Genomic DNA, 144,179 nt, shown 5'->3' on the forward strand with positions numbered 1-144,179 from the left:
CCAGAAAGTGAGAAGTGAGAGAAAGTACAAGAGACGTCACTGGAAGTTGCACCTGGGCCTCGTGTATAAAGGAAAGTGATGGCTCCTGGTAAAAATCCACGCTCTATACCTGTGCCTCAAACACTGCCTTTTTGACTCTGGAAACAAAGTAGCTTATCTTACATTGTTTCAGGAGTCAGAACCAGAGGTTATAATGAGACAGACACTGCTTTCAATAGCAATGACAATTACACATAAATGTGACCCCAGTGGGAATTATTGGATACAGGGAAGTTGCTTTTAATTCATTGTGTGGAGTTCCCCTTTATTGGTGATTTACCGGGTTGTGGGTTGTGAGTTTTCCAGCAAGTAAACCGTATGTGCACACAGACACACACACACATTTATTAACTGCTAAGTGCAGCTTACTACCAGCAGCCTCACCTTTCTTGCAACTGGCTAATGTATCTGCCATCACATCTGCCCCAGGGAGAGCCTTGTGCAACCTCATGCCCATAGAATCCCTCCTTTTAATTAATATCCAGCAATGCAGCCAACCAGGCTTCCAGCTCCGGGGCCAATTATTCTGTGCCAGGGAGTCACATGTGGGAAGCGCTACTTTTATACATTGCCGCCAATCTATTAGCCTTGAACATCAGTGCCTCCTCCATCCCATACTCAGTCCTGATCTTCTGCCCCATACTATACCTTTTCATTTATCGTTTCTCACCAACCTTCTTTTCTGATTATCAATCTTGTTCTTCTGCGTGGTCATCTATTGCCACCATCCTACTTGTCCAGCCTTGTTCTTACTCCTTGGTCATCACTCACCAACACCGTTCTTGTTTTCTTCATCTTCCCTATCCTACTCTTATCAGTCACTACAATAATTAGTCCTAATTTTTCTCCTTTGTGGTCAACATTCATCAACAGCCAACTCTGTTGTGATCATCAGCTTTGTCCTTCTCTTATCTGGTCATCATCAACCTGATTCTACTCATTCTTGGTCAATCATTTCCATGGCCCTACCCAATCAGGTGATCATACCGGCTGTACTACTTCTTTGTTACTACCAACATCCTGATTTTGCTTGTTCTACTTCTTCCAGCTTTTTACACCCCCATCATCTTATTCCTATTTAGTCCAATCAGCCCCGAGCCAGTCCTTCCAGTTCATCATTCCCCACCATTCTACTCATCCATCTTCTGCTCCTTTCTGCTTCCCATTCTTTTCTGTTGAGTCCTTTTCATCAGCTCTGTCCTTCATCATTCCCCACTATACTTATTTTCTTTTTTTTAAAGGTAAATGTTATTGTTTTAACAACACCAAACAAAACAACCCAAAACAGAAAATAATAGACATTTTTCAGTTGTGATTGGTTATAATAATTAGAAATGATGTTGGTGCAGATACAGTGTCATGCCTATAGCAGTTGTTGTTAACAACAATTATCAGTGTCTGTGTGGAGATGAGGATATAAAGCAAATAAATGTAGATCATATGTGTTCCAGGGAGTCTGGGATGCACCAGGCCCCACACTTTGTTAAATTTTCTGGTGCCCCTTTTGTTTCATACGTTGACTATCTGTGGTGGGCCCAGTTCAGTGGCTTGGGTCTCCATTACTTTGGTCTAGAAAAACTGCACCGGGGGGCAGGACCAGATGACGTGGATAAAATTGGCACCTGGAAGTTTTTGGCTTTTCCCAATTTTTTTAGTTTGAGGGGTTATGTAAACTTGATGGAGAACCTTATATTGCATGAGTCTGTCTCTTATCGAGATTAAGAAGCTATAGGCCGTCTCTATTGCCTCTTCCCACAGCTACCATACTGATTTTCTATTTGTCAGGCCCATTATATTCCTTCTTGGTCATCATTCCCTTCCATCCCATCTAGACCTGATCATCAGCCCCATCCTATAACTTTCCATTCATCGTTCCTCACCATCCTACTCATGTGATCTTCAGACCCATCCTACTCCTTCTTGGTGATCACTCAGCATATCATCAGCCCTGTCCTATTCTTTTCTGATCATCATTCCCAACATCATCAGCTCTGTCCAGCTCATCATTCCCAACATCATCACCAGCTCATCATTCCCAACTTTCCTACTCAGTCTTGACTATAAGGATGTTCTGCTCATTTCTGATCAACATTAATCAACATCCCACATTGTTCTGATCTCCAGCTGTAAGTTTATATAGTATATTATATCATTAATAATAATAATAATATCAATATACCTCAACCCACTTACTAGGGTTTTGGCTCTTTTGAGCAAGCAGACAATGAATCCACACCAATGAGCGTATATTAAAGGGATATATTGTAAAATAAATCAATTGATTGTTATACGTTAATGATTACACTTAGACTAAACAATAATGACAATATTTACAGTTCCACATTACACAAGTCTACATTGTTGTTACCAAAAAGACAGGGGAATAGAGTTCAGCTTCATCTCTACCTTCCCCTCTGGTCTTCATTCCTCACATGTTGTCTTGTCCCAGGCTCCTCCAGCTTCTCCTGCCTCCTCTCAGCTGCCCAGTCCCCCTCACATTTGCCCAGCGTTCTTTTATCCTGGGTTCTCATCTGCCCCCACAGAAACCCTCCCAATTGCCACAGCATCTTGGGTTTGCCAAGATGCTGTGATAAACCCCCAACTTGCCTACATCGTGTTGACCAAGTTTTTGCATACAAAATCAGCTTTATAGCTCCTGTAGAAACCAGCTACAATTGCAATTACGTGGAATGTAAGCTTCCTGGAAGACTAACTTTGCAGACACTGCATAAATTTACAAATTCATATGTAACACAACATACCCAAAATTTCTTACACAGCCTTGTCTTCTTTTTATTTTGGTCATCAGCCCCCAATGCCCTACTCGGTCCTTATCATTAGTACCTACCTCAGTCCCCTAAACAGTTGGTCACCCATCTCCCCACTAGTCTTTTACAATCCAAACATCGCTGGTCCATATTGTGGAATTGTTAGCAGAGCAGTGCTGGAGTCATTTAGACATTTAGCTAATATCAGTGCAGCAACTCCAGCAGTAGTGATGGGCAAATTTATTCGCCAGGCGGGAATTCACAGGGAATTCCCATTTTTTTTGGATCCCAGCGCATTTTCGCCAGTGAATTTGTGCCGGCGTAAAAATTTGTTTTGCAAATTTTTCGCAGTTTTGCGAATTTTGCAGTGAATTTGCAAATTTTTCAGTGAAGCGAAATGCCCCAAATTCGCCCATCACTATCCAGCAGTCAATCAGCTTTCATCAATCTAATATAGCGAAACTAATTAAATCCAGAGTCAGAGGATTGCGGGTTTATGCTACAGGCAGGGTTTCCCAGACTGGCACTGCCAACGATCGCTGGTGCTGAGATTGGTCTGAACTTCATGTTTGCAGAATTCCCCCTGTTGGGAGTGTCAGGGACAGTTGGTAATGGGAATTGTTAGTATTTACTATGTGCAGATAATATTGTTTTCCATGTTCACAGTCCTTGGGTACTGCCAGGCACAGCTGGTACTGAGTTGTGTAGTTGTGTGTTTGTGTATTCACTCCCCACACACACTCACACTGACACCACCAGGCTCATTTTCCAACACCGGGTACCAAATGTGATTCTATTCAGTATCCCAGCACTACTGATGAAACTTTCTGACGTGTGCAGCTGCCAACAGAGAAACGAGGAACAATTATAAGGCAAGAAGGAGGTTTCATTATATTTCTTTATATTCTGATGTACAGTCAGAAACATACACAAGCTCAGTGCAAAGCATTGGTTTAACTGGAGGCCAGTTAATGTTGCCCTTTACTTTTCCTTTAACAGAAATAAAAACAGGCCAACCTTTTGCCCATTGTATGAGAGCAGAGATGCAGGATCTCAATGGGTTAAAGGGGAAGCAAAGATGTAAAATTGCTGGAATCCGACATCCCTGCAGGGCCAGATATTCCAACTGCCACACGTCTGTATCTCTAGGCAAGAGAATGAGAGATAGAGCCAAGGGCACCCTCCCTGGCACACTGTGTGTATTAGTTTGTCTTTATATAGAGTTACACAAACCTCACTGAAGTGTTACTGTCACACACAGCACCTTTGTGGGACACAATTTCTGCTGCACAGAGAGTTCCACAGGTAGAAATATACTGAATTTATATGAAATAATAAAGTAATAGGCTGTAGGTGTGTGTGAATAATGCACACATTCCTTGAGCTGCTTGTCTGTGTGTGTGTATGTCTGTCTGTGTGTCAGGGTGTTTTTGGGTGTCTATGTGTCAGCAGTGGCGGAACTACCGGGGGAGCAGGGGGTGCGAGCGGGCCAGGGTCCGCACCCCCTCAGGGCCCCCTGGCAGTCCATTCGCCATTGAAAATGTGGCCAAATGCGGTCGTATGGAGGGGGCGGATCCCCGCTGCGCGTCACGCACCAGGGCCCGCCCCCTCTAGGATCACTACTGTGTGTCAGCAGGGCCGCCATCAGGGAGGGACAAGTGTCCCGGGCATCATGGGGGGCCTGGCAGTGCTGCACTTTTGAAAGAGCCGGGCCCCCCCTTCCAAGAGCCATTTTTGATTCCGAACAGCCGAAAATGCGCAAGTGCCGAACAGCCAAAGTCCCGAAGTGGCGAAAAAGGCCCAAAGTCCAGAAAACAGACGGAATTGAAGTCCTGAAGCCACGAGTTCAATTTTACTGAACACCAATGTGTGTGGGTTTTTTTGTTTTTTTTAATCCCCTGGCCACCAATGTATTATTTTAATATTCTATAGGCCCCTGCCACCAATGGTTTTTTTTAAAAAAAAATTTTGGGGCCCCAATTTTTTTTAACTTGTAAAGGGGGCCCTGGTGCCAATGTTTTTTTTAAACTTGTAAAGGGGGGCCCTGATGTCTGTGTGGTCTTTTAATTGAGATGTGGAGTGGGCGGGATCTGGGGCTGTGGCACCAGGGTGGGTGTGGCCCGGGGCCCCAAAACTGTTGTTGTGGGGGCCCCATGATTTCTAATGGCGGCCCAGTGTCAGGGAGTCAGGGGGAGTCAGACTGTGAGTGATACTGGTACAAGAGGGGGGTTGTGGGTGCACTCCTAAGGCCATATAAAAAAATATTTAAATACAATAATCCCCTGTCTAAAAAAAGAAAAACAGGGTTTTTTGTTACAAAGTTATGATCATAAAATTGGTAAGCCGCCATACCACGTCAAGGTAAAGGGATACTGAGCTGATGTTGGATATAAAATATCTCAGTGTCACACACTGGCTTCTCTGTCTCCTCTTTTCCTCTGTCTCTTCCCTCACACTGACTGTCAGCTCCTCCTGATCCCCCAATGTCACCAACACTCACTATTTCCCACTGTCTTTTATTCTCACACTGATCCTACAAACCGGAAAGACCTACATCCTGTACAGTGTAAGCCACGCCCACGTACTAGACACAGTCTCTTCCCTCTCAGTCTCAGTCTCAGTCTCGGGCAGAGTCAGAAGCAGAAGCAGCAGGTGCCGAGTCCTCAGGTCTCTCCCCCCCCCCAGAGCAGCCGGAGAATGTGAGTCGGTGCCGCCCCCGCGGTGAGTGCGCAGGTCCCTCAGATCAGACTCAGTGATGTCCCAGGTTCTTCCCTTCAGTGAAGCGGATCAGAGGGGTCTCTATGCGGACGGAGGAGGAGACATGGCCGGGCAGATCCCAATCACGTGTCGCCTCCAGGACTCCGGCAATTTCTATGGCAGCTCCGGCCAGGGGGGAGGCAAGAGACCCCCCAAACTGGGGCAGATCGGCCGCAGCAAGAGAGGTGAGTCCCCCCCCCAATCCCTCCTGTGACACTTCTATCCCCCCCTCTGTATTTAACCTGATCCAATGCATGGGGGGGGGGGGTATTGGACATTGACTGTATGTGCCAGGGGTTAACCTTAACCACATCATCACCTGATCCCTCTCACCTGCACCCACTTACCCACCCACCCGCTCACCCACCTACCTGCACTTGGGAGAAATCACCCACTTCTCTGCACTAATATGGGGCTAAAACCCAGTGGCTCATAGTGTAACCCATTGCTTGTGTTTATCTGGACTGAGTACTGACTTCAAGTAATGTTATTTATACTGCCCTCCGTGCTGGGGTATTTATAATGAGTGGCAGTTAGTGCTTGGGGTATTTATAATGAGTGGCAGTTAGTGCTTGGGGTATTTATTATGAGTGGCAGTTGGTGCTTGGGGTATTTATAATGAGTGGCAGTTGGTGATTGGGGTATTGATAATGAGTGGCAGTTAGTGCTTGGGGTCTTTATAATGAGTGGCAGTTAGTGCTTGGGGTATTTATAATGAGTGGCAGTTGGTGCTTGGGGTATTTATAATGAGTGGCAGTTAGTGCTTGGGTTATTTAGAATGAGTGTCACTCACAAGACTCCACACCAGGTCCAGACTGGGGTTCAAATTAGGCCCTGGAGTTTCAGACACACAGAGGCCCCCACCAGCCCTGTAAATAATGACGGTTTATGGCAACTGCCATTTGCCAGAAGCCACAGATTGCCAGTCCAGCCCTGCCCCACACCCACAGAGAGAGAACTCGACACTTTGGGGCCAGATCAACCAAACTGCATGAAATTGTGGTTCAAACAGATGAAACAGAGAAGAATTTGAATTTAAAGGGACGGAATCATTGGAGCAATTGTGCCTTACGTCGTTGGCAGGCGCTGGGCACTGGAGGTGGAATATGGGTTAATTCTGAGAGGGGGTTCAGGGGATACTTGTGTTCTGATTGGATATCCCAGCAGTCACTCACCTTCTTCACATTTGGAACATTAACCCTGCGTATACCCCGTTCACGTTACTGCAGTGGTCAATGCCAAGGATTGATTGAGCCCCAGTCGTGTTGTATGTTCCTAAATAATTATTCTGTGTTTGAGGGAAACAGCCGGGGGGTGGGTGGGAGCTCCCACAACATCCAAACGTCTATTAGATAATTCCCCGAAATATGACTGGAATATCTACTGGATTTCTGCACGGGCAGAGGGTGCAGCTCCTGCTTTTATTATCTGCCCTTATTATTGACATCCCTGCAAAAAGCAGGAGCCACCTGTCTCGTAATATCCTGTGCATTGCTGGTTCTGACTCCTGAAACATGTTGCACCAGGAGACCTGTCCTTGCTACATTGTGTCAGGAGGCAGAACTATAGACATGCTACAATGCTGCAATCTGTTGTAATGGACTGTACCATCTCACAGCAGGGGGACGTTATCAGGTAGAAGAGATCCCATTGGTTGTTGTCTGGCACCAGGTTGGGTTTTTTTTATATTCTATTTATTAAAGGCATCTGGGGGCCACCCTACACTTCCACCCTCAGAAGTCAGAATATGTTGGCGCTTTATAGGGATGCACCGAATCCAATATTTGGGATTCGGCCGAATCCTTGGTGAAAGATTCAGCCGAATACCTATCCGAATCCTAATTTGCATATGCAAATTAGCGTCAGGAAAGGAAAAAGTGGGAAAAAAATCTTCTTTTGGATTGAAAAGTCACGTGATTTCTGTACCCGCCCCTAATTTACATATGCAAATTAGGATTCAGATTCGGTTCAGCCAGGCACAAGGATTCAGCCGAATTTGAATCCTGCTGAAAAAGGCCAAATCCTGGATTCGGTGCATCCCTAGCACTTTATAAATGAATGAGAATAATGTTAATAGGAGAACATGTTGCATTTAAAGGGAAACTGCCCCCTTTGATTCCGTAGAAATTGAAAGTGATGCAGTGCAAACCCTCCACATTTTAACTGCGATTTCTTTGCCGTTGCAGTAGTGATGGAAGACGAAGGGATGGACGCGGTTCTCACGCTCCCAGAAAAGGCCCCTCCTGCTGTTTAAATCCTTTTCACCAAGTATGAAAGGAAAAGGCAGAGAGAGGAATGGGATTGGCTGCCGGGAAGCTGAATGAAATTGGGGGGATTTGCTGGGCTCCCCGTGTCCAACCCGGAAGAACAACAGACAAAAACCACATAAAAGAAACAAATTTAAAAAAATTGGAAAATAAGTTTAAAAAAAAACAATCAGAACCCGGAACCCAAAGACTGTGCCGCAGCAGCCGCCAAGATTCCGGTTCCGTTACTCCGTGACCCACCTGTGACCATTCCGCTGATCCGGTGACATGGAGTTGTACCTGCAGGAGGGATCACAGTCGGGGGGTGTATAAAAAGTATGAGGGGCTTCCATTATTTTTTTCGGGATGAGGGACGAATCAGCCGATTTTGTAGGGATAAACGTGTGGATGTCAGTGGCTGCGCTGCAGTGCTTTGTGCATAGGATATAAGCCAAAGAAAGGGACTGATGATGCTGAGAGATGTAGTTTAAACCAGTGGCACAATTGGGCCACACTTTTTAGGGACCCCGTCCCCCCATCCCCAGGATCTGATTGGCACATCTATTTAAACTGTGCACCGGAACCTGCTCCTCACTCCCCAGCAGCTGCTTTATCCTTGTGCCCTGGTTCCTCTGCAGAACTACATCTCCCAACAACCCCCCGCACCACCTCAGCAAGCAGGGAGTTGTAGCCCAGCAATTGTAGCACTGCAACCGACTCCTCCCTAACATAGGCCACTTCTCTATTGGTCCAGCAAACATTCCCAGTGGTGGATTTACACCCCACCCACCCATGGAAAATACCCGTCCGTTATGCTACTTGGGAAACATATTTGCTTAAGAGTTGCGCTGCATGGCATGGGGATGCTGGGAGTTTCTATAGATGCCAAGGTCACGGGGGTGTGATCTCTGCGCTTCTACGTGAGGGAGCTGCCATGTTGCTTGCCTTGTCTGAGCTGTATGTCATAGACCGGTAGCAACAATGCTCCTAGTGGTCAAGGAACGCGATTTTGGTCAAGGAAATTGAACACATGCTTTGCTTATAAATAAGGGTTACTTCCCCTTTGAAAAAAATTTGCAGATAAAAAAAATCATTTGTTAAAGGGGAAGTAACCCTTATTTATAAGCAAAGGTGTGATGCTGAACTATGCCATGCTGTGGGAACCCATGTCAGGGTGGGATGTTAATGTTAGCTGCTGTTTAACCCCTCCTGTGCTGGAAGGATTTGAAGAAAGACCCAGTAGGAGGGGGGGGTTGTTTAATAAAAATACATCAAAAAGTTGTGGCAGCTCAGTACATTTATAACGAGATTGTTGGAAATTGCTGTTTTTGGACGTTATGTGAATTCCTGGCAGGGAGCAGGGGGCGCCTTAGGGCCCATACTCCGCTCCCTAAATTGTTTACATGATTTAACCTTGCAAAAAAAAACCCTGAATTCTATAAATATATTGCTCTATAAATTTATATATATATATTCCTATCTGTGCACCTTTGCATGCTGACATCGTTTTGACGGATAGAATCATTTTTAGCCGTGCAATACTGCGTCTATATTGGGGGAGGGGGGGCGGTTGTGTTTTGGGCGGGTTGGGGCAATATGCCATTTTCTAAAGGAAAGAGAATTATAACTTGTATTTAAAGAAAACCGATTTAATGCCGTTTCTTTTGGTTCCGGTCGGCGAGCGAGTTTTCCTTTATTTTGTCCTTTTTTAACCCTTGTAATGCTGGGCTAGGGTAGCCCCAACTCATTTAAACTTGCGACATGCTAAAATGCGCCCGCAGGACCAGAAGCATTTACTTACAGCGAGGCAAATTAGCACTTATGGTGGCCGCGCACAGAGAGATGTCGCCAAACGAGTGGATCGCTCCCCCATATTCCCACCTTGAGGGCTGCGATATCGGGCTGATCCGATCATGGGCCCCTATCATAGTGCAAAGAATACGCGCCCCATACACGGGCCAATAAGAGGCCGACTCGGTCTTCTGCAGCTTTTATTGGCCAGTGTATGGCCACCTTTAGATAGAGGTGGCCATACACTGAGTTTCGCCACTGGCGAATAAATTTGCAAATTTGCCGGTGTCCGATTTTTTTTGATGATAAACAATGCCCGTTGACTTTAATGGACACCAGCAAATTGTCGGCGGCGTCAAAATCCACATTTTGTGAATTTTTCGCCCGTTTCGGGAATTTCACTGGAAATTTGCGAATTTCATGACGAAGCGAAACGCAACAAATTCGTCCATCACTACCTCTAGACACATTCAGCATGCCTCTTAACTCTACTAGCCACTATTGGCTTCTGAGCAGGCTGGCAGCTTATTGGCTGGTACACATGGTGGCCAATATTTGATCATGGCTTCATCAAATTCTGCAGACCCTACTGGTTTTTGTGCCGTGTGCAGTTCTAACTAGGCATTCTGTTGTATAAGCGTCTGGGGCGAGGAGTCCGTATATGCATCATAGGCATAGACTGGGGGCCTCCTGCTTCAACTACTGGAGGAGTATTAGTTTTAACTTCCCAGAATGCATTGCTAGGGGCCCCTTCTCCATCGATTCCATTCTTGTGCCTGATGTGCAGTAAATGCATGCTGCGTGGTTGCACCAGAAATGAGTGACTTACTGAGTAGCCATGCAGCACGGGGCTTTTATTGGGGGCAGGGTCGCGTCCCCATAGGCTCTGCTGATACCAGGAAGGGCACAATGATTAAATGTAATCTCCGACCCTATCACTGCAGTGTTCTACTGCCTGCTGTGTCTCTAGAATGTTCCGCAGCCTGGTCATTGGCCAAAAACAATTGTCCTTGCTGCTACAGACGATCTATCAAGCTGGCACTAAGAGCTGGCATTTAAGGTGACAGTTGATTCCGTAGACACAAACACCCACGCTTCTTACTGGACTGCTCCATGTCTCCTTTATAACTGCCCCACAGCATTCTGGGTTCTTTGCATTTTCTGCTCTTTGTTTATTCAAGATAATAAAGCCCAGTCCCAGAATCCCTTGCTGTAAAGCTGGTTAAAATCCCAGAATCCTTTGCTGTATACGCCTAGTCCCAGAATCCCTTGCTGTGCTAAACGGGGAGGGGTGGATGAACCCAGTCCCATGATTCCTTGTTGCATAGGGGGTCGGAAGCATGCTCCCAGAATCCCTTGCTGTACAGAGGGTTATAACTCCAATACCGGGATTACCTCTGCCCTGGGAATTTACTAGTTTATATTTTTAGCAGTGACATTTTGTTGACCTTCAGTGGGGGTCAGTGTAATTATTGATCATTGTCAATATATAGTGATTTCTCTCTTGGAATAAAAAGAAGAGGCGGAGTCTCCCAGGGGGATTCTCCCCAAGTCTGATAGAAAGTTCATAGACACAGGTGAACTGTAATGCTTTAGTCGAATACCAAACTGATTCCCTAATTTACATATGCAAATTAGGGATGGGAAGGGGACAACATGATTTAATTACTTGTTTTGTGACAAAATGTCACACAATTTCCCTCCCAAATTAGGATTTGGTTCGGCCTGGCAGAATTCTGGCCAAATCTCGGATTCGGTGCATCCCTAGTCACAATGGAATTCTTTCTTCCTGGTGGCAGCAGAGATCAGCGCTGATTGTGAGTTTTGGGGAGAATTCACAAAAATGGCAAATTTTGGTTTGCATTAGAATAAAATGTGAATTTTTGCCAATATAAAGAAATTGCACTAATATGAGAAATTCCCAGAAGCGGCAGTAAGAAGAATAAAATTTTCATTCTGCCAAAAAACCAAGGAATGGCACAATGACAGACTCACAATCTTGTGAATTTCTTTTTTTGTTCTTGTTTTTGTACTCAACAATGAAATTTCGGCAATTTAACTCCATCTTCTTGCATTTTACATTTAAACACCGGCAAAAATGTCATCAATAAAGCCACAGAATCGGTCTGATTCTTAACTGGTACTCCGGGGAGGAATTCACAAAATTGCCTTTAAATTGGGAGTAAAATGTTCGTTTCTGCCATAAATCATGAAATGACAAATTCAAAGCCAATTGGGTTTTTTTGTGTCAAATGTTGGAGTAAAGAAATTTCGCCAGTTTAATTCCATCTTTCTGTTATAAACTGGGGCCAAATGGTGAAGTAACTTCATGGGGAGGAGATTCAACAAATTGGAGTAAAAACTGAAATTGGAGTAGAAAATATTGGAGTAAAATTGTTAAAGGAACATGACATTCATGTAAATGTGGCAGTTTTGTACAGTTTGGAAGTAAATAGTTTTTTTTAGAATGTTTATAATCCAGTCCCAGTTGGAGCAGAGGGAAATAAAAAATATTTGGAGTCCAAACAATTGGTTTTTGTTTTTGGCATCAACAATCATTTTACTCCAATTTTGACCAACTTCAAGTTGACTTTCTTTTTGCTCCACGAAAGTCCAATAATTTCTTTCTCCAGTCTCGAGTATAAATGATGATCCAGAATAACAATTTTGGAGCAAACTTACAAGTTCTTAAAGTTGAGTGAGGCTTCTGAGAAGCTGATGTTCTTTCAATAACAATTTGACTCCAAGGCGGGGGAATTCACAAAAATTCTGCTAAAGATCATTGTAAAAGTGTTGTATAAAAATGTTGCAATTTCATCAATTTTCCATCGGTTATTTTATTCTGCCTCTACCAACAATTTTGCAAAAACTGTCGGTAGAAGTGGCCATGGCTATTTTTGTGTCCTAGGTATGACATTTTTGCAATTTGGTCGTAGCCTTACATTTGTATCATTCCAATATGTCCCACCAGAATGAACTTTATTTGGCTAAAGTGTGTACAGGTATGGGATCCGTTATCCAGAAACCCGTTATCCAGAAAACGCTGGATTATGAAAAGGCCATCTCGTATAGACTCCACCATTGTATCCAAATAATCCAAATGTTTAAAATCATTTTTTGTGTAATAATAAAACAGTCACTTGTACTTGATCCCAACTAAGATATAATTAATCCTTATTGGAGGCAAAACCAGCCTATTGGCTTTATTTCATGTTTATATGATTTTCTAGTAGACTTAAGGTATGAAGATCCAAATTATGGAAAGATCCCTTATCCGTAACCCCCAGGTTCCGATAATTCTGGATAACAGGTCCCATACCTGTAACAAAACAGTAGCATGTACTTGATCCCAACTAAGATATAATTAATCCTTATTGGAAGCAAAACCAGCCTATTGGGTTTATTTATTGTTTATATGATTTTCTAGTAGACATAAAATATGAAGATCCAAATTATGGAAAGATCTGTTATCCAGAAAAACCCAGGTATCTCATTCTGGATAACAGATCCTATACCTGTAGGCACCATAGGGTCATTTTTAAGTCACATAAACTAAATTTTTACCTGTTGATTACCTGCTGCCATTACAGCAAATCCATAAAAGTATAAAATACCTGCTGTAAATGTTGTACTTTTAAAATTTTCCGACCAACACTATAAGAAATGTGAATTTTTGTGAATCTCCCCAATATTGGTTCTTACTCCAGTTTCTGTTCCACTTTTGTGGCAAATGTGGCATTAAATTTGGGCAACATATTTGTTTCTGCCACAAAATCACAGAGCAGCAAATTCACAATCATCTAAACCCCCCCCCCTCGTGCTCAGCAGTGACACAATTTAACCAGTTTTGTTCCATCTTTCTTAAAGGGATCCTGTCATCAGAAAACATGTTTTTTCCAAACGCATCAGTTAATAGTGCTACTCCAGCAGAATTCTGCACTGAAATCCATTTCTCAAAAGATCAAAAAAAATTTTTTTAATATTCAATTTTGAAATCTGACATGGGGCTAGATATATTGTCAATTTCCCAGCTGCCCCTGGTCATGTGACTTGTGCCTGCACTTTAGGAGAGAAATGCTTTCTGGCAGGCTGCTGTTTTTCCTTCTCAATGTAACTGAATGTGTCTCAGTGGGACATGGGATTTTACTATTGAGTGTTGTTCTTAGATCTACCAGGCAGCTGTTATCTTGTGTTAGGGAGCTGCTATCTGGTTACCTTCCCATTGTTCTGTTGTTTGGCTGCTGGGAGAAAAGGGAGGGGGTGATATCACTCCAATTTGCAGTACAGCAGTAAAGAGTGATTGAAGTTTATCCAAGCACAAGTCACATGACTTGGGGCAGCTGGGAAACTGACAAAATGTCTAGCCCCATGTCAGATTTCAAAATTGAATATAAAAAAATCAGTTTGCTCTTTTGAGAAATGGATTTCAGTGCAGAATTCTGCTGGATCAGCACTATTAACTGATTCATTTTGAAACATTTTTTTCCCATGACAGTATCCCTTTAATTTAACCCAAATTCAGCAAATTCTGTCAGGAATGCCGGTCCAACACAAAACCAAACCAGAACCTCTGTGTTGATGAAACAAGTCGAGGCTTTTGTGGATTTAATGCCAAAATAACTTCTTACCTGTGTTTTGCTCCCTTTTTGTGAATTGACACAAATTTTGACAAAGCAACAGAAATCTCCTTCTGCTTCATGAACAAAGTTTGATTTGTAGACTTTTACTCTCTGTGAAATGAATCCTTGAGACTCTGTAGTGAGTGGGAGGGGCAGGGAGACCGGTCTGTATTCACACGGCTGTGATTCCGGTTCCGAAGGAGGAATTCCTTTCTCGCACTGAATATTTTCCATCTTGTGTCGGTTCTGCATGGGCTCAGGGTTTTGTTTCCATCCTGCAGTTGCAGACTTTGTTTTTTTTTTTAAAACTGTAAATTGGGAAAAGATTTAACCCCTTGTTAGACCAGAGAATGTGATGCCTAGAAATCCACTGTGGCTCCACGTGACCTGATGTATGGAAATAACACAATGCCGCAGTTTCACCTTGGGGCTCAAGATTTTTTACATTGTTTTTACTCACCCAATGAAAAAGCCACGTACAAATATTCTTGCTTAAAGGGATCGGTATCGACAGGGTTAGACAGGAGCGTTGGGGCCACTGGGGCTGCAACTTCATGGGCCCTTGATATGGGGAGTCCAACCTCACAGGTTCCCCCATCCCCAAATGCCACCGCATACTTTTACATATGCAACTGTGTTCGGGGGTGAGGGGGACAATGTGGGCAGGTGAGTGGGCCCCAGTCGGGGCCCCAGAAGACCAGGACCCAGCAGGTTTTGTCCCCAAGAGGAAAGGCTCTTTATCCCATTGAGGTACAACTATAAACGTCACCATCCTGCGGCAAGAGTAGAGGGGTCCCTTTAAGCAGAATTGACAAACAATGTGAGCCAGTAAGGCCAAGGCACCCTAATTATTTCCCATTAAAAGACATTACAGTATAAGTATATACAGGGCCACCATCAGAGGGGTACAGGGGGGTATTACAATCCGGTAACCCAAGGAAAAGGGGTGCCCCTAGATGAGTTTGCATTCTGTGACAGGGGCAGGGGGTGCAGTTGGGTGACACATGGGTGATATTTTTGCATCATTACCTGGTCAGGGCACATTTATTTTACTTGTTGGCAGAGCCCACCACCCATGATGCCAAGTGATCAGGTGCTTACGACTGGTATTGTGGCCCAGAAGCTTAGGGGGTTCTAAAAGGTACTGCTTGTTGGGTTCTGGTTGGAGATAAAGGGGTCCCAGACAGGGGCCACAGGGGACAGATGAAAGCAAGTAACAAAGAAAGGAAGCCTTCTATTTCTAAGCACTATGGCAGCTCCCGCTTGCCTGGCTATGGCACCCTCCCATACTGTCTCTACTAGTGATGATGACTTGTTTACAGGGGACGCAGACTGCCCAGGGGTCCCTGTGGGTGGGGGGTTTCTTTGGAGGCGGGGCATGTTTCTTTGCTGTCACATGACAATATTATTACAATCTGAATGTGTTTGTGATATACTATTTTCTAAGCGTTTAGCGACTACTGAGACAAAGCGTTTGCGACTACAGACATTATTCACGGCGCAGGGTTTCCTGTCCCTCATCGATGTCAATATCGGCCTTTATGTGCCCAGCGTCCTTCACTAAAACATTCCCACTCGCGTCCTCCATAGTCGCCACCGCCCTGATTCCAACATCAAACATGTCGAAAATCCACCTGCTGATTGGCTGTGGATCAATTCCCGTATAGTAGCATGGCAGCATAGAAATCATTGCTGGCTGCATCATGCCACTAATTCTCCATATGAGATGCAGATTTAAAGGATGAGTCACCTTTATGTTACGTTTTAGTATGCTATAGACTGCAGCTTTTCAATTGGTCTTCATTAGTTATTTTTTATAGTTTTTAAATTATTTGCCTTCTTCCTCTGACTCTTTCCATTTTTCAAATGGGGGTCACTAACCCCATCTAATAAAAAAAAAATGCTCTGTAAGGCTACACATTTATTGTTAATGCTACTTTTTATTACTCATCTTTCTATTCAGGCCTCTCCTATTCATATTTCAGTGTCTTATTCAAATCAGTGCATGGTTGCTAGGGGAATTTGGACCCTAGCAACCAGATGGCTGCAATTGCAAACTGGAGAGCTGCTGAATAAAAAGCTAAATAAGTCAAAAGCCACAAACAATAAAATATGAAAACCAATTGCAAATTGTCTCAGGATATTGCTAAAAAAAGGCATTTAAAGGTGAACAACCTCTTTGATGTGTCCCCAGGTTTTAAAAGGGGTGAAGTGGCGACCGTCTCCCCCAGATTCGTGTTTTGTCTTCCATTATTCCCCTACATTTATGGTGTCACAAAGGTCACATGGTGAAGCTTGTTTATGGCTGAGGATTAACCTTGGCTCCCAGATGTTCCTGGACTACAAGTCCCAGCATGCTTCAACCTTTATTATATAGGGATGAATGTTGGAAATTGTGGTCCGGAAACCTCTTGTCGTCCAAGGTTAAAAAACAGGGATTTAAATCTCTGACAATTGATGTGTCTGGCTGGAATGTCTCATTTTGGTTGGGATGACCTTCATATCAGTGGTGAATTATAATTCCATAGCTCAACAGCCTGAATCTCGCTTTCCTGGCTTGCTAAGAATTCTGGGAAAAGTAGTCTAGTTACAGATTATCTATATTATTTAATTGGTCTGTAGGATGAGTAACTGGAAGGCCGGTATCATCATGAAGGTTGTAAGCACAAACTACAGCTCCCAGCATTCACTTCCAGCAAAAGATGAGGCATAATAATAAAACCTAAAGTAAAGTGCTTTCCCATAGGGATTTGTAGTGCAGGAAGAAGTTTTCTAAGGCCTCGTGCTGCCAGAGAATGCTGGGAGGTGTAGTTTACTCCTAAACAAAGCTGCAGTGTTGCAAGCCCTTTGGGAGATGCCTGACATGAGACATGCCCAGTGTGTAGTCCTTCATCTGTGGCTGTCCAGCTGGATGCTGGGAATTGTAGTTCAACTGGCTGCAGAGAGGCAATTTATATGTCCATCTGTGTCTCCATCTTTACCCTCCTTTTGCATTCCAGTGTTTCCCTCTTTGGTTTGGAGAACACACACTAACCGCAGCCTAACTCTGCGGGGCTCATTCACTAAGGGGTGCAATTCACACTTCAGAAGGGAATTATGGGAAAGACAGAGGGGAGGCCCCTTCGTTAATGAGCCTTGGCGGTTTCTAGGAACCGGTCCGGTGTTCTGTAAAACCAAAAATAAGTGTGGGAGGGGTTCACATGAAGTATCTGGCACACTCAGCCCTGTGCCAGATGCACCAGTAAAGAGCTCCGCCCCCCAATGTGATGCAGCGAGACTGTCGGGCGCAGCTCCAGATATTGCACAAGGTGATGCAAAGGGTTAGCATAGTATTCCCTGTATTTTTGGATGTATTTTTTGTGCTGAACCCTCCACCTCTTCCGACAAACAGGAGCTGCGTTCCGAGACAAGGGGGTATTTGGGCAGAGCGCGGGGGGTGGGCTGTGCTGGGAGGGTCCCATGTTACTGCTGCTTTGTGTTCCCATCAAACCTTCTGTTATTTACTTCTGTATTTACTGCCCAGCGGTGGAGCTGTCTCCCCCCAGACTTCTTCTGCCGCTGAAAGGGTTAAACAACGTGACTGTATCGGTGGGGAATGAGGAACTTGAATTAATACTAATAATAATAATAATCATATAATTGCTGTTTTTATTGCAATAAATTGTTGATACTGTTACAATTTGTGCCTCAGTGTGTGTTTTTGCTTTATTCCCTGATCTCAGACAAACAATGAAACAATTAACAGACCTGGAGGAGAACAGACTCCTGCTGCATTGTTTCATGAGTCAGACCCAGAGATGAGAAAGGGACAGACACAATGACAGTTACACAGAACTATAAACCCAGTGAGAATGAGGAATGAATGGATATTGGGAAGTTGTATCAGGAGTCAGAAGCAGCAGTGCAGAGAAAGGGACAGACACAGTGACAGTTACACAGAACTATAAACCCAGTGAGAATGAGGAATGAATGGATATTGGGAAGTTGTATCAGGAGTCAGAAGCAGCAGTGCAGAGAAGAGAAAGGGACAGACACAATGACAGTTACACAGAACTATAAACCCAGTGAGAATGAGGAATGAATGGATATTGGGAAGTTGTATCAGGAGTCAGAAGCAGCAGTGCAGAGAAGAGAAGGGGACAGACACAATGACAGTTACACAGAACTATAAACCCAGTGAGAATGAGGAATGAATGGATATTGGGAAGTTGTATCAGGAGTCAGATCCAGCAGTGCAGAGAAAGGGACAGACACAATGACAGTTACACAGAACTATAAACCCAGTGAGAATGAGGAATGAATGGATATTGGGAAGTTGTATCAGGAGTCAGAAGCAGCAGTGCAGAGAAGAGAAAGGGACAGACACAATGACAGTTACACAGAACCATAAACCCAGTGAGAATGAGGAATGAATGGATATTGGGAAGTTGTATCAGGAGTCAGAAGCAGCAGTGCAGAGAAAGGGACAGACACAATGACAGTTACACAGAACTATAAACCCAGTGAGAATGAGGAATGAATGGATATTGGGAAGTTGTATCAGGAGTCAGAGGCAGCAGTGCAGAGAAGAGAAAGGGACAGACACAATGACAGTTACACAGAACTATAAACCCAGTGAGAATGAGGAATGAATGGATATTGGGAAGTTGTATCAGGAGTCAGAAGCAGCAGTGCAGAGAAGAGAAAGGGACAGACACAATGACAGTTACACAGAACTATAAACCCAGTGAGAATGAGGAATGAATGGATATTGGGAAGTTGTATCAGGAGTCAGAAGCAGCAGTGCAGAGAAAGGGACAGACACAATGACAGTTACACAGAACTATAAACCCAGTGAGAATGAGGAATGAATGGATATTGGGAAGTTGTATCAGGAGTCAGAGGCAGCAGTGCAGAGAAGAGAAAGGGACAGACACAATGACAGTTACACAGAACTATAAACCCAGTGAGAATGAGGAATGAATGGATATTGGGAAGTTGTATCAGGAGTCAGAAGCAGCAGTGCAGAGAAGAGAAAGGGACAGACACAATGACAGTTACACAGAACTATAAACCCAGTGAGAATGAGGAATGAATGGATATTGGGAAGTTGTATCAGGAGTCAGAGGCAGCAGTGCAGAGAAGAGAAAGGGACAGACACAATGACAGTTACACAGAACTATAAACCCAGTGAGAATGAGGAATGAATGGATATTGGGAAGTTGTATCAGGAGTCAGAGGCAGCAGTGCAGAGAAAGGGACAGACACAATGACAGTTACACAGAACTATAAACCCAGTGAGAATGAGGAATGACTGGATATTGGGAAGTTGTATCAGGAGTCAGAGGCAGCAGTGCAGAGAAGAGAAAGGGACAGACACAATGACAGTTACACAGAACTATAAACCCAGTGAGAATGAGGAATGAATGGATATTGGGAAGTTGTATCAGGAGTCAGAAGCAGCAGTGCAGAGAAGAGAAAGGGACAGACACAATGACAGTTACACAGAACTATAAACCCAGTGAGAATGAGGAATGACTGGATATTGGGAAGTTGTATCAGGAGTCAGAGGCAGCAGTGCAGAGAAGAGAAAGGGACAGACACAATGACAGTTACACAGAACTATAAACCCAGTGAGAATGAGGAATGAATGGATATTGGGAAGTTGTATCAGGAGTCAGAAGCAGCAGTGCAGAGAAGAGAAAGGGACAGACACAATGACAGTTACACAGAACTATAAACCCAGTGAGAATGAGGAATGAATGGATATTGGGAAGTTGTATCAGGAGTCAGAAGCAGCAGTGCAGAGAAGAGAAAGGGACAGACACAATGACAGTTACACAGAACTATAAACCCAGTGAGAATGAGGAATGAATGGATATTGGGAAGTTGTATCAGGAGTCAGAGGCAGCAGTGCAGAGAAAGGGACAGACACAATGACACAGAACTATAAGCTCAGAATGAGGAATGAATGGATATGGATAAGTTGCTTAGAAAGATATTTGGGGGTTAGTTCCCCTTTAATCCTACTAATATAAAGGGGGGGAGAGGACTGTGCAGTATCAGACACACACATAGAGATTCATGGGGGGCTGCCGGGGGGATACAGATTCAGTACATCACAGACTGATGAGATTAATTGGCAGTTTCTCTATAAACTGTCGGTGCATTTGGAGGAAGTCGGAGCTGGTGGCGCAGGGGAAACAGGAGGTGATTAATCAGGAATCTGTTTTTTCTCTCACTTTTGATTATTATTATTATGGTATAATTATTATGGGAGGACAAAGGTTCTTGGAAGTTACGAGACAGACGTCATGGTGCTGACATAAGCGCGGCGTTGTTAATGTCAGTGTGTGTGGGGGGGGGGGGCTGTTAGATTCCCCCAGACATAAAAATCAGTTTCAGACCTTGGTGTCCTATTAAAGGGGTGGTTCACCTATAAATTAACTTTTAGTGTTATAGACCGGCTAATTCTAATCAACTTTTCAACCAATCTTCATTATTTATTTTTTACAGTTTTTCAATTATTTGCCTGTTTCTTGGGACTCTTTCCAGCTTTCAAACGAGGGTCGCTGACCCCGATCGCTGATTCCTCATCTTTCTATTCAGGCCTCTCCTATTCATATTCCAGTCTCTTATTCAAATCAAGGCATGGTTGCTAGGGGAATGTGGACCCTAGCAACCAGATGGCTGGAATTGCAAACTGGAGAGCTGCTGAATAAAAAGCTAAATAACTCAAAAACCACAAATAAAAAATGAAAACCAATTGCAAATTGTCTCAGAATATCCCTCTCTACATCATACTAAAATTTAACTCAAAGTTGAACATCCCCTTTAAGCAAAAGGTCTGTTATCAACTTTTGGGCAGAGGGATACAAATGTTAGTAGCTATTGTAGGAAATGCCACAACCTTTGGGGTTCAGTTCCCTTTCCATAGCCTTGTGCCTCTTATTTTAGAGCCGCCCTCAGTTATATTCCTGCTTCTCTTTTCAATTTAACTTGCCCTTTAAACACGTGCCGTCTATCAGGGAGGTTCAGCCTGTGGCCCAATTCCCAGCCCAGCCCCCAGATAGTCAGCACTAGATGCATCAAGAGCCATTGTGGGGGTGACCCCATTGCACTAATGTTAAATAACAGTATCAAGTAGCCCCAACAGTGAGATGCACCCCTATACGTTTTCCATTGTGACTGAGCCAATCCCCTTTGGTTCAACGATGTCCCCTACCTACTTGGATATAGAGAAGGTCTGTACCATTCCGACAGGGGGATCTTCAATTTTATTACACTGTGTTACACTTAAATATATGACTAGATATATGTTCAGGCTGTGCCCCCCTTAAATGTTGTTAAACCAAAACCTCAGCAACCCCTGTGGTAAGATCTCCTTTCCTCCCCACCAATGAATCACTCATTCCCCCTCTCTTGGTAGGGAATCCCATAACCTGACTGTCCTTACAGTAAAGAACCCCTTCCTATGCTGATGGTGAGATCTCCTTTCCTCTCCACCAATGAATCACTCATTCCCCCTCTCTTGGTAGGGAATCCCATAACCTGACTGTCCTTACAGTAAAGAACCCCTTCCTATGCTGATGGTGAGATCCCCTTTCCTCCCCACCAATGAATCACTCATTCCCCCTCTCTTGGTAGGGAATCCCATAACCTGACTGTCCTTACAGTAAAGAACCCCTTCCTATGCTGATGGTGAGATCTCCTTTCCTCCCTACCAATGAATCACTCATTCCCCTCTCTTGGTAGGGAATCCCATAACCTGACTGTCCTTACAGTAAAGAACCCCTTCCTATGCCGATGGTACAATCTCCTTTCCTCCCCACCAATGAATCACTCATTCCCCCTCTCTTTGTAGGGAATCCCATAACCTGACTGTCCTTACAGTAAAGAACCCCTTCCTATGCTGATGGTGAGATCTCCTTTCCTCCCCACCAACGAATCACTCATTCCCCCTCTCTTGGTAGGGAATCCCATAACCTGACTGTCCTTACAGTAAAAAACCCCTTCCTATGCTGATGGTGAGATCTCCTTTCCTCCCCACCAATGAATCACTCATTCCCCCTCTCTTGGTAGGGAATCCCATAACCTGACTGTCCTTACAGTAAAGAGCCCCTTCCTATACTGATGGTGAGATCTCCTTTCCTCCCCACCAATGAATCACTCATTCCCCCTCTCTTGGTAGGGAATCCCATAACCTGACTGTCCTTACAGTAAAGAACCCCTTCCTATACTGATGGTGAGATCTCCTTTCCTCCCCACCATTGAATCACTCATTCCCCCTCTCTTGGTAGGGAATCCCATAACCTGACTGTCCTTACAGTAAAGAACCCCTTCCTATGCTGATGGTGAGATCTCCTTTCCTCCCCACCAATGAATCACTCATTCCCCCTCTCTTGGTAGGGAATCCCACAACCTGACTGTCCTTACAGTAAAGAACCCCTTCCTATGCTGATGGTGAGATCTCCTTTCCTCCCCACCAACGAATCACTCATTCCCCCTCTCTTGGTAGGGAATCCCATAACCTGACTGTCCTTACAGTAAAGAACCCCTTCCTATGCTGATGGTGAGATCTCCTTTCCTCCCCACCAATGAATCACTCATTCCCCCTCTCTTGGTAGGGAATCCCATAACCTGACTGTCCTTACAGTAAAGAGCCCCTTCCTATACTGATGGTGAGATCTCCTTTCCTCCCCACCAATGAATCACTCATTCCCCCTCTCTTGGTAGGGAATCCCACAACCTGACTGTCCTTACAGTAAAGAACCCCTTCCTATGCTGATGGTGAGATCTCCTTTCCTCCCCACCAATGAATCACTCATTCCCCCTCTCTTGGTAGGGAATCCCATAACCTGACTGTCCTTACAGTAAAGAACCCCTTCCTATACTGATGGTGAGATCTCCTTTCCTCCCCACCATTGAATCACTCATTCCCCCTCTCTTGGTAGGGAATCCCATAACCTGACTGTCCTTACAGTAAAGAACCCCTTCCTATGCTGATGGTGAGATCTCCTTTCCTCCCCACCAATGAATCACTCATTCCCCCTCTCTTGGTAGGGAATCCCATAACCTGACTGTCCTTACAGTAAAGAACCCCTTCCTATGCTGATGGTGAGATCTCCTTTCCTCCCCACCAATGAATCACTCATTCCTCCTCTCTTGGTAGGGAATCCCATAACCTGACTGTCCTTACAGTAAAGAACCCCTTCCTATACTGATGGTGAAACCCTGTTCTGACTCAGTTACAGTCTGTGCATTTCTTAGAATATTTTCCTTGTCAGTCTATGACCCCCCTCTGTTACACATGTGACATGCCAGACAGGCTTTAGCGCAATTCACATCTATTATGTCATGGGATATAAATACTGGATTAGGATGATGCACTGGAAGGGAACGTTAGATTAGGTGCTGGAATTGCTCCAATCCTTGATTAGGATCCCATATTGAATTTAACCCTAGATTGCTTTTAGATAGACGGCAGACTGTTAACCCTTAGCGGGATTAAATTCTGTACTGAAAGTAGCGTCAGATACTAGAATGAACCCCTAGATTATTCTTGGATCATATACATTAACCCTTAGATTAAGATTAGGTTCTGGAATTAACCCCTTATCCCAATAAAATATTCTAATTAAGACTTGATTCAGATCAGACCCAGAATGAACACTATATTTGCTTTGAATAATTCCTCTCTGCCTGTCAGTGCCATGTCCCCAATTCTCACTTAATAAGTCTGGGCCCTAGAAGAACATCAGATGATCCATTCCATCTATTCTTTCTGGTTCTGATTATATGAAGAGAGATTAGGAATAATGATGATCAAACCCTATTTTTAATTAGTTAATAGTTCCATGTTTGGGGGATCATATTGGTGCAGTGGTTGACACTTGTGCCTCGCAGTTCTGGGGTTTCTGCATTCAATTCCAGACAGAGCAGTATCTGCAATGAGTCTGAGTGTGCCCCCCACACCCCAAATACATACAGGCAAGTTCATTGGTTCCACATAAAATTGGTTTTAGTGCGTGTGAAAGGGACAGGGATCTTAGACTGTAATCTCATTGGGGCAGGAACTGATGGGAATATGATAGGGACCTTAGATTGTAAACTCACTGGGGTAGAGACAGAGAGGAATGTGATAGGGATGTTAGATTGTAAGATCACTGGGGCAGGGACTGATGTAAATGTGATACAGACCTTAGATTGTAAACTCACTGGGGCAGGGACTGATGGGAATATGCTATGGACCTTAGATTGTAAGATCACTGGGACAGAGACTGATGGGAATGTGATAGGGACCTTAGACTGTAAGCTCACTCGGGTAGAGACAGAGAGGAATGTGATAGGGATGTTAGATTGTAAGCTCACTGGGGCAGGGACTGATGTAAATGTGATACAGACCTTAGATTGTAAACTCACTGGGGCAGGGACTGATGGGAATATGCTATGGACCTTAGATTGTAAGCTCACTGGGACAGAGACTGATGGGAATGTGACAGGGACTTTAGATTGTAAAATCACTGGGGCAGGAACAAATGGGATTATGATATGGATCTTAGATTGTCAACTCTCTGGGGCAGGGACTAAGGGAACAACTTCATGGATAGGTTGGTGCTATATATAAATAATAGATAATAATAAAGGGATTTGGGTAAAACTACCTGACTCATGAGATGACAAGGGGGCACTGGGCGTGTATACTGGAAATAACTACTAAAAATTAGTGCGGGTTAGTTCCCCTTTAACTTCCCTAGTTGCTAGGGTTGTATACCCTGACCACCAATGAAAATAATAATATAATGTTCCATGGTTGCTGGGATAAGTGGCCCTGGCAACAGGTAAAAGTGCTTGCTGGTTGCTACTCCCTCGGGAAAGTCCATTTGGTTGCTATGGAAAGCTCCACTGGTGCACAGATTGCTCTATTTTACCCTTTCAAACCCAGGGCCAGTTTTAAAGGGGCAATTTGCTTACTGTACTCAGAGGGAGTAGGTTTCAGTGGTGGAGAGAGCGGTGCATCCCCTTGTCTTGAATGGGGAATAAATGTATAATTGATGGTGAGGTTGGCAGGGAGTTACCAGGGAGCCGAGGCCTCGTCACAAGCTGTGTGTCCTCTCCATTATTTATTGGGCTGGAGAGAGAGAGTTTTGCTGCATGCGGATTAACAGCCAGTGCCAACTCACAGCATCTCCCTCCACTCTGCCCCCCCCCCCTGCACAGGCAAAATGGTTTCTCTCATCTGCAAGAGCTTTTGGTATTCCCTGTATGTCTGTACCATTAACCCCTTCTCATGTAGGAGGTACATTCTCCTTTATCATACATGATTCAGCCTGCAGCCTTGTGCCTTTATATGGTCACAGAACAACCCCTCAGTGACTTCTAATATCCTTATCATTTACAGTAGGGGGTACATTATCCCTTATAATACATGAGTGATACTCAGAGTTCCCTGTATAACTCAGCCTGCAGCCTTGTGCCTTTATATGGTCACAGAACAACCCCTCAGTGACTTCTAATATCCTTATCATTTACAGTAGGGGGTACATTATCCCTTATAATACATGAGTGATACTCAGAGTTCCCTGTATAACTCAGCCTGCAGCCTTGTGCCTTTATATGGTCACAGAACAACCCCTCAGTGACTTCTAATATCCTTATCATTTACAGTAGGGGGTACATTATCCCTTATAATACATGAGTGATACTCAGAGTTCCCTGTATAACTCAGCCTGCTGCCTTGTGCCTTTATATGGTCACAGAACAACCCCTCAGTGACTTCTAATATCCTTATCATTTACAGTAGGGGGTACATTATCCCTTATAATACATGAGTGATACTCAGAGTTCCCTGTATAACTCAGCCTGCAGCCTTGTGCCTTTATATGGTCACAGAACAACCCCTCAGTGACTTCTAATATCCTTATCATTTACAGTAGGGGGTACATTATCCCTTATAATACATGAGTGATACTCAGAGTTCCCTGTATAACTCAGCCTGCAGCCTTGTGCCTTTATATGGTCACAGACCAACCCCAACTTCTAATATCCTTATCATTTACAGTATGTTATTCCCACTGTATATTGACTTCCTACAAGCACAGTGTGTAACCTTTGGAATGGTAAAACGGCAGCAATAAGACGTTACCGCATATTCCAGCTGCCATTGCTTCCCTCGTTCTAATGCAACACTCCCCGTGCATTGTGGGATATGTAGTCATCAGGTTTTGCAGTATTATAAGCGATAATGCAGCTACTGGTACTTATGGCATAAGGATGGCAGGAGTCACTGAGGAGTTCTGAGCCTTTAATAAAAACACAAATTACTCTGTAACTTCTAATATCCTTGTAAACTCCAGCAGGGGGTATATTATCCACTATCTAATAAAGTAATGCAGGTTCAGACAGTTTAATTGCTCTGAGACCCCCGAGGCACAAGGCTCTGTGTTTATGAAGAAGAAAGTGCTGCAGCCAAACTCTGGATTTTCCTCTGGATTAAGTAGGAATGGACCGAATCCACTATTTGGGATTCAGACGAATCTCTAGATCCTTTGTGAAAGATACGGCCGAATACCAAACCAAATCCGAATCCTAATTTGCATATGCAAATGTAACCCCTGTGTCACCCCTATCATCCATGTGACACCCAAGTGACAAAACAAAGGTGATAAGTGACTGCTCCACTGACCCAAATATAACAGCAAACCCCCCCCCCCCACAGTGCGTCAGTCCATAGTCCTTGTTAACTGATACATATTGATATATTGAGGATGAAACCATTGTATATGTGGTGTAGGGGGAGCAGGGACACTGTTACCTACAGTAAAGGGTTTAAAGGGATTGTTCACCTTTGAGTTAACCTTTAGTATGATGTAGAGAGGGAGACAATTTGCAATTGGTTTTCATTTTTTGTTATTTGTGGTTATTTAGCTTTTTATTCAGCAGCTCTCCCAGTTTGCAATTTCGGCAGTCTGGTTGCTAGGGTCCAACATACCATAGCAACCATGCCTTGATATGAATAAGAGACTGGAATATAAATAGGAGAGGCCTGAATAGAAAGATGAGGAATAAAAAGTAGCAATAACAATACATTTGTAGCCTTACAGAGCATTTGATTTTTTAGATGGGGTCAGTGACCCCCATTTGAAAGCTGGAAAGTGTCAGAAGAAGAAGGCAAATAATTCAAAAGTTATAAAAATGAAGACCAATGGAAAAGTTGCTAAGAATGAGCCATTCTATAACATACTGAATGTTAAACGGTTTAAGTGAATGGCTAAACATCAGCTGGGACAGTGTCTTTATAACACAGAAATCTTTCAGAATGAAGTGGCAGCTAAATTGTGACGCTCTACATTTCCCAGCATCCTCTAACAACCATATAGTGTATAAGCACCATATTCTGACATTAAGCAATCTGAGCATTTCATGCCTCCCATCATACATTTTCCAAGAATGCTGCGGGGTTCTTCTAGGCCAGGGATTTGAGTAGGAGCTGCCATGTAGCATAACCATGGGTGAAGCATTCTCTGTGCTCCTCAGCTGACCTGCTCCCTCTATGGCTGCAATGAAAGCTTGCTCTGCTCTGCTGATTGGTGCCTGCCTCTGCCACTCACTCATCTGACAGTTGCTACAGACGGCAGATTAAAAACAGACACTTTTTCCCCTGGGAAAGGGACACGGCAGAACAACAGGGGAAGCAAAATGGGGTGTAGATTCTGTTGGAATATTTAGGACGTGAGAAGCGCAAAGGGACCCTCCATGATTTGTAAAACTACAACTCCCATCATCCCCGAGCAGACTTGTAGGGCCTTTGGTTGACTGATGTAAAGGGGAAGTTCACCTTACCAGTTAACGTTTAGCAGTGTTTTTTGTGGTTTCTTCCTAAATACCCTCTCTTCCCTGGCATCAGACATCAGACTGAGGTTATGCAGCATGGCAGCCCCCGGGGATGGACAAGAGCTTGCCTACTGCATGGCAATTAGCTTCCCACCAGCGCCCTATTGACTGGCATGTGATCGGTGCAACAGACTGCCCGCACAGGGCTACCCACTCCCCGTGGAGCTGTTTGAGAATCAGATAGTGAGGCAGTTTCCATGGCAACCAGGTCTCCTAGTTACTGCCCGCTCTCTCTCTGCTCTGCTGCTGCAAGTTAATGAGACTGCTCTGCTTAACAGGGACGGCACAATCTGGGCCCCCCCCCGACAGTCACCCACCTTCAGAGCTGCAAAGAATCAGTTAGCTCCCCACACTTATTGGGGGGTTTGGCTAGAATTATCCTCTATCTCTTTTACCCTTAGTCCAATCCCCTGCTGGGATCCAGGATTGCACTTTGCACCCCTTTTTGCCTCACAGGCAACTAGCATTTCCCCAAGGCATCTGTGTGCCCTCTAGAGTTTGCTCATTATCCAGCACAGGGCAAAGTTAGCACCCGCTCAGCCTCATTTACAGAAATAGTGTAAGTGCAGAGGGCACAATAGGTGCTAAGGGTCATGGGGGTTTTGCACTCTGCAGTGGAACTTGCATCTTGCAGTGAAAATAGTTGCACCTCTGTCTGTATGTGGCACTGCCTGTGCTAAACCCGGGCTTCATACAGGTTGGCAGGAGGAGGGCATCCCCTGGCATTCCCCTCAATTGTGCAGAATGGAAGGCACTGGGGTCCCCTGTATTTAGTGTTCATCTATGGGAAGTGTGGGCTCCTTTAAAAGGGGTATTTACCTTTAAATTAACTGTAAGTATCATGTAGTGCATGATATTCTGAGACGATTTGCAATTCATTTTCATTTTTTATTATTTGTGGTTTTTGAGTTATTTAGCTTTTTATTCAGCACTCTCCAGCCATCTGGTTCCTAGGGTCCAAATTCCCCTAGCAACCATGCATTGATTTGAATAAGAGACTGGAATATGAATAGCAGAGGCCTGAATAGAAAGATGAGGAATAAAAAGTAGCAATAACAATACATTTGTAGCCTTACAGAGCGTTTGTTTTTTAGATGGGGTCAGTGACCCTGGAAAGAGTCAGAAGAAGGCAAACAATGCAATAACGAGCTAAAGGGAAAAAAATGAAAGTCAATGGAAAAGTTCTTGGGCAGATTGTATTAGCATTGCAATACAGAGTCGCTTATGTGTTCAGCTGTATTGCTTTATAGCAGTGCAGAATTTATTTTTTTAGATGGGGTCAGTGACCCCTAATTGAAAGCTGGAAAGTCAGAAGACGGCAGCAAATAGTTCAAAAACTATAAAAAAGAAAAAAATGAAGGCCAATTGAAAAGTTGCTTAGAATGAGCCATTCTGTAACATAATAAGAGTTAACTTAAAGGTGAACCACCCCTTTAACTGAATGCTGTAAATACAGGGAACCCTAGTTCATGGGGCTTTGATGGCCATCATAAATTATCCCCTTTACAATATTGAGGGTCTCGATTATGGGGCCCCATGCAACTAAGTTAGCAGGACCCTCCCCTCAGGAGTCCCCAATTATTAGCCAGCTGGTAACCTGAGTCCCATGGGATGTGGCCCTGCCAAGATGGAGCCTCAGTGGGGGAGAAATGTCCTTTGCATTCCCTGATCCTTCCGGTCCTCCCCGATTATGCCAAAACCGCACTCATAATCAGACTAACCACACCCACTGCAGTATAAGCCCCACCCCTTTCACGCCTGATTACAGTACACCCAGCTGATGGCTTCAATGAGCATAAAACAAATTTCTCTCCTGTTTTCCCTGCGAGTCCCTATGTAGCCAGACTTACGCTGCAGTAACAAAGCAGGTTCTCCCCTTTCCAACCTTTTGCTGAGTCGCATTCCTGAGTGTAATGAGAGGGCAGGGGCTCATCCCCTGGATTAACCTACTGCATTTGGGGGGGGTTGAACTGAAATATATGGTTTAACCTTATGTCTCATTCCCATTGGAGTGGGCTGAAGCTCTGGTTGTGCGTCAGTATGGCAGCAGCAGGGCCAGTTACCGAGCAGACGCCGGGGAGACTGTCGCTCTGAAATGTCGCAGATATTACCAACTACAGGAATAGCAAGGGTTACACATCAGCCCATTGGGTCCCTGCAGTAATACTAAAACTCCCATTATCTGCTGTCTGAGGGATGCTGGGAGTTATAGCTCAACCGCAACTGCAGGGTTTTAGAATGAGTGAGTGACGCTTGAATGAACCTACTTCCCTCCAATCACCAATAAGCAATAAAAAAAAACTTCAAGCTCTGCAAGTAGTTTCCATAGCAACCACCAAAATGAGTGTTTTCTTGATATTTGTGAGCGACTGCCCAGGTGCCCCCCTGACTCAGACATCTCTGGCCTTGTTGTTATTCCAATACAGAGGTTTTCCTGCACCCCAGGGGGGGGGGTTGTTTATTCAGCAGCAGCTCCTTGCTAAATAGCTAAATAAAAATGGCATGCTGTGGGGGGGGCCATGGTTCCTCTCTGACCCCGAAACCCCCACTTTGGATTATTTATGAGGGGCTTTTATTAAAGAGGGAGGCACGGCTGAAATGAAAGGGGGTTATGAATCCATCCCGAAAAACATGTGGGGGTGTGGGCTGTATAAAGGGTAACTAAACAGAATAGAATATATATATAGAATACTTGCCCTTTAGTCTCAGTCTCAGTGGCACCAGCTTGGAAGTCTTGGTCAGTGAATGGGCATTTACCTGAAACAGGTGAGAGAGAGTAAGTCCCTCCCCTCTGAAGGAATAATTGAGAGAGGAGGGCCCCAAATAACACCTTAATACAGTGACCCGGAGCGGAATTTTTTATGGTCGGTCCAATGTGCCAGAAACTATTTATTGCAAAAGAACTGTCAGTGGAGTAAATGTTACTGGGCCTCACAGCAAATTAATTTTAGGGCCCCTGCCCCCCAACATATCCAGACATTGTCCTTCTTTATCAATATTTGTTGAAATTGGGCCTCATGGGGCCCCCTATACCCTCTGGGCCCCCCTGCATCTATAGTTACACCCCTGACAACTGTCACCAAGGCTGCTGGGATTTGTAGTTCAACAAAACTGCAGCACCATTGGTGGTTACTATGGACCCTACTTTAGCAACTCCAAAAGTGGAGGGGAGATAAGGAAATAAAGGGCAGGGTGCAGCTCTCCAATAGTTTGGATTCCCTGTAGCTGCCATACTGATTTACCCTTCATGCCTCCTCGTCATTGGCTGATTCCCGCTCAAGCCCCCCAGGGTAAGATACACAGAACCTATTGAAATATAGTTGCCATTGAAAGCAATGTCTGTCTGTCCCCGTTCTCTGTATCCGACTCTTGGAATTATGTAGCAGAGGTCAGGTCTTTTAATCAGCTGGCTTCTGCTACATTGTTTTATGAGTCAGAACCAGCAGTGCAGTGAATATGGGCAAGAAATAATTGGTTATTCATGACTCCAGGAGGTACGAGTGAAAGCTGAAACACTGCCCTTACCATCTGTCTTCAGGTTCACTCTTTCTTGTAACAACAATATTGCAGCACGTTGGGTTCCTGTACCGATAATAGTGACACTGCGGCTACAAACTGCGCTGACTAGAGACTGTGATGCCACTGAGTCAGGGAGTAAATAAAGGGAACATGTTTGCACACAGATGGAGAGATCGGAGTGATCAGAAGCAAAGTATTGGCAGCGGAGTCATTTCATGAGTCATTACTGGGGTGACTGTCTGTGCATCTGTTGCGTGAGGGGAGCAATGCAGCGTCTGACACAGAGAAGGAACAGTCTGACTGACGCTCTACCAAAGCTACTTGATACATACATATACCTGATAAACCTGACTTGCATCTGGAATCTTCAGGAACAGCCCCTAAGTTTGCTCATAGTCTGTACAGAGAGATCCCATAAAACTATGGCAGCATAGGTATTCCCTGTACTAAGCACAATTCAGCAGGAACACCCCCCTAAGTTTGCTCATAGTCTGTACAGAGAGATCCCATAAAACTATGGCAGCATAGGTATTCCCTGTACTAAGCACAATTCAGCAGGAACAGTCCCTAAGTTTGCTCATAGTCTGTACAGAGAGATCCCATAAAACTATGGCAGCATAGGTATTCCCTGTACTAAGCACAATTCAGCAGGAACAGCCCCTAAGTTTGCTCATAGTCTGTACAGAGAGATCCCATAAAACTATGGCAGCATAGGTATTCCCTGTACTAAGCACAATTCAGCAGGAACAGCCCCTAAGTTTGCTCATAGTCTGTACAGAGAGATCCCATAAAACTATGGCAGCATAGGTATTCCCCTGTACTAAGCACAATTCAGCAGGAACAGTCCCTAAATGTGCTCATAGACAACAATGAACGTGTGGCCCTCCAGCTGCTTCTGAGCCCTGAGATGCTGTTAAATCTCCTTTTCCATTAATGTTCTGCAGAGAGGAAAATACACCCAATTATGTCCCTTGCACAGACACAAGCCCAGTCTAGTCCATATTCCACAGTATCCAATCAGACGCCTGCCTTTATTAACTACCTGCACTAGCCCAGCACATGCTAACTGCTAATTGGTTGCTATAGTTACAGGACTAGGGGCACAGTCTATAACCCAGAAGGATAGATAAATAAATAGATACCCCAGAGATTCCAGTGTAAGGGAATTATCCCACAATACACTGCAATGTTGAGGACTGGCAAGAGGAACATTCCCTACTCCCGGCAGTTATTCCTGCACATCCGCCTGAAATGGGAACGTCGCATTTACCTCTGTGTCGGGAATATTAAAGAGCCGGGACAGGCTGCTCATATTAATGACTGGTTTGACTGAGAGATTCCGGCCGCTTTAGAATGGGAATTTCCATGGGAATGATGGATACAGTGACAGCACACGCCAATTTCTGCCTCCCCCTGCCTCCTGCTTACTGAGCTGTGCCCGGTGCATGGAGCTGACTGCCAATTAGCCTGGCGCTGCCCACGCAGCTATTAATTATAGGTGAACTTATTAAATGTTCATGTTTTATTTAATGCAGATTCTGGATGCAGATCCCACATAAGAGAGAGAGAGGGGGGACTACTGAACAGCTTGCTGGGTGCTCTGCAGCTTTATGTCATAGGGTGCATGATGGGTGCATAAACCTAAAGGCAAACTAAACCCTGAACATCTCAGGTCCTCAGTAAGGAATCCCATAACCTGACTGCCGTTACAGTAAAGAACCCCTTCCTATGCTGATGGTGAAATCTCCTTTCCTCCCCACCAATGAATCACTCATTACCCCTCTCTTGGTAGGGAATCCCATAACCTGACTGCCCTTACAGTAAAGAACCCCTTCCTATGCTGATGGTGAGATCTCCTTTCCTCCCCACCAATGAATCACTCATTCCCCTCTCTTGGTAGGGAATCCCATAACCTGACTGTCCTTACAGTAAAGAACCCCTTCCTATGCTGATGGTGAAATCTCCTTTCCTCCCCACCAATGAATCACTCATTCCCCCTCTCTTGGTAGGGAATCCCATAACCTGACTGTCCTTACAGTAAAGAACCCCTTCCTATGCTGATGGTGAAATCTCCTTTCCTCCCCACCAATGAATCACTCATTCCCCTCTCTTGGTAGGGAATCCCATAACCTGACTGCCGTTACAGTAAAGAACCCCTTCCTATGCTGATGGGGAAATCTCCTTTCCTCCCCACCAATGAATCACTCATTACCCCTCTCTTGGTAGGGAATCCCATAACCTGACTGCCCTTACAGTAAAGAACCCCTTCCTATGCTGATGGTGAGATCTCCTTTCCTCCCCACCAATGAATCACTCATCCCCCTCTCTTGGTAGGGAATCCCATAACCTGACTGCCCTTACAGTAAAGAACCCCTTCCTATGCTGATGGTGAGATCTCCTTTCCTCCCCACCAATGAATCACTCATTCCCCTCTCTTGGTAGGGAATCCCATAACCTGACTGTCCTTACAGTAAAGAACCCCTTCCTATGCTGATGGTGAGATCTCCTTTCCTCCCCACCAATGAATCACTCATTCCCCCTCTCTTGGTAGGGAATCCCATAACCTGACTGCCCTTACAGTAAAGAACCCCTTCCTATGCTGATGGTGAGATCTCCTTTCCTCCCCACCAATGAATCACTCATTCCCCTCTCTTGGTAGGGAATCCCATAACCTGACTGTCCTTACAGTAAAGAACCCCTTCTTATACTGATATTTAATTGGCTCCTCATCAAAACTGACTGCAAGTTCAGTGTGGGAGGGGCTAATGTGAGTGACACTCTAGTCAAATACAATGTTATAGAAATAAAGGACATAATAATTATTAAAACAGTTGATGTGCTTTGGGAAATAAATATGGTGAGGGGCAGGGATTGGGTTAATTTTGCAGACAGAGAGAAAATATCCAGTGAATATTTGCAGGCTTATCCCATGCACTGCAAAGAAACAGCAGCCCGTGTGGTATATTCTCATTATTTACAGTTTCTTTAGAAGTGAAGCCTTAGCAACAGAAACCTTACCCCCCACACATTCCTAATTGTATCATGTTTATTCATTTCCATTCTCTTTTTCTAATGTAACTCGTTGGTGAGGACGGAGGCTGATTTCCTTCACACCGGTCAGTCTCCCCTGGGGACCAATCAATGCGCTGGTGTGTGAGACACTGCTGGACACTCTCTCCTTATTAATTAAAATAGTGCTTTAATTAAAGGAACCAAAGCTTATGTATGTATTGTATCTGTAGGAAGAATATGGTTATAAGGCAGTTGGTCCCTTAAACTGTGGGTCTGGTCCCCCTAGTGGAGCCAAGAGTGGTGGCCGGGGTGCTGGGCTGACGGGGACCCTGTACCTCAAAGGGGACGTAAACGAAAAATCTATGAAATCCACTGTTTTTTGGGCTACAGGCAATAGCGGACCTTGCCTAGTACCACAGAGCAGCTCTTGTGCCAAGAGATACATATACTGTATATATATATATATATATATATAGAGAGAGAGAGAGAGAGAGATTGTACAGAGAAAGGCAATTAAATGAAAATGGGGAATGGATGATTTACAGCAGGGTCTGATCACTATATATTAATATAAAAAGGAATGATACAATAGGCAAACCTTGAGATTAGAGGAAACAAGGTTCATCTTCTCTTCTCACCCACCCCCCCAACTCCCACCCCCCAGTGCTACTTTTATCGACTCCTCCGCTGCTGCTTCTTCAGGTATGCAGGAGGGATCTGGGTCTGCCTGTTGCTATGGAAACCGGACAGGATTATCATCCTGACATGGATCTAATCTGAGGATGGAAATACCTGCTCACTTCCCAGCATTGTGCCCTGGGCCTGAAGGACAACACAGGTTAAGGTATTAAGTGATCAGACTTCATGCCCCTAAACCCTTATGTGCTGGAGCAACATGTAATGCAGCCAAACGAGAAACGAGAAAGTGGTAACGTGTTAAATAAAGATGCGGCTCATGCAGTTTGCACAGGAGTGACGTCACAATAAGCTTCTTCCTGTTGCCCCATTGTTGCCTCACTTAAAGGGGTTGTTCGCCTGAGTTATAATTTAGTATGATGTAGAGGGGGATATTCTGCGACAATTTGCAATTGGTTGTCATTTTTTATTATTTGTCTTTTTTTTTTAGTTATTTGGCTTTTTATTCAGCAGCTCTTCAGTTTGCAGTTTCCGCGGGTCCAAATTCCCCTAGCAACCATGCACCTATCTGAATAAGAGACTGGAATATGAATAGGAGAGGCTTGAATAAAAATACGACTGATAAAAAGTAGCAATAACAATAAATATGTGGCCTTTGTTTTGATATGGGGTCAAGGGGACAAGGCGACAAGGCTGGAAAGAGAAGAAAAGGGTAAATAATTTAAAAAAAAACTATAACAAATGAATAATGGAGAACAATTGAAATGTTGCTTAGAATTGGCCATTCTAAAACATATTAAAAGTTAACTTAAAGGTGAACTACCCCTTTAACCCAAGCCCCTTGTTCTACAAAGTCTTGTTACTAGTGCTGATTTCATATACAGTAAATACACTCAGGGCCGGACTGGGCTGGTGGGATATGTGGGGAAAAACCTAGTGGGCCCAGACCTGTTCCCTGTGGATACTGCCAACCAGGACCGCCATTGGAAATCACGGGGCCCCGCCCACCCCCGCCCACCCCCGCCCAAGTCCACATGCCCCACCCCAGATCCCGCCCACCCCACACCACATTTAAAAGGACACACAGACATCAGAGATAAAAAGGCTAAAACCCCCCCCCAACAAGTTATAAAAAAAAGGGACTTCAACTTCGGCTCCTTTCGTCCCTTTGGGTTTTTTCACGGCTTTGGGACTTGAAGTTTGGCTCCTTCCGTGACTTCAGGTTTTTTCAGGGCTTCAGGACTTCAACTTTGCCTCCTTTTGTGGCTTCTGTTTTGTTTTTTCCAGCTTAAATTTCGGCTCCTTCCGTGACTTCGGGTCTTTTCTCAGCTTCGGGACTTCAACTTCGGCTCTTCAGTTGTTCAGGACTTCAACTCTTCAGGACTTAAGCAGTTCGGGACTACGGCAGATGCGGCTCGGCAGTCAAGGGTAGGCCGGATTTGTGGCCTCGGGCAGCAAAAATTAAGGGGGGCATGATACCCAGCCACAGGTTTATTTACCGTGATCCCTGGAGCACTAAGCGTGATAGAAGCTTAGTGCTCCACTAAAAAATTGTTCTCATGCACGCAATCTTACGGGAGAGGGGGCGCTGTGCCTGGTCAAGGGGGGCCTGGCTATCTATTTATCTATTTATCTATCTATCTATTATCTATCTATTATCTATATATCTATTTATCTATCTATCTATCGATCTATCTATTATCTATCTATCTATCTATCTATCTATCTATCTATTATCTATCTATCTATCTATTATCTATCTATCTATCTATCTATTATCTATCTATCTATCTATTATCTATCTATCTATCTATTATCTATCTATCTATCTATTATCTATCTATCATCAATCTATCTATCTATCTATTATCTATCTATCTATCTATCTATCTATCTATCTATTATCTATCTATTATCTATCTATCTATCTATCTATCTATTATCTATCTATCTATCTATCATCTATCTATCTATCTATCTATTATCTATCTATCTATCTATCTATCTATCTATCTATCTATCTATCTATCTATCTATCTATCTATTATCTATCTATCTATCTATCTATCTATCATCTATCTATTTATCTATCTATCTATTATCTATCTATGTATCTATGTATCTATTATCTATCTATCTATCTATCTATCTATTATCTATATATCGATCTATCTATCTATCTATCTATCTATCTATCTATCTATCTATCTATCTATTATCTATCTATCTATCTATCTATCTATCTATCTATTATCTATCTATCTATCTATCTATCTATCTATCTATCTATCTATCTATTATCTATCTATCTATCTATTATCTATCTATCTATCTATCTATCTATCTATCTATCTATCTATCTATCTATCATCTATCTATTTATCTATCTATCTATTATCTATCTATGTATCTATGTATCTATTATCTATCTATCTATCTATCTATTATCTATCTATTTATCTATCTATTATCTATCTATCTATCTATCTATCTATCATCCATCTGTCAATCAATATTACGCACCTTCAGGTCAAAATAATGTATGGCCAAGCCCTGAGCTCTCTTTACCACCCAGGGATAATCAGGTTGGGTGCTGATGAGAATGGAAAGGGCTTCGCTGTCCATGGTGCTGATAATAAACCCTGCATGAACTTCTTACCTGGTTGGCTGATCCACTTGCCCCTACTACTACTACTAGTAGTTTTACTCAGCACAGCAGGCTTCTCTATATCCATCTATAAGTAGATCGTTAGGACTTTGTTGGGTTGTAATTAGGCTGGAATAGAGCTGGGTTTGCCACCTCACCCCTGTACTGGTCCTGTCCGGCTGATTCGATGTTCATTTAGATAAATTCTGCACAGCTGAACAGAGATCACTGCTGACTGCAGAACTGCCAATTATGCACACACGGATGCAGATTGGGTATATGGCAGGTATTAAGGGGTGCAGTGGTAAATCTACATATGCCCATGGCAAATCAAAACTTTGTCTTAAGTAAGGGGTGTTATTACAGACCCTACTGGACTGGGCCAACAATTTCAGGGAGATCCACAGGGAGATCTTCTGCTATTCTGGCAGGGCCTGATTACAGACAGACATCCAAGACCTACTCTTAAAGGGGTTGTTCACTTCTGAGTTAACTGTTAGTATGATGCAGAGAGGGATATTCTGAGACAATCTGCAAATGGTTTAAATTTTTATCATTTGCATTTTTTGAGTTATTTCTTTATATTCAGCAGTTCTCCAGTTTGCAGTTTCTGCGGATCCCAATTCCCCTAGCAACCATGCACCTATTTGAATAAGAGACTGGATTATGAATAGGAGAGGCCTGAATACAAAGATAAGTAATAAAAAGTAATAATAACAATAAATTTGTAGCCTTACCAAGCATTTGTTTTAAATAATTAGAAAAACTCTAAAAAAAAAAACGATTAAGACCAATTGAAAAGTTGCTTAGAATTGGCCATTCTATAACAACTCAGAGCCCACTGAGCATGTGCAGTGCCACTGACACACACCAGATGTCTAACAAGATCCAAGATGGGGAGCTGCTGGGGTAACTTTGAAGACCTGAATTATTACTGTTACAGGGCTGCTGTCTCTCTGGGCTGATACAGTAAGTACAGTAAATACAGCATTTCTCTTATTGACATGTGTAGACACAATGAATTGAGGGAACTCCGGGACATAACAGCTTCCCATAGTAGGTGCTAATTCCAGGGCTCCCTTACACCAGTGCATTTTGTTTTTCCAGATAAGTTCGGGGGTCCTATCAATTAAAAAAATAGAGGTTTGGAGAAGAGCAACACAATTAATTAAGAGAATGGCTGCTGTAATGTTCATAAAAGAAGATCCTTGAGAAATTAGCTCTAAAACAGATTGACAATTGTCCAGAAAATAGTCATCTTTGCTGTTGTGGGTGCAGGGAGTTGAAGGGCTAAAATGTAAAAATGTTGGCAATACATGCTATAAATAAAGATACTTTCACCTATACAACCAGACTGCTCTGCTGAACTGCATACAGTTCAGGGGACACATACATAATGGACTCCTTGGGGAACTGCTTCATCCAGGGTTCCCTTAGTGTAATGCACTTACACTTGTACCTAAGGGATCACACGCTAACCTTGTTATTGGACCCTGTTGGACATCACACCATGGAGAGTTTTATACTGTGACCCAGATACAAGTGTTAGAGCACTGGGGGAGGGGAAGAGTGGGCCTGTTAGTGCACATTTTAAAATGACTTGTGGTCCATTGTGCTTAGTTTACCAACATCAATGATGTAAATGTTATACCATGTAAGTTGAGATTTCCTGCTATTAAATATTAATTTAAAGGGAAGTAAAGGCAAAAAAATAAAATCCCATTTTTCCTTTCTCCGTTATACTTTAATTAAATAATGTGTATCATTTTTATAAGAAACCTGACTATATGCAGTGAAATTCTCCCTTCATTTGCTGCTGTGGATAGGAATTGTCAGACGGTCCCTAACTGCTCTGCAGGGAAACAATCATACTTATGAACAGCAGGGGGAGCCCCCGCCTTACTTCCCAGCCATGCAGAACTCAAGCAGCTTTGTTTGTTTCCCTGTAGAGCAGTCGGCGACTGTGTAGAGATTTGTATTGGATTTTATTTTTGCCTTTACATCCCCTTTACTGTTTCCAACTCCAGCTGCAGGGACAAAGATCATGGAGCCAGATTTAAACAGATAAACTGGGATTCTATTTGGAGGATTATTTTGCTGCAGCCACTGGTTCTGCAGAGTTGGAGAAAGTTTGTATTAAACAATACAAAAACTATAAAATCCACATTAGATTACATGACAACACAGGACCCAGTGCAGTCTGTATATTCTGATTATTAATCAGTCTTGCTGTATCGGCTTCTGGCAGATATTATTTGACTTGTGCTGTTTTGATCATTTATGACGATCCCTAAGCAGCCCAGATCACACTGAGCATGTGCACAGTCTTGGTCTTGCAAAGATGTATAACAAAGTTACAAGATGGTGACCCCCTGTGGCCAACTTTGAAAGCATAAATCATTTGTTTGATTAGGCTTGTGGTGCAGTAAGTTCATGTTTATGTTTAATATACAAAATACAGCATTTCTAGTCTATTTTAGACTTTACTTCCCCTTTAAAGAAATGGGTAAAACACCTGAAATATCCTTTACTGTGGAAACCCCTTTTAGCTCTCGAAATCAATAGAAATAGCAGGAAATATATAGACATAAAATAGGAATGTAAAGCTCTGCCTGTGCAAAGGCTAAGCTCATCCAATATAACTAAATGATATAGCAGAACAGATTCCTCAGATACTAAATAAAAGTCTGTCTAAAAGGAGAAGTTTATGTGAATATCCCCCCTCCTCCTCTTCATACCCCCCTCCTCTTCCCCCCCCCCCAAGGTGCAGAGGAGCACATGATCAGAGCAGCACCTAGAGGAGCCTTGTGTTACATCAACTCCAGCCATTATACTACATTACATTTATTTGTCCTGGTAACCAAAGGTTTCATTCTCTTTGTGTTGCTCCATCTCATTGTTGAACGGCCTTTGTACTGCTCCATTTGTTCCACAGAGCTTGCACTGCTCACAATAGGTGTGTGTTACCTCCTGAACGAGGCACACAAAAAGAGGCGATGAGTCAGCTTCGGCTTTATGTTTCTTTCTACCTCGCTTCGCCTTTTATCCTCCGTACAAGGATTCGCCGCAGAGAGACGCAAAGGCATCTGCTCTCTAATGAGATCCCTTTCCATTGCATTCCCAGACTGCAGCTCTCAATAAAGGCCACTCACTTAATTCATTTCCCACTGGATCCTGGGAGGTGTGGTTCACAAGAAAGTGGATGATACAACAAGGCACAGTAAAATATAAACTTCACTGTATGATATCAAGGCCAGATAAATAATGTGGCACATACCTGTTGGTAACCATGTTCATTATCTGCAGTGCTGTAGGGAGACACCGGGATATGGAACGTTTATAATCTCCTGTAGAACCAGACTAGGTATCCAGAATACCAAGGAAATATCTAACACACATGATGTTGTGCAGTAATGGCAGCTGACGAGGGTCCTGTGTCTGTCCAGGGGGGTCACATACAAGGAACAGATATTGTGCAGTGGCACCAATACAACAGGGTCTTGTGGCTTTCTGGAATGTCACAACAAGGCAGCGACTAAAACACATAGTTTGCTGAGCCGAATGCACCCGCTGCATGCAAGGGTGGCGCATTGGTGCTCCTTCCAGGCGCATCATTCAGGAAGTGCAAGGAAGGAGCATCAGGGCTCAGGATCCCCGTTCCTAAGATATGATCAGATTAGGGATCAATAGGGGGTCCAGTCCTCCCTTGTGCCCGTGAGAGCACGAATTCTACCTCCTTTGCGGTAGGGTGCAAGCGTTTGTGCCTGACTGCTCCAGTACTTGCACCAGTACCCGTAGTAATGGGGCCTCTAATCTGTAAGGGCTGGTATGGGATCCTCATTTGCTTTGGACAACTTCTGTGGTTGCTGAACAGTGGAGTTGTCATGGGAGCTGCACTCCCCCTAGCCAAGGCCTTCCCTAAATGCCTACACCTCCACACACCAGCAGTGTTAGACTGGGACACCAGGGGCCCATCCAAAAACCTTAGACCAGGGGCCACTCTCAGTACTATTATTATTCTTCCTCTCCTCACTCAACCTCTATTCTCCTAGTCTCTTTTCTTTACATACTATAATCTATTATTCCATCGATCTAGTCTCTTTGTTCTCATAGAAATAGGGAATGACCATGAAATAGGCCAAATGTTAAGCAGCATGAGGGGCCACTGACACTTGAGCCCACCGGGAGTTTTCCTGGTATCCCAGTCCAACTCTGCACAGGAGAACCCTGGAATAAATACGGGGTGCTGGGATGTGATTGCTCCAATGTTTACTCTTCCTTCTGCAGTAGCTCCAGTAACTTATTGTGTTCCAGTGGCCTTTTGCTGCGGGTGTTGCTATTTCAGCTTACGTTGCATTTAGCCACGATTACCCTCTGCAATCATCCAGCGCTGGGAGCTTTGCTGAACCAGACTCTGTTGTTATTGCTTCTCGTTCTAAATAAAGTCAGTTGGGAGTCACAAATACCCAGACTTATTCCAACTTAATTAACAATTGGTCTGTTCTGCTTCACAGATATTAGATTGGAAGTGCTCAGCCTCCACAAGAGCTCCAGCCTCAATCAGTTGCCTCCCCCCTCTCATTAGGCTGATGGATTCCTGGGGATCTTCCCTTCCTAGATGGACCCCCTGTGCTTTATCATTAGGATTTAGAAGCATCATGATGGAAAGGCTCCGGCTATAAATAGGGTCGCCAGGGCGTTTCTTTAATTTCTCTTTGTTTTCAACATGAAACACATTCACATTAAAAGCCTCGTTTATGCTTTGCCTTTACTGATTCAATGTAACACACAATTCAAATAGATTCATGGGTAAGTGACAGGGGCCTGTACCAAGTAGTCACAGACATTAGGAATGGGGCAAGGGGAGAGGCAATGACCCTGAGATAACATTTGTATATACAAATCCCCAGGGAACGGATTCTGTTTTCAAGTTAGACTTGGTCACTTGTAGCCTTGGCCTTGAGGGCAGAGCCACCTGCTTTTCTGTAAGAGCAGTTTGGATTCTGTACTGTGGAGTCATATCTGCTCTCCCACCAGTAAATCCATTTTTACAAGTGTAGAAAAACCATGTGATCGCTTTGGTGATTTTGCTCATAGCATAAGATCTTTGTTTTCTACAAAAATACATGAATACAAATTAAAAATGGAAGGGTGTAGAGTTCTCCTTCTGTCAGGGTTTCATTGGCTGCCAGCAACTCTCTACACCACCTACCCACTCACTGCGGCCCATTCCACTTCCTGTATAATTCAGCTCTAAAGACCCACCCACAATTCTCTTATTGGCTGCTGCTATACTTTCCAGTACACTTCCTATATTATCTCTTGCTTCCTGGAACAGGCCTGAAGCCCCACCCACAACTATCTTGTCTCTCATTGGCTCATATACGTCATTTATTATCCCTTGCTTTCAGGAACAGGCCTGGAACTCCACTGGAACTCAACTGTATCCTCTCTCATTCATTGGCTCTTATACTTTCCAGTACACTTCCTGTATTATCTTTTGCTTCCTGAAACAGGCCTGAAGCCCCACCCACAACGGTTTCCTCAATCATTCATTGGATCTTCCACTTTCTTTTTGACCACGCCCATTTTGTGACCACACACCCCTAATTACCATGTTCATTTTACAAAATTTGGCAGGTTATGAAAGTTTGAACATATTTCTATGTTTTTTTTCCAGTTATTCGTTTTGCTAATGAAGGTGAATTGCCCTGTGAGTCTAACTTCTCCAAAAGGGACCTGTTATGTTATATTGTTACAATTACTTATTTGCTTATCTCAAAATTTTTACAAAAGTATCTTATCTGCTGCTGTGGCTGTTCTGGGCTCTCTGCCAAAAGCCAATTAAGTTAGAAACTTTGTTTATTTTTCTGGCTGTTCAGGGCCATGGGACTTTCCAGTACAATTGAGGGACTGCGGGTTAAGCTGTGAAAAGAGGGACTGTCCTGCTGAAAACAGGACAGTTGGGAGGTGTGCTTTCCAGTACACTTCCTGTATTATATTTCCTCTCATTCTCTCTCATTGGCTGCTGCTACACTCCATACACCCTCATCCACTCTCCACTCCTAGTGCACCTACCACTAAACTTGCTTTAAATCTCTGTTGCTTCGTCCCTGACTGCCATTCTGAAGCTCCACCCATGCCATCTTTCTCTTTTATTGGCTGCTATCAGTGATGAGGGAGAGGGAGCTGCCATACTGCACAGCAACCAGTCACATTGGTGTGAGTCCAGGCAGAGCAATAATGTTTTATGTAGGGATCTCTTACACATGGCAGTGACCTCATTCCACTCACAATAAAAATCCCAATAGATCAGTATAATGTCAATATAAAGAGAAGTGCGTGTATGATACAAACTATATAATGGCTGCTGCACAGTCACATGAGACACATACAGTCACATACAGTCACATACAGTCACATACAGTCACATAAGACACATACAGTCACATACAGTCACATACAGTCACATACAGTCACATACAGTCACATACAGTCACATACAGTCACATAGTCACATAAGACACATACAGTCACATAAGACACATACAGTCACATACAGTCACATAAGACACATACAGTCGCAGACAGACACATACAGACACATACAGTCACATAAGACACATACAGTCACATACAGTCACATACAGTCACATACAGTCACATACAGTCACATACAGACACATACAGTCACATACAGTCACATACAGTTACATACAGTCACATACAGTCACATACAGACACATACAGTCTCATACAGACACATACAGTCACATACAGTCACATACAGTCACATACAGTCACATACAGACACATACAGTCACATACAGTCACATACAGTTACATACAGTCACATACAGTCACATACAGACACATACAGTCTCATACAGACACATACAGTCACATACAGTCACATACAGTCACATACAGTCACATACAGTCACATACAGTCACATACAGTCACATACAGTCACATACAGTTACATACAGTCACATACAGTCACATACAGACACATACAGTCTCATACAGACACATACAGTCACATACAGTTACATACAGTCACATACAGTCTCATACAGACACATACAGTCTCATACAGACACATACAGTCACATACAGTCACATAAAATCACATACAGTCACATACAGTCACATACAGTCACATACAGTCACATACAGTTACATACAGTCACATACAGTCTCATACAGACACATACAGTCTCATACAGACACATACAGTCACATACAGTCACATAAAATCACATACAGTCACATACAGTCACATAAAATCACATACAGTCACATACAGTCACATACAGTCACATACAGTCACATAAGACACATACAGTCACATAAGACACATACAGTCACATAAGACACTGGGTCTGTCTTTTGAGAATCGAGATGCATAAAAGTAATATTGATGGAAACACAGTCATTTTATACTGGGGACGGGATTATCCTTTTCTTGATTGAATTGTTGAGTAATAATCCCCTGCAGCTGCTCATACACTGTCCCCTACCTGCTCCTCACTGTCTGCCCTTTTATTCCTTCTAGTCTGATCACAAAGGCAGCGATGTTCTCCTCTAAAGATGGGGGTGTTTGGAAGAAAGGGACTGAGTATTGACATGATATAGATCTTTCCTTGGTGTCTGCCTTCCATTCTACCCCCGGGGCAATTACAGCCCATTCTGCCATCTCTTTTATTTGCTGCTTTAACACATTTTGATTGGAATTCTGCTAAAGGGGAATTCAATCCTCTCCAAAGCCTTTACATCTTTTACACTGGTTCTGGGTAGTGACTAGCGAATTTGGGGCGTTTCGCTTGCAACTTCGTGAATTTCCCGCGAAATTCGTGAAACGGGGAAAAATACATAAACCGGCGCCGGCGTTGGCACTGTCAAATTTTCGTGACAGTTTCGCAAATTTATTCGCCGGCGGTGAATCACGGGAATTCGCAGCAAATTTGCGCCTGGCAAATAAATTCGCCCATCACTGGTTCTGGGCTGACAATGTACATGATCCGCATAAGTAACAAGGGCCCCACACCAAATCCATTGGCAAAATGATCCTTTAGGCCAAAATACTTTATAGACAACACTGCCGGGGGTCCAACTAAACAACCCACAGTGTCTGTATCCCTTTTTTTGTTACAGCCCTGCTGGGGGTTGGATTTCACCAAAATAATGGCAAGATTCAGTCTCCTCATGACTTAAAGTGGTTGTCAGGGTTGGACTGGGCCCTGGTGGGCACTGCTGGCACAGACCCGCTCTCCACAGCCGTCAGCTCCTGCGCTCCAGCGCTCCTTTGTGACCTCAAGAAGATAAATGATATATGTCTGATTGGGCTACTGAACAATTTCCAATACCAACAGGTATGGAACTTATCCACTAGTGATGTGTGGGCTGGCCTGATATCCACGGGTCGGGTGGGTTCGGCCGACCTCGAACTCCTCTTCTCGGGCGGCGAGCGGGTGCAGGTTTAGCTCTTCTCCTGCTCTCCCGACCCACCACTTTCAAATGCCGACTTCCGGCTTTATAGCCGCGCGCCTGCTCGCCCCGCCCCTTTTGTGACATCATCGGCAGCACGGGTCTATGAAAGGAACCTGGAAATCAGATGCGGGCGGGCACGGGTTGAGGGAGGACGGGTTAGGGTCGTATGTGAGTCAAGAAAAACCCAACCCGCACATCACTATTATCCACCTAAACCACCCTCAATTACTAAAAATGGCAATTCAATTAAACTATTTTATTGGTAACAAGAATTCATGCTATCGTACATATCATTCAAAATTGGCCGGCCTACCTTAATATTCCTCACTAATAAAAACAATAACAGACCTCCCAACTGTTCCGTTTTTAGAGGGACAGTCCCCCTTTTGACAGCTCAACCCGCAGTCCCTCATTTGTACTGGAAAGACCCGTTTTTCTCTGCCCTGAACAGTCAGAAAAAGAAACAAAGTTTCTAACTTAATTGGCTTTTGGCAGAGAGCCCAGAACAGCCACAACTGCAGATAAGATACTTTTGCAACAATTTTGAGATAAGCAAATAAGTAATTGTAACAATATAACATAACATGTGCCTTGGGAAAAGTTAGACTCTCACCTTCATTAGCAAAACTGTAAAAAAAAAAAAACACAGAAATATGTTCAAACTTTCACAACCTGACAAATTTTGTAAAATGAACATGGTAATTAGGGGGTGTGGCCACAAAAGTGGGTGTGTCAAATACATTTTTGTCCCTCTTTTTATTTCCAAAATGTTGGGAGGTGGGCAATAAATAGCTGTAATACATATGTTAAAACGTTTTGTGAACCCCCCCCCGCTCCCCAATCGCCCGAAAAGACGCACAGGAAAAAGATATACACTGCCAGGGGGGAGTAAGTGGGACAAAGGGGGATTTATGGCTTGGAATGGGGGCCCCCGGGGGTGGCGATGGGCTCTGATGCGGCGTCCCAGGTGGCCCAGTACCCCACAGTCCAACGCTTGTGGTTGTTCAACTTTAAATTAACTATTAGTAGGATGTAGAGAGGGATATTCTGAGACAATTTGCAATTGGTTTTCATTTTTTATTATTTGTGGTTTTTGACTTATTTAGCTTTTTATTCAGCAGCTCTTCAATTTGCATCTTAACCAATCTGGTAACTAGGGTCCCAATTCCCCTAGCAACCATGCATTGACTAAAAATAAGAGACTGGAATATGAATAGGAGAGGCCTGAATATCAGTAATAAAAAAAATACATAAAATACATGTTGTAGCCTTACAGAGCGGCTGTTTTTTAGATGGGGTCACTGACCCCCATTTGAAAGCTGGAAAGAACAGCAAACTAGTACCTTTTACTTACTGATTGTTAAACCTGAAGCTGTTATTATGTTTCAAAGATAGTTGGAAAGCCTTGTCATTATTTGTCCCCCCAACTAAACGTAGGAACCCTGTACACAGACCCCTCTATGGCTACGTTAAGCTTTCAGCATGAAATCTCTAGACGGAGGAGTCAAAACTCATCTCCAAAAATAGAGTCAAGTTAAATCACTTATGCAAGAAGCTATAGCAACGGCACCGCCCACTTGGTTAAAAATTCACATTATTAAAAATAATTTCCTTTTTTCCTCTGTAATTATACAAAAGTCCCTTGTAGTTGATCCCAACTAAGATATAACTAATCCTTATTAGAGGCAAAGCAATCTTAAAGTTTAAACGATTTTTTAGGATGGAGATACAAATAACGGAAAGGCCCCTTATTGGCAGAACCCAGGTCCCAAGTATTCTGTATAACAGGTGTCATACCTACAGTATACGTCATTTTTACCCCAAATTTACATTATTGTCTCCTAGAAGGGAGGTGTAATCTCTTGGTGAATGTAGTAGGAATGTTTTCCTGTTACCCAGAGGCACCCAGTGTTTGTAGGTCACACAAAAGAGAAATATTGGGGAGAGCAGCCTGGGAGCAAACAGAGGGCACAAGTGGCAGTTGCAAGAGATTTCTGACAATAACTATCCCGTATCTGCGGTTTTATCTTCTTCCGGCTGAAAGCCAGATGCTCATAAAATGGCCGAGCCTTCTAGATCTTCCCATCATTTATTTGTGCAATTACTTTCCGATGGAACAGGAGTGAGCGAGGCTCAGCGTGCGGCACTTGACTTCAAGAAAGAAGACGACTCCGGCAAGAGAATCCAATAAAGACAAAGGCTTGGAAACACTGCATTTCTTTTTTTCTTAACTGTTGACAGAAGCCTATGGGGGTCATAGTGTGAGGGACAGGGGTGCAAGGTTTTTGTACTTTGTACCCTATTTATATCAGAATTTCTATTGGACACAAGCCTGCATTTGCCACATGAATACAGGGCTGCCTGTGTTTGGCTGAGCTGTTTTTTTGAGGGGTGGCCTGAGGAGGCACATTGGTGTACCCCTGCCCACTCTCTCCCTGTCCCTTAATGTCCAGATACTTCAGATCCTCATGTTACTCGATACTGCTTTGCACCCCTTAACACTGCGCTTTGCACCACCTTTGTAACCCAACACTAGGTGCAGAGTGATGCGATACCCCAGATAAAAGTGCTTATTAAATGAGGGGCTCATTTTTGCGTCTCCTATTGCTTACGTATTTGCACTGGGGAGAGTAAATGAACCCCTCATGTATATTAAAAGATTTGCAGACAGAGTCAGATATGTCTTTGGAGAAACCATGTGAGACTCCACGGAGCAATATTTGAAGAAGAAAAATTGTGGGTAGCGAGTATGGCAATAATGGAGTAGCTTGGGCCAATATGGAAACACTAGGAAAAGACAGCCAGACAAGATGGCAGTAGGGCAAGATGGAGACAGTAGGAGAAGACAGAGACAGTAAGACAAGACAGAGACAGTAGGGCAAGATAGAGACAGTAAGACAAGACAGAGACAGTACGGCAAGATGGAGACAGTAGGGCAAGACGGAGACAGTAGAGCAAGATAGAGACAGTAGGACAAGACAGAGACAGTAGGGCAAGACAGAGACAGTAGGGCAAGATAGAGACAGTAGGGCAAGACAGAGACAGTAGGGCAAGACAGAGACAGTAGGGCAAGATAGAGACAGTAGGGCAAGACAGAGACAGTAGGGCAAGACAGAGACAGTAGGGCAAGACAGAGACAGTAGGGCAAGACAGAGACAGTAGGGTAAGATAGAGACAGTAAGACAAGACAGAGACAGTAGGGCAAGATAGAGACAGTAGGGCAAGATAGAGACAGTAGGTCAAGAGGGAGACAGTAGGGCAAGATGGAGACAGTAGGGCAAGATAGAGACAGTAGGACAAGACAGAGACAGTAGGGCAAAACAGAGACAGTAGGGCAAGATAGAGACAGTAGGGTAAGACAGAGACAGTAGGGCAAGATAGAGACAGTAGGGCAAGACAGAGACAGTAGGGCAAGATAGAGACAGTAGGGCAAGACAGAGACAGTAGGGCAAGACAGAGACAGTAGGGCAAGATAGAGACAGTAGGGCAAGACAGAGACAGTAGGGCAAGACAGAGACAGTAGGGCAAGATAGAGACAGTAGGGCAAGACAGACACAGTAGGGCAAGATAGAGACAGTAAGACAAGACAGAGACATTATAGAAAGATGGAGACAGTAGGATAAAACATGGACAGTAGAGCAAGACAGAGATAATAGAACAAGAGAGAGAAAGTACAGCAAGAGGACAAGATAGACAGTAGGGAAAGAAGTAGACAGTAGGACAAGATGGAGACAGTAGAAAAAGACAGAGACAGTAGGACAACACAGAGGCAGAAGAGACAGTAGGACAAGATGGAAACAGTAGAACAATATGGAGACAGTAGGATAAAATGGACAGTAGGGCAATATGGAGACAGCACAGGAAGATGGAGATAGTAGAAAAAGACAAAGACAGTAGGGCTGTGAGACTGCCGGTCAGGATGGTGGCAATAGGGCAGGAGGGTAACATCAGGATCGTGTATGTAAAACCTATTGTGCTTGTTAATAGTGGTGTGCACCAGCCAATAGTGCAGGCAAAAATAATCTGTGTTTGGGCCCAACAAGGTGCCATTTGGTATCCAGCACTTTACCCTTCACCATTGACATTTCAGTGTCAGTACAGTTTAAATAATATCTTGTGATTGGGTGTAATGTAGTAAGGTCATTAATCTTCTCTATATCTTCTTGTACTTAAACTGAACATAACTCTTTCTAGAGATTAACAACACGGGACTGCTCACCAAATACCACTTTACTGAACACTTATACAAAGGAATAAAGAATGAAAAAAATGCCTCATTACATACAAGGTCAGATACCACCTGAGAGGATAATGTTGCTCTTAGGACAATAAGACAAAGCCACATGTACAGACGGCACAAACGTCTCAGTATAAGGTCCCGCACACTGAATGAATATACCGTATGTGTGTATAGTGTGTGTATAGTGTGTGTATAGTGTGTGTATAGTGTGTGTATAGTGTGTGTATAGTGTGTGTATAGTGTGTGTATAGTGTGTGTATAGTGTGTGTATAGTGTGTGTATAGTGTGTGTATAGTGTGTGTATAGTGTGTGTATAGTGTGTGCATAGTGTGTGTATAGTGTGTGTATAGTGTGTGTATAGTGTGTGTATAGTGTGTGTATAGTGTGTGTATAGTGTGTGTATAGTGTGTGTATAGTGTGTGCATAGTGTGTGTATAGTGTGTGCATAGTGTGTGCATAGTGTGTGCATAGTGTGTGCATAGTGTGTGCATAGTGTGTGTATAGTGTGTGTATAGTGTGTGTATAGTGTGTGTATAGTGTGTGTATAGTGTGTGTATAGTGTGTGTATAGTGTGTGTATAGTGTGTGCATAGTGTGTGTATAGTGTGTGCATAGTGTGTGCATAGTGTGTGCATAGTGTGTGCATAGAGTGTGTATAGTGTGTGTATAGTGTGTGTATAGTGTGTGTATAGTGTGTGTATAGTGTGTGTATAGTGTGTGTATAGTGTGTGTATAGTGTGTGTATAGTGTGTGTATAGTGTGTGTATAGTGTGTGTATAGTGTGTGTATAGTGTGTGTATAGTGTGTGTATAGTGTGTGTATAGTCACGGCTGTCCTTATAATCCTCCCTGGATGGCACCCTGCGGAAGAAACAATCAAATGTAAAGTGATTTGATTGGGTGACAACGTTACTACCAGAAGATCTCGACGTGGTGACTGTTAGACCAACAATCCATTAGATCAAGTTTCTCGGATGAGAATTTCGCATTATGTCAGTTGAATACTCAGGATAGTGAAGGAAGGACCTTTTCTGGTGAGGTGGGAAACCTTGATGTGATAAACCTTGTGATCTGGGCATGATCAGATGAATTGAAAAATTCTTATTTCTCAATGACCACATCATTTACCATTCATGTTACTCAGGCGTTGGGTCAAGGGCTAAACTTGGTCCACATTTATATCATATTTTGGTGCTAAAATCAAGAAGGCTACGCGTTAGATACTGTACCCTAGCAATGAACTTGACTCATTCAGGTTGCACAGCATGAACAGCTACACCACCCACCTATTTTATACTGAATTCCTATTTAACTGTGCCAGATAATACTTCCACCCTGCCAACCATAATATATGGGAATCACATACTGTAAGTCTAATATCCCCCATGGCAACTGCCAGTAACTGCCACCTGTTGGCTGCTGCTGCCAATTTTTGGAACAACCAGTTAATGCTACTATGGTATTTGTACTGGATTGGACAGAGGAAAAGAGCACATGCTACAAAGCCCAAATCTGAAAAAAAATGTTTTGCTTATTTCATGCATCCTCCCCAAATTTTTTGGGAGGGACTGGCAGTTTAAAGCATTTGAGGGTGAAAAGAGCAATGGTTTGGGTGTAACTTGGGCACGGATTCAGCCAACTGGAAGTTTGGCTATAATATCACATTATTATGGAATATTGGGAGGTATCTATCAACTCAGTTGGTTGATACCACAACCGTGTACATCTCCTTACATGAGTGGACATCACAATGGTTACTATAGAACTATTTGCTTATTAAAACACCAAAATTCCATTTGTGGTGCAGTTTCTCCTTTAGCTCTTGCTAAACTACAATTCCCAGCAGAACTCCATTAGCAAAACAGAATCCTGGGAGTTCTGCAAATGGCAAAGTCTCCCTGTCTATGATTCTTGGTTTAGTGAGAAGGCAAATCTTTTTCCGAATACTTCCTCCTGCTTTTTCAACTTCATTAACATTCTATCTCCCATCAAGCCCCTTAAAATTGCTTTTTGTGCAGTGCCCGAGGGCTACAATACTCAATACTTTGCTTCTGTGGTTCTAGGCACACAGAGAACGGTACAAACAGAAGGAACATGGTGATATTTCGGCACCCAGTATGCAATGGGCTGGGTACATTAGATATAGGAAGACATGTCGGTAATTACAGTTACTGTCAAACAACCAAACATCAGATCATATGGAACATGTTTCTACTGAAATGGGAAGAATATAAAATAATCACAGTAGCGTTTGGGACCATGCCTTGTACCAAAACCACAAAATTGTAGACATAACACTGAAATCAACATACAAAATGATCCCCATGCATAGAACTAATCCACTTTCCCCTGTGTTGGTCAAAAGTCTATGGAAAATGCAATAATGCCATGGTTTTTTTATCATTCAGCAGCATCGAGCAGGCACAGAAGGGGCCGTCGGAGACTGGGTAAAAGATGAGTGTGGTGTGGATGGGTCTGCAAATACATAAAGCACCCAGTGGAACCAGTGTAGTGTTTAACCAGAATGTGCCAAGTGTGAACAGAGACTGCAAAGCAAAGAGACGGGACTCCACACAGAGAAGCTGCTGCTGCACAAATAGAGAGATTAGGAAACTAGGACATGGATGGAGACACAAAGTGCAGATCTGAGAGGCCAGAGTGCAAGAGAGACTAAACTTACAGAATGTAAGCCCAAAAACCAGAGGTACTAGAGCCAACACAGAGGGGCAAATTCACTAACATTCGTAGTTTCGCCAGCGCTCCACAAATTCACTAAAATCGAAAGTTGCGCACAGGGGTAGCGTAAGATTGCGAAGTTGCGCTATTGTTGATTCGCTAAGTGAAGCGAAGTTACGCTAGCGAAGGCTAATTTGCATACGGCGCCAAATTCAAATTTCAATGGAGGAATACGTATCTGCACTACAAATGGCTAGAAAACCTTCAAATCTGCAAATAAAAATGTTATTTTGCCCTACACATGTGCCCACTGTCTAGGTAAGTTGCCATGAGTCAGGAAATGTAGGGGGGAAGGAGGGGAGCCCCAAAAAAATTTTTGATCTTTTTCAGCCTATCACCCATAATGTAGAAAACACGCCAGCGTTTTTTGGGACTTAGAAAAAATTTTGACTTTTTTTGAAGTAATCCCTATCTACTCTATTGCGCTTCGCCTGGTCTGAGGTGGCGAAGGAAGTCTAGCGTAAAAGGTAGCGTTCAGTACACTGCGCGCGTTAGTGAATTTGCGTAGTTACGTCCGTAGCGAAAATTTGCGAAGTAACGGAAAATGCCAAACGCTAGCGAATTAACGCTAGCGTACGGCGCTTCGGAGCTTAGTGAATTTGCCCCAGAGAGAGCATATTGGGACTTGAGTGCTCATAGTGGGGATATTGTTCAAACAGAATAGTTAATGTGCAAATAGAGTTGTTCTATCGTTACCCAGAAACATGGGTGCACATTGGGGGGCTACAGTTCACACACACTGACCATGGCGCACAAAAAGAGTACACTCTAGTCACTCTAAATGCTCTTTGAGATTAATTTATTAACATAGAGGTGCTAAATTGCACCTATAGCGAGACCTCATTGGATGCTCTGGGCAACTGCAGTGGTGCAATTCAGCACCTGCCACTGGGCCACAAAACCTTTCATAGTAGTTTGAATCCCCCTTAAGGAAAAGGAACAATCTCCTTTCACTACTGAAGGGAGACCCAGCTGAATTCTTCCCATAAGGAGGTCTTGGTGGAAACATTAACCCCTCACTGGACCTGTGGTTTGGCTAAACATGAAGGCTGAGTTATGAACAAAGGTGCTAAACTGCACAAGACAAGAGCCAATCGAAATTAATTTTCCAACTTGTAGTAGAGACAGCAGAGCGCACTAACACAGCGAGGCTCCCACAATGAAACTACATGTACTGTACACTGTGATCACAAGCAGAATATTGTGCAGGTCAGATGTATCTATACTGACAGCAAATGGATAAACTACTTGTGCCAATGATACAGCATCCCCAAATTTCTCTACAGGCACAGGGTGACTACCCAATACCACATATTTCATTGGGTGTTAAGGCTAGCCAATAGGAGAAGAAGAAGGGACCAATTCTTTCTAATAAACCAATAAAGGTGGGTGTGTATATATGCAGGCCAGTTATGCTATATTATTCTGAAGCAGGACCCCTGTATGAAGCTCCAAGCACCCTGACATTATTCCCACCGCCATTGCTTAATCACTGCAGAAATGAGTTAAGTGAAAAGCTGACAGTGACCATTGGACTTTAACTAGAAAGAAAAAAGCTGACACTTTTCAGGGCTGCATAAGCAAAGCTGACAGTTTTACAAGGGCTCCAATAAATATGACAGGGCTTCACTGGAATAAAAAATGAAGAAAAAACAGTTACAGAAGGGCGGCATTAGAAAAACTGACAGGCCTTCAGTAGAAAAGCTGAGAATTGCATTAGGGCTGCACTAGAAAAGTTGAGAGTTACAGCAAGGCTATAGAAAAAACTGACAGTTATGGCAGGGACTCAGCAAGGCTGTAGGAAAAACTGACAGTTATGGCAGGGACTCAGCAAGGCTGTAGGAAAAACTGACAGTTATGGCAGGGACTCAGCAAGGCTGTAGAAAAAACTGACAGTTATGGCAGGGACTCAGCAAGGCTGTAGGAAAAACTGACAGTTATGGCAGGGACTCAGCAAGGCTGTAGGAAAAACTGACAGTTATGGCAGGGACTCAGCAAGGCTGTAGAAAAAACTGACAGTTATGGCAGGGACTCAGCAAGGCTGTAGGAAAAACTGACAGTTATGGCAGGGACTCCTGAGAATTACGGCAGGGCTCCCCTAGAATGACTGGCTAGCACTGAAAGAATTGAACAGTCTAGCAGGGATTCGGTAGAAAAACTGAGCACTGGGGTTCACTAGAAATATTGGCAGTTACTATGAGTCTTCTCTTATTATACAGACAAGGCAGGGCTGTACAACAGCAACTGATTGGTTGACCAGTTATGGCAGGGAGAAGTTAGAAAATCAGGAAACTACAGCAGAACTGGCATAAATTTACTCACAGACACAACAAGGTTGCTCTAGAAAAGCTTATAGCCACGATAGGTTTTCCACTAGAATGCCTGACAGTTACAAAACTGGCAGTCATGGCAGAGATACATTAGAAAAACTGACAGCTACAGTTATGGCTGGGCTGTACGAGAGAAACTGACAGTTACAGCAGGGCTGCAATCTACAAAACTCACAGTAACAAAAGAGCCGCCCTAGTGAAACTGGCAGTTGCATTGGTAAAAATGACAGTTACAACACAGATGCACTAGGAAAATCGGCAAATGAAGGCATGAGTGTGGCAGTGTAATAAATGGGTGTGAGTTATTATCTAACATCCTACCCTTTGGTGTGGGGGGGGGGGGTAGCTGATATACCTCCCTTATATACAGGGGGAGAATGCACTTATTGTAGTGTTCCTACATTACACGCAAATCTTACCCAGACAGGAGCTGAACTGCAACACACAGCGCCAAGTCACAAGCCACACAAACACATTCACAGCCTCCATGCAGAGACACCACCTCCAACCCACACTGACACAACTGGTACAACTTACACAACAACACTCTTGACACCCCCCGCCCCCCATCCCTACACACTGCTGGGGTTGTAGCACAAGACGTCAAACTGCAAATTGTCATCCCAGTGCCTGAGCAACACAAAGAACTGCTGGGCGGCAGACTTCACAACAGCCAGAGTGCGCCCCTCAGGGACCTTCTGTTTGCCCAACCACCGGTCTGCCTTGGCCGCCAGCAGCTCCCACTCAGTGAAATAGGCAGAGGAGATGTTCTCCAGCCAGGCAAGTGCTACTGCTGTGGCCCACACCATGCTCTCCGGCTGGGACTTGCGTTGCTCTTCTATGGTCTCCATCCAAGACTGAACCTCGTTGCTGTCAGACTCTGAGCCCAGTCCACTGTCTGTATGAATGGAGGCCGAGTCCTGGGCACTCTCTGGAGAAGAATAGCGCCTTAGAGGTAAAACTGGAAGGGACAGTTCATTCTCTGTTGCCTTGGAAGCCCGGGGTGGGCTATCCAAGGCGCTGCTTGATAACTGTCGAATTCGATTCTGTTGGCAAATGTCTTCTCTGAACCCATTCGAGTTGCTGTGGAACTCGGCATCCGGCACCAGGAAATGCCCACTGCCGGCCTGGAGTGTCTCTTCCTTTTTGGAAGGAGAGGAGCTGTGAGACATTGGGCTCAGGGCAGCGCGGTGGCTGCTGAAAGGGGACGTCCACTTCAGTCTGTCCAGTGGAATGTTGGCGGCGTCGGCGAAGGCTTGATTCAGCAGGAACGCACCACAAGCCAACTGTAGGGAGACCTACACAGTGGAGACACCGTTAGACAAACCATGCAAAAAACACATATATTGTGTACGGGCTGGCGCTACAAATGCAACGTGCTTAGGTGTGCCCATATTGTTTTACACAGTCAAACTCCATATTGCTCTGTGGGGTGTTAGAACTCAAAAATTTCCTGGCCCCCTGGGCTGCGCCCACCCCACTGCAAGCCCCAGCCACAGGTCCACTCCACAGTAAAAAAAAAAAAAAAACATTGGTCGACAGGGTTCCTCTTACACATCCATGTAAAAAAATTGTGGCCAGCCCCTCCATACAATTACAGGGACCACAAAAGGTTAACTTTAGGGGGGCCCTGCCACGTTGCACTTACTTGATTAGCAAGGCCCACCTGCTGTCAGGGAGCTGCCAACTTTGGAAGGGAGGAGGGGAGCACAGGTGGAGGCATATTCTTCCAGTGACAGCATTTTCTTCCCTTATTGGTCACAGAATTTTAAGTCCCGGTAAAGCTACGTGGCGATTGGATGAGCTGGAGGGGAATTTAAACCTCAGCTATCCAATCTCTAACCAGGACTTAAAGTTCTGTGACCAATAAGGGAAGGGAATGGACAGATGATGCCTTCACCTGTGCTCCCGTCCTCCCTTCCGAAGTCAGCAGCTCTCTGAAAGCAGGGGGGGCCCGGCTTATCAAGTAAGTGCAGCAAGGCCCGGCCCCCCTTAGCCTCCGGGCCTGGTACAAAACTCCCCCCTGTCCTCCCCTGATGGCGACCCTGGGTACCCCCAGGTGCTGCCCTAGGGACCAGATAGGTATGCCACCTTTTCAGAATATTTCTACCGGTGGTGGGGGCGTGATGTAAATGGGGCGACTGTGATGTAAAAGGGCGTGGAGCCACATTGCTTGATGGCCAGAAGGCGGAGAAAAGGTAAGTTTCGAGTGGAGGGCCAAGGGCTTTTGTTAAACGCATTACAAATTTACTGGTAGCTACATTGTCGGTAAATTTGTAATACCGGCCCCGGCCTAGGCAGGTGTTTTACCGGCCGTGTGGCAACCCTAGGACCAGACCTTTTGCACCCATTTCAGTAAACACACTGACGTCGTGCAAGTGACATCACAGCTCAACACACCTGTACATGATGTCACTTCCGCTTGTGATGTCACTTCCGCTCTCGACTCATGAGAGATACCCCAGCCTCTGCCACCAGATTTCAGGGGAACGCAGCCGGCAGCAGATGCAAAAAGTTTTATTTACAATATAGGCATCCAAGTGCCTCCCCCTTAAAGCTGCCGCCCCAGCAAAGAACTCGGAGTTACTTTATGGTAAAAACAGCCCTGGGTGCCCCCCTAAGTAGCATTTTGGAGAGCCTCAAATCTAGTGGGTCATCAATAAACTCTCCGACCAGTCAGTTTGCACCTGTGGTCCTAAAATGGCTCTTATATCTCCAAATATATGTGACTCCCCACCTACCAGCGGTAAGTAGTCGCTATTCTTTTCACTTTCGCTCTCCTCGCTGCCTTTCCCCGGAGACTTGATCATAAAACCTTTTGCAGCTCTAGTTAAAAGCCGGGCTTTGTTGAGGCTGATCCTGCAGTGAGAGACGAACAGAGAGATTGTATGTGGCACAGAGATTGGCTCACATGTCCCGGGTATTGGCTGCCCCTTACCTGGCCGCAAAGAGGCTTTCTATGGATCTCTGGGAGTGCGCCGAGGAGACTGAGGGACTGCGTTGTGGAACTGCAACAATAAAGGGGTTTGAGGCAGAAACAGGAGCCATGGTAAGTATTACAGGTCAATATAAAGATTGAATGTTCTTTCCATAGGGCAGTGCAGGTAAAAGGGTTATCTACTGAGACTGGAAGGAAGATTTCACAATCAGCATAGGAAGGGGATCTGTACTGTATGGGCAGTCAAGGTAGTTCCCAGTAAACTTATTAAGGTACCTCACATTGAGCATTAAGAAGGAAACACAAACAGTTTATAAAGCAAATAAACAGAACAGGCAGTAAAGACACATGGGGCAATTCCTGATTTGGAAGAGAACACCGACCTTGGGGGAAACTGAATCTCTCCCATCCGGAGGACACCGGGGTGGTACAAGGGGATGTCGCAGACTCGTCCACATCTGCAATGAAACCCAATGTCATTTTTGGTTACTCTCCTGTGTTAGTCTAACATGTTGCTCCTGATTCCAACAGGTCCAACATATAATATTCTGGCATTTCGGCACCAGTCTTTCAGCACCACATTTCGGCTACTTGCAAGAGCACCAAAGGCACAAAAGCATTAATTTCTGTTCAGGGTCTGGCTGCACCCACTCTGTATATAAAATCTGGCACCAGGTGCAGTTCACAGTGTAGGCTGGCACCAGCTCTCCCATTACTATCCATAGGACAGGCAGTAGTTACAGGGCAGCAATGCAGCCCAGCGTTGGACTGGGGTGTCTGGAGTCCGGGGCTACCACCTCAAGGGTCCCCATCCCAGATGAGAGCTTCTCTGGGTGCGATCTCTAGATGCCCCCTTCCATCAGTTAAAGGTTGGAGGGAGCCCTAGCAGTTTCCGGCAGGAATCATGTCTGGCGGGGTCCAAGAGGACCGGGTTTTTTCCCGGTTTCCAGCTGGCCCAGTCCAACACTGTTGCAGCCTATGCCTGCTGGCTATCCCAGACTTACCCATCTGAATGGTGCACAAGTTTGGGGAGGGGTGAGAGAATGAATACATGAATATAGTGCTGCCTAATACATGAATACAGTGCTTCCGAATACATGAATACAGTGCTGCTCAATACAGTGTTGCTGAATACATGAATTCAGTGCTGCTGAATACATGAATACAGTGCTGCTGAATACATGAATACAGTGCTGCCGAATACATGAATACTTTGCTGCTGAATACATGAATACAGTGCTGATGAATACATGAATACAGTGCTGATGAATACAGTGCTGCTGAATACATGAATACAGTGCTGCTGAATACAGTGTTGCTGAATACATGAATTAAGTGCTGCTGAATACACGAATACAGTGTTGCTGAATACATGAATACAGTACTGCCGAATACATGAATACTTTGCTGCTGAATACATGAATACAGTGCTGCTGAATACATGAATACAGTGCAGCTGAATACAGTGCTGCTGAATACATGAATACAGTGCTGCTGAATACATGAATACAGTGCAGCTGAATACAGTGCTGCTGAATACATGAATACAGTGCTGCTGAATACATGAATACAGTGCTGCTGAATACATGAATACAGTGCTGATGAATACATGAATACAGTGCTGCTGAATACATGAATACAGTGCTGCTGAATACATGAATACAGTGCTGCTGAATACATGAATACAGTGCTGCTGAATGCATGGATACAGTGTTGATGAATACAGTGCTGCTGAATACATGAATACAGTGCTGCTGAATACATGAATACAGTGCTGATGAATACGTGAATACAGTGCTGATGAATACATGAATACAGTGCTGATGAATACATGAATACAGTGCTGATGAATACAGTGCTGCTGAATACATGAATACAGTGCTGATGAATACATGAATATAGTGATGATGAATAAATGAAAACAGTGCTGCTGAATACATGAATACAGTGCTGATGAATACATGAATACAGTGCTCCTGAATAGAGGCAACATACTATTCCTTGGGTGGCAATTAATCTAGGCTGGAAAGCAAAGTGCAAAGTGCATAAACATGTTGGAACTGTACCTGGTCTTTGCCTCTGCCTTCCACATTGTGAATGACCCTTGGGGTTGAGGAAGGAACAAATGGAATGGTGTCTTACTGTAAAATCTTTCATCAGAGGATTCCGATGCACAGGTTGACTGAGAGCGCCCCAGGCCAATGGAGAATCCCTGCAGGCGTTGGCTTCCTGAACTCAGACTGCGCTGGGAACCCTGCTTTATGGCTGTACCTGGCAGGGAATGAAGGATCCTCCTCAGTCAGTGGAGAGGCCTCCAGACAAAGACAGAGAGAGAGAGAGAGAGAGAGAGAGAGAGAAAGAGATAGAGAGAGAGAGAGAGAGAGAGAGAGAGAGAGAGAGAGAGAGAGGACCAGACCAGAGACTGACAGTTAACACGACAGAAGGACAGATCACAGGGGGTGTTGGACACAAATATGGGAGGTGGGGGTAAATATAACATATGTATAACAGGGGAGGTTGGCATGCGCGGGTACAGGGGGAACATGTTAGAGAGGTACGAGCAGTGCCGGGGCAGTACCTGTATTGGCATATTCAACCACACTGGGTAAGTAGGAGTTGCTGCTCAGATCTACAGGAACGAATGCCGTGTACTTGCTGATCACGTTACACGCTTTGCTGGCATTTATGGCGTTCAGCTGGAATCTCCGGCCCAAACCTGCAAGAGGGAAAAATACATGGAATGGGAGTAAATCCCCAGGGGAGCCAGACGGCTCGATTGTACCTCAATATGTCTTTAGTATTCCTGGCACCCATGGGACAGTCTTTCTCTTCTGGAAAATAACAGCAGTTCTGCCTTGCTTTATGGCATAGATTATATGATATATATATATATATATATATATATATATATATATATATATATATATATATATATATATATATATATATACTGTAGATATAGAGAGAATGCACTGGATGCAGTAAGGGGTGCAATACACTTGTAAGCAATGTTCAGAGGAAAGGGACAGTGAACACCAAGTAGGGAGTTGTACATGGGCCATCCTGAAACCCATTAGATTAAATCAATATGTCGTCACACCTAATGCAAAGAGGTAACACAATATAAGGGCAACTCCACCCCATGCAAAGATACTGAGGAGGGGAGTGGTATAATGTAAAAGGTCTGGGACCCCAGTGTCAGGCTGGGGTGTCCATGTCCCATTGGAGCACTCATAGTTCAGTTTTAGGGAGCAGGTCATGGGGTTTCTATAGTCAGAACCAGAGAACAGAAAAGGACAGACAGTGACAGAAAATAGCAATTGCATATTACTATAATAAACCCAGTGAGAATGAAGAATGAATGTATATTGGGAAGTTGTATCAGGAGTCAGAGGCAGCAGTGCAGAGAAAGGGACAGACACAATGACAGTTACACAGAACTATAAACCCAGTGAGAATGAGGAATGAATGGATATTGGGAAGTTGTATCAGGAGTCAGAAGCAGCAGTGCAGAGAAGAGAAAGGGACAGACACAATGACAGTTACACAGAACTATAAACCCAGTGAGAATGAGGAATGAATGGATATTGGGAAGTTGTATCAGGAGTCAGAAGCAGCAGTGCAGAGAAAGGGACAGACACAATGACAGTTACACAGAACTATAAACCCAGTGAGAATGAGGAATGAATGGATATTGGGAAGTTGTATCAGGAGTCAGAAGCAGCAGTGCAGAGAAGAGAAAGGGACAGACACAATGACAGTTACACAGAACTATAAACCCAGTGAGAATGAGGAATGAATGGATATTGGGAAGTTGTATCAGGAGTCAGAAGCAGCAGTGCAGAGAAAGGGACAGACACAATGACAGTTACACAGAACTATAAACCCAGTGAGAATGAGGAATGAATGGATATTGGGAAGTTGTATCAGGAGTCAGAGGCAGCAGTGCAGAGAAAGGGACAGACACAATGACAGTTAGGATATTGTTGTATCAGGAGTCAGAGGCAGCAGTGCAGAGAAGAGAATGAGGAATGAATGGATATTGGGAAGTTGTATCAGGAGTCAGAGGCAGCAGTGCAGAGAATGAGGAATAAATGGATTGGGAACTTGCTTAGAATTACATTTTCTTTAGTTGTGCAAATAAAAAGCCTTTTTTGGTTAGAGTCAACCCTTTAACGTCTTGCAAGAATCAATGTATTTTAGTTAATGCTTTGCCGTGAGACAGGGAGGGACATTAAATGATTTACAGGTCTCTGATATTTTGATCTGTGGGACAGAAAGATTCATGTTGAACCTGCAGCCGCACAATTAGCAATAGAACTGCCGTGTGATATTTGAGTCATTATTTCTATGAGTCTCAGTCCCTCATTAATTCCCCCACTGCCTCGTCCCTTTAACACGGAGATGGAATAATGTTCTGCTCAAAGCTGGAACCTCTTTGTCTCTCACAATTGCGCCCAGTGAGGTGCCCAAAGCTTTCCAGATCTGTCTCTAAACACAGAAACCCTTGGCCGGCAGGTGTCACATCTATCAGCACAAACCCAAACACTTTCATCAGCTTCCAGCTTTCTGACGTCACCGAGTATGTCACTCTCCTATCAGTCTCTCCCAAAGGAACCCAGACAGTCATTAATATTTCCTTATAGGAAGGATTGCATGCCAGATGGGCACCTGAGATTTAAATGCCAGCCTTGTTTGTGGCAGCTGTTGAGTGGGTGCACAGTCTTTGGCTTTAAGTAGGTGCTGGGATTTGTTGTTCAGCAACTATAAACTGGGTACCACCAATACCATCTCTCTACTGTTGTTACTGTTATGTTCTACTACTGCCTTCTTGCCCTGCTGTATCATCTGCTGCTGCCACAACTGTTGGAATCAACTTCTCCAATTGTTGACAATATATTCTACTGAAACCATCCTGCTCTACCATCACCATATTACCCTAATGTCTCCATCTTGTCCTACTGTCACTATCTTGTCTTGCTGTCTCCATCTTGACCTTCTAACTCCATCTTGTCCTACTGTCTCCATCTTGTCTTACTGTCTCCTTTTTGCCCTTCTATCTCCATCTTGCCATACTGTGTTCATCTTGCCCTACTGTCTCCATCTTATCCTACTGTCTCCATCTTGCCCTACTGTCTCCATATTGTCCTACTGTCTCCATATTGTCCTACTGTTTCCATCTTGCCCTACTGTCACTGTCTTACCCTACTGCCTCCAAATTGTCCTACTGTCTCCATCTTTCACTATTCTCCTCAACTTGTCCTACTGTCATCATCTTTCCCTACTGTCTCCATCTTGCCCTACTATGTCTATCTTGCCCTACTGTCTCTATCTTGTTCTACTTTCACCATATTGCCCTATTGTCTCCATCTTGTCCTACTGTCTCCATCTTGCCCTACTGTGACCCTCTTGCCCTAAATCAAAGTTTTCTGTGTATTAAAATATCATGGTAGAATTGTAAAATGGGCACAACCATGGCCAAGGGCATTAGGTTACTCATTACCATGTTCAATTTCACACTCCCTCTCAGCCAGTTGCTCAAAGTCTCGTATAATAGACTTGGCGGCCAGGTGATGGAAAGTCTCATTCCACAAATCCCTTTCGTCATCCTCTCTGTCTTCTTGCTCTCTAAAAAGCTTGTGGATATTGAAGGTGATCTCCCATTGCACCGGCTGGTTACCCTTCAGCCCTCTCACAACCGCTTTGCACTGAGACTGGGATTGGGAGGTAGAGCCCTTTATCAAGGGATTTGGTTCTGAGATGGACTCCACTGCAACTTCAGTTTCAAATGTGAAACAAGGGTGATGGCAGTCTGTAAGAGAAGAGAGAATTATGGTCTCAACATGGACTGGCCAAGACTGCAACATCACACATATAAAACCCCATACTGCTTGGCTAATTATCACTTCATTCTGAAGGACAATTCATGGCTGCAACTAAATACATTATAGATATAGATATTATATTTATTAGGTTGTGAGAGAAACTCTAGACCCATCTTCTATCAATAGTCTGCCACTACAGACAAACCCTCTGCAACTGGGCAGCTCAGAACCCCAGGACTGCATGTTCCTTACTATCTGATGTGTAACAATGGGTCGTGATCATTTAAAGTACCACCCATAATGTTCTGCAAACCAAATGTGTTGCTTTAAATGTCATCTTTTAGGTTGAGTTCAAAAGAATGAAGAAGTTACGTGAAGTTCTACTACACCATCTACAAGTATTTGTACCTAGAACACATGAACCTTACCCCTTTTTATATGACACAGTATGAGCAATATATATATATACACATACATTTACCCATTAACTGTAACAACAATAGTAACACCTGTGGCCCTATGTGAGCCCATTACCCCATGACCCATTTCCCAATAAAGTCAATGGAACCCAGTGGAGCCAATCACAGTCAGCGGCAGAAAATCCGTTACGAGCAACATTAAGGTAAAAAAAAAATCTTGAACTCACTCAGTAAACTACACAGTTGGTTTTGCAGTTGAAATATTCAGCTGCTATGTGGACTTCTATGAGACAACGCCCAACCATTGCATAAAGTTCGCACAATATAGTACTAGTGCAAAATGCTTTGTTGCGTTGCAGGTAGAACAATGGTACCCGGCAGCCGTATGGTTGCACTGGATTATTATGCGGTTGGAATTTTACATCTGTGCCGATAAGGGACCCGCTGACAGTTAGCCAAAGTTTTTATGTGTTGCAGTTGGACTAAAGATGTTCCACCAAACTAAAAAAGTTGGCCAAACAATGATCTGAGGTGACTGGTCAACCCAGAAATGCTAAGGCCATATTCAGCGTTTCCACTGCTGATCCAACCTTCATCAGAGCAATTAGGCCATTCACTTGCATGGTGCCATCTTTCCTTAGTATCTTGGTAACCACGTTGCAGCTTAACTGGTTGGCTACTTGTCCTCTTAGCTGGGGTTTGGCTTCATACAGGTTTGCTAGACCTGAGCCACTTTTCACATAGAGCTGCTTTTTGAAACATTGGGGCTGATTTACTTTGGGCAGGGGGCAAGTGCTGGATTTGTACCACCTCTGCCCAGGGCTCTTCCATTGACCATAAACATCTTGATGCCTCTTGGCACATGCAGGCCCAGGCAGCACCTCATCATAAGGCATAAGGCCCCCATGAAGCATTTCAGATCCCAATTTAATGTGTAAGGGAATCTTCTGCCAAAGATGAGGCTCTGGACTTTGCCTCCCCCTCTCTGAACAATATTGTGTCACCCTCCTCAGATAATGAGCACCATATCTTGTGCTTTCAATAAGGTCCAATGTGTACAATGTTTAAAGGTTTTGACCTTCCTCAGGAGTAGTCATGGCCCTGAAGACGGAACCCTTAGTGATCATCCCATAGTGTTTTCTGGTGGAGATTCTGGACACTGCGGGTTCATAGGTTGTTTCTATGTGTGTGGATGTGCTATTTCAATAACAACAGCCAGGCCTACCAGGAAAGTGGTAATTACCCCTCTATAAAGACCTCAGACAGGGTGGCACCAGCTCCATGCAACTCACAAGAGCCAACAAATCCTCCTCATCCTCATACAAACATCTGCCCACAGCAATCAGTTCATAAAGGGAAGAATAAACTTTATAGTAATAAGGGTGGCTGAAACCAGTGGTCATTGGGAAAATGTGTAGCCATTCCTTTTTTTTTCTTTATAAAGGGGAACTGAAATGTCTTAAAAATTCTGTAGTGTATGTACAATAAATGGTCTTATGAGAGTAAGGGTTAAGGGACTGCTTCTATTTATTTTCTTCTTACTTTTGTTCATCTTTATAATTTTAATCAAACCAACAATAGATTCTGCATTACTTTCCATTCTCCACTAGGTGGAGCATTCAATGAAACTCTCAGTAAAGAAAATCTTCTCTGGACAGTTTTGGAACATGGCATTGCTGCAAAGGCTTCAGATAACTATAAATGCAGCCCTATCACACCCTTTTATAAATAAACTGTGGTTAGCGGAGAAACCCTACTTCCCCTGCAACTGCTTCCTGTGGACCCCACTGAATCAGAACCCCCCAAAAGTGCAAGTGAGTACATTCCAATGCCCACTGTACCGCACTAACCTTTGTGACACTAACCTAGGCCTTAGGGCAGAGGGTCTTCATAGATTTAACAAGGTCATACTTATTGTTTAGGGGTAAAGGAAGGTTAAATCCAGGGTCACCATCAGTAGGTACAATTGTCACGGGCCCCATGGCAGAGAAATTCTGCAGATTGTGTCTTTTTGTCCCATTGGGCCCTATTCTACGTTTTGGCAGGGCGGGTCTAGGGGCCTGGGTGGGCCAATGGTTTCATGATGAGGCCCCCCTTGATAAGGAGGACCCTGCTAAATTAGAAGTATGGGGCCTCGTGGTTCCCGATGGTGGCCAGGATAAATCTATGGGAAATAATTACTGTGAAACATTTTTAATATCCACTATAGTTTGATTTGGGACCACTGGTTAGAAACTGCACAGTTAGTATGAAACACAAAGTCATGCATGGAGCCATGCAGATCATCTCACCAAGGTCCCCTGGGCTGCTGTAGGGTTGACTGTCAGAAGAAGATTTCAGGGACAGAGAGGTGTCCTGCTGGGTGGCGGGTTGTCCTGTGCCGGAGGCTTGGAGGCTCTCATGAATCAGTTGGGGGGAGAAGCCATCATGGTAGAATGAGAGACAGCTTTGCTGAAGCAGGGATGGACACCTGGCACCCGCACCACTAATTTTGGTTGTGCTGACAAATTGGCTGACAGGTAGGGATGACTGATGGAATCCAGGAAATGAGTGGGGGGGGAGAAAAAAGGGGAGGACCATTATTGTCTTATAATTACTGGTGAACTGCGTAATCCCGCTGCTGACACCAATATGTTACAGTCGGACGCCTTTCCCTGATTATCACTGATCTGAATAGGTCTCATTGGACCACTTTGTTCTGCTTTATAATTTGTCTGTTTCTGGTTAGAGATGAGGAAATGATAAATGAAATTCAGTAGTGAAAGGAATGTCAATTTTTTTTACCCTACATTTTAAACCTCATTTTAATTTCTAAATCAATATTTTATTCAAATACTTAATAAAACATTGAATAACACAACGTCAGAGCTTAATTTAGCCATATCAGTGATGTAAGTCCTATCTAACAAGTTGCCCAGGCTCACTTTTTGACAGGCTGTTGCTTCCCTGACTGCATTCAGCTAAGGGCAAGTTCATACTTTTATTATAAATAAAAAACAGCCTATTGGGTTTATTTAATGTTTACATGATTTTCTAGTAGACTTAAAGGATGAAGATCCAAATTAAGGAAGGATCCCTTATCCAGAAAACCCCAGGAGGTTGTGAGCATTCTGGATAATGGTTCCCATACCTGTACCTTGTATTTGATCCCAACTAAGATATAATTACTGCTTATTGGAAGCAAAACCAGCCTATTGGCTTTATTTAATGTTTACATGATTTTCTGATATAATTATGGTATGCAGATCCACATTACGGAAAGACCCCTTATCCAGAAATCCCCTGAGCATCATGTATAACAGGTCCCATACCTGTATCATTGTATCATCTCTAACCATAACAATAAGGGATATTTTGGCTTGTCTGTGAAAGATATGTGGGAACATACAACTTTCCAGAAAACATTATTATCAGCAGAAACAACAAGAAACCCCTGAGGGTAAACATGTTACACGTAACAACTCCCTGCACCAGTAATTATAAAAATAAAGGAGAAAAGGGTCGCGACCATGTGGGCTTATCTTACAAACCCACAATCGGCAGCAACCTCTCCGTTATTTTGTACTCACCATGAATTGGAAACATACAGACGTTTGTGTATATAAATATATATATAATACACAAAAGCCATGAATATCCTGTAAATTATATCCTTATAAACGGTGAGTTCTGATGTCATCAGTTATAAACGGTGAGTAGTGATGTCATTTCTGTCACATGACTCACTGAAACTTGTGTATTATAATAAATAAAGTACCCCCAGTTGTTAAATATAAGGATATTAGAAGTTACCTCGGAGTTCCATGACCTGTATAAAAACACTCGGCCTTCAGCCTCGTGTTTTTATATGGTCATGAAACTCCTCGGTAACTTATAATATCCTTATATTTTACAAGAGGGGGTACTTTATTCACTATATATATATATATATATATATATATATATATATATATATATATATTTATTTTTATAGTCGCTCACACTAAACCTGATACCAGTCAGGCAACTTCCTAAAATATCATATTAATGGTATTAAGAATTTTTGTGCAAATAAGAAACTTAAGCAGGGTTTAATCGCATGATATTGACATTGTTCTTCTTTTAAAGAGACACTGTCATGGGAAAACTTTTTTTTTTTTCAAAACGCAGTTAATAGTGCTGCTCCAGCAGAATTCTGCACCGAAATACATTTCAGATTTTTTTATATATAATTTTGAAATCTGACATGGGGCTAGACATGTTGTCAGTTTCCCAGGTGCCCCCAGTCATGTGACTTGTGCTCTGATAAACTTCAGTCACTCTTTACTGCTGTACTGCAAGTTGGAGTGATATCACCCCTCCCCCCCCCCCAGCAGCCAAACAACAAAACAATGGGAAGGTAACCAGATAAGAGCTCCCTAACACAAGATAACAGCTGCCTGGTAGACAGCACTCAATAGTAAAATCCAGGTCCCGCTGAGACACATTCAGTTACATTGAGTAGGAGAAACAACAGCCTGTCAGAAAGCAGTTCCATAGTACAGCACTGGCTCTCTTGTCTCAACCCTTCCAACACTTTCCTCTTGTCTCTATATATTAGGTACCTATCTAGTGTTACCAATCCCTATTTCTGTAGAGAAATGAGAGAGAGCAGACAGTAACCCTTCCAACACTTTCCTCTTGTCTCTATATATTAGGTACCTATCTAGTGCTACCAATCCCTATTTCTGTAGGGAAATGAGAGAGAGCAGACAGTAACCCTTCCAACACTTTCCTCTTGTCTCTATATATTAGGTACCTATCTAGTGTTACCAATCCCTATTTCTGTAGGGAAATGAGAGAGAGCAGACAGTAACCCTTCCAACACTTTCCTCTTGTCTCTATATATTAGGTACCTATCTAGTGTTACCAATCCCTATTTCTGTAGGGAAATGAGAGAGAGCAGACAGTAACCCTTCCAACACTTTCCTCTTGTCTCTATATATTAGGTACCTATCTAGTGCTACCAATCCCTATTTCTGTAGGGAAATGAGAGAGAGCAGACAGTAACCCTTCCAACACTCTCCTCTTGTCTCTATATATTAGGTACCTATCTAGTGTTACCAATCCCTATTTCTGTAGGGAAATGAGAGAGAGCAGACAGTAACCCTTCCAACACTTTCCTCTTGTCTCTATATATTAGGTACCTATCTAGTGCTACCAATCCCTATTTCTGTAGGGAAATGAGAGAGAGCAGACAGTAACCCTTCCAACACTCTCCTCTTGTCTCTATATATTAGGTACCTATCTAGTGTTACCAATCCCTATTTCTGTAGGGAAATGAGAGCAGACAGTAACCCTTCCAACACTTTCCTCTTGTCTCTATATATTAGGTACCTATCTAGTGCTACCAATCCCTATTTCTGTAGGGAAATGAGAGAGAGCAGACAGTAACCCTTCCAACACTTTCCTCTTGTCTCTATATATTAGGTACCTATCTAGTGTTACCAATCCCTATTTCTGTAGGGAAATGAGAGAGAGCAGACAGTAACCCTTCCAACACTTTCCTCTTGTCTCTATATATTAGGTACCTATCTAGTGTTACCAATCCCTATTTCTGTAGGGATTGGTAACACTCCCAAGCATGTCTATCCATTTGCAGTAATGCATATAGGGCATATATATATATATATGTGTGTGTGTGTATGGACCATCTGTAAACTCTTAAGACTGCAGAGGTCGTTATTAATTTAAGGAATAGAGCAGGCCTGTAATATTTAATGCACTGCAAGAGGCACATGGACGCACAAAGCTCATCCTAGAATTATCCTATATAATAGGAACTTCATAAAGTAGGCCGTTAATAATGGAGGGGGCCATATGAACACAGTCAGCCAGGTCCAGGGGTAGACTCAGGCTCAATGGGGTTGACATTAAGCTTCTCGGTGAGTGGCCTAGTAAGGCTTAATTTCTGGATTCCTGGAAACAGCTGTAAATTAGATGCATTTGGTTCTTCATCCTGTTGCTATGGAGATGCCAAAGAAGGGTCTGCTTATCAGTTTTCCCTACAAGGTCCCATTTCTCCAACTCAGTGAATGTGACAAGGAATGTCAACGGAGATGTGTCCAACTGAAGCTGCTTGTCATTGACAAAGACGCCATCGATCCTGGAGAGGCCTCAACTCATCGGTTCCCCACAAGCTCAGATTCTTCCAGGAGTCGATAACAATTAAGTTAATAGAACAAAAGAGCTTGACTAACTTCAATACCCAAAATTAAATTGCACCTATGGACAGCGATGGGGAGGTGGAGCAGCGGTGACTAGGCTCCATCGCTAAGTCTAATTAAAGCTTTGGAAGCAGGAGAGACAAATATCGTTATTGGGCTGATTAATTAACACCAGTGACTTTTGCTGATTAATTAACACCAGTGACTTTTGCTGATTAATTAACAGCAGTGACTGGGTAACAGAAAACTTACCCAATATCTGGTTCCTGGGGAGAAAGCCGAAGAGCCGGGGAGCCCCACAGCTACATAAGGAGATCACATCAAATCAGCACAATGAGACTATTTCGCGCAGGGGGCTCATTAGTCATTATACCTCATTCCTGGAGGCAAACGACAACATCTACATCTCTTACAGGGAGTTGTATGGATCTCTCTCTATATGGCTGGGGGCTGTAAGAGTTCCTGGGATTGAGCACTACTCCTACCCCTACTCCTACATTGCAGCTCATTTAACATGTAAAATAGGGGGCGGCCATTTTAATCCCCAGCATGCAATGTGGCGTATACTCCATGCTGAGTAATCAAGCACAACATGACCAGCTGCTAATATACCAGGCATGGATCACGTTGCCCTGCTAATCCTACACTATTGGCACAGGTTGACCCTATATTTACCACCTCAACTGCTGCTGGGTCACCTGTTATTCTCCTGGTTACCACAGGGGTGCTGCCATGGGTGCATCATGTTGCCCTCCTAATCATACACTGGGTGCACAGGTTATGGTCTAGTTATGTGGATGCTATTTTAACAACCCATGCCATGCCAAAGCTCATCAGCATTGTATTGGGGGGTCCAGGGCTGTTGCTTCAGGGACCCACAGACACCCCCAGGCTCCAGCCAAAACCTCTCTGTCCCCCCCTGGTGAATGGGGCAGAAAAACGATATGGGGAGGTCAGGGGGCAGCACCCAGGGTTTCCGGCCAGGGAGCAGGTCTGCGTTGGTGGTGACCACAAGGGCCAGAGGTTTTTCCCGGTGCCTCGATGAATCAGTCCGACCCTGGAGCCTGATTAGTAAATGTATGTATAGATGAGACTTCTGGTGACATTGCTATTTATTTTAATGGGGAACAGTTGTGTGTCAGTGTGCCAGATGCTTCACTTGTACCCCAGCCCTATAAACACTGCAGCTCTACTGCTCAGATTCCAGGGCAAATATTGCTGGTTAGCCAGGGAGAGAAATTCGGGGATTTGTTGAGTGCAGATCTGTTAGTACAACGTTCTATGGGTGGGGGGGGAGTCAGCAGCGAGGGATTGTTGCTGTATTTGATGCAAATCAAGGCAGAATTGGAAGGTGAATAGACTTGCAGCAATATTGAGCTTATTCCCATGGCTGTGATAGGATTAGCCCAGAGCCCAATAAACAGAGTGAGAAAAGGAGAGGGAAGGAGGGGAGAGAGTAAAGGATGGAGAGATAACGGGAGCAGAGGAGGGAGGCTGCCAAATACATGTTAACACTAACAGATCTGATATTTAATGTAGAGAAATCATAGGGAGCTGTTTTTCTGATAAATAATGCAGGAGAACAGGGGGTTTCACTATGACGTTTGGGGAGGTTGTACATAGGTTAATATAGACTCTTTTATCAGTAGCATTTAACGTGAATGGCAGCTACAAACTGTTTTCCCATCCCACTGATCTTGACAAGCTGAAGGTTGTCAGGGGGTGCTGGGAGATGTAGTTTGACAGCTGCAGAAGAGAAACAGGTTGGGTGACCTCTCTTAGCCATAAACAGGTCAAATCTACTGTCACAGGAACAGAATGTTCTGTTATACAGATAACAAGAATCGCAGCTGCCATAAAGCAGGACAGGACTGCTGCTTACAGTGGGGATCAGATAGGATCTGTGCAGTAACTGGGACAGAATGTTCTGTTATACAGATAGCTAGAATCTCAGCTGCCATAAAGCACGGCAGGACTGCTGCTTACAATGGGGATCAGATAGGATCTGTGCAGCCACTGGGACAGAATGTTCTGTTATACAGATAGCTAGAATCTCAGCTGCCATAAAGCAGGACAGGACTGCTGCTTACAATGGGGATCAGATAGGATCTGTGCAGCCACTGGGACAGAATGTTCTGTTATACAGATAGCTAGAATCTCAGCTGCCATAAAGCAGGACAGGACTGCTGCTTACAATGGGGATCAGATAGGATCTATGCAGCCACTGGGACAGAATGTTCTTATACAGATAGCTAGAATCTCAGCTGCCATAAAGCAGGACAGGACTGCTGCTTACAATGGGGATCAGATAGGATCTGTGCAGCCACTGGGACAGAATGTTCTGTTATACAGATAGCTAGAATCTCAGCTGCCATAAAGCAGGACAGGACTGCTGCTTACAATGGGGATCAGATAGGATCTGTGCAGCCACTGGGACAGAATGTTCTGTTATACAGATAGCTAGAATCTCAGCTGCCATAAAGCAGGACAGGACAGTTGCTTACAATGGGGATCAAATATTATCTACAATGTGTTCAATACAATATCCATTTCAACAGACACTCATACACACACAATTATTTATCATTATAAAGTACTGAACTTCCTCCCTCAGGCTCCCTTTAAAGGGGAAGTAAAGTGTAAAATAGAATAAGGCTAGAAATGCTGTATTTTGTATACTAAATATAAACATGAACTTACTGCACCACAAGTCTAATCAAACAAATGATTTATGCTTTCAAAGTTGGCCACAGGGGGTCACCATCTTGTAACTTTGTTATACATCTTTGCAAGACCAAGACTGTGCACATGCTCAGTGTGGTCTGGGCTGCTTAGGGATCGTCATAAATGATCAAAACAGCACAAGTCAAATAATATCTGCCAGAAGCCGATACAACAAGACTGATTAATAATCAGAATATACAGACTGCACTGGCTCCTGTGTTGTCATGTAATCTAATGTGGATTTTATAGTTTTTGTATTGTTTAATACAAACTTTCTCCAACTCTGCAGAACCAGTGGCTGCAGCAAAATAATCCTCCAAATAGAATCCCAGTTTATCTGTTTAAATCTGGCTCCATGATCTTTGTCCCTGCAGCTGGAGTTGGAAACAGTAAAGGGGATGTAAATAAAATCCAATACAAATCTCTACACAGTCGCCAACTGCTCTACAGGGAAACAAACAAAGCTGCTTGAGTTCTGCATGGCTGGGAAGTAAGGCTGGGGCTCCCCCTGCTGTTCATAAGTATGATTGTTTCCCTGCAGAGCAGTTAGGGACCGTCTGACAATTCCTATCCACAGCAGTAAATGAAGGGAGAATTTCACTGCATACAGTCAGGTTTCTTATAAAAACGGTACACATTTTTTAATTAAAGTATATTGGAGATAGGTTTCTTTTGCATTAAAGAAATTAAAAACGGGATTCATTTTTTTGCCTTTACATGCCCTTTAATAATATATAATTTAACCCAATATCAGTGATATGAACTCTATCTACCAAGATGGGCCGGCTCCCTTTGACTTGGGGCAGTGACGCTGTTATAGAGCTTGAATCTGGAATCACAGAGGGTGGAGAGCAGGGGAAAACTGCCCTCTAATTACATCCCACTTCACTGCAGCAGTTGCCCCTACCCTTCTGAGACGTCAGCCATTGACAAGCAAGGAATGGGTCTGTTAAAGGGGTGGTTCACCTTTAAGTTACCTTTTAGTATGTTATATAATGGCCAATTCTAAGCAAGTTTTCAATTGGTCTTCAGTATTCATTTGTTATAGGTTTTTTTTTTATACTTTTTCTCATTCCAGTTTTCCAATGGGGGTCACTGACCCCAACTAAAACAACAAATGCTCTATAAAGCTACACATTTATTGTTATTGTTACTTTTTATTCCTCATCTTTCTCTTCAGGCCTCTCCTATTCATATTTCAGTCTCTTATTCAAATCAGTGCATGGTTGCTAGGGGAATTTGGACCCTAGCAACCAGACTGCAGAAACTGCAGACTGGAGAGCAGTTGAATAAAAAGCTAAATAACTGAAAAACCAAAAATGATAAAAAATAAAAAACAATTGCAAATTGTCTCAGAATATCCCTCTCTACATCATACTAAACTTTAACTTAAAGGCGAACAGCCCCTTTAAAAGCAACCTGAATTTGTAATGTCATATCCGGGCATAAATTATTTTAGAACGGGTCACACCTTCATTATATGAAATGAACCAGGTTAATTCAAAGCCTTTGGTTAGATTGTCCCCCGGCCATTACCTGAGCTTCACTGGCACCGGCATCTGCATGATCCACACAGCTGAGTTCTTGGATTTGGACGGTGCAGATCGGACTCCTTTCCTGGGCCGTAACGGGATCACTGGGGGTGTGAGACTTGGGAGGAGGCTCATGGTCGGCAATCTGACTGGTGCTGTAAGCTCGGCGCTGAAACCCAGAATCTGATGTTTTATGAACAAAGAAGAACCAATAAGCTTACGACATATACTGTCACTGATTCAACATATACAGATAGGGTGGCACATGACTTATGTGAATATTCCTTTATACAATAGTAGGAAAAGCTGATATCTGTATTGAGAAATCTTGACTTCCACATGTAGCCAGAGTTACGCTATAGTGGTACAGCAGGCTATGCCAGGCCATTATCTCTGTAGCCAATTGTGTTCCAAGGCATAACTAAAGTAAGAAGGTTCCTCCCTGCCAAGTTGTGCGTCTCCCACTGATCCCTTGTGCCGGTGCATGTATCCACAACATTCGTGGAAGATAAAGAAGCACTAACCTGCATCTGTTTCCCCCTCTTTACCATCAGGAAAATCAAAACCGTGACCCCTAGAGCTCCCGCAGGAATCTTGCGATTGAAAGAAGACAGAGCTTCCGGACTCTTGCGAGCGCATCATGCTGTACCTCCTCCTCTTGTCCTGCAGGGGGCAGAAGCAGTAACATATAGGTTTCAGGTTGAACATATAGTTGGCTCAGCATGATGTACCCCACTGTGAGGATGGTAAGGCCTCTCCATGGGGCAGAGGTGAAAACCCTTTTGGATACTGTGTCAGCGCCACCAGTCCATTACAGTGTCCAATCAGTGAGATGTGGAGCTCCTAGGCTACATCCACAGGCCCCCTTCTGGACTAATGCTGGGTCTGTATGTGTTAGGGATGCTCTGAATCCAGGATTCAGGATTCAGCCAGGATTCGGCCTTTTTCAGCAGGATTCGGATTTGGCCAAATCCTTCTGCCCGGCCGAACCGAATCCTAATTTGCATACGCAAATTAGGGGCGGGAGGGAAATCGCATGACGCTTTGTTACAAAACAAGGAAGTAAAAAATGTTTACCCCTTCCCACACCTAATTTGCATATGCAAATTAGGATTCGGATTCAGTTCGGTATTAGGCAGAATCTTTCGTGAAGGATTCGGGGGTTCGGCCAAATCCAAAATAGTGGATTTGTGCATCCCTAGTATGTGTGCACCCAGTGACGTCTCTGGATCTGCACCCACCCGAGCACATGAGCGCACACACGTTACCTGTCTTCTTCTCCCAGCAGGTGCCCCCCACTGGACGCATCAGTGCAAATAAAACTAAATATTAAAAGAAAATAAAAATAATCATTGAAAAAATAGATGGGCCCCTAGACTACAGCCTAGGGGAGCCCAACGTCGGATTGGGGGCCCGGTGTCCACCGGGTCACCATCCCCCGGGCCCCCCAGCTGCAAAGTTTTCTTTCCCCTAGCCCCTCCCTCCTCCCCCCCACACGTGCGTGTGCGCGTACTCTTATCCGTTGCGTTAGGGACACAACCAGGTTCAGAAAGGGAGGTGAGGAGAAGGAATCCAGGATGGGGTCTGGACTGGTGGTTCCCAAAAGAGCTGGGGCCCACCGGGTTTTTTCCCGAAATCCCACCAGCCCCAGTCTGACCCTGGGGAAGCCTGCGCATTAATCCACCGCTGGTCCATTAGGCCTTGCAACATTCTGTTACACGCTAGGGGGTTACAACGATAAGTTTAAAGCTAAAGGAAGGTTAAAAACAATGGAAACAAATGCAAGGCTGACAATGCAAGGTAACCAGTAACACCTTACTACTGCAGAAGCCGGAGAGCTATAAGTCTACGTTTAGCTTTTAATACTTCCCTTATACAAAGAGAAAGGGGAAAAGGCTAAAGCGTAGTGTCCCCATATTCATCCAGAGATTGATATATATATAATTAGGTCCCAGCACTGAAACAAATGATTCCTGATACAAACTGAGATCTCCCAGCGCCACCTCTTGGTGAGAAGTAATTGTGACTCTTCCACCGTCTGCAACAAACTAATTAACATTCCCACATTCTCCACAACCGACTCTTAACAACATCACACTAACACCTCCGTGTAAAGCAAAGACCCCCCCCATCACCTCTTATATACAAACGTCCTCACTGTTTAATTAGACAATTATTGCACCACTGATGCCCCCCCTCCACCGCGCCATAAAGCTGCCGATTCACTTCAATATCCCTTTGTACAGAAAAATACAATTGTCACACCTTTATGGTTTAGTGCACAAAACACATCAACAGCTGCAGCAGATTGGGGTCAATTGACAATTTTACTGGTTTGGAAGAGATCAAGTTGTGATTCTGGCATTACAGGCTGCGGCACAACTAATTCCCCCCCCATGATAAGGATAAATACTTACTATACTTAACTGATTAACCAGGCGGAACCCCTTTAGCTCATAACAAGGTTACAGATATATAGAAACATTGGGGTGTCACCCTGCTATAGTTCCAGGGGTACCCAGGGTACAAATAAACACTCACCCCAAATCTCCCCCTAACTGGCCTTCAGACTGGGCCCCCTTAGCTCATAACAAGGTTAGAGATATATAGAAACATTGGGGTGTCACCCTGCTATAGTTCCAGGGGTACCCAGGGTACAAATAAGCACTCACCCCAAATCTCCCCCTAACTGACCTTCAGACTGGGCCCCCTTAGCTCATAACAAGATTACAGATATATAGAAACATTGGGGTGTCACCCTGCTATAGTTCCAGGGGTACCCAGGGTACAAATAAGCACTCACCCCAAATCTCCCCCTAACTGACCTTCAGACTGGGCCCCCTTAGCTCATAACAAGGTTACAGATATATAGAAACATTGGGGTGTCACCCTGCTATAGTTCCAGGGGTACCCAGGGTACAAATAAGCACTCACCCCAAATCTCCCCCTAACTGACCTTCAGACTGGCCCCCTTAGCTCATAACAAGGTTACAGATATATAGAAACATTGGGGTGTCACCCTGCTATAGTTCCAGGGGTACCCAGGGTACAAATAAGCACTCACCCCAAATCTCCCCCTAACTGACCTTCAGACTGGCCCCCTTAGCTCATAACAAGGTTACAGATATATAGAAACATTGGGGTGTCACCCTGCTATAGTTCCAGGGGTACCCAGGGTACAAATAAGCACTCACCCCAAATCTCCCCCTAACTGACCTTCAGACTGGGCCCCCTTAGCTCATAACAAGGTTACAGATATATAGAAACATTGGGGTGTCACCCTGCTATAGTTCCAGGGGTACCCAGGGCACAAATAAGCACTCACCCCAAATCTCCCCCTAACTGGCCATTCAAGAACTAGGGCACCGTATCACCACTAAATCTCATAATTGACCTCAATGTTCCCCTTCCAAAGCTAAAGGATAAAGTGCAGCCCGTGGGGGAGACAAGTGAAGGGCTGTATATCGAGCGTCTCAGTGTAAAACTAAAGACTCAGTTCTCGGCTCAGAGTAAACAATAAAGATTGAGTAGTTAAAGGGATAATGGGAGGTGAATGGATGTGTCTGGTTCAGATCAATAGTCCTGTTATTTTTCTCCTGCTTGAATAACTGTATATTAAAAGCTTTACAGTCCCGGCTGCTCTGCCTCTCGTTGAACAGTAAAAGGAAAAGCAGAGGTTACATAAAGTAATCCTTCCGCCATGCAGTGCCCGTCATTCAATCCAAATTTACTCCATATTTTGATTATTTTCCTATTTCAATCGGTGGGACAAATTCACTGGTTATTCAACCAGTAACCAATCAATAAAATTATTTTTCCAAATTTTGGTCACTGTGCCATAGGGTGTCATGCTCATTGATGTAATTAGTGAAAGGTCTCACAAACAACTTCTCTACTCAAAGGGTCTAGATGATTGGTCTTGAAAAAATGGCTCACAGGCAGCAAATTACCACCCCCCTATATACAGAGCCAAGACCCACCTACAGAACCTTTTTATAATGGTTCCAAAGCACTTTTATTTTAAGTTAAAGTCACCAGGACCTGTTCTTCAATGATCAGATGAACCCAATTATCCCACCAAGCTAATAAGAGTAACTTCTTCATCTTGTTTGGTCAAGGGTGGAATCGAATAAAGACCTGCTAGGGCAAAAGCTCAACACAGAGCAACATAGAAAGGTTTCCAGCTTTATTTGCCAACTTAAACCATTTGTTGATCAAGTAAATTCCCACGAAAGATGGATTTTGTTTCCCTAACTCCTTATGGCTTACACAGTTTCTATGGCAATCCAGGCTGATGGCAAGGAGTGTAGACAGCACTGGATAAGTCACGGTTTGGCAGCTCTGACATGAAAAAGAGCCTAGGAAAATAGTGGGAAAGAAAATTATATATATATATGTGTGTTTTTAATATTTTTTTTTTTTAAACATTATTTTATTTGAATTTTAACAGACAAGAAAAAAAAATAAATAAATAAAAATACATAACACAATACATTACATCCTCCTGTACTCGGTAGTGCGCATAGAAGTTGAAGGAGTTTCCCACCATACATTTCACAACCCTTGTGTATGCATCCAATCCCGTGATCCCTTCCGTGTTATTAATGTTAACCCATCCTCGGGTACGTTACCCATAGGCTACTGTGTGTAGCTACATATATTACCCCCCTATGCGATTCATTATACATGTGCTATCGCATTAACTCATGTCTGTGTCCTACCTCCCCCTTAACCACAGCAATATAATGTGAATAAGTTGTAATACCAATCCCATTAGGTTATACCCTTACCAAAACAATCCCAGTGTTTCCCCTCACTCGATCATATCTGTGTCCTATCTCCCCCTTAACCACAGCAACACCATATAATAATTCTCAATATCCTTCCCATTCATTTATACCCTTATCAACACCAATCCCAGTGTTACCCCTCACCCAATACCATTACCCCTTGAATGATCAACTCTATTATAGTGTGGTTCCCACCAACCTCTCATATTCACTACCACCAGAAGGTAAAAGGGAAAGAGAGAGAGAAAGAAAGAAAAGAAAGAAAAAAAAAAAAAAAAAAAGGGGGGGAAGGAGAAAGACACAACACAAAACCTGGTTCACAAATACAAATTCAAGTTCAGTTATCCACCAGAGTACTGATTGATTAATTCGCTTAAATCATTTAAATGTTATCATAATTCACAGCATGTTATACCCAGCGTCCAACCTGAGTTTAGCTAGATTATAGATATAACTTTCTACAATTTTCCCAAACCGTTTATCTTCAGCCATGGATTCCATATTTTCTCAAATTTCTCCGGGCACCCTCGGGCCCGATAAGTAAGCTTAATAGAGGGAAGTATTTTATTAACTAGAGTAACCCATTGAGTAATGGTCGGATTTTTCTTACCCATCCAATTCATTATCACTAATTTCTTGGCATAAAACAGTATAACCCGCATAAGTGCTCTAGTTTTGTTTAAAGGTACTAAATCATCTACCAGTCCCAGTAAACAGGTTCCTGGGGAATAACCACAGGGAAGTGCTAAGTTGTCACCCAAATATCCAATCACTTCCCTCCAAAACCTTTGCACTGGAGGACATTACCATGCCATATGCAAAAAAGATGCGTCTGGCTCCTGACATCTTGGACAATTTGCTTCAGTTTCTCTACCCATTTTCTGCCTCTTTATAGGAGTTATATACAACTGTTGAATGAACTTATATTGAACAAGTCTATCCCGTAAAGAAATTAGATCACCATAAATTGAACCAGTAGCCTCTTCCCACTGTTCTTCACTAATATCAGGGACTATCTGTTGCCAACGTCTCCGTGCCTTGTCAAATGGTGAAGGAATAGTGTTTAATAACTCCTGATAGAGCCTAGCGGTCAGTTTATCCCTCTTCGGATCCCTCAATATCCGCTCTATCGAGGGGATATTATATGTCACCTCCAGAGATGAAAACTGAGCCTTGAAAGCGTGGCGCAACTGGAGATAACGAAAGGATTGCAATTCTGATTCACTAAATTGAACCTTCATTTGTTGAAAAGTAGGAAATACCTGGTTTACCAGAATTTCTCCCAGCAGCTTACAGCCTTTTGCAGTCCAATACGAGCAATCTTGCAGAGTTTTAAAGTGAGGCAAATTAGAATTCCTCCACAATGGCAAATAGGGAGATATCAAAGGGGACTTATGGCCTATATACGAACAGGCAATTTCCCATGCTTTAAATGGAACCACTATTGTAGATGGGTAGTCATCATAATCACACAGCCGTCTATATGGCAAGTTTTTAAGGGCCTCCAATGATCCAATTCTGGAAGCCATAATTAACAAAGCTGGATCCTCCACATCACTATGAAACCAACTGTGAATATGATAAATTTGACTAGCCAAAAAATAGTACCGTAGATGGGGTAAAGCCAAGCCCCCCTTTATCCAGCGAAGCTGTTAATGAGGTCCATGAAATACGTGGGGATTTATTAGCCCATATGAAAGGCAGTAAAATAGAATTAAACTTGCGAAAATTATATTCTGAGATCCATACAGGAGAGTTATGTAGTTTATACAAAAGCTTAGGAAGATAAATCATTTTATACAAGTTAATTCTACCCCATAGGGAAATTGGTAAACAGGACCATACTTTAACTGCCTTTCCAAATTGCTCTACTACTGGGTTAAGATTATCTGAGATGTACAGATTATGATCTAGAGAAATAATAATCCCCAGATATTTAAATTTATTCACCCATTTAATACCATGTGAACTAGTAGGTTGAATAGGTCTCTCATCAATAGGGAGAATAACGGACTTAGATTTATTTATAGTTAGTCCAGAGTAGTCACCAAATCTCTCTATAATACCCAAGGCCTCTTGCAAAGATGAACCCGAATTTTCTAAGAACAATAACATATCATCCGCGTACAAAGCAATCTTATCTTCCAGTGCACCATGCTTGAATCCCACAACCCTCGGAGCCTGATGGAGACGGGTGGCTAAAGGTTCAATTGCTACTGCAAATAAAAAAGGAGACAAGGGGCATCCCTGTCTAGTTCCCCTAGCCAGGGGGAAATAGGAGGACACCATGCCATTAACTTTAATACATGCAGGGCCGCCATTAGAAATCACGGGGCCCCGTACAACAAAATTTTTGGGGCCCCCTGGGCCCCGCCCACACTGACGACCAAGCTCCGCCCCATATCCCGCCCACATCGCAGTTAAAAGACCACACAGACATCAGCGCTAAAAAAGTAACCCCCCCCCCACACAAGTTGTAAAAAGCTATTGATGGTCAGGGCCCCCTTATAAAAAAAATTGGGGCCCCAAAAAAAAAAAATTAAAATTTTTTTTTTTTTAAAACATTGGTGGCAGGGGCCCCCTGTTAAAAAAAACTTGGGGCCCCAACAAAAAAAAATGTAAAAAAAACTAAAAAATAAAACAAACATTGGTGGCAGGGGCCCCCTTCTAAGTTAAAAACAATTGGGGCCCCCAAAAAAAATTTGAAAAACAATTTTTTTTGAAAAAAAAAAAAAAAACATTGGCGGCAGGGGCCCCCTTATAAGTTAAAACAAATTGGGGCCCCAAAAAAAAATTTGAAAAAAAATTAATTTTTTTTTGAAAAAAAAAAAAAACATTGGCGGCAGGGGCCCCCTTATAAGTTAAAAACAAATTGGGGCCCCAAAAAAAAAATTTGGAGAAAAAAAAATTTTTTTGAAAAAAAAAAAAATGGTGGCAGGGGCCCCCTTACAAGTTAAAAAAATTTGGGGCCACCAAAAAGAAAATTAATTTTTTTTTAAAAAAACCCAAAAAAAAACAATGGTGGCAAGGGGCCCCTTACGAGTTAAAAAAAAAATTGGGGCCCCAAAAACAAAAGTTTTAAAAAAAAGATTGGTGGCAGGGGCCTATAGAATATTAAAATAATACATTGGTGGCCAGGGGATTAAAAAAAAAAAAAACACAAACTGGTGTTCAGTAGAATTGAACTCATGGCTTCAGTACTTCAACTTCGCCTCCTTTCGTGACTTCGGGTCTTTTCACCGCTTCAGGACTTCGGCTTCGGCTGTTTTCGTGACTTCGGGTCTTTTCGGCGCTTCGTGACTTCGGGACTTCGGCTTTTTCCGTGACTTCGGGTCTTTTCGTCGCATCGGCTTCGGCTTTTCGGCACTTCCGCATTCGGCACTGAAGAGGCAAGACGTACGGCTCGGGCGCTCGTAAGGGGGGCCCGGATCTTCAAAAAAATGCAGCGCTGCCGGGCCCCCCTTCATGCCCGGGCCCGGTACGCTTGTCCCCCCTGTCCCCCCCTGATGGCGGCCCTGAATACATGCAGTAGGTTTAGAATATAACATTTGAACCCATCTAATAAAACCAGGGCCAAACCCAAATTTCCTCATGACTGCCCACAAATACTGCCATTCTATTGAGTCGAACGCCTGGTGTTTAATATTTTGGAGTAACAGGTAATCAATAGGTATCAATAGAATCTCAATTCTACTCTATAGACATAGATAATTAATAGGCATCAATAGGATCTCAATACTATAAGACATGTAGCCAGTGTTATACCAAATGGACACCTTAGGCCAACTTAGTTAGTTTATTTTGCCATAACTGTAATGTTTTGTGGAATATCAGTCCCCATTTCAGTATAAGCACAAGTGCCCCATAAATCTAGATGACAACAAACCCTTTCATAAAGAAGTTAAGAGGTGCTGTTATGTATTGCTGGATAAGATATATATCATAAGACTACATTTTATGAATATTTGTTGTTGTTACGGTTGTTGAGCACACAGCTAAAGATTGCACCTGGTAGCTCAAGAGGTTCCCTCTTCCCATAGTATGAAAATTGCACCTTGTAGCTCAAGCAGCCCATTCTTCCCATGATATAAACACAGGAACTACTATCTCAAAAGGTCTGATCTCTCCATGTTATAAAAATGGCACCTGGCAGCTCAAGAGGTTCTCTCTTCCTGTAAAATAAAAATTGCAACTCAAGAGTTCAAGAGTTCCCTTCTTCCCATAGTATAAATGGCACCTCGTAGTTCAAGCAGCAAATTATTCCGATTATATAAACATGGAAACTGGTATCTCAACAGGTCTGGTCTTCTCATGATATAAAAATGGCCCCTCGCAGCTCAAGAGGTCCCCTCTTCCCATAGTAAAAATTGCACCATGAAGCTCAAGCAGTCCATTCTTCCCACAATATAAACATGGAAACTGGTATCTCATCTGGTCGGATTTTACTATAATATGAAAATGGCACCTGGTAGCTTGAGAGGTCCTCACTTCCCATGATATAAAAATGGCACCTGGAATTTCAAAAGGTTCTCTCTTCTTGTGATATAAAAATGGCACCCCGTAGCTCAAGAGGTCCCCTCTTTCCATAGTATAAAAATGGCACCTCCTAGCTCAAGAGGTCCCCTCTTCCCATAGTATAAAAATGGCACCTGGCTTTTCAAAAGGTTCTCTCCTCCTGTGATATAAAAATGGCACCTCGTAGCTCAAGAGGTCCCCTCTTCTCATAGTATAAAAATGGCACCCCGTGGCTCAAGAGGTCCCCTCTTCCCATGGTATAAAAATGCCACCTTATAGCTCAAGAGGTCCCCTCTTTCCATAGTATAAAAATGGCACCCCATAGCTCAAGAGGTCCCCTCTTCCCATAGTATAAAAATGGCACCTCGTAGCTCAAGAGGTCTCCTCTTCCCATAGTAAAAAAAATTGCACCTTGTAGCTCAAGCAGCCCATTGTTCCCATGATATGAACATGGGAACTGATATCTCAACAGGTCTGACCTTCCCATGATATTAAAATTGCACATGGTGGTTCAAGAGGTCCTTGCTTCCCATGATATAAAAATGGCACCTGGAATTTAAGAGTTTCTCTCTTCCTGTGATATTAAAATGGCGCCTTGTAGCTCAAGCAGCCCATTCTTCCCATGATTTAAACATGAGAACTGCTATATTAACAGGTCTGATCCTCCTATGATATAAAAATGGCACACGGTGGTTCAAGAGGTCCTTACTTCCCATGGTATAAAAAGGTCACCTGCCATTTCAAGAGATTCTGTCTTCCCATAGTATAAAAATGGCACTTGGTAGGTCAAGCAGCCAACTCATCCCATTATATAAACATGAGAACTGGCATCTCAACAGGTCTTACCTTCCCATGGTATAAAAATGGCACCTGGCAGCTCAAAAGTTTCCATTTTCTCACAATATAAAAATATTTTGATCCAATTTAGGCTTTAAGAATAAAAAGAAGGACTCACCGATTGAGGGTTGGAAAGATAACGGGAAGTGTTACACACAACGACATATCCCACCAGGCGATCACCTGGGAAAAGAAAACTAGAGCTGACAGGGGAGATCAGGACTTCGAAATTCTCTGGAAATACCCATTCCACTGTGACATCGCTCAACACAGGAGCCATGGACTTCTTCAGGGACTGTAACATCTAAAAAGAAGCAACAGTCTGAGGAGAAGATAAAGATTTTCTGGTCTTCAATTCAATATTATGTCCTCTTAAAATATATATACAGGAGAGTTTGATCCAGGTCTAGTAACCCATGGCAACCAAACAAAAGGTAGAGTCAATTGGTCCTTTGTTTGTAAGGAAACATCTGATTGGTCATTACAGATTCTTAGACTTTAAGTCAACTTTAGTTATTCCGCTGTACCTAAATGTTTTTTCAGTGTTCCATCAACCTGACATTTCTTTCCTCCAGAGATATCAGAAGAACCAACCTCATTGTTGTGGGTTTTATTTATCGTAAAATGAAACTTTAATTTGATTGTTGTTTCTGCTGCAACTCTCCAGACTATTAACACCATCCAGTGTTTTGTTATTTATGGAGCATCTGGGTCAAAATGCCCTTAATCTCCCCAACACTCAATAAAAGCCCCATGGCATGAAAAGTGCATTTGAGAGATTTTCCTCCCTACTGGACAGTGCGGCAAACAAATTTAATTTCATGTTATGGGAGAATGAGAGGCTACTAGTAAAAATGAGATTTCCTGGGGAAAAGACGGGAGAAGAATTAAACACAATCAGATTAAGTTGGACTTGATTTTCATGGTGATATACTGTATATCGCCTCATTGCCAGTAGAATGGGATAGTCTGCACCCTGCAAATGCCTAATATATTTGTTTTTGTACACATACTGAAATGATAATTATCTGCTTAAAGGAGAACTAACCCAAGAAGATGATTATTTTATGAAAATGTAGTTAGACAGCCCCAGAGATTTGCTTCTGAAAGCTGCACACGTAGAAGCTCTCACTTCATCCACTGATTCATAGGGACTAAGGCAAAGCTTTATAGGGACCAAGGCAGAGCTTTATAGGGACCAAGGCAGAGCTTTATAGGGACCAAAGCAGGGCTTCATAAGGAATTCATAGGGACCAAGGCAGAGCTTCATAGGGACCAAGGCCTAAATTGACAAGGGTCAAGGGCTGGATCTAGCAGGGGAGTTTAATGATCAAAAAATTAGTAGAATGACGTGCCAGGTTTATCTAGGCCCTTGAAAGAAGGATTGCTGACACCTGGCCTTAATGAGTTTGTAGGTTGCAACAGTGAGAAAAGGGGAGGTAGAAGATACGTAGAAGATACTTGACCCCCAAAACCTCTAGTGGCTCATCAGGGAAACAGTTGGACAGAGTCTAGTGTTTGAGTCCAAACATCCGGACACCAAAGGTCCAGCAACCGAGCAATTCCATCTTAAATACCCATAGCAACCAAGTACATTTGTTTTCATTTGGTAAGTAGTTATAGGATGTTGGAAATACATTTCTGATTGGTTGCCATGGGTAACTGTATCATTACAATTTAGCATTGCTCTAAACCAGTGATCCCCAACCAGTAGCTTGTGAGTAACATGTTGCTCTCCAACCCCTTGGATGTTGCTCCCAGTGGCCTCAAAGCAGGAGCTTATTTTTGAATTCCAGGCTTGGAGGCAAGTTTTAGTTGTATAAAAACCAGGTGCACTGCCAAACAGAGTCTCAATGTAGGTTGACAATCTTCATGTGAAACCAAATGGAAAATCACAGCACTTATTTGGCACCCCAAGAATATTTTTCATGTTTGTGTTGCTCCCCACCTCCTTTTACTTCTGAATGTTGCTCATGGGTTCAAAAGGTTGGGGATCCCTGCTCTAAACCCTTCTACCCCACTGTTCTTGCTGAGATACCTTTGGCTGGAGCCTCTCCCCCTCGCTTAGGAATTCTGCGCTCCCTTTGGATACACTGGCCACACCTTGCACCAGCCTCCGACAGGCATTCTGGCCAATTCCAAAGCTGTAGCACCTATGGGGACAAAGGCAACAAAATTCACTTTTCTAATAATCACTAATAATTGTCAATGATTGACAAGGACAGTGGAAAAGAGATTTTTCTTTAGATTAGGGGGCCAAGCCTATAGCAGACCATAAAGCCCATGACTCCCTGATGCTTTGCAATCTCGAGACCCCTTGCTCTAGAGACCCCCCACCTCGTACCTTGTGACGGATGAATGGTGGCGGATGAGTTCAAGGACTTTGCCGGTGTTACTGACAGCCCCATCAGTCAACAGAAAGAGCAGTCTGGGGTACCCCCTGCACCCCGGCTGTCGGAAGATCCATTTGAGGGGGGATAAGATGTTGGTTCCCCCCATGTCCGCTCGAAGTCTCTTGATACTGTCACAGGCGATGGCCAGACTTTCCTAGGGTCAGAACACAAGGGGGTCGTCATTGGATTATATTAACTGACCAAAGTCACAAGGGAAACCCAGACCAGCCTGAATGGGAACCCTATGAGTGACCTAGAACCCATGTATGGCATTTCTCATGATCTCATAGGAATTATTGCTTCTCTTCTTTTATTAATCTATTGGACTATTTGCATGTCATTCTTAGCCCTCTGGCCTCCCGTCACTGTTCTGTAGTATTAGAATCTCCTTACAAGAAAGTAGTTGGGGAAGCCCATTGTCCCCAATAATCAGATGAATGGGGATTATCACTGGGATGTGCAGTAAAACAATATTAACATTCGGCCCTTGTGTTGAGAAGATCAGAACAACTCCCTGAAAGCAGTGACAGCCAAACACTTCAGTGTCAGTTTATTCATTTTTGGGCAAAAAGCCATTTTTCAGCAGACAGAGATCAGAGGAGCAGATTGCAGACTAATTATACCAGGAATTCCCTTCCCTTAAACTGAATGTGAGAACAACAGGGGATTAAACAGCTTGAACTGGGGCATCGGCTGCCCTGGATATGAAGGGAGGGCCGGGATCAATTGTGTACTGAAATTATACAGTCTCTGCACTCCATCTACTGTATCCACTGTAACTGAAAGAGAGTTGTAGTTTACCAACAGCTGGAGAGTGGCAGGCTGGTAATCCCTGGTTTATTTAAACAACTAGAAATGGGGTTCTATCATTCCTGCATTACAGGGGCCCACAACTGTATAACTAATTTTGGTGTTACAATTTATATTCATGGCATCACACATTTCTGAAACACAAAGTTGTTTACTTTGCTTTGCTAAGATTTCCCATTATGTCTCTCTGATAATAACTCCTGTTGTTATGGAACTTGTGGTCTAGAATCTCAGCTGCCATAAAGCAGGACAGGACTGCTGCTTACAATGGGGATCAGATAGGATCTGTGCAGCCACTGGGACAGAATGTTCTGTTATACAGATAGCTAGAATCTCAGCTGCCATAAAGCAGGACAGGACTGCTGCTTACAATGGGGATCAGATAGGATCTGTGCAGCCACTGGGACAGAATGTTCTGTTATACAGATAGCTAGAATCTCAGCTGCCATAAAGCAGGACAGGACTGCTGCTTACAATGGGGATCAGATAGGATCTGTGCAGCCACTGGGACAGAATGCTCTGTTATACAGATAGCTAGAATCTCAGCTGCCATAAAGCAGGACAGGACTGCTGCTTACAATGGGGATCAGATAGGATCTGTGCAGCCACTGGGACAGAATGCTCTGTTATACAGATAGCTAGAATCTCAGCTCCCATAAAGCAGGCATAACAATTTTGCAGAACAAACATTACAGTCTAGAGATTTATATTCACTGTGCATTGGAATTGATCTCATTATTACTCTATAGTTATATAACGGAGTCTAATTTCCCTATTAAACTCACTGGGGTCATTTTCATCAGGAACCAATTAACCTGCCTGTATGTTGGTTTTTCGGGATTGTTGGAGAAAACTCACACAGACATAAGGTGGGGGTTCTGGTTCCAGTCAATCTTCAACTCTGACAGCAGATGGCGCTGTCCCTCCACTCAGACTCACCTTAATGTTCTACCTTGATCCAGTTATAGTTATAAAGTGTCGGGTTATTCCCGAAACAGAGAGAAGCTCCCCTGATACAAATCACCATATTATATAATATAATCACTATAAGGAATGGAGGGAAATATAATTCAACTTTGGACTAAAGACCAGTCAAACAAACACCCAAAGATAAACAGACACTTCCTTACAATCCCGATAATGCGCATTGTCCCCGTTACACAATACAATGATAACACAATACAATGATAACACAATACAATGATAACACAATACAATGATAACACAATAAATGGGCTCAGATCTTGCCCCTAATGATCAGATTGACTTATGGGATGAGTTTTTAAAATTAAATCAACTTCTTGTTCAGCTTCAAAAAGTACAGCTTAAAAGACCTAGAAATACTGCTGAGCATATATATATATACATCAGTCTTTTATTAGATGGAACAGACTAATGGCAGCCATGCTGGGGCCCCAGGCCCTCCTTTAAAACTGCCCAAAATAAATAAATGTAGGAAGTGTAACACATCAACAAGCTGAAACAGTCTTTCCTACTGATCTCTGCAGTCCTGCGGTGTAATCCTGAGGCCCATCAGCAGGGTCAACCCAATGTGTCCCAGCATGCAGATGGCCATATTGTACCTGTCCTACTGTCTTCATTTGGCCCTAATGTCTCCAACTTGTTCTACTATTTCCAACTTGACTACTGTCTCCAACTTGCACTACTGTCTTAATCTTGCCCTATTGCCTCCAATTTGCTTTACTGCCTTCATCTTGCCCTATTGTCTCAAATTGGCTCTAATGTCTCCATATTGCCCTACTGTCTCAATCTTGTCCTACTGTCTACATCTTGCCCTATTGTCTCCAATTTGCTCTACTGTATTAATTTTGCTTTACTATTTCCATCTTGACTACTGTCTCCAACTTGCCCTACTGTCTCCATCTTGCCCTACTGTTTCAATCTTGTCCTACTGTCTCCAACTTGCCCTGTTGTCTCCAATTTGCCCTACTTTCTCCACCTTGCACTAGTATTTACCTCTTGACTACTGTCTCCAACTTGCCCTACTGTCTTCATCTTGCCCTATTGCCTCCAATTTGCTCTACTGTCTTCATCTTGCCCTACCGTTTCAATCTTGCCCTACTGTCTTCATCTTGCCCTATTGTCTCAAATGTGCCCTACTGTCTCGAATTTGCACTACTGTCTTTATCTTTCCCTATTGTCTCCACCTTGCACTACTATTTCCATCTTGACTACTGTCTCCATCTTGCCCTACTGTCTCCATCTTGCCCTACTGTCTCCATCTGGTGTAAATTTGAAAAGGGGCCGCAATTAGCCCGTGGGCCTGACTTTGGACATGCCTGATCTATTGTCTTCATTTTGCCCTATTGTCTACAATTTTCCCTACTGTCTCCATCTTGTCCTACTGTCTACATCTTGCTCCACTGTCTTTAGCTTATCCCATTGTCCCCCTCTTGTCCTACTGTTTCTGTCTTGTCTTCTGTCTCCATCTTGTCCTACTGTCTCCATCTTGCCCTACTGTCTCCATCTTGCCCTACTGTCTCCATCTTGCCCTACTGTCTCCATCTTGTCTTACTGTCTCCATCCTGTTCTATTGTCTCTCTCTTGCCCTACTGTCTCTGTTTTGTCTTCTGTCTCCATTTTGCCCTAATGTCTCCCTCTTGCCCTACTTTCTCCATTTTGCCCTACTGTCTCCAGGTAGGCAGAAAGCTCAGGTAGTTCACCAGGATATCTATAAATTCTCAATACAGGTATGGGACCTGTTATCCAGGATGCTTGGGATATGGGGCTTTCCAGATAACGGATCTTTCCTAATTTGAATCTTCACCTTAAAGTGGACCTGTCACCCAGACACAAAAATCTGTATAATAAAAGTCCTTTTCAAATTAAACATGAAATCCAATTTCTATTTCTTTTTAAAGCATTCATAGCTGTTGTAAACTCATTTAAAAATCTCAGCTGTCAATCAAATATTGTCTGCCCCTCCTCTATGCCATGGGCATAGAGGCGGGACAGACAATTACTTTCACTTTCCATTCAGCACTTCATAGATTTCACTGCTCTCCTCACATTCCCCCGTTCTCTTTACCGTTTAATTGTGTAGCCAGGGCATGGGAATGGACATTAGGTCCCCCATTCTGGTGCACAAAGAAGATTCTGAGATGATGCAAGGCTTGCCTTAACAGTGTGCACAAAATGGCTGCTGCCTGTTTGCTATCATTTTGAATTCCCAGACTGAAGGAAACAAGATTCAAATAATTTATACAGTGTAATTTAAGTTAATTTTGCTTGACTGATGTGATAAAATAGGATTTTTAATAATTTTTTTGGGTGACGGGTCCCCTTTAAGTCTACTAGAAAATCATATAAACATGAAATAAAGCCAATAGGCTGGTTTTGCCTCCAATAAGGATTAATTATATCTTAGTTGGGATCAAGTACAAGCGACTGTTTTATTATTACACAGAAAAAGGAAATGTTTATAATTTTGGATTATTTGAATAAATTGAGTCTATGTGAGATAACAGATTTCTGGATAACAGATCCCATACCTGCAGTACAAAATAAAATAACATACAAATATATTGGCAAGTCAATAAGAACACTAAAACCTTTACTTCTCATGTGAATGTATAGGTTCCTTATAACTGTCTCTATATTATAAAGCAAATATACTTCAGCTGGTGGGTATTTGCCCCAACAGGACAAGTTGAGCCCTTTTACCTCATTATAGTTCTGGCTACAGGGAAACAGTGTCTTAAACGTGGAGCCGAATCCAATAATGTTGAAAAGAGACGTTGGCATCAGGCTTTTCAGAATGACCAGCATTGCATCCTGGGAAATGAAGAGAAGAACAGTCACCATCAGCTTTTTACCTGGCCCAGAGGTTCTGGTCACTGGGAAAGCGAGTCTGTGCCGTTACCTCTGTACCTGGGTAAGTACTGGGGGATATTGGATTCACTTACCCAGGGGGAGGTTCCTGTCTGACCATGGGAAAGAGAACAGACCAGGAGCAGGAAGTACAGAGAATCAGAGCTCTGTACCTGGGTAAGTACTGGGGGATATTGGATTCACTTACCCAGGGGGAGGTTCCTGTCTGACCATGGGAAAGAGAACAGCCCAGGAGCAGGAAGTACAGAGAATCAGAGCTCTGTACCTGGGTAAGTACTGGGGGAGATTGGATTCACTTACCCAGGGGGAGGTTCCTGTCTGACCATGGGAAAGAGAACAGCCCAGGAGCAGGAAGTACAGAGAATCAGAGCTCTGTACCTGGGTAAGTACTGGGGGTGATTGGATTCACTTACCCAGGGGGAGGTTCCTGTCTGACCATGGGGAAGAGAACAGCCCAGGAGCAGGAAGTACAGAGAATCAGAGCTCTGTACCTGGGTAAGTACTGGGGGAGATTGGATTCACTTACCCAGGGGGAGGTTCCTGTCTGACCATGGGAAAGAGAACAGCCCAGGAGCAGGAAGTACAGAGAATCAGAGCTCTGTACCTGGGTAAGTACTGGGGGAGATTGGATTCACTTACCCAGGGGGAGGTTCCTGTCTGACCATGGGAAAGAGAGCAGCCCAGGAGCAGGAAGTACAGAGAATCAGAGCTCTGTACCTGGGTAAGTACTGGGGGAGATTGGATTCACTTACCCAGGGGGAGGTTCCTGTCTGACCATGGGAAAGAGAACAGCCCAGGAGCAGGAAGTACAGAGAATCAGAGCTCTGTACCTGGGTAAGTACTGGGGGAGATTGGATTCACTTACCCAGGGGGAGGTTCCTGTCTGACCATGGGGAAGTGAACAGCCCAGGAGCAGGAAGTACAGAGAATCAGAGCTCTGTACCTGGGTAAGTACTGGGGGAGATTGGATTCACTTACCCAGGGGGAGGTTCCTGTCTGACCATGGGAAAGAGAACAGTCCAGGAACAGGTATTGAAAAGAATCAGAGCTCTCACCTATCTAAAGTGGATCTGCTCATATGCAGTGTTAGCCAATCAGCAATGTACAGTTAAATGGACTGAAGCAAATCAAAGATAAAGTGCACAATAATAAAATCAATTGCCATAATTATCCCGATTAACGCTCTTGCTTACACCATAACACATCCATTCCCTTTCCCCTCACTCCTATTATAACAGGGAGACCTACCCCCCTATTTGCTTATTATTTGATCTGGTAGCACAGCACCCCCCCCCCCCCCAATTACTGGTTCTGTGAAGTCACAACACCTCATAATTATATTTCACACTTGGAAAATAATTATACTCTTGGGCCCTACACAGAAAATCTGAAAGGAACATGTGAGTAAGCGAGGGGTATAAATTGTGTCTATTTAGCTCTCACTCATTCCAACCACTGCCTCGTTGCCAGAGAAAACTGGACCCAAGCAACCAGATATCTGCTGAACGTCCAAACTGGAAAAATCTGAAAATGAACACAAAGGAAAAAAAATGAAGACCAACTGCAAACTGCCTCAGGATATTACTGAAGTTAATGTAAAGGTGAAACACCCCTACTTTTTAAATCTTCAAAATGAGGAGTTTTGAAGTTAAAATCAGCCAAAATATAGAGCATTGTACCCCAAAAATAGAATAATCATTTCAGAGCATTCATTAGGTGGCACTTTGCATATATGCTAATGAGCTGAGGGGCAGGCGGTATCTCATACGACACGTAGCATGAACAAATAATGAGACTTAGTTTAGCAGGTGGGGTCCCCACAGTTTGGATTTGCTATTTTTATTATATATAAAGATTTAAGAACCAATGTCCCAGCACAGTGAATCAAATAGCCCCCCTGCACCTTTTACTATACAGTAACTGGGGCACTGAACTTTACACTAATAGTTATTCATTGTGTGTCCTGTTGTGTGAAAGTGGATGTACAGCAGCTCTATGACAACAAATAAATCACTTGCTCCAGGGTCCTGCACCCCCCACCTCTTCCACTACATCATTTTTATTTTATTATAGAGCCCTACTAATAGCACACGGAGCTAAGCACAGGATTATTCCAGCACTTTGAGCCCCAGTCCTGTAGAGCTGACAGTTTGGAACTGCCTGCGGCAGAGGAAGACAACGTGCTTTTATGAAGAGGTTTCTATAGAATAATGTTGTTGAAGGTCATCAATTTTATTGAGACAACCAAACAGTGAGCCTTGAGATTGTTCTCCACCTTTTCTTTGGTCTGCATAATTCAAAAGTTTGGTCAGTTCTCTATTCAGACTTAAAAGTAGGTCTCAAGCTTGAGTTTGGTCAGTTTACCACATCCCATGTTACACCTGTACTATTGAGGTTGGACCACTGGATGTCAAATACTTTGGGGGACCCATGAAATCCCAGTCCGACAGTGAGCCTTGAGATTGTTCTCCAAAGTTGGTTTGGTTTGTATAATTGAAAGGTTTTGGCTGGTTCTCTATTCAGACTTAAAGGTAGGTATCATGCTTGAGTTTGGACAGTTCCATTTTGGCTGGTTCTCTATTCAGACTTAAAGATAGGTCTCAAGCTTGAGTTTGGTCGATTCACCAAAGCCATGTCACACCAATACCATTGAGACTGCACCACCAGATGTCAAATACTTTGGGGGGCCCTAGGAATCCCAGATCAACAGTGAGCCTTGAAACTGTTCTCCATTGTTCGTTTGTATAATTGAAAAGTTTTGGCTAATTACCTATTCAGGCTTAAAGGTAAGTCTCAAGCTTTAGTTTGGTAAGTTCACCAAATTCACATCACACCAATACCATTGAGGTTAGACTACTGGATACCAAATACTCTGGGAAACTTTAGGAATCCCAGTACAACAGTGAGCCTTGAAACTGTTCTCCAGCTTCTGTTTGACCTGTATAATTGAAAAGTTTGTTTGGTTCCCTTAGGAATCCTAGTCCAACAGTGAGCCTTACGTGTGTTCTCCACCTTCTGTTTGGTCTTTTTAATTGAAACTTTGTCAGTTTCTCTATTCAGACTTAAAGGTAGGCCTAAAGCTTCAGTTTGGTAAATTCACCAAATTCACGTCACACCAATAGCATAGGCCTCAACTTCCCCATCCTGTGAACCATAGGGAGAAAAAAACCTATCAAGTCCTCTTCATTTCCATATCAAAGCTGACCAATCACAAGAGGACTTTCCAATCCATGCCAAAAACTGGCTGTCAACGACATATCACTTTGCCTTTTAGAGATTACCCACTTACATGAAAAAGTATAGGGACATCCAACCATTTACATCAGAAGAGCTGTCACTCCAACACATCACTGTGTGTTAAGATGTGCCCAGTAAGCCTCAACTTTCCCATCCTGTGAACCATTGGGAGAGAAAAAACCTACCAAGTCTTCTTCATTTCCATATCAGTCAAAGTTGACCAATCACAAGAGGACTTTCCAATCCATGTCAAACACTGGCTGTCAACAACATAGCCCTTTGCCTATAAGAGATTACCCACTTACATGAAAAAGAATAGGAAGACCCAAAAACCTCCATCACAAGATACTTAGGAATCCCAGTCCAACAGTGAGTCTTAAGACTGTTCTTCAGCTTCTGTTTGGTCTGTGGTCTCAAGTTTAAGTTTGGTTAATTCACCAAAGCCATGTCACTCCAATACCATTGATAATGGACAACTGGATGCCAAATACTCTGATGAACCTTAGTCAACCCACACCCAACAGTTCGCCTTGAGACTGTTCTCCAACAATGGTTTGATCTGTATAATTGGAAAGTTTTGGCCAATATTCTATTCTTACTTAAAGGCTGGTCTTAAGTTTGAGTTTGGTCAGTTAGCCAAATCCATGTCACACCAATACCGTTATGGTTGAACAGCTGGATAACAAATACTCTGGGGGGCCCTGGGAATCCATGTACAACAGTGAGCCTTAAGATCATTATCCAATTTTTGTTTGGTTCGTATAATTGAATAGTTTGGCCGGTTCTCAATTTTTAAAGGTGGTCTCAAGCTTGACTTTGTTCATCATGTCAAAGACATGTCACACGAATACCATTAAGGTTGGACTCTTTGATGCCAAATATTCTGGTGGGCCCTAGGTATCCCAGTCTAACAGTGTGCCTTGAGATCATTCTCCAACTTTTGTTTGGTATGCATAATTGAAAAATGTGTCCGGTTCTCCATTCAGACTTAAAGGTAGGTCTCATGCTTGAGTTTGGTCAGCTCGCCAAAGCCATGTCACACCAACACCATTAAGGTTGGACCACTGGATGCACAAATATTTTGGTGGGCCCTAGTAATTCCATTCCAATAGAGACCATTGAGATTGTTTTCCAATGTTGGTTTGAACTGAACAAGAGTTAGTCTTTATCTTTTATCTTCAAACTGATTTTCTGACTGCTCTCCTGCCAGGCTTTAGCCTTGCCTATCTGCCAGTACCTAGTCCTAGTATCTACAGATCATGGGTCGGCCTGTTGGGTTAGTCTTCCCAGAGTTGGTGATTTAGTAGGATGGTCTTCACTGGACCCTCCTAGCACTATAGCACCTTCAAGATCTACTCCTATAGTGGTAATATATGCCAGCCAACTGTCATGCCTCATCACTGGCACTACCTCAGGAGATCCAGCATCACTGACTGGTATGGAAATATATATATATATATATATATATATATATATATATATATATATATATATATATATATATATATATACCTAGACCTTTCTTTGCATGGAGAAAACATGAAGCCAAATCTTGGATAAACCTCTTCACATGTATCATATAAAGTTACCCTTTAACAGGAGAATAAGAAAACCTCTCTAGAGAAAGAACCCTCAGTGCTGCATGGCTGAAAGCTCAGTATTAAGATGCAAGCTCCTGGGCCAAGGAAATGTCTATATGTGTGAAATGTTCTCTTCCCTGAAGGTTTTCTCATAGTTCTTTAGAGGGAAAGACCTCTTCTTCTATAAATACAATGCAAGGGAAAAGCTTAATGCTCAATGCTGAGGAAAGGAAGGGTCTCCTCTAAAACACCAACCAACTGCAACCTCTGCATTTATTGAAGCTCTTCAGCTTAAGAATGGGAAATCCTCAGCTTTTTAGTAAGAGGAGCCAGTATCTGCCGACATGCAATTCAGAAAAGGAAAGATCTTAACTTTAACTTAAGATAAATATATCTTCAGTGATCATAACAGAAGCGATGCAACTCCTGAATCTTTGTAGATAAGCGGAGAGGTGAATGATCACAATTCAGCGATATTTAGCTGCAGAGGGAAAATGTCATCATCCCCGTAAATTGTCTCCTCCGTCACATTCGTGTTGCTTGGCAATTTAACTCCATGCGAGAGGCACCAATGCGGCAAAGACTTCGGCAATCACAGGCTCCCAGGAGAATGACTGTGATTATGTGTCATTACGTTTAAACGCCTTGACAGCAAACATGTGCATTCAAGGTATTTTAAAGGTGAAATTTGAATATCTCTCAATGTGCCAGGGTAATGCAGTAGCGTATTATAGATAAGTCATAATACAAAACTCATTCATTCAGATTCACATTACATTCAGGCATAGAAACCAGTGCAGTCTGCATCAGAAATCATTCTTAACCAGCTGGACCCTCATTAAGTTAAGGATTTGAGGGTTTCCCACAACCCCTAAGTTTAGCTTCTCAGCAGCAGCACATAGCCAACTGAGCATGTGCAGAGCCACCGACACACACAAGGTGCCCAACAAGATCCAAGATAGGGAGCTGCTGGGGGAAATGTGAAGGGCTCTATCATTCCTGTTATAGGGCTGCTGAAGCTCTGGGCTGATACCTTAACTGTTCTGTGACCATATAAAGGCACAAGGCTGCAGGCTGAGTTATACAGGGAACTCTGAGTATCACTCATGTATTATAAGGGATAATGTACCCCCTACTGTAAATGATAAGGATATTAGAAGTCACTGAGGAGTTGTTCTGTGACCATATAAAGGCAGAAGGCTGCAGGCTGAGTTATACAGGGAACTCTGAGTATCACTCATGTATTATAAGGGATAATGTACCCCCTACTGTAAATGATAAGGATATTAGTAGTCACTGAGGGGTTGTTCTGTGACCATATAAAGGCACAAGGCTGCAGGCTGAGTTATACAGGGAACTCTGAGTATCACTCATGTATTATAAGGGATAATGTACCCCCCTACTGTAAATGATAAGGATATTAGAAGTCACTGAGGGGTTGTTCTGTGACCATATAAAGGCACAAGGCTACAGGCTGAGTTATACAGGGAACTCTGAGTATCACTCATGTATTATAAGGGATAATGTACCCCCTACTGTAAATGATAAGGATATTAGTAGTCACTGAGGGGTTGTTCTGTGACCATATAAAGGCACAAGGCTACAGGCTGAGTTATACAGGGAACTCTGAGTATCACTCATGTATTATAAGGGATAATGTACCCCCTACTGTAAATGATAAGGATATTAGAAGTCACTGAGGGGTTGTTCTGTGACCATATAAAGGCACAAGGCTGCAGGCTGAGTTATACAGGGAACTCTGAGTATCACTCATGTATTATAAGGGATAATGTACCCCCTACTGTAAATTGTAAGGATATTCAGGAATGAGTTACATGACTGTATCAAGGGATGAGGTGGCTGCAGGGGGTCTGTGCAGTTATGGAATTGATGGAATTGCTGAGAGAAACATCGAATTAATGTCAGAAATTGGGTATTTAACATTAAAGACTAATTCCACTCTTTGAGAACAGAGTGATATCAGCTCATTAGACATTTATCATGACAAAACTCAGTGGGACTGAGCATGAGGCAGAGCATAGAATTTAATAGGGTTGCAAGAAAATACTCAGCACACTGTTTATAGTAAATCTGGCAGCATGGGGGGGCACTATCCTTAATGTCAGTCTAAAATAGATGGTTAAATTGTAACAATCACATATCAGGCATGTCAATTCCATAGGGGTGAGTCCATGGCACCTTCATTAAAATGCTTTTAATTCGAGTATTGGTTTCCTAAAACAATGAGTATTGTGAGTTTCCCTTTAAATATCAGCCCTCCTTGCGTGTGACCCCCCAACCTTACCCTGACTCTGGAGATATTGACTCCACTCATACTGCCGCTGCGATCCAATAGGAAGATGAACTCCCCCTGCGCCTTGCTCAGATCTCTATGGGCAGCTTGAAGGTCTGGGCAGAAGTTCAGCATCACCACCGGGTTGTGACAAATATCCTTAATAAGTCTCTTCCGAATTATTTCTGTCTGAGGTCAAGAAAAGAGGATTATTGGCACTCACTGTTACCCCAATGTTCCTATATATCTGTAACCTTGTTATGAGCTAAGGGGGCCCAGTCTGAAGGTCAGTTAGGGGGAGATTTGGGGTGAGTGCTTATTTGCACCCTGGGTACCCCTGGAACTATAGCAGGGTGACACCCCGATGTTTCTATATATCTGTAACCTTGTTATGAGCTAAGGGGGCCCAGTCTGAAGGTCAGTTAGGGGGAGATTTGGGGTGAGTGCTTATTTGTACCCTGGGTACCCCTGGAACTATAGCAGGGTGACACCCCAATGTTTCTATATATCTGTAACCTTGTTATGAGCTAAGGGGGCCCAGTCTGAAGGTCAGTTAGAGGGAGATTTGGGGTGAGTGCTTATTTGTACCCTGGGTACCCCTGGAACTATAGCAGGGTGACACCCCAATGTTTCTATATATCTGTAACCTTGTTATGAGCTAAGGGGCCCAGTCTGAAGGTCAGTTAGGGGGAGATTTGGGGTGAGTGCTTATTTGTACCCTGGGTACCCCTGGAACTATAGCAGGGTGACACCCCAATGTTTCTATATATCTGTAACCTTGTTATGAGCTAAGGGGGCCCAGTCTGAAGGTCAGTTAGAGGGAGATTTGGGGTGAGTGCTTATTTGTACCCTGGGTACCCCTGGAACTATAGCAGGGTGACACCCCAATGTTTCTATATATCTGTAACCTTGTTATGAGCTAAGGGGCCCAGTCTGAAGGTCAGTTAGGGGGAGATTTGGGGTGAGTGATTATTTGTACCCTGGGTACCCCTGGAACTATAGCAGGGTGACACCCCAATGTTTCTATATATCTGTAACCTTGTTATGAGCTAAGGGGGCCCAGTCTGAAGGTCAGTTAGGGGGAGATTTGGGGTGAGTGAATTTTTTTTACCCTGGGTACCCCTGGAACTATAGCAGGGTGACACCCCAATGTTTCTATATATCTGTAACCTTGTTATGAGCTAAGGGGGCCCAGTCTGAAGGTCAGTTAGGGGGAGATTTGGGGTGAGTGATTATTTGTACCCTGGGTACCCCTGGAACTATAGCAGGGTGACACCCCAATGTTTCTATATATCTGTAACCTTGTTATGAGCTAAGGGGGCCCAGTCTGAAGGTCAGTTAGGGGGAGATTTGGGGTGAGTGTTTATTTATACCCTGGGTACCCCTGGAACTATAGCAGGGTGACACCCCAATGTTTCTATATATCTGTAACCTTGTTATGAGCTAAGGGGGCACAGTCTGAAGGTCAGTTAGGGGGAGATTTGGGGTGAGTGCTTATTTGTACCCTGGGTACCCCTGGAACTATAGCAGGGTGACACCCCAATGTTTCTATATATCTGTAACCTTGTTATGAGCTAAGGGGGCCCAGTCTGAAGGTCAGTTAGGGGGAGATTTGGGGTGAGTGTTTATTTATACCCTGGGTACCCCTGGAACTATAGCAGGGTGACACCCCAATGTTTCTATATATCTGTAACCTTGTTATGAGCTAAGGGGGCCCAGTCTGAAGGTCAGTTAGGGGGAGATTTGGGGTGAGTGTTTATTTGTACCCTGGGTACCCCTGGAACTATAGCAGGGTGACACCCCAATGTTTCTATATATCTGTAACCTTGTTATGAGCTAAGGGGGCCCAGCCTGAAGGTCAGTTAGGAGAGATTTGGGGTGAGTGTTTATTTGTGCCCTGGGTACCCCTGGAACTATAGCAGGGTGACACCCCAATGTTTCTATATATCTTTTGTATGTGCCTAACTAAGAGGTCTAAAAATCTCTGGGGTTGAGTTTATGTATTTCGAATAATTATTTTTTAGCCCAGTGTCCCATAAAGCAACTGATCATTGAAGAGCAGACTATTGCCCCTCATACCTTTTTCTCAGGACTGGGGTCCTTTCTGGTGCCTCTAATGAAGTCGTTCTTTCCCCTTAGGAACTGCTCGTATTCACCGGGGGTCATGTCTCCTTCCTCCATCAGAATGTGTGGGAAATGAGGCTCTGGGGTGAGGAGGAGGGAATGAGAAAATTAGTCCCAACACAGACTTATAGTCGGTTCCTCTGTACTTTAGACTCTTAGATTTAGGAGGTAGTCACAACACGTACCCCCTGTCAGAGGTATTTAGGGTGCACAATAATAATAAAGAAAGTCTGGTGAGTTCATAATCCTATTTGAGTGTTTGGTGAGTTCATAATAACCCCCTTTCTATGACATTTGAATGCATTGCCCTTTTTCTTATGTGGCATCTTTGTGTGGCCAACCAGCTGAGCAGATAGTGGCCACCAACAGTGCGACAAAAGTCACAGGGCTGCTACTTGGCCACATTGCAGTAGAGCAGGATAACTCGCCTCCACCTGGACTCTCCATACACAGAAATATCAGATCATTCTGAACCACTTTCCTCTATCCCACCCTCACCCCTGTTTTAGTTTTGCTCAAATATTCATTGTACCACTGGGATGGATGAGGATCTCCACCGGTCGGTCATACGTGTGCTTGTTGGCCAGCGTGATCACAATGCTCTTCGCTGAAGGAGCGGAAGGGTCGGCATCAGCACGTATTTCATGGGTGGGGCTTTCTACACCTGTAAAATACACCTATGTAAGTTTTTCCACAGATCTTCATATGTGTCTTTCCCTATAGTTCCATCAGTAAAAGGACGGGTGCCCTGGGTTCATCGTGCCCCAACACCTAACAAAAAAGCTTGGCCAAGAGAAGCTCAATAGTAGAGTTCATCTAGGAGGTCCCTAGTGGTCATATTAATATAACAATCCTGCAGCCCACTTAGGTACAAAACTACTCTCAGCCAATCCATGTCTTTAGAATCCCAGATAATCTGTTGGAATGACTTCTTTCGTTCCCACAATGCTGTAGGGCCCTTGTTGGTGTTAGTGGGGCAAACAACAAAACAGCCTTTGGCATGACCCACTATTTATAGCAGGTAGCACTGTGCAACCTATGGACCTCTGCTAATGTTAAGCTTAAAGGACAACTTAAGGACCACAGGGTGATCACCTACTATGTTTGATGCACTCTCCAAACAGGTTGACAGTCACTCATGTTAAGTGTTGCCTTCTTGCACTTCTTTCTCCATGATGCCTGAGACTGCCTAATACTGTCTTGCCTGAGCCCTACTACCTTCATCCCCTACTCCTTCCACTTTTTTCTACTGTCTCCAGCTTTCCCTACTTCTTCCATCTTCTACAACTTCCACTTTATCCTAATGTATCCATCATGACTTACTGTTATCATCTTTATCTTACCCTACTGTCTCCACCTTGGCCTTCTTTCTCCATCTTGTTCTACTGTTTCTATCTTGCTCTATGGTCTTCGTATTGTTCTACCATTTCCATCTTGTCCTACTGTCTACATCCTGTTCTGCTGTTTCCATGTTGCCCTACTGTCTCCATCTTGCCTTTCTATCTCGATCTTGGTCTTCTTTCTCCATCTTGCCATACTATCTCCATCCTGCCCTACTGTTTCCATATTGCCCTACTGTTTCCATATTGCCCTACTGTCTCCATCTTATCCATCAAGACTTTATCCATCATGACTGTTACCATCTTTCCATACTGCCTTCAGTGTGACCTACTGCCTCCATTTTGCGCTACGGTCACCATTTTACTCCACTGTAGCCATCATGTCCTGTTGTCACCATTTCTCCATGCTGTCTTTAGCTTTATCTCCATCTTGGCCTTCTTTCTCCATCTTGTTCTACTGTTCCCATCTTGTCCTACTGTTCCCACCTTGTCCTACTGTTTCCATCTTGTCCTACTTTCTCCATCTTACCCTACTGTCTCCAGCTTGTCCTACTGTCTCCATCTTGTCCTACTGTCTCCATCTTGTCCTATTGAAGCATATTATTTTACCGCCTTCATTTTGTTCTACTGTCTTCATCTTGTCTATATTAATGCAAGCTTACTCATCAGTTCCAGTCTTCCTACTCTCCTCAATCTGGAGAAGCCAATAGGGGGAACCATAAGAACTGCTCATTTAGTTCACCAAATTACCCCATCTTTGCACAGCCTGGAAAGGCAAGTGGTTAAACAAATGGAGCTGAGTGAAAAGTTTATGAGTGCAGAGTAGTCTGCCCTGGATCATATCCACAACCAAACATGGAGCATGACCAAACAATGTTCTGCCACATCTCATCAAATATTGGTTGGATTGGGGACATTTTTTTTTTTTGGATCCATCCAACTAAGTCAAGAGATGTCAAGCCACCACCTTTTCTGCCTGGCAGTGTTACACAATGGAAACTGCAGAAAGTCCCTGACCTGCTAAGAGATATGGAGCCCGAATCTCCAGATGAAAAGTCAGTTCATATTCAATGGAATTCACAGCTTCTGTTTCCAACAGTGTTGCAAGGCAGAGCTTTTTGCTGGAGCCAGTGAGCCCGGTCTCTCTCCTGTGGAAACAGTAAAAGTGAACAGCAGAGACAATAAAATTAGATTAACTCAACAAACATGACATGTCATTCCCTTTATCATCCCAGATGGCAGGACACTTGGGACACTTTATAAGTAAACGCAACAAACCTTCTTATATTCGGTCATTTTATCCAAAAGGTGGGAAATAACTATTTTTGGTGATAAAAAAGCCTCAACCCCCCATTTACAATGAACCTGTGTATCCTGACCCCAAACCTGAAGTGTTATTTAATTCTACCCCATACTGTGTAAAGACCAAACCAGCACTGTCCTCTAATGCAGAAGGAGGTGATGCTTTTTATTTAAAGGTCCCTGCCTACAGCAGACTTCCAATATACCCAAACAAATTCCCTCAGTCCATAGGGCACAAACAGAATACCTAGGAGTTTTCAAGGGTGTTGAGCTTCTGTTTATCCTAAAAATGACTGTGCTCATCTGACTAATGGAACTGCCCCATTTTCTAGTACTGGAGACCCTATGGCTATCAGTGAGTTGCAGGTTTGATGCCTGTGCAAAGTTCTTACAGTCGAAGTGGAGAGACAGAGGCGAGACCGTTTTCCACTGTGGAGTTGGTGACTCTGGGAACACAGACGGGCGGAAGAAGGACCCTGACAGCCCCACTGGAGAGAGTAGGAAGCTCAGACGATGTACTGATCAACACGGACACGCTCTCCTGGGTTGGTACCATCCCAAGGTTGGCTACAAAAATGATCCTCTCCAAGTCTTCATCCAGCAGAATCCGACCTGCAGAAGCAAAATTGTAGAAATTGAAAAAAATTAATATAAAGGACAACAGGGGGCCCTGAGCAAGTCACGCTTCCTTTGCATTGGGGTTTAATGATTCAGATAGGTGTCAGTGCTGCTTAATTAACAACCTGTAGAAAATAAGTGCCAGACAGCACAAAAAATACAATATTACAGATGAAATAAGGGTACCTGTCTGTCCCAGCATCTTTCTTTCTAAGAGAAATAATAGCCTATTGGAATACCCCCAAATTCACAGGAATGTAGATATTACTGCAAACAACTCCCTGCCCCCCCCATACAAGGGGAAAATGATCCGCAGCTGCTTGAAATCGTTCATTCCATGTGAATCGTTAAAGACCCTCGTTCCTTTCCACTGGCTTCAGAACTACTAATAACCATTCCTTAGCAACTAAACAGCTTCATGCAGAAATGTGTATATTTCGGCTTGTTTTCTGGCCGGTTCCACTACTGTAAATTGCCCAGCAAATGACCTTCTCATCATTACCGATGCAAACGACACAATGGCTGGTCCTGGCACCGATACCATGAAATAAGAGCAGGTACAATGTCTCAGCAGTGAGAAGCAGCTAGAAGTCATTTGTTTAGCGAGCAACATGCTCCCCCACTCCAGCAGACTAACTGAACCCCCTTTTCTGCAAATGAAACTATGTTTACTATTATCTATTCTTAAACTGAGCGGCTGGTGGTTCAAGGAGGCTCAGAGGTATAAGGGTCTCCAAAGAGATGGCTGAGGATCCAGCCTGAAGGTTCTACTAAAAGCTCAACCTCAAGATTAACTAGGGCAACATTTTGACATTTCTGGGCACTATGGCTGATGGAATAATGTTTTCATAGAGCTCCAGTCTTGTTGTAAGCTAAGGATAGGGCTAGATGGTGTGGATCTGGGCCTTACGGAGAAGTGGAGGCCGAGAATTCACTTCTCCTCTCAGTGGTGTAACTAGATGTTAATGGGCCCCACAGCAAATTAATTTTAGGGCCCCCAACATAACGAGAGGTTGGCCTTTTTTACCAATATATGTTGAAATTGCTCATTATTTCAGGCCTCATGGGGCCCTTATACCTCCTGGGGCCCCCTGCAGCCGCAGGGTCTGCTTACTCTCTAGTTACCCCCCTGTCTCCACTGCTGCTCCATGTGCCTGTACTCAAATACATTGCCTGGACTCTGGTGAAAATCTGGTGGATTTAGGAGCAAAACATTACATTTTGCATTTCATGCCAAAATCCACCACGTCTGCTGGCACCAGAGTCGAGGCAATGTATTTGGGTACAGGCACATGGAGCAGCAGTGGAGGAGCAGGTTCTCAACGTCTCAAGATCCGCAACATCTGGTCCTTCCCTAAGGGGAACCCTGACCTAATTTTGGATGACAAAAGAGAGGGCTTTCAGCAAAAGAGTCTCAAATCCACCGTACATACGTTTATCAAATTCCTATATTAAAGGAATTAAAGGCTAAGTTTAACAAAGCACTGGAGGGTGCCAAATTTCTAGAGCGCCCCATTGAACCAAAAAGGGAACCTTTTACCCCCCCCCCCGGACATTGAGTCTCTTCTCTATAAAATGAATGGTCCCAGGGTACTTGGCATTTGCTTTTGGGTGTGCCTTGTGGAGGTTTGGGAGGGGTGCCCCCAGTTTAAGCCCACACAAAGGGAACCTGGATACATCAATCAGCAATGTTGCTCAGATGGTGACCCTGCTCATTTTATGGCTGAGATTGATTTTAAGATTCACACTTAAATCTTCCATTCTGCTTTTATTACAGGACAATTTCAGCTGAACATAAAGCCTTTCTGAAATTATCCCGTTTGCTTTCAGCCAGGAGCCAAACGTTGGGTATAAAGTGGCCCCTGTGCCTGATTGGGCGGCTGAAGTTCATGGCACTCACCGTTGCCTTCTGGGAATCTCCCGCTGCAGGAATCGTAGTAGGACTCGTCCATTTTAGCCTTGTCCTTTATTTGCACAGTGACGATGCGCCTGCAGATCACCGCTTCAAATCCGACCACCACCGTGTGCTCATTGAGGGGGTACACAAAGAGAGCTGCGGGGGATCACAGGGAAATAATAAGGCACTCGCCAAGGGGCACCATTCTTCCCAAAAATCACTCAAATGCCGGTCAGTCTGCGGAAATAGTCACTAGTAATGGCTTGTTGCTTCGGCAATCACAGCTATGAGTGGCTTCTAAATGATCATTATTATTATTATTATTATTACAAGTAAAAGTGGCGACTCGCATTAACTTTTACATACAACACAGCTGATTTATTGCTATTGAAAGCTGCAGCTGCCTGGTTATTAATATTCTCTGCACTGCTGCTTCCAACTCCTGAAATAATACAGCAGAGGCCAACTGATGGAAGAGAACTGGCTGTTGCTACCCTGTTTCAAGAGTCAGAACCAGAGGACAAAAAGGGATAAACTCATGAGAGGAAGTTACAGGGCTTTATATGGACTTTGGGCTGTAGGGCATATATATATATATATATATATAGGTATGGCACCAGTTATCCAGAATGCTCAGGACCTGGGGTTTTCCAGATAATGGATCTTTCTGTAATTTTGATCTTCATAGCTAGAAAATCATATAAACATTAAATAAAGCCAATAGGCTGGTTTTGCTTCCAATAAGGATTAATTATATCTTAGTTGGGATCAAGTACAAGCGACTGTTTTATTATTACACAGAAAAAGGAAATCAGTTTTAAAAATGTGGATTACTTGGATAATATGGAGTCTATGGGAGACATCCTTTCCGTAATTCAGAGCTTTCTGGATAACGGGTTTCCAGATAACAGATCCCATACCTGTATATACAGTATATATATATATTGGGAAAAGTTGATGGCACACCAAGGACATCTTTACACCAAGTTTCTGCTTTAAACAAAGTATAGGTTTATTGTGTATATATATATATTTCTTGATTGATGAAAATGGTGTGCTGGTCCACCCTGAATGAATATATATGATTTATTTGACCAAGCACCCACAAAGCAGCGTGGACAGAGTGCAAGTACCTTTTGAAAATTATATATATATACAGTATATGATTGTCCTACAGTGGGGGCTCATCTGACCCTGCACATTGGTGCATAGAATTAGGGCGTCAGTCAGTCCAGTAGGTTCCCCTGCAATGCATGCCTTCCATTCAGTCTTCTAATGCCACTTCCTAAGAAAGAGAGACTCCAACTTCCAGGGACCCAAAAGCAGATACATTTTGTGCAGGCCCACAGCATGCCCGACCATGCCCATGACACCCTATTGTGCCCAGACCATGCTCCTTGCTCTGTGTTTGGGGAAGGATTTAGGAAATATAGTTTTGGTAACAACCAGTGGCACATAAAGGAGGAATGTAGATCCCCCGACACCCCTAACTTGCACATGATTCAGACAATCAAATTAGGGAGCGACAGTGGATATTTGAAATCTTACCTTCCACGGGCTGAGACTCCAGGTTGGTGTAAGTGAGAGCCGCCGTCATCCCCAGAGCATATCCACTAACACAGGAGCTAATCTCAGCCGCAGTCAAGGGCAGGGGGGCCCCAGTGATACGATTCAGGAGCCCGGGCATCTTGTCACCTTGCCAACAACAAACACCATGAATTAGGCACATGAAATTCATATTATGCATTGGGTTAAAAGATTTTATTATTATATTGGACTCTTCAAAGACATTAACAGAACTCGTAGAATTGGGCTTTGCTTCTGGACACACAGATTCACAGCGTGTGGGCCCTCAGCTTCTCTTGAGCTGCACCCCCATCATAAAGGATCTAGGTGAGGTTACAGTCTTCTGGGGTTCACCCCACGCCTTTGTAGCCCCCACCCAAGGGTGCCCTTAGCTTAGGTGCAACGTGTATGCATGCTTCCATTGTCCTGCTCTGAGCATCTTACTATCCCAATTCCAGTGCACTCCCAAAGATCTACATTAGTGGCCTTCAAGTGGGGCCCCATCTGCTGCTTTGGGCCTTGCTATCTGGGGCACCCCAAAGCTAACTGTCAGTTTTAGAAATAAAACATTCACAAATGCTGTTTGTACCTTTACATGGAAGGAAGCCAAGCGGGGGCACCCCAGCTGTGCCAATCTTTCAGTCTCAAGATTCTTGGCTGTGGCCCAGTTTGCCTTTTCTTTAGGAAACTAATTAATGCGAGGCCTGCTCCAATAGCAACTTGGGGGGGAGACGAGAGATGTGTGTGTGTGTGTGTATATAGAATAGAAAACCCATAATCCCTATGGGCCTCTGAGGAAACTGTGGCTCTCTGCAACTTGCCCCGACACAAGGGTCCTGAGCCAATGAAGGACACATAAGCTAAGGAGCAATTACAAGGATACCCACATACTGCCCACCACCCCATGAATACAGAGCTGCCAGATAAAGGGTGCAATGTACTCATAGGAAGGTGCAGCTCAGGGGTGTAACTATAGAGGAAGCAGACCCTGCGGCTGCAGGGGGGCCCAGGAGGTATAGGGGCCCCACTAGGGCCTAATTCATATATAGTTTCAATAAATATTGGTAAAACAAGTGAACCTCTAGACATTTTAGGGGCCTGAAAAATAATTTGCTGTGGGGCCCAGTAATATCTAGTTTCACCACTGGTGCAGCTCACTGAGCTTTATTCCAGGGGTGCAGGGCATTCTGTATAAAGCAGTATATACCATTGACAGGAGTGAAAATTGGAGAAAAAAGAAGATGCACTTGACGAGTAGATGTGATGTACAGAAAGTACCTCCAAAAATGTTTTGTTAGTGCGGAGTACAAACAATAAAACGTTTCTGAGGCCTCTTCGTCAGTGATGAAGTACACAATTAGCAACACAACCCAACACTGAATGTGAACAGTGAATGTGAATGGTTGGGTTGTGTTGCTAATTATGTACTTCATCACTGACGAAGAGGCCTCAGAAACGTTTTATTGTTTGTACTCCGCACTAACAAAACATTTTTGGAGGTACTTTCTGTACATCACATCTACTCGTCAAGTGCATCTTCTTTTTTCTCCAAGTATTTGAAAATTACAACAAAACCGTGAGTGTATTGAACCCGTAACCTATAGATTGACAGGAGTGAAGCCCCTGAAGAGCTTACAGTCTAGAAAAGTAAAAGTAGAGAGTGCTAATCCCACGTGCCAGGGGTGGTGGGGGAGAAATGAAACGGCTGCACATGGTGCAATTAATTTGCATCTGATGGTGCTGGGGACAGATTATGCATCAGGCAATAATTATTCCTCTAATTTATCAGTCGTTAATACATCAGATTTCATGGCGAGTTCTGCTCCGTCTCTCTCTAATCCCTTCCCTCCCGGTTCTGTGCGCCCAATTCATCTTCCTGACAGTGGCCGATATAAAAGCAATTTCCTCCAATTCCCCAGTGTTCCTCCATCTCCCCCCTTCTCAGTACTTGCCCCCAATACTCACAGAAAGGCCAAGTCTTTCATTCACCCACTCATGTCTCAACCAAGCCAGCACTTACTCCCAGTACCACCATCTAATACACCACCGGGGGCACTACCAGAGGGGCTGCACTTTAACAGCATCAGGGACTGGAGCAATTGAGATTTGTCTTTCATAATGTGCCTAAAAAATCACCACTGCTGCACTAATGACTTTTCCACAGCATGAGATTGGGATTGTCCATTTGCACGGGCCCTGCTTGATGCCCTGGAACATGAACTCAGAGTCTGTGTGTCCAGGAACTTCCTTTCAGCATCAAACTGGGGTGTCATGAGTCTCCCATTGATGTGGACTGTATATTGTGACATTTCTATTCTATGTGTACTGTATATTGTGAGTGGCTCCCTAAGCTCAGTAAGTGACAGCAGCACAGAGCATGTGCAGTGAATCAGCAGAAAAGAAGATGGGGAGCTACTGGGGCATCTTTGGAGACACAGATCTTTACTGCTAAAGGGCTGTGGTTGCCTTGGGCTGGTACAGAAGCACAAAACATCATGTACAACATTTCTACCGACTTCTTTAGTTAGGCTTTAGTTCCCTAGACCCTAGGGCGGGATCCTAGGGTCCGCCTATGAGGACCCTAGGATCCCGCCGATGAGGAAGCCCCTGCTCATTACTTAGTATCCCTCATTCACCCCAGTCTTTCCATATTACAGACTCAGAGCAACATCAACGTCCCTCAGTGAATTGGCCCTTTTCTGCCATTCAAATTGCGTCCGTCCACACGTTCGGGTCACGAGGTTTAAATACATTTTTAGAGTAAGTGGACTTTCAATTTCTCCCTTTGCAAATAAGCTGTAATTTATCCAGAGAATAAAAGCAATAAGCGCAGTGATACCTTGATTCACAGTCACACACATAAAACAAGAATAAAGCCCTTTATTCTGCCATTTAGACTAAGTGGCACTTGGCATGTGGGTACAATTTATCATTAGCCGCCAATTCCCACTGATCTGCGCCCGGCAGCCCTATTTACTCTCAGCAATAAACAGAAAACACTGATTCCCCAAACTGAAATGTAGAACAAAGATCAACTGAAAAAGACTTTTCTCAAGGATTGGAAGTGCACTGCTGATTGGTGTAATGATTTAAAGGGATGCTGGTTGGGGGCCTCTTATGGATGATACTTATTAACCCCGTGAACATCACTCATTCCCCTCTCTTGGTAGGGAATCCCATAACCTGACTGCCCTTACAGTAAAGAACCCCTTCCTATGCTGATGGTGAGATCTCCTTTCCTCCCCACCAATGAATCACTCATTCCCCTCTCTTGGTAGGGAATCCCATAACCTGACTGCCCTTACAGTAAAGAACCCCTTCCTATGCTGATGGTGAGATCTCCTTTCCTCCCCACCAATGAATCACTCATTCCCCCTCTCTTGGTAGGGAATCCCATAACCTGACTGCCCTTACAGTAAAGAACCCCTTACTATGCTGATGGTGAAATCTTTTACTTTTCATCAATATCTAATATAGAAAATGTATTTTGAAGGAAATATCTATTTCTCTTTGATACAATTTCTCTTCGTCTCCATTTATCTTCTGCAAGTACCTCTCTCTCCTGCCAGCATTAAACACACTCCCATTCAAATGAATCTGCTATGGACTGAGCTTGTTTGCAGCGCAGATACAGAGCAGAGATAGTGTGTAAGGAGCCAAGTGTCAAAGCAAATTTAAATTCCAATTCGACATTATTAAAAGTTCGACCACCAAGAATCTGAGCTTCTGCTGAGACATTCAGGGGAACTACAGCCTGAGCTGCACTGCTGAAATCAATATTGTATTTAGTGCACAAAAGACCCAGATCCAAGATCAGCACAAAAGGCAATAATTGTCTGGCACAGCTCTGTCCTCTGTGGCCCCTAATCCTGAGTCACTATCTGCAGTGTTACGTTTGGTCCTGACAGCAATTCCTTATATTAGTTTCTCTGCACCAACCGCAGTCACTTCAATATGATATATTCATAAATGGGAAGTGCTGCTCCTATTATTTATTATCCCCTCTCATTTCCTCCCCAACTGTTTGGCCTTACTCTCCCCCATCCTCCCTCTTCTCTCCCCTTCTATATTTCTCCTCTCCCCCATTTGTCTCTCTACTCCCTAACCCCCTTTCCCTTCTCTCCTTCTGTCTCTCACCCCCTCTCCTTTCCTCCCCCAATTGTTTGGCCTTACTCTCCCCCATCCTCCCTCTTCTCTCCCCTTCTATATTTCTCCTCTCCCCCATTTGTCTCTCTACTCCCTAACCCCCTTTCCCTTCTCTCCTTCTGTCTCTCATCCCCTCTCCTTTTATTCTCCCCCAACTGTTTGGCCTTACTCTCCCCCATCCTCCCTCTTCTCTCCCCTTCTATATTTCTCCTCTCCCCCATTTGTCTCTCTACTCCCTAACCCCTTTCCCTTCTCTCCTTCTGTCTCTCATCCCCTTTCCTTTTCTCCCCCAACTGTTTGGCCTTACTCTCCCCCATCCTCCCTCTTCTCTCCCCTTCTATATTTCTCCTCTCCCCCATTTGTCTCTCTACTCCCTAACCCCCTTTCCCTTCTCTCCTTCTGTCTCTCATCCCCTCTCCTTTCCTTTTATCCCCAACTGTTTGGCCTTACTCTCCCCCATCCTCCCTCTTCTCTCCCCTTCTATATTTCTCCTCTCCCCCATTTGTCTCTCTACTCCCTAACCCCCTTTCCCTTCTCTCCTTCTGTCTCTCACCCCCTCTCCTTTCCTTTTCTCCCCCAACTGTTTGGCCTTACTCTCCCCCATCCTCCGTCTTCTCTCCCCTTCTATATTTCTCCTCTCCCCCATTTGTCTCTCTACTCCCTAACCCCCTTTCCCTTCTCTCCTTCTGTCTCTCACCCCCTCTCCTTTCCTTTTCTCCCCCAACTGTTTGGCCTTACTCTCCCCCATCCTCCCTCTTCTCTCCCCTTCTATATTTCTCCTCTCCCCCATTTGTCTCTCTACTCCCTAACCCCCTTTCCCTTCTCTCCTTCTGTCTCTCATCCCCTCTCCTTTCCTTTTCTCCCCCAACTGTTTGGCCTTACTCTCCCCCATCCTCCCTCTTCTCTCCCCTTCTATATTTCTCCTCCTATGCATCACGCTCCAGGCAAGGAAGAAGTGATATATACTTAAGCAGTATTGATGATCAGGTGTAGATATTGCTGAGTTTACACTGATTCCGTCATTCTTGACATCAGGAATGTAAGTTTTCGCCTCCAATCTCTGAAGTCATGATCTTTAATGTCCAATCATGACAATGATCTACCTGAAACCCCATGTGATTCAATTGTAAAGGTTTATAATAACACTAAAGACATAGATTAATCTGAATTCTGAATGTTGAGCTGAACCCTGGACTGGGCTGTAAAACTAAAATAAATGGCAACCTCCTTGCAGCAAATGTGTCTGGGGTTGAACAGGTGAGGTGGAATCTCTCAGTCCAGTTTGGCATCAGACATAATCAGACATAATCATGTGCAACATTCTCTGTCTCTTCTGCTGTCTCTGCTCTGGTGCCAGATCTCTCCCTGGCGAGGGCACTTGTCTGATACAATAAATCTGATTAACCAATTGCTGAAATGAGATACAGAGAAGCCAAAAGTAACAATAGGGCCCAGTGCTGCTCCTCGTCTTGTTAAACCTTCTCTATTCCTCTTCATAAAGACTCTGCCCTTTCCTACAGGTTTAATCACTTCACTTCATCACTGACACCTCGTGCCCATCTACAGCCGCATGGTAATGGCTTCAATTCAGTTAACTCCTTCACTGCCGTGCTCCCTTCCCCCATACAGATCTTCTCTGAGGTTCAATCTCTGGCAGCAAAAGTCAATGGGAACTTTCTGTGCTTTGGACCCCAGCGTCTAATAATAATAATAATAATAGGATAACCTGTACCCACAAGATAACCCCCATCCCCAGGAGCGCTCAGGCATTAATATAATGTCCTGTAAAACATATGGGCACAGTATTTATTCAGAGGAGAGGGAGCAGTCAGGATAGCTCGGGCCTGGTAACAATTGTTCAAGTTAAATATGCCCTGTTATGCCCCTGATATGCCTATCCATAGCCCAGGTTGGTATAACAGGGCAAATCAGGGGCAGAGCTAGGAAAAATGGGAGATTATGAGCTCTGTACTAACAAACCCCTGCCTCAAACCTCATTACTGCCTGGGTCTGAGAATTATATGGAAGTTATACTGGGAGGGAGAATCTGATTGAATACCTTACTCTTAATTTTATGTATAATCAGTGAAACATTTGAGATTAAGTAAAACCTGCCTCATATAATAGGCCCAGTGAATTCATAATCTACCCCTGGGGGGCCTGCAATGAAATGTTCAGTAACATTTTACTGAAAGAAATAAAAGAAAGAGGCTGATGTTCTTCTGCTTAGGAATAAAATTAGAAACCTTTCTCACATCTTTCCTAAGCAGAAGAACATCAGCCTCTTTCTTTCTCCTGACAACTTCCTTGACTACTTGCTGGTCAGACTGGTGGGAAACTGACCAGCAGGTGGCGCTGTTGTAACACAATTCATTCATATTAACAGTACATGTATCCCTTAATAACAAAAAAATAATGAATGTACATTGCAGAAGTGTTTAGAATAGCCCCCTTATCAATTTTACACTTATTTTTAAAGGTTTAGTTATCCTTTAACAAGCCCCACAGGGTCGGACTGGACTGGCGGGACACAGGGGAGAGAGTGGTGGGCACTGTTTCAGCTGGGCACACTCACTACAATACTGGCACAGTGTAACCCTGAAGATGGCTAAACATGGTAAGAATGGCACAAATGTAATGCAAGTCAGTTATTCGCTCTACTCAAGTCTCTGCAGTTCATGCCAACCGATTGGCGCCCGTCTTGGGGAAAGGCAATATTTACCTTGAGCTGAACTAAAGGTTAGCGGCTATTGCAGTATCAGTCCGACTGAGCCGGGCGAATCAGCGGCCACAACCCAATATCATCCTGGAATCATTCTGAGCGTATGAAAGTAATGCTGGGACACAGAGCTCTCAATCTATGTATTAAAATCTACATTTATTTGCTGCCAAAGCCGCTTTTAATAAATGAATGTTTGTGAAGCCCCGGGAAATACGATTAATTGTGCTATTACCCTTCGCTCAATCCAATATACACTCCATCACCCGCTCATTAGAGATGTGTGTCCAATTAACTCCTTCACTGCCAGTACTGGAATTAGAGATTTGTATACATGGCAACTCCCTGCAACCCTCCTTTTTTTGTACCACCGATATATATCCTAAAAAATTGGAACAATTGTTGCACAGCAAAATAATCCTCCAAATAGAATCCCAGTTTATCTGTTTAAATCTGCCTCCATGATCTTTGTCCCTGCAGCTGGAGTTGGAAACAGTAAAGGGGATGTAAAGGCAAATATAAAATCCAATACAAATCTCTACACAGTCACCGACTGCTCTACAGGGAAACAAACAAAGCTGCTTGAGTTCTGCATGGCTGGGAAGTAAGGCGGGGGCTCCCCCTGCTGTACATAAGTATGATTGTTTCCCTGCAGAGCAGTTAGGGACCGTCTGACAATTCCTATCCAAAGCAGTAAATGAAGGGAGAATTTCACTGCATACAGTCAGGTTTCTTATACAAACGGTACACATTTTTTAATTAAAGTATATTGGAGATAGGTTTCTTTTTCATTAAATAAAGTAAAAAAATTGGATATTTTTTTGCCTTTACATGTCCTTTAAACCTCTGGTGTGTTTTATTCATGTTCCTGCCAACACCTGCATCACGCACAGCCGGTTATTCACCCAGCAGGGAACCAGGAGCAGCTCCCCCTCCCAGGTACTGATAAAACAGCACAGAAATGTTATTAAAGGGGAACTTCACCCACAATCAGCGCTTTGTCTAATAAAAAAGCTTCCCAATATTCATTCATTCATTCCCCATAGTAACACTGGCAGGATCCTCCCGGGAATATTAGAGCAGCTCAGACTGAACACAAAACATTCATCAAGTTCAGTCTTTCATTCAATCCAGTTTATAAAGGGCCCAAAACATCCTGTGCTTAGGTGTGGCCCTTATTCTAACTCTGGGCAGGGCCCCTGTGCTAAATGTGTCTGTGGCTTGAGGGGTAGATAGGGGCAGATGTCTATCAGCAGCCAATGGAGAAGCGCAGGGAGGGGACACAAGGTCTACAAGAGGCTAACTTTTTATTTATAGTTATATTTCCCCTTTAAAGAGATACTATCACAAGAAAACATGTTTTTTTTTCAAAACACATCAGTTAATAGTGCTGCTCCAGCAGAATTCTGAACTGAAATCCTTTTTCAAAAGAGCAAACAGATTTTTTATTGTCAGTTTTTCAGGTGCCCTTAGTCATGTGACTTGTGCTCTGATAAACTTCAGTCACTCTTTACTGCTCTACTGCAAGGTGATATCACCCCCTCCCTCCCCCCCCAGCAGCCTAACAACAGAACAATGGGAAGGTAACCAGATAGCAGCTCCCTAACACAAGATAACAGCTGCCTGGTAGATCTAAGAACAACACTCAATAGTAAAATCCAGGTCCCACTGAGACACATTCAGTTACATTGAGTAGGAGAAACAACAGGCTGCCAGAAAGCAGTTCCATCCTAAAGTGCTGGCTCTTTCTGAAATCACATGACCAGGCAAAATGACCTGAGATGCACCTACACACCAATATTACAACTAAATACACTTTCTGATTCAGGAATGACATTTTATATTGTAGAGTCAATTATTTGCAGTGTAAACAGTGTCATTTAGAAATAAAAACTACATCATAAAAATCATGACAGTATCCCTTTAAGGAAGGGGGTGGAGTAAAAAGTGCAGAGGTTATTTAAGCAGTGTGTGGGGTCAGGAGCCAAAATAGGCCCTCGATAATGAGAATAATATATTTTTTTTTTTTTAAAAAAAACATACTATTTTCCCTGTGTTTTCCCTTTATTGTTTCTCCGATCCCTGGAGAGATGACAATCCTATAATTAGATCTAGGGAATAATTACAGGTTGTGGCCGATACGTTAATATGTGTTTTTGTTGGCTCTGTCTGCGGCAAGGAGGGGAAATTAGGGGATGAAAATTAACTGACATTAGTGATGAATCTGGTATATGAGGTTGGTGGTCTCGCTGCATCATTGTTCCGGTTGTAGGCCCCAACTTGCATGCTGGGAGTTGTAGGCCTGGGAATGGCACAGGTTACCATGAATATTGAACCATAGATTCACAATGTTCTCCTAAAATGCTTTAAACCACACACCCTAATCCAACGTGACCCCGCCTGCTTTGTCCTAAGCCCTGCCCACTTTTAGGAAACCCACACGTGAATGATGACTGCGCTACCTACATGTGATCCTCCTCACGCTAAGAACACACCTGTCACCTCTGCAGGATCTGTTGGGAGTGACTATTATTTATACCACCAGCAGGGGGCACCTACAATGATACCAGTCCCTACAATGATACCAGTCCTTACAATAAAACCAGTACCTATAATGATACCAGTCCTTTCAATGATACCAGTCCCTACAATGATACCAGTCCCTACAATGATACCAGTCCTTACAATAAAACCAGTCCCTATAATGATACCAGTCCTTTCAATGATACCAGTCCCTACAATGATACCAGTCCCTACAATGATACCAGTCCCTACAATGATACCAGTCCTTACAATAAAACCAGTCCCTATAATGATACCAGTCCTTTCAATGATACCAGTCCCTACAATGATACCAGTCCCTACAATGATACCAGTCCCTACAATGATACCAGTCCTTACAATAAAACCAGTCCCTATAATGATACCAGTCCTTTCAATGATACCAGTCCCTACAATGATACCAGTCCCTACAATGATACCAGTCCCTACAATGATACCAGTCCTTACAATAAAACCAGTCCCTATAATGATACCAGTTCTTTCAATGATACCAGTCCCTACAATGAAACCAGTCCCTACAATGATACCAGTCCCTACAATGATACCAGTCCTTACAATAAAACCAGTCCCTATAATGATACCAGTCCCTACAATGATACCAGTCCCTATAATGATACCAGTCCTTTCAATGATACCAGTCCCTACAATGATACCAGTCCCTACAATGATACCAGTCCCTACAATGATACCAGTCCTTACAATAAAACCAGTCCCTATAATGATACCAGTCCTTTCAATGATACCAGTCCCTACAATGATACCAGTCCCTACAATGATACCAGTCCCTACAATGATACCAGTCCTTACAATGATACCAGTCCCTACAATGATACCAGTCCTTACAATGATACCAGTCCCTACAATGATACCAGTCCTTATAATGATACCAGTCCCTACAATGATACCAGTCCTTACAATGGTACCAGTCCCTACAATACCAGTCCTTACAATGATACCAGTCCCTACAATGATACCAGTCCCTACAATGATACCAGTCCCTACAATGTAACCAGTCCCTACAATACCAGTCCTTACAATGGTACCAGTCCCTACAATGATACCAGTCCCTACAATGATACCAGTCCTTACAATGATACCAGTCCCTACAATGATACCAGTCCTTACAATGATACCAGTCCCTACAATGATACCAGTCCTTACAATGATACCAGTCCCTACAATGATACCAGTCCCTACAATGATACCAGTCCCTACAATGATACCAGTCCCTATAATGATACCAGTCCCTACAATGATACCAGTCCCTATAATGATACCAGTCCTTTCAATGATACCAGTCCCTACAATGATACCAGTCCCTACAATGATACCAGTCCCTACAATGATACCAGTCCTTACAATAAAACCAGTCCCTATAATGATACCAGTCCTTTCAATGATACCAGTCCCTACAATGATACCAGTCCCTACAATGATACCAGTCCCTACAATGATACCAGTCCTTACAATGATACCAGTCCCTACAATGATACCAGTCCTTACAATGATACCAGTCCCTACAATGATACCAGTCCTTATAATGATACCAGTCCCTACAATGATACCAGTCCTTACAATGGTACCAGTCCCTACAATACCAGTCCTTACAATGATACCAGTCCCTACAATGATACCAGTCCTTATAATGATACCAGTCCCTACAATGATACCAGTCCCTACAATGATACCAGTCCCTACAATGTAACCAGTCCCTACAATACCAGTCCTTACAATGGTACCAGTCCCTACAATGATACCAGTCCCTACAATGATACCAGTCCTTACAATGATACCAGTCCCTACAATGATACCAGTCCTTACAATGATACCAGTCCCTACAATGATACCAGTCCTTACAATGATACCAGTCCCTACAATGATACCAGTCCCTACAATGATACCAGTCCCTACAATGAAACCAGTCCCTACAATGATACCAGTCCTTACAATGGTACCAGTCCCTACAATGATACCAGTCCCTACAATGATACCAGTCCCTACAATGATACCAGTCCTTACAATGATACCAGTCCCTACAATGATACCAGTCCCTATAATGATACCAGTCCCTACAATGGTACCAGTTCACAAATACACAGGGAACACAAGTAAATTGGACAAACGGATTGTCAGGCCGGGGGGGGGGGCAGGGACTGACACTGAATGAGATTTATTGATTTCTGGCCAAGAAGCTAAGAGCCCCCAGGGCTGGATCCCCTGTACATTTTATTCACCTGAGTCACAAGTGGGTGCTGAATACAATCATGGTGTGACCCCCTAATTAACCCCTGTCAGGAGCAGAAAGAAGAGACACACGGGGGGGGGGTTGAATCCAATCATTCCTAATCCCTGGAATCCAATTTAAAGGCAAAGAGCAGTAACTGATCTGTAATACACAGGGAGCCTTAACCAACTCCTTAACACTCAGGGTCTCCCCGGCCAATGCACAGCTGGTTATGACTGTGAGCACATATTATATAGATTTATATTGGCCAATTCTACCCAATGTCGTTAGTGTTAATTAGAAGACATTTCCATGACATTGATCAGCCCCAGGAGGCAAAGAAGGTACTGGATTCCATTGGCAAATTCCTGAGATATCCGGCATTTCAGCACCTTGGAGAGCCCCCAAAGCCTCTGCACTAGAAAGAGCAACACCCCCAGTGTATAGGTTGCCTGTTAACCCCTGCAGTGCCAGAGGGGCCCCCATACTCTCAGACCCTGAATAGACACAAGTACAGTAACATATCAGGCAGAATTAGATCAAAAAGGAAAATAGAGTCAAAAGGAGGAACCTGAAATGGATCAGATCACTCACCCTGATTGGGCCCTGCTTCACCCTGATGGGGGTAATAAATCCGACCCCCTTTGCTGGAACACAAGGTGGAGCTGCGGGAGGGAGTCTCTTGTTTGTTTCCTTCTGACACACGAGAGAGAGACAGAGAGAGAGAGAGAGAGAGACAGAGAGACAGTGAAAGAGGGAGAGAAACAGAGAGAGAGAGAGACAGTGAAAGAGAGAGAGACCGAGAGAGAGAGAGAGAGAGAGAGAGAGAGAGAGAGAGGGGAGAGAAACAGAGAGAGAGAGAGAGAGACAGAGAGAGAGACAGAGAGAGAGAGAGAGAGAGAGAGAGAGAGAGAGAGAGAGAGAAAGAGAGAGAGACAGAGAGACAGTGAAAGAGAGACAGAAAGAGAGAGAGAGACAGAGAGAGAGAGCAACAGAGAGAGAGAAAAAGAGACAGAGAAAGAGGGAGAGAAACACAGAGAGAGAGAGAGACAGAGAGACAGTGAAAGAGGAGAAAAACAGAGAGAGAGAGAGAAAGAGAGAGAGAGAGAGAGAGAGAGAGAGAGAGAGAGAGAGAGAGAGAGAGAGGAGGAGGTGGATGTCACTGGAACAAGTAGCACCAGGTGTCCCTTCAGGTGTTTCTTCTTGCCCAGCTCTCCCCAAAGCCCTCGGTGGGAGAGGAGAGGTAAGTTCCCCCAGATGAGGGAGGGGCAGGTGGGTCTCACTGGGAACAAGTGGTGGGCGACCCAGTAGAATCCATGACAGGAGCCGGTGTCTCTGGACTCCCAAGTGTTTATAGAGGGGAAGGTGCCAGTAATGAGCAGCTCCTGCTGGCGGCTCTGGTTGTTGCTCCTCTCCCTGGGAACCCACTAGCCCTCACTCATTGCCATGGCACTTTGGGTGACCAGCATTAGACCGAGCCGCTTGTTTAGCCAGATATGTTGCCATAGCAACCCCTTGTACACAGACTGATCCTTCTCACCCCCCCAGAACTCCATCTTGGCTGCTGATTAAAACAGTCAATAAAAAGTCATAACAAATAATTAAGTTGTGCACACGGATCCTCCGACCAGACGACGAGGGAGATGATGATGATGATGAATTGTTACGTTTCCTCTCAGTTTTCTGTTTACACTTCTTTGCTGCAGACTGAGAACGAGAGTGTGGGGGGGGGGAATGGAAGGGGGGGAGGCTGCTCTGCTCAGCATCTTGGCACAGAGGATGCGGGGAGTTGCAGGGAATATGAGAGATGCTCAGTGTTAATGTATAGGAATGGTTTATATTTCTATTTCAGTACATTAGTGTGTGTGTGTCCCACTGGTGCCATCACTTGCTTTACTACTCACACAGTCTTTTCTCTTGCCTTACTACTCACACGGCCCTTTCTCTGGCTTTACTACTCACACAGTCTTTTCTCTTGCCTTACTACTCACACAGCCTTTTCTCTTGCCTTACTACTCACACAGCCCTTTCTCTTGCCTTACTACTCACACAGCCCTTTCTCTTGCCTTACTACTCACACAGTCTTTTCTCTTGCCTTACTACTCACACAGTCTTTTCTCTTGCCTTACTACTCACACAGCCCTTTCTCTTGCCTTACTACTCACACAGCCCTTTCTCTTGCCTTACTACTCACACAGCCCTTTCTCTTGCCTTACTACTCACACAGCCCTTTCTCTTGCCTTACTACTCACACAGTCTTTTCTCTTGCCTTACTACTCACACAGTCTTTTCTCTTGCCTTACTACTCACACAGCCCTTTCTCTTGCCTTACTACTCACACAGCCCTTTCTCTTGCCTTACTACTCACACAGCCCTTTCTCTTGCCTTACTACTCACACAGTCTTTTCTCTTGCCTTACTACTCACACAGCCCTTTCTCTTGCCTTACTACTCACACAGTCTTTTCTCTTGCCTTACTACTCACACAGCCTTTCTCTTGCCTTACTACTCACACAGCCTTTTCTCTTGCCTTACTACTCACACAGCCCTATACCCGCCAATGTTGGACTGGGACACCAGGGGCCCACGCAAAAACCTTAGACCAGGGGCCCACTCTCAGTATTATTATTCTTCCTCTCCTCACTCAACCTCTATTATCCTAGTCTCTTTTCTTTACAGACTATAATCTGTTATTCCATCTATTTAGTCTCTTTGTTCTCATAGAAATAGTGAATAGCCATGAAATAGGCCAAATATTTAGCAGCCTGAGAGGCCACTGACACCTGGGCCCACCTGGAGTTTTCCTGGTATCCCTTTGGGCCAGTCCGAAACTGAACAGACCATCACACAGTCCTTTCTCTTGCCAAACTACTCCACAGTTACAGCCCCTTCCCCTGACACCATCTCAGCTTACTATACAGTAAACATGGGGTTAAAGAAAAGAAAACATTTGCATTAAGCCTCTGAGTAGCCCCTATGGCCCATTTCAGGGTAGGACAGGAAGGTCATTAGCCCTGGGCCCTTAGCATTGGAGGGGGGGGGCTTGGGGAAATGTAGACAACAGTACAAAGGACATATAATAGACCTTAACACTTTACACATTCTCAGTATACACATCAGGGATGCACAACATGTAGCCCTATTGGTGTTGTTGAACCACAACTCCCAGCATCCCTCTGACAGGCAATTGTTGGAGATTGGGCAGAAGTTAGAGCTGGAGGGAGGCAGACAGGGCACCCCTGATGTTTGAGGGCTCAGTATTTGTCAGTCTTGTTAAGCCAATGTGTCATTATTGCAGCTTTTTATTGTGTGACCCTTTCACAGTTCTCTATTCATGTTTTTCTAGGAAAACTATTTTGAGGACTCAACATCATTACTCTGCTCTGAGAAACTCACCAGGGACCCTCCTGCCTTATTACACTTAAACCATCATCATCATCAAAACACACAGCATGAATAAAGGACCTGTCTGAAGTCGTCCGAAGTTGCCTCACGAGGAAACTTCGAGCGACTTCGGAAAACAAAGAGCTCCGAGTGCCATCCCGCCGGCAATTTAGATTCTAGCCAGCGGGAAGGCAGTTGGGGAAGATACGTCACCCCCGAAGAAGAAGAGATTTGTCGCTGGGCGACTAATCTCCCCAAATCAGAGAGGGTGTCTCTGCCCTAAGAACAACACTCAATAGTAAAATCCATGTCCCACTGAGACACATTCAGTTACATTGAGTAGGAGAAACAACAGCCTGACAGAAAGCAGTTCCATCCTAAAGAAGAGGCGATTTATCACCGTGCAACTAAATCTCACTGAATCTGAGTGTCTCTGCCCTTATATCTACCAGGCAGCTGTTATCTCTGTTTCTCTTTCTATTCCTTTTTCCCAAGGCCCTAGTCTTCCTCTTCTCGCTCTTTTCTTCTTCTTCTCCCTCTTTTCTTCCTCCCTCAGCCAGATCTCCCCAGATCTTACCTTCTGGCAGAACAAACCTATTGCCTGTTGTTACCACTATTTTTTGGGGAGGTGTCTTTCTTTTTAATGGAGGCTTTCTGTCCCACCACTCCTCCTCTCCCCTAGGCTGACTGGCCCTCTGCTCACCCTTCTCTTTGGGTAACTTCCCTGCTGCTCTACCCACCACCTTACTACATGGAGCACTGGATTCCGGCTGTACAACCTCCCTCTCTGATCCCCCCACTTCATATGTTGGGGCACCCTCTTCCACAATCTCCATTCCCTGGCCAATCTCCTCCTGTAAATTAGGGCAATCTCTAACAATTAGGGTTGCCACCTTTTTTATTTTTTTTTACCGGCTGCTGGGGGGGCGGGGACACAAAGGGGCGGCTGTGATGTCGAAAGGGGCATGTCGTGATGTCAAAAGGGGCGGGGTCACACCACGGACGCTTCAAGAAGTAAAGAAAAGGTAAGTTCCAGGGGATTGGGGGCAGGCCGAGGGCTCCTTTTAATTGTATTACAAATTTACTGGCAGCTACATTGCCGGTAAATTTGTAATACCGGCCCCAGCCTTGGCAGCAGGGCCGGAACTAGGGGTAGGCAGAAGAGGCAGCTGCCTAGGGCGCAACGATTAGGGGGCGCTGGGCAGCTACCTCTTCTGCCTACCCTTAGACCGGACTCACCTGGAACTTGTCGTATGCAATGCATCCCAAACGATACTACGCATGCGCAGAAGCAGCATTACTGCGCATGTGCGAGCGTCATTACTGTGCATGCGCACCAGCGCCGTTACTGCGCGTGTGACGGGGGGAAGGGAGGGGGCAAGCTGGCAGCTGGGCTGCCTTGGGCGCCCGGCTTGCCTTGCCCACCTCTGCTTGGCAGTTATTTTAACGGCTAGGCCGTAAAATACCGGCCGGGTGGCAACCCTACTAACAATGTTGTGCCAGGCATCAGGGCAAGAGTTGTGGGCATGTCCCAACTTCAGGCACAAATTGCGGCGGATTTCCTGGCATTCTTTACTGGGGTGCCCAGTTTCGCCACAGAGGGTGCACTTCACCACTGGGCATTTAGCTGCAAAGTGCCTGTTTGAGCCACACCTGAAACACACCCTGGGTTGGCCGGGATAGAAACAAACCCCCCTGTCCTTACCAATAAAGAAGGAATTGGGAAGGTGTTTGGGAACATGGAAATTCATGTCCAGTTTGACCTGAACCTTCCACCTCCTATCCAGAAACCCTCCTCATCATACAGTGGGGTAAGGGGGGACAGGACTGTGCATTGGCTCTTAGCTTAGAAGTGCACCCGGGAACTATGGAACATAGACCTGTACTGGGCAATGAGTAAGAGCAGTGCAGGGGGTTTTATTGCCAGTCAATTGGCTAATACACATCACCTGTGGCCAGACTGGCAATTACCAAGAATAGCCATAGGAGTGAACCAGGCCTTAGCTGTCTGCTCACATAGAACAGCACAGAAATGCCAGGTCCCCGGTTCAACTTCAGGCAGGTTATTACACTCCTGCTATTAATGGGGAACTGCAACCCCCCCCCATCTATAGACCCCCCCCATGCGTCTCATTTCCTCACAGATAAATCATAACCCCCCCCCCATCCAGTCTATTCATTTCAACCCCTCTGCCGGAAATTCAGTCTCCTGTCTCAGCGGCCGAGGTTATCACAGTGTGACCTCATATATATAAATATAAAGAGAGAGACGGCTTTTCTCATAATAACTCTGCCCCATGTCCCTTATTATCCCTATTATACACAATGTGCAGAATTCATTCTCTTTCTCTAGACAAACATCTTGTAATGAGAGAGAGCAGACAGTAACCCTTCCAACACTTTCCTCTTGTCTCTATATATTAGGTACCTATCTAGTGTTACCAATCCCTATTTCTGTAGGGAAATGAGAGAGAGCAGACAGTAACCCTTCCAACACTTTCCTCTTGTCTCTATATATTAGGTACCTATCTAGTGTTACCAATCCCTATTTCTGTAGGGAAATGAGAGAGAGCAGACAGTAACCCTTCCAACACTTTCCTCTTGTCTCTATATATTAGGTACCTATCTAGTGTTACCAATCCCTATTTCTGTAGGGAAATGAGAGAGAGCAGACAGTAACCCTTCCAACACTTTCCTCTTGTCTCTATATATTAGGTACCTATCTAGTGTTACCAATCCCTATTTCTGTAGGGAAATGAGAGAGAGCAGACTAGACAATGTCTTTATTACTATACAATGTACAGTACATATATATGTTGTATGATACAGACTAATGGGATTGGCTCACAGAGTAACTGCTCTGATCAGATGCTGCAGGGGAGTTGCTCACATTTCCTGCCTGCAATGATTTGTCATTATATCAGATGGAACGATATACAGTATATATTTATTGAATAACCAAAAGTGATATAAACACATCCATGGGCACCACTTATGCACCAAACAAGCCTCTCCCAGAGTCTCAGGGAGATTTTGGGTGCATAGTTGATAGGATGACATTATGGCTTTGCAAAGATAATATGGAACCCAAATGACCACTTGCCCTCACACACATGTATAGTATATAGGCTACTGAACCTGCAGCTGTAGCTACCGACCACTGGGTCACTTTAAAAAAAGGACATTGTATCCCAAGCTGTCCAGAAGGCTATAAGGTATATAACACATTCTGCACAAATAAGGGGTCTGCTCCTGCTGAATTGTGCTTAGTACAGGGGAATACCTATGTACCATAGTTTTATGGGATCTCTCTGTACAGACTATGAGCAAACTTAGGGGCTGTTCCTGCTGAATTGTGCTTAGTACAGGGGAATACCTATGCTGCCATAGTTTTATGGGATCTCTCTGTACAGACTATGAGCAAACTTAGGGGCTGTTCCTGCTGAATTGTGCTTAGTACAGGGGAATACCTATGCTGCCATAGTTTTATGGGATCTCTCTGTACAGACTATGAGCAAACTTAGGGACTGTTCCTGCTGAATTGTGCTTAGTACAGGGGAATACCTATGCTGCCATAGTTTTATGGGATCTCTCTGTACAGACTATGAGCAAACTTAGGGGCTGTTCCTGCTGAATTGTGCTTAGTACAGGGGAATACCTATGCTGCCATAGTTTTATGGGATCTCTCTGTACAGACTATGAGCAAACTTAGGGGTCTGCTCCTGCTGAATTGTGCTTAGTAAAGGGAATACCTATGTTGCCATAGTTTTATGGGATCTCTCTGTACAGACTATGAGCAAACTTAGGGACTGTTCCTGCTGAATTGTGCTTAGTACAGGGAATACCTATGCTGCCATAGTTTTCTGGTATAATGAGAGTGGTGCCCTTAGAACAAGGCAACATACACTGAGCAGGGGGTGAGTATGAGATAACTGGCCATGTGTATTTACTAGTCTAACCTTGGCGGTGCTTTCCTGCTAAACTCTCTCTTTTACGTGTATGTCTCTCGGTGGAAGTGTTTTTGTGCAATAGAATGTCAAGGTGAAGAGCACAACACAGGCTTTTATTCAGCAGTCACAATGGCTGTTGTTGTGCTTTTGTGAGTCAGGTTTGTCAGAGGAATGAACTTCACAGCAGGAGGAGCAGAGAGACGGAGCAGAGAATAAATCCTTTCATGTCGGGGAATTCAGAAAAAAATGATTTATAAATTTGTTTATTATTCATTGATCTTTAGCATTAGTTCCACATCTCTGGGACTCACAGATGGCAGTTAGGGGATTCAGCAGCTCTGGGCACAGCAGGAATCTGTCAGTCTGACCCTGGAGCAATGAACCAGACTGATACAATGTGGCGCCCCCTGCAGTTACTTCTTTGCAGTTGGTACATTGTGGCATCAGCTCTGGGGCAACTGTTTCTAACCTGACTGAGCAGTGGCCACCTCTTGCCCAGGGTCCCTCTCTATTGGCAGTAATTAGACTTCTCCAAATTGCAAAGGAATGAGCAGGCGGCACGAGGTGTTAATTAGTGGGAGAGCAGATGAAAGCAGCGTTAATAACTCCATCTCTGCCTCGGCTGCTCTTTAATCCGACCCCCTAAACATGAAAGCTTTGCCTGACGCAACTCGTCTCATAGATCCACATGCATCATATTAACATTAAACAGGAATTTCATCAAAACATTTTATTTTATCCAGAATCCTCACTATTGTTTTTATTTGTCCTTCTGTTCTCACTGCACCTAAAACCTGTTATTTGCCTAATGAAGGAACATCTAATTCCAAACAACTTCCCAATATCCATTCATTCCTTTTTCTCTTCTCTGCACTGCTGCCTCTGACTCCTGATACAACTTCCCAATATCCATTCATTCCTCATTCTCACTGGGTTTATAGTTCTGTGTAACTGTCATTGTGTCTGTCCCTTTCTCTTCTCTGCACTGCTGCCTCTGACTCCTGATACAACTTCCCAATATCCATTCATTCCTCATTCTCACTGGGTTTATAGTTCTGTGTAACTGTCATTGTGTCTGTCCCTTTCTCTGCACTGCTGCTTCTGACTCCTGATACAACTTCCCAATATCCATTCATTCCTCATTCTCACTGGGTTTATAGTTCTGTGTAACTGTCATTGTGTCTGTCCCTTTATCTGCACTGCTGGATCTGACTCCTGATACAACTTCCCAATATCCATTCATTCCTCATTCTCACTGGGTTTATAGTTCTGTGTAACTGTCATTGTGTCTGTCCCTTTCTCTTCTCTGCACTGCTGCCTCTGACTCCTGATACAACTTCCCAATATCCATTCATTCCTCATTCTCACTGGGTTTATAGTTCTGTGTAACTGTCATTGTGTCTGTCCCTTTCTCTGCACTGCTGCTTCTGACTCCTGATACAACTTCCCAATATCCATTCATTCCTCATTCTCACTGGGTTTATAGTTCTGTGTAACTGTCATTGTGTCTGTCCCTTTCTCTTCTCTGCACTGCTGCTTCTGACTCCTGATACAACTTCCCAATATCCATTCATTCCTCATTCTCACTGGGTTTATAGTTCTGTGTAACTGTCATTGTGTCTGTCCCTTTCTCTGCACTGCTGCTTCTGACTCCTGATACAACTTCCCAATATCCATTCATTCCTCATTCTCACTGGGTTTATAGTTCTGTGTAACTGTCATTGTGTCTGTCCCTTTCTCTGCACTGCTGCTTCTGACTCCTGATACAACTTCCCAATATCCATTCATTCCTCATTCTCACTGGGTTTATAGTTCTGGGTAACTGTCATTGTGTCTGTCCTTTTCTCTGCACTGCTGCTTCTGACTCCCGATACAACTTCCCAATATCCATTCATTCCTCATTCTCACTGGGTTTATAGTTCTGTGTAACTGTCATTGTGTCTGTCCCTTTCTCTTCTCTGCACTGCTGCTTCTGACTCCTGATACAACTTCCCAATATCCATTCATTCCTCATTCTCACTGGGTTTATAGTTCTGTGTAACTGTCATTGTGTCTGTCCCTTTCTCTTCTCTGCACTGCTGCTTCTGACTCCTGATACAACTTCCCAATATCCATTCATTCCTCATTCTCACTGGGTTTATAGTTCTGTGTAACTGTCATTGTGTCTGTCCCTTTCTCTTCTCTGCACTGCTGCTTCTGACTCCTGATACAACTTCCCAATATCCATTCATTCCTCATTCTCACTGGGTTCATAGTTAAACACCTTTTTAAATTGTCTTATTTTTTTGTTTTGTATAGTATTTTAATTATTCACATTCCTATTTCCGGATTGACTGTGAGTGCTCACATGTTATTTTTTTCATTTATTTGTATAGCTTGTTTTTTTTGTCCAGGCCCTCTCTTTTTGATCTGACTGGTTGCTAGGGTAACTTAGCCCTAGTAACCCGATAGCATTTGAAATCCGAAGCTTGAGCATATGTCATGAAAAAGAAAGGGCTCTAAAAATCACAATAAAGTATTTAAAAATGAAGACTAATTGCAAATTGACTGTTATCAGTATGCGTTACCATTAATCTGAGCTTGCCCTTTTATCCAGTTCAGTGAGCATTACTGTCACTAGAAAAACATGGAAAATACTGAAAACGTATTCCCAGCTGTTTGTGACAATTAGAAAGGAGCCTTGTAGACTCAGCAATATATTCATTCCCCTGCCCCACCCCCCACAACCCAGCACCAAACAGAACCGCACTGTGGCCCCAGAATAAAGAGACAGTCACAGGGTAGGAAAGAAAGTCAGGGGCAGTTATAAAGGGAGAGTGTTTGACTCCCCATCACTTGGGGCATTAAACATTCACCAGAGAAGAATCCAAAAAGCCCTAATTGAGCAGAACTTCCCAGGGGAGAGATCAGCAGTGAATGGAGCCAGCACTGTACTGAGAGGCTCCTGCTGAACTGCCCATCAATAAAAGAGCAGCAGGGGAAGATCCTGTAGATATTTATTGACAGAGCCGGACTGGTCCACTGGGGAAAAAACCTGATTGCCCCCTGGTGTAGGCTGTTGCCCATGGTACTGTGGACTCGGGAGGTTGCGGCACAGAATCGTTGATGTTGCAAGAGCCCCGGTGGGCCCTGGACACCCCAGTCTGACGCTGCTTATTCTGATCCCCTGTAACTGGACCTGTATTGGACTCGTGCCTTTGGGTTTGTTGCTCTGATACAGAGGTGCCATTAAGGTGGGACTCACAGCGTTAGTCACAATTTACTGTGCACAATATACAGTGAGGCGGGTCAGTAACAATCAGTACATGGATCTATAGATGTGCAGAGTGTCAGTGCCAGACAGTATTAATAAGAGCCCGGCACTAACAGTACTTTGCTTCTGTATTTATTACCTCTGCCCCAACTCCCATTGCTATTGCCTGCGCCCCCTGCACTGCTGGTTCTGCCAAGGAATACTGCCAGCATTGCAAATCCTCAATGGCCACTGTGATACTGGAAAGGAATTCCAACGGCACACAGGACTGTAGGAAATCGTCAAAACCCGAAACGTTGCATCGCACTCCGCTTTGGAATAAATTTGGAAGATTTCCTACAGTCCTGGAATTCCTTTGCTGTACTCTGTTGTGGGGCTGCCGAACCTCTACCATTGTGCACCAGGCATATCGTTGTTATTGATTGGGTGTGCGAGATCCTGCCTTGATCCTGGCACTGTGATACTGTGATACTGTGATGCCTAGCCCTAAGTATTTTCAACAGATGAATCCACATTATTTGCCTCCCTCGGCCCCCAGTCTGGCTTAGACTGCCCCATCCCACCCCACTCTCCAGACACAAGATCATTCCCAATCCTGACTAAAAGGGAGACTGTTCCATATCTCTCTATCCTTTTATGTAATCATAGGGGGTAGCGTTACATGATCCCAATCATTATAGACACTTCCAGATTAGACATCGCTCAGTATTACAGCATAGGTATTCCCTGTACTAAACACAATTTAGCAGGAACAGTCCCTTAATTTGCTCATAGTCTGTACAGAGAGATCCCATAAAACTATGGCAGCATAGGTATTCCCTGTACTAAGCACAATTCAGCAGGAACAGTCCCTAAGTTTGCTCATAGTCTGTACAGAGAGATCCCATAAAACTATGGCAGCATAGGTATTCCCTGTACTAAACACAATTTAGCAGGAACAGTCCCTTAATTTGCTCATAGTCTGTACAGAGAGATCCCATAAAACTATGGCAGCATAGGTATTCCCTGTACTAAGCACAATTCAGCAGGAACAGTCCCTAAGTTTGCTCATAGTCTGTACAGAGAGATCCCATAAAACTATGGCAGCATAGGTATTCCCTGTACTAAGCATAATTCAGCAGGAACAAGTAGTACGTTTGCAGAGGGTAAATAATTACCATAAAACAGCAGTAAATATGAAGGAGAGATAGAGAGAATAAGACTCCATATAAAGAGACAAGATACCAGCAGTCAGGCACAGAGAAGTTAGCTGGCAGAGATGACCAGACTGGACAGGGATTGGTAGGAGGCGGATGAGTGGTAGCCAATTGCTGCCCTGCCTGGACCTTGCAACATTTTCCCACCCACCTGTGCCTTCTGGTAACTCCTTCAGGCAGGAACGAACGTTCTCCGTCTCTATTTCCGCCCGGACGGCTATTAAAGCGGCCTGGCCGCGCCCCCTCTCCTACTTGTCCGCTCGCTGATTGGCTGTCGAGGCGGAATTCTTTCTCTGGTTGTGTTTCTGGCTCGGACTGTACCCGGCACGATGGCGACTGATTCCTGGGCCCTGGCGGTGGATGAACAGGAGGCGGCGGCTGAGACGGTGAGGGAGGTCGGTCGGCCTAGTGGTGCCGGACATTAAGTTCTCACTTCTCTCCTTTGGATTTTGTGTCTCTATGGCCGGCACATGGCGAGGCTCGGGCTCATAGGCCTCCTCTCACCTGCGCTCTGTACCCGCTCTAGTCTCCAGTCTCTCTGTATAATTCATGTTCCTTACCCGCCCCCTCGTTACTGTCCCTCTGACATCAATTAGAATCTTCTTCCCCAGCCCCAACATTAAATGAGACCAAAACATACCAGTTCCTCCTGCCCATTCTCTGCCTCTGAGAGTCCCCTGCAAAACTGCACCTTCTTTCTAATCCTTTTCACCCTCGTGATTCCACCCCTTCCACTTCCTGGTTCTGCCACATGTAACTGCTTGTCCCCCCTTAGCACTTGTCCCCCCTTAGCACTTGTCCCCCCTTAGCACTTGTCCCCCTTAGCACTTGTCCCCCCTTAGCACTTGCCCCCCTTAGCACTTGCCCCTTAGCACTTGCCCCCCCTTAGCACTTGCCCCCCCCTTAGCACTTGCCCCCCCTTAGCACTTGCCCCCTTAGCACTTGTCCCCCTTAGCACTTGTCCCCCTTAGCACTTGTCCCCCCCTTAGCACTTGTCCCCCCTTAGCACTTGTCCCCCCCTTAGCACTTGTCCCCCCTTAGCACTGTCCCCCCTTAGCACTTGTCCCCTTAGCACTTGTCCCCCCTTAGCACTTGCCCCCCCTTTGCACTTGCTCCCCCCTTAGCACTTGCCCCCCCCTTAGCACTTTGCCCCCCCTTAGCACTTGCCCCCCCTTAGCACTTGCCCCCCCCTTAGCACTTGCCCCCCCCCTTAGCACTTGCCCCCCCTTAGCACTTGCCCCCCCTTAGCACTTGCCCCCCCCCCCTTAGCACTTGCCCCCCCTTAGCACTTGCCCCCTTTAGCACTTGCCCCCCTTAGCACTTGCCCCCCCCTTAGCACTTGCCCCCCCTTAGCACTTGCCCCCCCCTTAGCACTTGCCCCCCCTTAAGCCACTTGCACCCCCCTTAAGGCACTTGCCCCCCCCCTTAGCACTTGCCCCCCCCCTTAGCACTTGCCCCCCCTTAGCACTTGCCCCCCCCCCTTAGCACTTGGCCCCCCCCCTTAGCACTTGCCCCCCCCCTTAGCACTTGCCCCCCCCTTAGCACTTGCCCCCCCTTAGCACTTGCCCCCCCTTAGCACTTGCCCCCCCCCTTACTTGCCCCCCCCCTTAGCACTTGCCCCCCTTAGCACTTGCCCCCCCTTAGCACTTGCCCCCCCCTTAGCACTTGCCCCCCCTTAGCACTTGCCCCCCCTTAGCACTTGCCCCCCCCCTTAGCACTTGCCCCCCCCCTTAGCACTTGCCCCCCCCCCCTTAGCACTTGCCCCCCCCCTTAGCACTTGCCCCCCCCCTTAGCACTTGCCCCCCCCCTTAGCACTTGCGCCCCCCCCCCTTAGCACTTGCGCCCCCCCCTTAGCACTTGCGCCCCCCCCCCCCCTTAGCACTTGCGCCCCCCCCCCCTTAGCACTTGCGCCCCCCCCCCCTTAGCACTTGCGCCCCCCCCCCTTAGCACTTGCGCCCCCCCCCCCCTTAGCACTTGCGCCCCCCCCCTTAGCACTTGCGCCCCCCCCCTTAGCACTTGCGCCCCCCCCCCTTAGCACTTGCCCCCCCCTTAGCACTTGCCCTTACTATACCCTGACTTCACTTTGCAGGGGTGGGGGGCTGATCCATTTTCCCACACCCCCAACATTTTGGAAACCGAGAGACAAAAAGATTTTTTGCGAGTAGCGCAGGGAATGTTTTGACCACGCCCATTTTGTGACCACACCCCCTGATTACCATGTCCATTTTACAAAATTTGGCAGGTTATGAAAGTTTGAGCACATTTCTGTGGTTTTTCTGTGTTATTACAGTTTTGCTAATGAAGGTGAATTGCCCTTTAAGCTGTGACTCTAACTTCTTATCTAAAACTGTTACAAAACCATTTTAAGTATCTATTCTGGACTCTCTGCCAAGAGCCAATTAAGTTAAAAATGTATCTTTTCCTTGGCTGTTCAGCGCAGGAGATCAAAGAGAAACTCAGTACAAATCAGGGACTGCGGGTTGAGCTGTCAAAAACGGGACTGTCCCGCTCAAAACAGGACAGTTGGGAGGTATGATTTCCCCCAAGCAAAATGTAATGCATTTTGACTGGGAAAGGTGTTTAGGTCGCCTCAACTCATCCCATAGTTTCCAGTGGAGCTGTATTCGGTGGTGGGCATGTTGTCATGGAAACAGAATGTGATTCCACAAATGAGCCAGTCCATCAAATCATTGCCTCAATATATTTTTGCTTCCATTTCTTAAAATTGCTCTGCACCAATGCTGCGTGTTTGATTTCTTATTTTGGATTTGCTCACGTGGGCTGGAAGAGACTGGGGCTTCTGAATAAATACATTATATCGCTCAATGTTGTATTACAGGACCTCACAGCACATGAACTATTTCACTTAGTACCCAGGCCTTGTCCCAATGGGCCCTATTCACACTATAGTGGAGCAGGTTCTCTCACAGAACAGAGAAGCCTTAAAGGGATACTGTCATGGGAAAAACATTTTCAAAATGAATCAGTTAATAGAGCTGCTCCAGCAGAATTCTGCACTGAAATCCATTTCTCAAAAGAGCAAACAGATTTTTTTATATTCAATTTTGAAATCTGACATGGGGCTAGACATATTGTCAGTTTCCCAGCTGCCCCAAGTCATGTGACTTGTGCCTGCACTTTAGGAGAGAAATGCTTTCTGGCAGGCTGCTGATTTTCCTTTTCAATGTAACTGAATGTGTCTCAGTGGGACATGAGTTTTTACTATTGAGTGTTGTTCGTAGATCTACCAGGCAGCTGTTATCTTGTGTTAGGGAGCTGTTATCTGGTTACCTTCCCATTGTTCTTTTGTTTAGCTGCTGGGGGGGGAAGGGAGGGGGTGATATCGCTCCAACTTGCAGTAAAGAGTGACTGAAGTTTATCAGAGCACAAGTCACATGACTGGGGGCAGCTGGGAAACTGACAATATGTCTAGCCCCATGTCAGATTTCAAAATTGAATATAAAAAAATCAGTTTGCTCTTTTGAGAAATGGATTTCAGTGCAGAATTCTGCTGGAGCAGCACTATTAACTGATTCATTTTTGACAGTATCCCTTTAATCACTGAGTCTCATGGCTTTATTTGTCACTGTGTGTGCCCATATCTGCCCCTCTTACTGATTCTTCTTCTTCTTCTTCTTCTTCTCAGCTTGGCAAGTTAAACCTGAAAGAAGAAAAAGTGGAGAAGCTAAAGCCAGAGAGCAATGGTAAGTGGTTAGTGTTTCTACTGTTTCCCCATGAGCGTCCAAATATGTTACCTGCACACCCATTACTATGTAACAGTGATGCAGCAGTACAAAGTCACAAGCAATATAAAATCTAGAGCAGGCAAAGTATAAAGCCGACCCCCTGCAATCTTGTACCATCTTCCACCCTGATGCTCGCAGCTTTAACACTGTTTCAGGGGCCTGTTGAAATCCACTGGCATCTAAACCCAGTTCCATTAATGTGATTTTTGTTCCCCCAGGCACAGATGATGCGGAGAGTGCAGAGCAGACTGACGGCAAGAATGAAGAGAAGAAAGACGATGATGATAAAGGTTAGTGTGGGGGAGGGGCAGGAACAGAGTAAGTTTCATATTTTCTGAAATATCCAGTTTGTAAAAAGTGAATACAGACGACTCTCGTCAGAAATCCAATGAGCTTCTGGGGTGCAGGGAGATCCTTCAATGTCGCTACAACAAACTCTACAGAAAATGTGTAACAATATGTTGTCATACTTACCACTGAATACTCCTCCCTCCTCTCCTCACTCCTACTCTACTCTATCTCTCTCTTCTTCTCTGCTTTCAACAACTGTTTGCTAAAATCAAAATGTAAAAATAAGAACTTTAAAAAAAAAAAAATGAAATATCCAATGAGCAGTGTTCAGGCTGTAATTCATAAGACCTCCTCTTCTTTTTATAAGAGAGTGAGCAGGGACCTGGATTCTGGGATGGCAGTGGATGTGATTTATTTACAGTTTGCTAAAGCATTTGATACAGTGCCACACAGAAGGTTACTGGTTAAATGAAGGAATGTTGGCCTGGAACATAGTATTTGTACCTGGATAGAGAACTGGCTAAAAGATAGACTACAAAGAGTGGTGGGAAATGGAACATTTTCTAATTGGACCAGTGTTGTTAGTGGAGTACCGCAGGGCTCTGTACTAGGTCCCTTGCTTTTCAACTTGTTTATTAATGACCTGGAGGTGGCCATTGAAAGTACTGTTTCTATTTGTGCAGATGAGACTAAATTGTGCAGAACTATAGGTTCCATGCAGGATGCTGCCACTTTGCACAGTGATTTGTCTAAACTGGAAAACTGGGCAGCAAACTGGAAAATGAGGTTCAATGTTGATAAATGCAGGTTATGCACTTTGGCAAAAATAATATAAATGCAAGTTATACACTAAATGGCAATGTGTTGGGAGTTTCCTTAAATGAGAAGGATCTGGGGGTCTTTGTAGATAACAAGTTGTCTAATTCTGGGCAGTGTCATTCTGTGGCTACTAAAGCAAATAAAGTTCTTGTATAAAAAAGGGCATTAACTCAAGGGATGAAACATAATTGTGTCTCTTTATAGGTCCCTGGTGAGGCCTCATCTGGAGTATGGGGGCAGTTTTGGACTCCTGTCCTTAAGAGGGATATAAATGAGCTGGAGAGAGTGCAGAGACTAAGTGCAACTAAACTGGTTAGGGAGAGGGGTGTGTGTATGGGGCTGGGTTTTCATTTGGAGGGCTTGAGCTTGATGGACTTTGTCTTTTTCAACCCGATTTAACTATGTAACTGCATGTCAATGGCTCAAGATTGTGGCTTTAAATGCTTCCTTTATTGTGTGTAATGGCCTGCAGATGGAGATCAGAGGGAATGAAACAGTTATTCAGATTCTCTGCTGCATGTGTTACTTTCTGCATAAAGTTATGTTCCTGGTTGTTTGCTCTGTTATAGTATTACCCACGGAGTGGCAAAAACTGGTTGATTCTGCCTCTCATCAATCATATTGGCCATGGGCTAAACAAGCTTCGTCCTCTGGATCTGACTGGGCTTCTTCTGAGGACATTGTGTGACTTTGTATGTAGTGTCTGACTGCTTTGTACTGGTAGCATGCAATATTGGGGTGAGTGCTTATTTGTGCCCTGAGTACCCCTGGAACTATAGCAGGGTGACACCCCAATGTTTCTATATATCTGTAACCTTGTTATGAGCTAAGGGGGCCAGTCTGAAGGTCAGTTAGGGGGAGATTTGGGGTGAGTGCTCTTTTGTACCCTGGGTACCCCTGGCACTATAGCAGGGTGACACCCCAATGTTTCTATATATCTGTAACCTTGTTATGAGCTAAGGGGGCCCAGTCTGAAGGTCAGTTAGGGGGAGAATTGGGGTGAGTGCTTATTTGTGCCCTGGGTACCCCTGGAACTATAGCAGGGTGACACCCCAATGTTTCTATATATCTGTAACCTTGTTATGAGCTAAGGGGGCCCAGTCTGAAGGTCAGTTAGGGGGAGATTTGGGGTGAGTGATTATTTGTACCCTGGGTACCCCTGGAACTATAGCAGGGTGACTGACCAGACAATGTTTCACCTTTTAATATATGAACATTCCATTTCATGTTGAAAAGTTCTAAAGATTCTAAAAGTAAGGTTAGTCTATTGGTAATTAAAGCTCCCAGAATGTTTAGCGAATAGAGGTGCTGCTATGATTTCTAATTATGTATTTTATTATGTGAATGATGTATATGGTTGGTAAAAAAAAAAAAATGTTGTTGCAACTGAGGATCAGCTCAATAACTTCAGATCTGTCAAACCTCTTGTTTAATCAGCTGAGAGGTTTCTGTGCGGTGCCAGAGATTGAAAGTGGCGTTACTTACCCTTTACTTTCCATTGCTAAAACTTTCTCCACGTTTTTCTCGCCAGAGGACAAAGCCGCCCAGTCGCTGCTCAACAAGCTTATTCGGAATAATCTGGTCGGCAACACAAACCAAGTGGAGGTTCTGCAACGGGATCCGAATTCTCCCCTGTACTCTGTCAAGTCATTTGAGGAGCTGAGACTGTAAGTTCTAAACGTGGACTTCTCTGATAAAGGGAAAGTGACCAACCAGTTTTACTTTTCTAATTAATGAAATAATTAAAGGAGTTGCCAGATCTCCTGCCTTGTGGTGCAACAATGCTGCCTCCATTCGAGGGGATCTGTGGGAGTGCACAGCGCCAGGCCCTAATTAAATTTCTTGGACAAATTCCCTGTCTGTATCCACGGCAACTGCATCGACGGAGCCCGGTCTGTCTGAGCTTGTTCAGGCACTGGCAGAGACTGACTCGGTGTTGCTCTTTATTTCTTATAACTGGCTGCCCACTAATGGGGCACTCTTGTGAGTGTGGGCGCTGGCACAACGGAAAGCTGTACTCGCCCTATACAATTTTTAATTTCTAAGGCAATGACGGTGTTGCCCCAAAACTCCTGCAGACAGATCCTCTTCACCCATATCAATATATTAATTAATATCCTCTTGCAAAATGCTTATTCAATCATGCCTTCCCCTTTAAACGAAGCACGGATCCTGTAAGAATGAATAGGCTGAGAACAACGTCCTCCTTTAAGTGAAACATGGGTGTCTGTATTGCATTTCTTCTGTATCTTTTTATTCCGTATTCATTTCTGCTGAGCCAATCTCATCCCTGTCTTTTCTAGGAAGCCAGAACTCCTCCAAGGTGTCTACGCCATGGGATTTAACAGGCCCTCCAAGATCCAAGAGAATGCTTTGCCCATGATGCTGGCTGAGCCGTATGTATTGAACTCACTATTGCTCTATTATTCCTATGGACTTATCTCTACTTGGCCCATCAGGACCACTGGGGGTGGGGAAAAGAGAGCCAAACACCTGCTGATCCTTTAATCTTCTGTTCCCTTAACTTCCCCACCCCACAACTCGCCCATTATTGCATGGACACTGTATTACAAGTAGCTGATGTATCCGGACCTTACTGCCTAGCAACGGTCTCTAATTATGCATTTGGTCTCTGAGACCAGAACTTTCAATAATAAAAACCTTTCTCCCTTTCCAGGCCTCAGAACCTCATTGCTCAGTCTCAGTCGGGAACAGGTAAAACTGCTGCCTTCGTTCTTGCCATGCTGAGCCGAGTGGATCCTGCAAACAGATATCCCCAGGTAAGAGTGTATTAAGTGATGGAGACTGAGAGGGGAATAAAGGTCTTTGGTAAATATTTTACAGCAAATATAAGGCTGTCCTTGTCTTCAGTATTTAAGCTTAAAGGACAAGGAAAGGCAAAAAAATAAAATCCCATTTTTACTTTCTTTAATGAAAAAGAAACCTATCTCCAATATACTTTAATTAAAAAATGTGTACCGTTTTTATAAGAAACCTGACTGTATGCAGTGAAATTCTCCCTTCATTTACTGCTGTGGATAGGAATTGTCAGACGGTCCCTAACTGCTCTGCAGGGAAACAATCATACTTATGTACAGCAGGGGGAGCCCCCGCCTTACTTCCCAGCCATGCAGAACTCAAGCAGCTTTGTTTACGATAAGCAGCCCAGATCACACTGAGCATGTGCAGGGTCAGGCAAAGAGGTTTAACAAAGTTACAAGATGGTGACCCCCTGTGGCCAACTTTGAAAGCCCAAATCATTTCTTTGATTAGGGTTTGTGGTGCAGTAAGTTTGTTTAGTATACAAAATACAGCATTTCTAGTCTTATTCTATTTTAGACTTTCCTTGTCCTTTAAAGGGGAAAAAACCCAATTTCTTAGGTTTTTAGTTAATTGGATCAGTGCAGTGTACTCCTGGTTTATTACTCCTTGCAGTCTGTGTAGGCTTCTATGGCATTGGGTGAAGGTATGCACTTCCACTGCTTTTTGGTGCAATACAGGAGTCCTGAATAATATTGTTTTGCTGATTTGCGGTTTCCTTTTTCAGTGCTTGTGCCTCTCTCCAACCTACGAGCTGGCTCTACAGACCGGGAAGGTCATTGAACAAATGGGGCAGTTTTCGAACATCAAATTGGCCTACGCTGTACGAGGAAAGAAACGTGAGTATCCAGCAGCTGCCCTGGATATTAAAGGGGTTGTGCACCTTTGTTTCTACTTTTTAGTATGATGTAGAGCAGGGATCCCCAACCTCTCTTACCCATGAGCAATATTCAGATGTAAAAAGAGTTTGCGAACAACACAAGCATGAAAAATGTTCCTGGGTGTTGCCAAATAAGTGTTGTGATTGGTTATTTGGTAGCCCCTATGTGGACTGACAGCCTACAGTGGACTTTGCTTTGCAGTACACCTGTTTTTTTTATGCATCCAAAACTTGCCTTTCAAGTCAGGACTTGGGAAAAAAAAAAAAAAAACACCTGCTTTGAGGCTACTGGGAGCAACATCCAATGAGTTGGGGAGCAACATGTTACTTACGAGCCACTGGTTGGGGATCACTGATGTAGAGAGTGGTATTCTGAGGCAATTTGCAACTGGTGACCAATTGAAAATTTGCTTAGAATTAGTCATTCTATAACATATTAAAAGTTAACGTAAAGGTGAACCACCCCATTAAAGGAGAACTATAAGCCGACAAATGAATGTGGCTAAAAATGTATAAGTGAACTTATTGCACGAGGCTAAAGTTTGAGCTTGTCAATAGCAGCAATGATCCAGGACTTCAAACTTGTCACAGGGGGTCACCATCTTGGAAAGTGTCTGTGACACTCACATGCTCAGTGGGCTCTGATTGGCTGTTGAGAAGCTAAGCTTAGGGCTCGTCACTAATTATCCAGCAGAAAATGAGCTTCCCTGGCTGTAATATAAGCTGATGCTACAGGTTTGCTGATTATTCAATTCTGATGCTAATTGCACTGGTTTCTGTGCTGCCATGTAGTAATTATGTGTATTAATTACTAATCAGCCTTATAGTGTGACATTTCTATTCTATGTGTACTGTATATTGTGAGTGGCTCCCTAAGCTCAGTAAGTGACAGCAGCACAGAGCATGTGAATCAGTGAATCAGCAGAAAAGAAGATGGGGAGCTACTGGGGCATCTTTGGAGACACAGATCTTTACTGCTAAAGGGCTGTGGTTGCCTTGGGCTGGTACAGAAGCACAAAACGTCATGTACAACATTTCTAGCTGCTTCTTTAGTTCTCCTTTAAGAAACTTATTGGACCTTCCAGGCTTAGTTGGCAGCTCCGGTGCTTTCCTTTGTGTATACGGTACAAAGCCTACTGCACATGTAATGGTTTCAGGCCAACCCTACAAACGCTTGAGTGGAGCTCCATCTATCCCTGCTACTCCACTAGGCTGTATGTTTGCAATAGATCACAATGGGCAAATGGGGTATATTCAGCCTGATTACAGGGGGCAGTTAAAACATTAAGTCTTACTGTAACACTTGCACTCACCCATTCTTCATAGTTTGCTTAGTGTGAAGCGAGAAGTCTCCAAGAGAAATATTTGTTTTTGTATTTCATCTCTCCCCATATTCCTTTGTAGTGGAACGTGGACATAAGATTCCGGAGCATATTGTTATTGGTACACCAGGAACTGTGCTCGACTGGTGCTCCAAACTGAGGTTTATTGATCCCAAGAAGATTAAGGTGTTTGTACTTGATGAAGCCGACGTGATGATCGCTACTCAGGGACACCAGGATCAGAGTATCCGCATCCAGAAGTGAGTGACAATGAACTCTTTTCCTACAGTTTGTTGAGCTGGAGGCTTCTGTTTTCTATAGTTTGTCTGACTCCTTGGTTCTTCAGCACACTGCAGGAGAAGACATGGGGAGGCCCATTTATCAAGGTTGAATTTATGTAATTTTTTAATAAACTCACAATTTGACTGGCAGGTTATTTCAGAAAATATGTCTAATATTCGATCGAATGGTTCTGACTTGAAAGTTCTAATCCTCTTCGATTCATACCAATAGATTTTGCCCGAAAAAAAACCTCTGTCCGGAAAGGCTAACATCTCCAAATGTCTCAACGGACCTCTGCCATTGACTTGTACATGAATTCAGCAGGTTTTAAGTGGTGAATATTCAAATTAGGACTTTCCATGGTCGAGAATCTCAAATTTGAATTTACATTCGAAAAGGGAAATTACAATTCGAATGTGTGAATTTTGACACTGAGAAATTCAAATTTACTCTTCGAACCCTGTTTCATGTAAATAAACCATTTCCATAATATACTTTAGTAGTATGTCCCATTGGGTAATCCGAATTAGAAAACTGCCTTTTTTAAAAAAAAAAATAAGGGCCGCCCCTGGGATCATACGATTCACGGTGCAAACAAACAAAACAAATCATACATGTTAGGTCACATGAGACAATTAACAGACAGTTCTGTCTTTTGCTTCCACACCTCTTCCTGTTACAGTTAGAGCTGCAGTATTTCTGGTCAGGTGATCTCTTCCTGTTACAGTTAGAGCTGCAGTATTTCTGGTCGGGTGATCTCTTCCTGTTAGTTAGAGCTGTAGTATTTCTGGTCAGGTGATCTATTCCTGTTACAGTTAGAGCTGCAGTATTTCTGGTCAGGTGATCTCTTCCTGTTACAGTTAGAGCTGCAGTATTTCTGGTCAGGTGATCTCTTCCTGTTACAGTTAGAGCTGTAGTATTTCTGGTCAGGTGATCTCTTCCTGTTACAGTTAGAGCTGCAGTATTTCTGGTCAGGTGATCTCTTCCTGTTACAGTTAGAGCTGCAGTATTTCTGTTCAGGTGATCTCTTCCTGTTACAGTTAGAGCTGCAGTATTTCTGGTCAGGTGATCTCTTCCTGTTACAGTTAGAGCTGCAGTATTTCTGGTCAGGTGATCTCTTCCTGTTAGTTAGAGCTGCAGTATTTCTGGTCAGGTGATCTCTTCCTGTTACAGTTAGAGCTGCAGTATTTCTGGTCAGGTGATCTCTGAGGCAGCACACAGACCATCACGAAATGGTGGTTCAAGGCAAGAGATGTTAAAGGGCAATATTTACTTAAATATATATTCCAGCTTGATAAGATTCTTAAATATGCCACTTAATTTAATAAAAACTCTGTTCATTTTTGGGGTATAGTTTTCCTTTAATTATATGCTACCTCCATGTTATACCCCACTGTGCAATGAGCTCTTGTGACCTCTGGTTCATCTGAAGCTATAGCTGGAACAGTAACCTTTTCTGGGACTCCTGTATTATTCTAAAAGTATCCTGCACTCCAGTAGTCTCTGAACAGGGGGCAATTAAGTATAATATGACCCTAAAAACATGGTGCACTGTATATCCAATAGGGATGCACCGAATCCGGGATTCTGCCTTTTTCAGCAGGATTCGGATTCAGCTGAATCCATCTGCCCGGCCGAAACTAATCCGAATCCTGGCAGGGAGGGTAATCACTTGACTTTTTGTCACAAAACAAGTAAAAAAAAAATGGTTTCCCTTTCCCGGTTCGGTATTCGGCCAAATCTTTCACAAAGGATTTGGGGGTTCGGCCGAATCCAAAATAGTGGATTTGGTGCATCCTTAATATCCAAGGAATAAAAGCATGGCTGCCCTGTGCAAATCTAATGTTTCTATGGATCTGCTGCTTTGCAGGATGCTGCCCCGGGACTGCCAGATGCTGCTCTTCTCCGCCACGTTTGAAGAATCCGTGTGGAGGTTTGCACAGAAAGTGGTGCCGGAACCCAACATCATCAAACTGAAAAGGGAGGAGGAGACCCTGGACACCATCAAACAGTACTACGTCATGTGTAATAACCGCGACGATAAGTTCCGAGCTCTGTGCAACATCTACGGCTCCATCACCATCGCACAGGCCATGATCTTCTGC

The 144,179-nt window shown here is 43.9% G+C and overlaps 3 protein-coding genes across 5 annotated transcripts in view; 2 read left to right on the plus strand and 1 right to left on the minus strand.

The window, feature by feature from the left end:
* The first annotated feature begins 5,292 nt into the window (after positions 1–5,292).
* On the plus strand, positions 5,293–8,000 carry LOC108697876 (calcium/calmodulin-dependent protein kinase II inhibitor 1). Of its 2 annotated transcripts, none has more exons than XM_041571757.1 (2): positions 5,293–5,749; positions 7,754–8,000. In XM_041571757.1, the coding sequence occupies exons 1-2, from the start codon at positions 5,563–5,565 to the stop codon at positions 7,816–7,818; spliced, it is 252 nt and encodes an 83-aa protein (XP_041427691.1). In that variant the 5' UTR covers positions 5,293–5,562; the 3' UTR covers positions 7,819–8,000. The 2 variants fall into 2 exon arrangements, with proteins under 2 accessions (XP_041427691.1, XP_018083830.1); XM_018228341.2 differs by having other exon boundaries at positions 5,351–5,749; positions 7,751–8,000.
* A 45,904-nt stretch (positions 8,001–53,904) lies between these two features.
* On the minus strand, positions 53,905–120,908 carry vwa5b1.S (von Willebrand factor A domain containing 5B1 S homeolog). Of its 2 annotated transcripts, none has more exons than XM_041571758.1 (22): positions 120,727–120,908; positions 108,464–108,610; positions 106,919–107,071; positions 104,793–105,012; positions 104,116–104,246; positions 102,291–102,422; positions 101,714–101,838; positions 99,647–99,823; positions 92,357–92,467; positions 87,814–88,016; positions 87,508–87,622; positions 85,588–85,773; positions 75,852–75,990; positions 75,332–75,510; positions 67,178–67,415; positions 64,146–64,454; positions 61,221–61,358; positions 60,785–60,913; positions 59,026–59,100; positions 58,643–58,712; positions 58,446–58,563; positions 53,905–57,002 (listed from the first exon to the last, which is right to left on the minus strand). In XM_041571758.1, exons 2-22 carry the CDS (start codon positions 108,600–108,602, stop codon positions 56,277–56,279), a joined length of 3,813 nt encoding a protein of 1,270 aa, XP_041427692.1. In that variant the 5' UTR covers positions 108,603–108,610; positions 120,727–120,908; the 3' UTR covers positions 53,905–56,276. The 2 variants fall into 2 exon arrangements, 1 of the variants encoding a protein (XP_041427692.1); XR_005963096.1 differs by having other exon boundaries at positions 56,865–57,002; positions 60,709–60,913.
* Positions 120,909–132,218: 11,310 nt separating this feature from the next.
* Positions 132,219–144,179, plus strand: part of ddx19b.S (DEAD-box helicase 19B S homeolog) — a gene marked incomplete at its 5' end in the record, with an annotated part of 14,717 nt that continues 2,756 nt past the window's right edge. The window contains 9 exon segments of the mRNA NM_001087163.1: positions 132,219–132,300; positions 135,561–135,618; positions 135,879–135,950; positions 138,302–138,437; positions 139,074–139,166; positions 139,448–139,550; positions 140,318–140,429; positions 141,875–142,052; positions 143,945–144,179. The exon segment at positions 143,945–144,179 is cut by the window's right edge and continues 3 nt beyond it. Coding sequence (NP_001080632.1) covers positions 132,244–132,300; positions 135,561–135,618; positions 135,879–135,950; positions 138,302–138,437; positions 139,074–139,166; positions 139,448–139,550; positions 140,318–140,429; positions 141,875–142,052; positions 143,945–144,179 — 1,044 coding nt within the window.

The sequence above is a fragment of the Xenopus laevis genome, chromosome 7S (genome assembly GCF_017654675.1).
Source record: "Xenopus laevis strain J_2021 chromosome 7S, Xenopus_laevis_v10.1, whole genome shotgun sequence".
Classification (NCBI taxonomy): Eukaryota; Metazoa; Chordata; class Amphibia; order Anura; family Pipidae; genus Xenopus; species Xenopus laevis.

Bases quoted from the DNA above. Each gene is read 5' to 3' on its own strand.
- vwa5b1.S (XM_041571758.1), bottom strand. From the start codon at position 108,602: ATGCCCGGGCTCCTGAATCGTATCACTGGGGCCCCCCTGCCCTTGACT. The intron at 58,713-59,025 runs GTCGGTGTTCTC...TTATTGTTGCAG, and splicing joins GAGATTCAGTTTCCCCCAAG to TTCCACAACGCAGTCCCTCA. The intron at 57,003-58,445 runs GTAGGTGGGGAG...TCCACTGTGTAG, and splicing joins ATAGCGACTACTTACCGCTG to GTCTCCCTACAGTTGGCTTG.
- LOC108697876 (XM_018228341.2), top strand. From the start codon at position 5,563: ATGTCCCAGGTTCTTCCCTTCAGTGAAGCGGATCAGAGGGGTCTCTAT. The intron at 5,750-7,750 runs GTGAGTCCCCCC...TTGCCGTTGCAG, and splicing joins GATCGGCCGCAGCAAGAGAG to TAGTGATGGAAGACGAAGGG.